General features: G+C 34.0%; 12 protein-coding genes, 2 long non-coding RNA genes and 3 other non-coding genes across 19 annotated transcripts in view; 9 read left to right on the forward strand and 8 right to left on the reverse strand.

Moving 5' to 3' along the window:
- The first annotated feature begins 19,457 nt into the window (after window positions 1–19,457).
- Window positions 19,458–21,383, forward strand: LOC128186062 (uncharacterized). Its single transcript, XM_052855790.1, has 2 exons — window positions 19,458–19,532; window positions 19,644–21,383. The coding sequence occupies exon 2, from the start codon at window positions 19,692–19,694 to the stop codon at window positions 21,354–21,356; it is 1,665 nt and encodes a 554-aa protein (XP_052711750.1). The 5' UTR covers window positions 19,458–19,532; window positions 19,644–19,691; the 3' UTR covers window positions 21,357–21,383.
- Window positions 21,384–27,828: 6,445 nt separating this feature from the next.
- LOC128185902 (40S ribosomal protein S4-like) lies at window positions 27,829–37,428 on the reverse strand. Its single transcript, XM_052855608.1, has 7 exons — window positions 37,369–37,428; window positions 36,847–36,927; window positions 36,426–36,606; window positions 33,302–33,399; window positions 32,763–32,934; window positions 28,578–28,707; window positions 27,829–27,990 (listed from the first exon to the last, which is right to left on the reverse strand). The coding sequence occupies exons 1-7, from the start codon at window positions 37,369–37,371 to the stop codon at window positions 27,867–27,869; spliced, it is 789 nt and encodes a 262-aa protein (XP_052711568.1). The 5' UTR covers window positions 37,372–37,428; the 3' UTR covers window positions 27,829–27,866.
- Window positions 30,416–30,492, reverse strand: LOC128186410 (small nucleolar RNA SNORD36). Its single transcript, XR_008243944.1, has one exon. It is a non-coding gene; the product is annotated as a small nucleolar RNA SNORD36 (small nucleolar RNA).
- Window positions 31,601–31,677, reverse strand: LOC128186418 (small nucleolar RNA SNORD36). Its single transcript, XR_008243951.1, has one exon. It is a non-coding gene; the product is annotated as a small nucleolar RNA SNORD36 (small nucleolar RNA).
- Window positions 32,624–32,702, reverse strand: LOC128186417 (small nucleolar RNA SNORD36). The gene has a single exon (XR_008243950.1). It is a non-coding gene; the product is annotated as a small nucleolar RNA SNORD36 (small nucleolar RNA).
- A 5,903-nt stretch (window positions 37,429–43,331) lies between the features above and the next one.
- Window positions 43,332–55,747, forward strand: LOC128185725 (zinc finger protein 90 homolog). 2 transcript variants are annotated; one of them, XM_052855361.1, is made up of 11 exons: window positions 43,332–43,718; window positions 45,010–45,159; window positions 46,555–46,634; window positions 47,216–47,366; window positions 49,721–49,852; window positions 50,224–50,297; window positions 51,664–51,770; window positions 52,229–52,294; window positions 52,662–52,676; window positions 54,091–54,157; window positions 54,407–55,747. In XM_052855361.1, the coding sequence occupies exons 1-11, from the start codon at window positions 43,516–43,518 to the stop codon at window positions 55,486–55,488; spliced, it is 2,127 nt and encodes a 708-aa protein (XP_052711321.1). In that variant the 5' UTR covers window positions 43,332–43,515; the 3' UTR covers window positions 55,489–55,747. The 2 variants fall into 2 exon arrangements, with proteins under 2 accessions (XP_052711321.1, XP_052711322.1); XM_052855362.1 differs by lacking the exon at window positions 52,662–52,676.
- Window positions 55,748–56,383: 636 nt separating this feature from the next.
- On the forward strand, window positions 56,384–65,920 carry LOC128184647 (sodium/potassium-transporting ATPase subunit beta-like). The gene is made up of 5 exons (XM_052854210.1): window positions 56,384–56,754; window positions 60,952–61,059; window positions 61,476–61,651; window positions 62,066–62,170; window positions 63,223–65,920. The coding sequence occupies exons 1-5, from the start codon at window positions 56,451–56,453 to the stop codon at window positions 63,526–63,528; spliced, it is 999 nt and encodes a 332-aa protein (XP_052710170.1). The 5' UTR covers window positions 56,384–56,450; the 3' UTR covers window positions 63,529–65,920.
- An 829-nt stretch (window positions 65,921–66,749) lies between these two features.
- On the reverse strand, window positions 66,750–97,799 carry LOC128183936 (xylan 1,4-beta-xylosidase-like). Its single transcript, XM_052853171.1, has 12 exons — window positions 97,375–97,799; window positions 96,442–96,601; window positions 95,778–95,948; window positions 95,133–95,224; window positions 93,649–93,875; window positions 93,013–93,275; window positions 92,156–92,381; window positions 91,447–91,536; window positions 90,678–90,886; window positions 69,004–69,204; window positions 68,544–68,718; window positions 66,750–68,063 (listed from the first exon to the last, which is right to left on the reverse strand). The coding sequence occupies exons 1-12, from the start codon at window positions 97,689–97,691 to the stop codon at window positions 67,948–67,950; spliced, it is 2,247 nt and encodes a 748-aa protein (XP_052709131.1). The 5' UTR covers window positions 97,692–97,799; the 3' UTR covers window positions 66,750–67,947.
- Window positions 78,698–80,043, reverse strand: LOC128183937 (uncharacterized). The gene has a single exon (XM_052853172.1). The coding sequence runs from the start codon at window positions 79,829–79,831 to the stop codon at window positions 78,728–78,730; it is 1,104 nt and encodes a 367-aa protein (XP_052709132.1). The 5' UTR covers window positions 79,832–80,043; the 3' UTR covers window positions 78,698–78,727.
- On the reverse strand, window positions 81,914–83,527 carry LOC128183940 (uncharacterized). The gene is made up of 2 exons (XM_052853174.1): window positions 83,113–83,527; window positions 81,914–83,025 (listed from the first exon to the last, which is right to left on the reverse strand). The coding sequence occupies exons 1-2, from the start codon at window positions 83,501–83,503 to the stop codon at window positions 82,895–82,897; spliced, it is 522 nt and encodes a 173-aa protein (XP_052709134.1). The 5' UTR covers window positions 83,504–83,527; the 3' UTR covers window positions 81,914–82,894.
- LOC128183939 (putative protein TPRXL) lies at window positions 83,540–84,334 on the forward strand. Its single transcript, XM_052853173.1, has 2 exons — window positions 83,540–83,657; window positions 83,783–84,334. Exons 1-2 carry the CDS (start codon window positions 83,625–83,627, stop codon window positions 84,332–84,334), a joined length of 585 nt encoding a protein of 194 aa, XP_052709133.1. The 5' UTR covers window positions 83,540–83,624.
- On the reverse strand, window positions 84,732–86,976 carry LOC128183941 (uncharacterized). Its single transcript, XM_052853175.1, has 4 exons — window positions 85,601–86,976; window positions 85,303–85,449; window positions 85,100–85,208; window positions 84,732–85,002 (listed from the first exon to the last, which is right to left on the reverse strand). Exons 1-4 carry the CDS (start codon window positions 86,952–86,954, stop codon window positions 84,732–84,734), a joined length of 1,881 nt encoding a protein of 626 aa, XP_052709135.1. The 5' UTR covers window positions 86,955–86,976.
- Window positions 97,800–98,031: 232 nt separating the features above from the next.
- Window positions 98,032–101,095, forward strand: LOC128183501 (uncharacterized). Its single transcript, XR_008243613.1, has 3 exons — window positions 98,032–98,124; window positions 100,709–100,753; window positions 100,960–101,095. It is a non-coding gene; the product is annotated as an uncharacterized LOC128183501 (long non-coding RNA).
- Window positions 101,096–101,507: 412 nt separating this feature from the next.
- On the forward strand, window positions 101,508–121,405 carry LOC128185885 (uncharacterized). The gene is made up of 15 exons (XM_052855572.1): window positions 101,508–101,583; window positions 101,737–101,775; window positions 103,137–103,217; window positions 105,276–105,365; window positions 106,188–106,315; window positions 107,602–107,728; window positions 108,073–108,275; window positions 109,252–109,389; window positions 110,477–110,657; window positions 111,153–111,266; window positions 115,191–115,256; window positions 116,766–116,805; window positions 117,478–117,551; window positions 118,788–119,118; window positions 120,791–121,405. Exons 3-14 carry the CDS (start codon window positions 103,169–103,171, stop codon window positions 119,099–119,101), a joined length of 1,524 nt encoding a protein of 507 aa, XP_052711532.1. The 5' UTR covers window positions 101,508–101,583; window positions 101,737–101,775; window positions 103,137–103,168; the 3' UTR covers window positions 119,102–119,118; window positions 120,791–121,405.
- Window positions 121,406–123,397: 1,992 nt separating this feature from the next.
- Window positions 123,398–130,889, forward strand: LOC128185875 (uncharacterized). Of its 2 annotated transcripts, none has more exons than XR_008243854.1 (7): window positions 123,398–123,649; window positions 127,401–127,464; window positions 129,087–129,146; window positions 129,291–129,321; window positions 129,875–129,906; window positions 130,380–130,449; window positions 130,753–130,889. It is a non-coding gene; the product is annotated as an uncharacterized LOC128185875 (long non-coding RNA). The 2 variants fall into 2 exon arrangements; XR_008243853.1 differs by having other exon boundaries at window positions 127,404–127,464.
- A 936-nt stretch (window positions 130,890–131,825) lies between these two features.
- Window positions 131,826–140,614, forward strand: LOC128182962 (uncharacterized). The gene is made up of 6 exons (XM_052851743.1): window positions 131,826–131,913; window positions 133,317–133,518; window positions 133,747–133,809; window positions 136,243–136,323; window positions 138,872–138,931; window positions 139,053–140,614. Exons 2-6 carry the CDS (start codon window positions 133,383–133,385, stop codon window positions 139,196–139,198), a joined length of 486 nt encoding a protein of 161 aa, XP_052707703.1. The 5' UTR covers window positions 131,826–131,913; window positions 133,317–133,382; the 3' UTR covers window positions 139,199–140,614.
- LOC128185383 (bifunctional 3'-5' exonuclease/ATP-dependent helicase WRN-like) overlaps window positions 140,345–143,764 on the forward strand; it is a 59,975-nt gene continuing 56,555 nt past the window's right edge. The window contains exon 1 of the mRNA XM_052854989.1: window positions 140,345–140,365. Within this exon, the coding sequence (XP_052710949.1) occupies window positions 140,345–140,365 (21 nt within the window). The remainder of the gene's footprint in view (window positions 140,366–143,764) is intronic.

Raw genomic sequence — 143,764 nt, forward strand, 5'->3', positions numbered from 1 at the left:
GTCAAGATGCCTCCCATATACCCGTAATGTAGAAAAAAAAAAGCATAATCGCTCCGACACGATTTTGGAGAAAATTAATGAGGCTGCATTGAAAATAACAGTCAAATTTTCATCTAAAAATTTCATTCATTTTGATGAAGAATTCCAACACTTTTTCACCAACGTTTTTTTACTTGCTTTGAATTTACAACCATGTTGACATTCGGAACTTTTGGCGATATTTCATAATGCACCGAGTGAGAGTTTTCTCCCGTATTCCTTTGATGACCACTGGATCCGGTTGTATCAATATTTAATGGTTTATTAAAGCATTATTAAACTCCATATATTTAATGAGTCATTAATTTCCGTTGTATCAAAGTTTAAATGAACGAATTGGTTCATTAAAAGTCCATTAAATTCCCACATTTTAATGATGCCAATGGGGCTTCATTAACGCTTAATAACGCTAAATAACAATTGCGGCCAACGTGATGTTTCATCAATTAGGGCGAAGAAGAGCCGACAGAGTTTTTCGCGAACGTTTTTCTATTGACAATATGTGTGACGAGGAAATTCGGAGGAGATATCGGTTCAGTAAAGAATCCATAAAGCAAATTGTGGATATGATTGTGGATATGATTGATCCAATCATCGGCCCCAAAACGAAGAGATCACAAGCTCTCTCTACAGAGTTACAGGTACACCACTGACCAAAAAAAAAACTTACTTTGCCATAAGCCTCTGCATATATACTGTTTGTCAATGGCCTCTGTCAGGCAACAACAAGGGCTAGCTCACATTTGTTTAACTTGGTTGCGTCACACGTGTCGTCATTTTGGTGGCGGATCCTAGAAATTTTTATAGCTGATACTGAAGAATATTGATTTAACTTGTCACACAAAAAATAGAACTCTGCATTTTTTTTCAAATATTCCTACTTGTCTTTATCAATTTACGCTTTGATTTTGTTTACACTTTGATTTTGTTTACCAAAAAAAGTGACACCGAATTATTAGAGTTATCCACCTTTGTATAAATGATCAAAATGACAGATGCTAAGAACGAAGATTTGTTGGTTTTTAGCTCACCTGAGCTGAAAGCTCAAGTGAGCTATTCTGATCACATTTTGTCTGTCGTCCGTCTGTCCGTCTGTCTGTCCGTCCGTCTGTCCGTCTGTCCGTAAACTTTTCACATTTTCAACATCTTCTCAAGAACTACTCGGCCAATTTCAACCAAACTTAGCACAAATCATCCTTAGGCAAAGGGGATTCAAAGTTGTGACAATTAAGGGCCACACCCGTTTTCAAGGGGAGATAATTAGAAATAAATGAAAAATTTCGAGAAATTTTCAAAAATCTTCTTCTCAAGAACCAGAGAGCCAGGAAAGCTGAAACTTGTGTGGAAGCATCCTCAGGTAGTGTAGATTCAAAGTTGTGAAATTCATGACCCCCGGGGGTAGGGTGGGGCCACAATGGGGGGTCGAAGTTTTACATAGGAATATATAGAGTAAATCTTTAAAAATCTTCTTCTCAGAAACTAAACAGCCAGGAAAGCTGAAACTTGTGTGGAAGCATCCTCAGGTAGTGTAGATTCAAAGTTGTGAAAATCATGATCCCCGGGGGTAGGGTGGGGCCACATTGGGGGGGGGGGTGTTAAAATTTTACATAGAAATACATGTATATAGAGTAAATCTTTTAAAATCTTCTTCTCAGAAACTAATCAGCCAGGAAAGCTGAAACTTGTGTGGAAGCATCCTCAGGAAGTGTAGATTCAAAGTTGTGAAAATCATGACCCCTGGGGGTAGGGTGGGGCCACAATGGGGGGTCGAAATTTTACATAGGAAAATATAGAGTAAATCTTTAAAAATCTTCTTCCCAGAAACTAATCAGCCAGGAAAGCTGAAACTTGTGTGGAAGCATCCTCAGGTAGTGTAGATTCAAAGTTGTGAAAATCATGATCCCTGGGGGTAGGGTGAGGCCACATTGGGGGGGGGGGTGTTAAAATTTTACATAGAAATACATGTATATAGAGTAAATCTTTTAAAATCTTCTTCTCAGAAACTCATCAGCCAGGAAAGCTGAAACTTGTGTGGAAGCATCCTCAATCAGTGTAGATTCAAAGTTGTGAAAATCATGATCCCTGGGGGTAGGGTGGGGCACAATGGGGGGTCGAAGCTTTACATAGGAATACATGTATATAGAGTAAATCTTTAAAAATCTTCTTCTCAGAAACTTATCAGCCAGGAAAGCTGAAACTTGCGTGGAAGCATCTTCAGGTAGTGTAGATTCAAAGTTGTGAAAATCATTATCCCTGGGGTAGGTTGAGGCCACATGGAGGGGTGGGGGTGTTAAAGTTTTACATAGGAATATATAAAGTAAATCTTTAAAAATCTTCTTCTCAGAAACTAATCAGCAAGATGATTCTTTATAATTGTTAAAACTTTGGCTCCAGGACAATTCTTCGGCCTCACAAGAAGGTTCAGAGTTTGATGTAGCTAAATATCCCATATATAAACAATTGTAAAGGATCTTTTTGAGAACTGCAATACTCAACATGCGATATGACGATAAAATTGAAGCAGGCAGCTATTTTTTCATTAGAATCTTTTTGTATTACTGTATTGAGTTATTGCCCTTGATTTATTGATTCTTGATTATTTTAATTAATGCATCCACTGTTAACCAATTATTGTGATGATTATTTTTATACAATAATAAATATTCAATGTATATAAGTTGTTCTTCATAAGAAGTTTTGGGTTAGGCCGGATTATTTTGTTTATTTTTGATTTCCAACTTTTAGATACTATGAATTATTTAAGGCCGGCAGATATATAAGGACAGTGTCTATTGCATTAAGATGAGCGACTGTTTGGGGTTAAACTTAAACAGGTCGAGACCACTACATTGTGTGACGTTGGCATAAATTTGCATACTAAATTAGCCATCTGTTTACTTTTACCGATAAACCAATCAGGTGAATGAGTTGCAAGATATGTGGGCTACTACAAGTTTCAGTGTATACAAAGCGTATTGAAAATATATACCATTTTGAATTGTCCTTTGGAAACTCATTTTGAATGATTTTTCAGAATTTATGAAATTAATATGGACAATTATGTCTGAACTTCAATTTCTATGCTCACATTTAAAAAATATTGCATATGAGGACTTATATCAACCTATTTAAATACCTCATTGCCAATGTTCAAAAGAGAGGTACGTCCTATTGAATTAAAAGCAGTGAGTACCGTTTTTTTCACGTGTTACCCCATATTTGGGAAAACATTAGTAGAATGCGCGTTGATATTTTCTTTAGGGACATTCATCAGAATGCTTAACGGACAAAATACTACATGTATATGCTGCATAGCTTGCACTTCTGCGTTTGTATATGTGTGCATTTCTAGTACCGTGGCTATTCACGTATGTTAAAAGTGTACAGTTACTTGTATTTATTTCTAGTGCACAATGATAAAGTCACCAAAACACAATTGTGCGCTTTTTCTTATTTTTGAAGCAACAATTGATCAACTAAAACAACGGTATTTTTCAATGTGAGCATGGAACAAAGTTAATGGTACGTAATCTTTCCTTTTTTACCTTCTAAAGTAAAAATCAAGATGTACAAACATTCCGGCAAGCAATTAAATATTGTGAATAAAACAGACAAAAACCACGTGCGTTTGTTGAATCGTAAACACGTTGTAGACCGTCATACATTGCAACTCATTCAGTGGATTGGAGAATCTGCTTGACGTAAATACTGTCACGTGTTAAATATTGCTATCTATATAAGGTAGTGTACCCGACCTGTTAAACAGGTATGGATAGATTGAGTGTGTGTACATCCCTGCTCTATCTAATCTTTGTGTTTTCTAACCTTCGATACAAAGTGTGCGGTCATTCCTGCCCTGTATCGCATTAATACAAGTGTGCAGTCATACCTGCTTGTATTGGTGGTGGTTGCGGCGGAGCACTAGTGTATGGTCATCCCTGCTGGTGTTCAGGCCTTTCTAGCGCAAGTGTGTGGAACTCCCTGTTTGCGTAAGGTTGAGCTGTTGGCGTAAGTGTGCGGTCATCCCTGCCTGCTTGCGTAAACGTTGGTACCTGTTGAGTTGTGTAGGTGTGCGGTCATCCCTGTCTGCGTAACGTGTGCAGGAGCAGTGATTAAAGTCTGCTCTTGTAAATATTGGCAGCAATCAGGGCTATCCGAGTTCCAAGGGGGAAAATGGATTTTATTTATACAGGATCTACATGTAGTATTGTACATTGTCCAGATTGTTTGTTTTATGACTCCATTAAGCTGACTTTATCATACCTATTGTTCCTCAGGTGAGCGATGTGGCCCATGGGCCTCTTGTTTATTAAGCCTACCGGTTATATAATTAATTTAGGAATAGGAAATCATTCTTGGAGTATTATGAGGTGATAATTTTGGTCGGGGCGTGATCAAATCCAATAAAGGGCTTTATTGATCACGCCCCCACCAAAATTATCACCTCATAATACTCAAAGAATGATTCCTAATTAATACTTTACTTATATTTATATAATTTTATGCCATTGTTCGATTAAGTATAAAATATAAATAACCAAACCCCGCTTGCGCCTCAATTATACGTTATTTGAAGTTTTGGCTTTTATAGTACAAAATCGAAACGTAGTGTTATCACAGGCAAAGACACTAGTAATTGAGAATGTATGTGTTTACGCAGTTACATGTACTGTATTGTTAGTGATGAAAAGACCATACATAGCTGCTTCATTTTACTGCTTTAATGAGATACACATATAACGTTATATGCACACAATACAATAACGTTATTTATATTGTGCAGTGGTAGTTACGACTTTGTTAATGCGCTTGGAAAAAGAAAAAAAAATATTCATTTAAATTTTATTTCAATAATGAGTTTCAAACCCAGACAACCCATTTAATGTAGGCGAGTCTTTGTAGAGGCAGGGACGTATATACAGTATATACGTCCCTGGTAGAGGTCAACGATCTTCTCACTCACTACCGATAGTGGTTTGGCGCAAGGCCCTCCACCCGTCTTTCTCTGGGACAGTTTGTTGCAACTGAACTCTTTTTTTGCAGTCTGGTGCATATTTGTCCACTTTGTTTTTATTTCTTTAATCGATCGATTTGAAATTCCTAAAGCATTAATCTGTGACGTGATATTTTCCCATACTTTCTTCTTTATTTCGTTAGTGATGGTATTCGTAAATTTGCTGTTAATTGTGTCGATATTTTTTCAACCAAGTCAGCAAGTAGCTGAATTTCGCTTGTATCAAAATCCCCCCCCCCCCCCCTGTTTCTACTTAACTTTGTTCGGACGTCGGCGTCTGTCATCTTGCTAGAATGTTTACAAACAAAGCAGACGCCCCGGAAGTTGACGAGCATAGCATTATGGGTAATATTTAAAGAATAAGAAAGCTTTAACGAGGCTGGGGGTGGCTGCCATATTAAAGCGTTTTTATCTCTACACAAAAAAGATTTTCACTTTAATGTTCTATAACTCTTACGTCGTACTGAAATTGTTTTTGTAAAAAATGGATATGATGGTACTGAAGCATTATTTAAAGAGTTAATTGATGGTAACCAAGGGATACAAGATGCCAAAAAATCATTTTAGCTGTTTTTCAGCATCTTTTTTACTATTCAAAGGGAGGTAACTTGTAAAACTCCAAATATTTTGTTCAAATATTTTCTTTCTTTCTTTTTTTTTTTTAATTTCACCATCAAAAATCTTTTTTAATGCTCAATCTCTATTACATATGTAATGATTATTATCATGTTAAAATTTGGAAATAATTTTGTGGCTACTTTTTTTTCTTTACATATTTGCATTTGTGTGTCAAATATATTTTTTGGTAAAATTGTAAAATTTTTCTTTATAACAAATAATGTTAAGTTTTTAGGTCTTTCCACCTTTCAGGTGAAAGACCTCTTGATTTCTTTATGTTTTTAGGTCTTTCCACCTTTCAGGTGAAAGACCTTTTGTTTTTCTTCTGTTTTTTATTTTTTTTCTTCTCTTTTTTTCCAGGGACAGCTTTTTTATTTCTAGAGATATTGAAGCAATGTTTTCTTTATGTGATTGACCATTAAAAGTTATGGTACCAAATGACCCTTTGGTTGATCACTCCCAGAGCTTACAAAGTGATTGCCCTTTGTGTACGAAGTGATTGTTATCGCTACTCCTCTGAAACCATAAGAGATAGAGACTTGAAACTTTTACTAACGTCTGTAGTACACTTAGACGCTCTTTCAATCTATTCATACCGAAAGGTTCCGAGACCCCCTTCTAGTAGTTATTGCCCCTGAAAGTATTTCAATTTCCATAAAATCACTTCCAACTTTTTTACTATTTGTCATAGAGACTTCGGACCACTTGGGATGGATGCGTCGTCCTTGGCCGATAAAAATGACGTAAAGGTCAAAGGTCAAGGTCATTTGAAAATCTGTGTATTCATGAGTTTTCGTATCTCTGTTGTTTAGGGTGATATAGAGAAATTGGATCAAGGATGTAGTAGGACGTCTTAAGACATTTCAAAATGTAGCCCTTCAGCTCCCCTCTTGTAATAGTTAGTGAGTAATTGCCCCTTTTGTACGAAATGCTTGTTATCGCTACTCCTCTGAAACCAAAAGAGGTAGAGACTTGAAACGTTTACCAATGTCTTCATTACACTTAGAAGTTTCTTCAATCTATTGATCCCAAAAGGGTCCGACGTCCCTTTCTGGCAGTAATTCCCCTTTCAATTTCATTGATTTCACAAACACATACGAAATAAACACCCCCCCCCTTATTTTTAGGTTTGACCTTGACCCTTGACCTTTGACCTTGACCTTTAAGGACCTGATGCGTTACAAGTTTATTTAACATATACATTTCAGATTCATTTATATGTGGAATTAGCTCTTTAAAACCACCCCCCCCCCTTATTTTTAGGTTTGACCTTGACCCTTGACCTTGACCTTTGACCTGACCTTGACCTTTGACCTCTTAGAACTAATGAGTAATAAGTGTATGCAACATATATATCAGGTTCAGTTATATGAACAATTTGCCCCCCCCCCCTTTCTTTTATACAAGGATTGATTTCTTATATGAACATGACCCTCGATATTTGAACTTGAAATTTGATATTCCTTTTTAAAATAAAACCTTAAAAAAGTGTTACAACTGTTTGTCAGAATTTTTTAAAAAGGTGAAACACTGCCTGCCATTTGACTCCAGACCGCGTTTTAGACTACGCCTCCAAATAAAAATTCCAGCTCCAGTAAAACTCTGTAGAACTTGGCGAAAATTCATGGGACTGTTCCTCACACCTGAATCTAATTGCCTGCCAAATTTCAAACGAAATGAACCCTATTGAAGAAAGTTATCCACCTCAGCGGCATCGAACCATCGTCCCGAGAAACGAAATTTCAACGCTTCGATATTTGTATCTAATAAATTCATGCTCAAATTTCACTGAAAATCTTTGTTTACATTTCTATCGGCAACCTGTGACGACTTGTGTTGAAGTGCAACGAAAGATAACTCTTCCTTCCCAGACCCCGATTTTAGATGAATTAAATTTACATTTTCTTTCAGTTTGTTTATTTCCCGACTTGGCTGAAATACATGACTGGCCTTAATTCAGTTCCGATTTTCCGTACTTGTAATCCACGAATGCATGACAGTTAGTAGATTTATAAGCACGTGCATTTCAAATCACAGGGAGAATTCGCATCAGCTGAGCAAAAGTGACGTTCCCACACCTTCAAATACCCGCCGGCGACCAGAGTTTGGCCTGGCCTGTTGATTTCTTAGTCAACGCTATCCGGCCACATTGTTTACAAGCAGCACTGATTTTTATGAATAAACTGGTGAACAAATACTGCCCTCCCAACCAATCGCTAAGCCCCTATCTATTCTAAAGGTTCCTCAGCGTTGGGTATCAATTTTAGATGGACAGAAGAACGCTTCGTCTCTTCTTTCTATCATCATCCAAATTTACTACACAACTCAACAAGTTTTACCTTCTATCAGATAACAAGCGAAATAGCGTAGTGGCAACACTCTCGCCTAGGAATCTATGGGTACTCGGATCGATACCACTGTGCGGAACCCATTTTCTTTTTTTTTACTTTTTTTTTCTTCGTAAATTGATTTTTCTCTAATTACTCAATAATTATCAACATTTTCGGGAATTTTTTTGAATCATTATGGAAGGTGGAAAGGCCTCTAATTGTTCCGTGAACAATTAGTCTACTAGTTTATTCTTCTTCTTTTTTTCTATTTAGCTCGGGGTGACTTTTTTATTATTAGAGTTATCCAAACAATTTAAACTTTATGTAATTGCTCATTAAAAGTTATGGTACCAATTGACCCTGTGTCAAAGAACTCCCAGAACTTACAGAGTTATTGCCCTTTGAGAAGAAAATGCTTGTTATCGCTACTCCTCTGAAACCATAAGAGATAGAGATTTGGAACTTTTACCAATGTCTTCATTACAGTTAGAGGTTTCTTCAATCTATTCATATCAAAAAGTTCTGAGGCCCCCTTGTAGTAGTTATTGCCCCTGAAAGTATTTCAATTTTCATAAAATCACTTCCAACTTCTTTATTATTTATAATAGAGACTTCGGACCACTTGGGATGGAAGCGTCTACCTTGGCCGAACAAAATGACATAAAGGTCAAAGGTCAAGATCATTTGAGAAGCTGTTAATTAATGAGTTTTTATATCTCTTTTGTTTATGGTGGTAGAGAAAAACTTTTTTATGGATTTAGTAGGACATCTTAAGACAATTTAAAATATAGCCCCTTGGCTCATACTTTTGAATAATTACAGAGTTATAGCCCCTATTGTACGAAATGCTTGTTATCGCTACTCCTCTGAAACCATAAGAGATAGAGACTTGGAACTTTTACCAATGTATTCAGTACACTTGGAGGGTTCTTCAATTTATCATACCGAAAGGATCTAAGGCCCCCTTCTAGTAGTTATTGCCCCTAAAAGTTTTTAAATTTCTATAACATCCTTTCCAACTTTTTTATTATTAGTCGTACAGACTTCGGACTACTTGGAATAAAAGCATCTACCTTGGCCGAACAAAATGACATAAAGGTCAAAGGTCAACGTCATTTGGAAGTCCGTTAATTAATGAATTTTCATATCATTTGAATTACAAAATTATAGCAAGGGTTTCAATAGCTTGCTGGATTGCGCAATAAGGTATTCAATTGGGTCAGCCAGGTATCACATCAAGTCCTGTGGTTACTCAAGTGGAACTTGCCATTCATTTTGTTCAAAGACAGCTAGCCTCTAGAGCACTCTCTTCTATTGTTAGTTAAATCTATTTCTATAGTATTGGCTTGATAATAATAAGAAATCTCTTAAAAAACCATTTATCAATTAATGGCTTCGTGGTTTTCCCATTTTATAATACAACATGTATCATAGGTATAATAATTTTTTGTATACCTTATTGAGCAATCTAGCAATTCATTAAAAATATTAGGTGGAAAGACCTCTAATTGTTCGAGAACAATTAGCCTACTAGTTGTTATTGTGTTTATTTTTAGTGATGTCACTGGTATCTTTTTTTGGCCTTAAATAATTTTTCATATATTTTTCATGTTTTTTTTTTTACATAATGTGCAATTGTTTCAGATGCAAGAAATGATAAAATTAACGATGATTGTGATGTGGTCTTTCACATTAAAATGTAAATTAAGAGTATATGAGACATTTCTGCAAATTTGGTGAAATTTGGAGACAATTTTTTTGGACCCCCCAGCCTCCTTAATGACTCATTAATATTTTAATGCTGCATTAACTAACAAACCTTTAATAACGGTTTTGTACAACAACCTTTAATGTGTTTATTAACTAATAATTTGTTTAGAATTTAATGATTCATTAGGCTTAATAACCACAGGCACTTGTTTCTGGGGAAAAAATTTACCCTATAGTATAATAATAACACAAGCCTTGTGACAAGGTATCTAACTCCGAATGAGGTAAACCACCCCCTCCCGTGTGTTGCAGTCGTTTTCGCTTTTATACGAAATGCAATGCAAAAGTGTTTAGTACCATTTTCTGTTACAATAAATTATCTAAACAACCATATATAGCATGCTTACTTTTGTTGTATTCTAATGTGCATAATCTGCGTCAAAACATGATAGACTCCAATTGAACCGTAGGCACTGACATGATACTGCAGAAACATAAACTCAAGAGCCTCCCGTGATTTAGCATGAATTTCATATAATATGATAAAGGTGGTCTCATAAAGGTGATGCCTCATAAAGGTGAAGCCTCGTCTCGGTGAGCTTTGTAATCTGTGATTACCTATGTTTTATAATAGCGGAGCTCTCGATCGTTTAAAGGGTTCCGAGGCATATTTTGGATTTTTTTTTTTATAAAATTAATATAATTAAATTATCCAGTGGGATAGAGCCCGGACTCTCTCTCCCGTTTTACTGCGTAAAATTATTAATATTGAATTTTCCGGGAGGCGGATCCCCTCTCCCCCTCCAGATCCATGCATGAGCAAGGAGTGTCGCATAATGAAATTAGAATGTTACTGTGTTTGGTCCACGGTAAACAGACGGCTGGTAAGTGACAGGAGTCTAGAAGTGCATATGTATACATTATGGCGGACAATAAATTTTGTGTGGAGTAGATAATGATTAGGCATTGCCAGCACTGGTGAACATATATGTTACATGTACTCATTAAAATATTTATAAACATTCATAGTAAGCGCGATGGCCTAGCGCATGCTTACCAATAATAGTATGGATTAATCGGAAAACCTTGGCGAGTACGGTGCCTGTATTAAATTCTATGTAATCGACCGATACTTGCTGAATGCAATCAAAAAAAGCGACGGCGAAAGTGCGAAGATGCGAAGGCCAGAGTGCAAAGTTGGGAAGGAGCGCTAGTAGTATCGCTCCTTCGCCTTCGCACCTTCGCACTTTAGGCATCACATCTTCGCTCTTCGTCGTCGCATCTTCGCACTTTTGCTCCTTCGCCTTCGCACTATCGCCCTTGCAACCTAGATCGAAGTGGCCCTATCAGAACATCATAGATATGTGTAAATGTAATTGTTAAGATGACAACCATACCCCGATGCAATACCTCAATATCTTGTTATAACGGAAGGGTTTTTATTTTCTAAGATATACCCCTTCTTTCACTTTAAGGATTACGTTTACTCAGGGTTTGAGATTTCAAAAAATATTTTTACAAAGTTCAATATCTGAAGTCCAAAGTTGTTTTAAAAACACAAAATAACAACGTTATAAACAAATATCAATATTGATATCCATGATTTGTTTATTTGAGGAAGATATGATCCGACAAAGGTAGATTAAAATTGAAACAGAGGAAATTCGAACTAATTTTTTTAAATTTTTATTTTCTTATTTTCTCTTTTTAAAAAAAACTTTCGGTTGCAGTGAAATTGCAAAAGTAAAGTTTCTATATGTTTTTTCATATCATTTTACCTATTTTATGGTTGTATTTACTCGTCTATAAATTTATATCACTGGCTGACACGCGATTGGAAAAATGCTTAAAATACATAAAATCGATTCAAGATAAAATATCTCGAAATTTTGATCATTGACCTTATATAATGTTTATGTCAACATAATACAGACAATGTAAACAGTTTTAGGCAATCAATGGTTTGGAGCACCTATTAGTCAGTTTTTTGTAAAACTCGATCAAAAATATATACAATTTTGTAAATTGATAGAGAAAATTCGGACTAAATTAAACTTACAAAATGAGCTTAAAACGATTATTCAAATATAAAATTAGTAAAGCTATTCGTATTTTATCATTTCCCAACCTACAAATTGTTTTATTTTTTTAATAATTAGAAAATAATGAAAACCTTGAAAATGGTAGACAATTTTGACAAATTTTGACATTTTTTTCCAAAAATATTTAGAGGTCACTAGGGGAAAAAGAAGGTCATTGAACTAGCTATTTGAAAGTGAAAAATAGCACCACAATAGCTGGGCTACAATGTACAATAAGTAATTTTTCGTTCCTATTAGTGAATTTTTTTTTCGCCCCTGAGTAAATGTAATCCTTATGTTTATTTGAATATGAATTATAATTTCTGTTACTTTCTGTAAACTGCAGCAGTAAAAATTACAAAAGTGTAAAGACTTTTTCACAAATAATGAAAAAATATACTGAAAAACTTTAATCTACCAGGGGGTCATTATTCTACAGGGGTCACTTTTCTTCATGTGGAGTGTGCTCATTTTTATGAAAATGACACTTAATCTTCAGGCAAAGGGGTCATTTTTCTACGTAGAATAATGACCGGGGGTCATTTTTCTGCGTAGAATAATGACCGGGGGGGGGGGGGGGGGGTCATTATTCTACGTAGAAAAATGACGGGGGTCATTATTCTTCATTACACCGGTGTAACGAAGAATATTGACCCGGGTTGAAAATTGACCCGGGGGTCATTTTTCAACGTTGAATATTGACCCGGGGGGTCATTTTCAACGTTGAAAATTGAGACCAAAATCGTGAAATTTATACCCGGGGTCATTTTTCAACGTTATGAGAAAGATTTTTCTAAACTGTGGTGACCACGACACGTTGAAAATTGATCCTGTTGAAAATTGACCCCAACCTCAGAGTTTTGATCTGAACTGTAACTTACTCTACACGGTTTAAATGTCAATCTTGCACATATTTGAAAGTTTTAGTTTTAAAATGTTCATACACTCCGATACGTATGCGGACGGGGCTGATTTCTTTTTAGGTTGATATGTCCGATTAATCATTTAATTTGAGACTGAAAATATGATATCCATTTATTATTACAATACTATGGAAATAAAGCTAAGAAGATGAACGTTTGCTTCGGAATGAAACAGGCGAGTCGGGCAAGAATACTTTTTGCCATTCTCTGCAAATAGAGTGCGTTTTGTAACGTATTATTGTAGAATCATCAAATATGACTTCACAAATATTTACATTTATTACACTAACTTAAGTTTATCAAATTATTCTTTTAATATACTTTTAGACATTTTATAAACCTACTTTTGAAAAAAAAATGAATCGATACTTTAAAGTAGATACATCATGATCATTAAAATGATATTTAAATATAGGCTTACATGTATATGTACATCAACATACAAATGATAATGAATGTATTCATGCACATGTAGTCATTGAATCAGACATCTTTAAATTCAAATTGTGAATTTGACATTAAATTTGTTTTACATTCCATCAATACAAGTATAACAATTTGTTTTATAGCTGGTCATATTCTTTTAGTTTTGTAATCAATTAAAAAACTGATTTGTTTTTTCATTTTTAAATAATAATGTATTTTATATTGTGCCCTGGCAGAAAAAAAAATATTTACCTAGTATATACCTACCTACCTACCCAACTCCAAAATTTAGGGTCGGGTTAGGGGAAACACAGATATTTTTAATGATGGCCTTATCGCTACTTTTCAGGCAATTCAACAGAGCTCAATTCGACAGGCACCCGACGTTGTATATTTTTCTAATAATTGAAAATTGTTAACCTTTATACTGTTTTGATCTAATTATATTAATGATAATTATGTAAAGACATGCAAAAGTTGAATATATTAAGATTACTCAAGAATACAATTGATGGATAAACACTGGATAAAATTCGGCTTTTATCAGACCTAGATTGGAATGTGGCGATGTTGTGTTGCGCAACGGTATCAAAAAACTCCGAACTGCTTAAACATGTACAAATTAAAGCAACCAGGACAGTGACAGGGATCAGAGTTATTTCTTCTTAAATCATTTTATAGATTGAGCTTAATTTGGAAACCTTACAATCTCGAAGAGATAAACATTATAAGCTAATTATATTCTACATGATTATAAATGGTTTAGCACCACAAGATATGTTAGATTTAATTCAATCATATTTTCCAACTGAACAATCTTTGGTCGATTTAGCTTTTAGCTCACCTGAGCTGAAAGCTCAAGTGAGCTATTCTGATCACTTTTTGTCCGGCGTCCGTCCGTCCGTCTGTCTTTCTGTAAACCTTTTACATTTTCGACTTTTTAATCCCCAGAACCACTTTGCCAATTAACTTGGCACAAATCATCATTAGGTTAAGGGGATTCAAGTTCGTTTAAATGAAGGGCCACGCTCTCTTCCAAGGGGAGATAATTAGGATTTATTGAAATGTTGATGATATTTTTAAAAAATCTTCTTTTCGGAGACCATTTGGCCAGAAAAGCTAAAATTTGTATTTAAGCATCCTCAGATAGAGTAATATTAAGTTCGTTCAAATAATTGTACACGGGGGTAAGGTAGGGCCACAATGGGGGTCGAAGGTTTACATAGGAATATATAGTGTGAATCTTTTAAAATCTTCTTCTCGGAAACTAATCAGCCAGAAAAAGCATCCTTATGTAGTGTAGATACACATTTGTGAAAATCGTGACAAAAATTTACATAAAACTATTAACAGAAAAAAATTAAAATATCTTTTTCTAAAATACATTTGCCCAGAAAAGCTGTAAATTTACTGAAAACAACCTCAGATAATATAGATTTAAATTCTTTAAATCAAAATCTTGAGGAGTAGGATTGGACCACATTTGGATTCCAATTTTACAAATGAAAATATTTAATTATTCACAAAAAATGAAATGATATATGGTTTTTAAATTACTTATATGTAACATACTGTAAACCAACTTTTATTCGCGTGCTAGAAATTTTCGCGAGGTGTGCGAGAGCCTCGTCGTCGCGAATATTTCTCGCCGCGAACCAGTTTTTATCGTATGGTTGTTATAACAAAATACTGGTTTGGATAAGGCTTGGTCGCGAACATTAGTCGTCGCAAACCAATTTATTGGAAGTAAATCGCGAAATGTAGTCGCTGCGAATAAATATTAGTTTACAGTATTGCCTATTCCTTCAAATGTTTTAGACTTTGGCCCCTAGACGATTCTTGGGTCTCACAGGGGTTTCATAGTTTGATGTAGGTTTACATCTTTTATATAAACAATTGTTAAGGATCTCTTTGAGAACTGCAACGTCAACAGGTGATACATGTATGACTATAAGATCATCCTTTTAGAAAAGGGTCTTGATTATAAACATAAGAATATTCAGGGGGGAAATGGACTCGTACTTATACAGGATCTACATGTAATATTCTACATTGCCAAGATAGTTTGAATTATGACTCTGTTAAGCTGATTTTATCATACCTATTGCTACTCAGGTGAGCGATGTTGTCCATGGGCCTCTTGTTTACTGTCTACAAATATATCGGACTACTTTTTAAAGCGCTAAGCATAGCTCAGCGCTTTATTGTCGTTAGACTTCTACTTCCGATGCATCGAATAACTGCCCCTTATGAGCAGAAATATACATCATTTAAACTGGTTGGGGAACCAGTTTCATAGGTTTACGCACACAACTGCATGGGCTATTGGGAATCTAATGCGCAGGGCTTACGTACAGCATTGCAGGGGCTGCTACATAGTGATTACAGTCAGCCTTCGGGCTGATTAATTTAGTTGTGGTGAAACTTCAAATGCGCTTGCGTAAATTGGAATTCTGGGAAGGAATAACTAGACAATCCGTGTTAGAGAAATTCGAAGAAGATATGAAACTGGTCAGTTTTAGGTCAAACTGCGCATCGTCGCAGTGTAGTCTCTTGTCACCTAAAATGTATATTCTAGTGGTTGAGTTTCTTCGCTTTTAAAAAAACTAACCTTGTGAGAGCATAAACAGAAGCTGGAATGTAAAAAAATCAAAACGACAGTATATACATGTATATAAGGAACTGACTAAACACTTTAAAGCTGCTTGGTCCGATTTTGTTGTAATTACAGTATCAAAATTTGTTCCATACAAATCATTTATCTTAGAAAGTTATTGGCTTTCTCCTATTTACACCAGCAGAATCAGTCTCCTTTCAAAGTAAGAAATAGTCAAAGTAAATAAAAATAATTTCTCTTTGGGCAAACGAAAAAACAAACCAAAATGCATCACGGGAATGTTTAGAAAAGGAAACCGCTTGGTTTCGTCCCCCGAATGATTGGGGTTATTCAACCCGCATGCTATGCATAGATTGTAAAGAAAGCAGACTTTGGAAATATTAGCGAACAAAATGTACACATGTTTATTTGTAATTTGTCTGATCATTTCGACCTTTATTTAAAGCGATGTCAAAGTCGAAATACAACCATACCCGTCTCGTCGTCAGGGGTGAAATTTAACATGAGGCGAAATAACGCGGTACCTTTTAATGTCGTTTGTTTTGTTAGCAAATTTTGTACGTATTTTTCTTCATTGAAATTTGGCATAATTGACGGGTAAAACTACTGCAATGTCTATTATTATACATATACTAAGCATAGCCATCGTTTAAAAGCGTGGATAAAATTTGATATAAAATCGGACCAAGCAGCTTTAAGTTTGCATAGTAGATCTCATCTGTGTGGACGTATATTTTACGTCGCTTACATTTGTTACTTAGACGCTACAACTTACCAGATAAATGCAGTACATATGCAGAAGAAGATTCAGAACATCAATTATAATGGTCAATGCAATACATTTGTAAAGAAAATGCACGCGTATAACGACAATACAAGTGCAAACATTAGACAAACAAACGTATTTAACACGTCGCACACAAGGTACAAATGTGAAATAAAGTGTAACAAAATCAAAGGTTTTTATACATCATGACTCAGGCAAGTGCCCATTTACAAGTCGTGTTCATCTTTGATTTAAATTAACTTAAGTGTATGTGATAAATCATAATACACACGTATATTTAAAAGAAACGTAATTTCGACCAAAATTTCATAACCAAATTAAATTAAATAAGGATAAATTTTGGATGAATACAACTTCAACGCCATGTTGACCCTTCTGGCATTGGATACTTTCAATTAATATTAATTAACATTATGTCAATAAGTCTCATTTCTAACTAAGCTTGCACAAAGTAAATTTTCTTTAGAACCAAGCTAGGTAAGCGCTTTTCAGTACTTTCAGTACTTTGATTACAATAGCTTTGTTCCGTCTACATGTAAATTATGGAATAATCTTCATGCAGCAAAGAAAATTTCATCAACTTTATCTATCTTAAAGTCAAAACTTAAAAAAACAAAATATACCCAGAGCTTAAAAACACTTCAGTTAAGGAAAAATTAATTACGGAATAAAGCTAGTAAAGCTTACTTATCTAGGGTTTTTTTAATTGATGAAAGTCGATGTTTATACTGTGGGTCTGAATCTGAAGGAAAGTGTGATGATTTTCCCCCCTGGATGTCCAAGATACACTCAACAAAGAGACGAACCTTTTTACAACTTATTGGCATTAGTGTACCTTTTCATATGATCTATATACTCTATGGTAGTTCTGATTTTTCATATAAATAAAATTGTAAAATTGCTTCCGATGTTTTTAGTTATATTGGAGCTCCAAGGCGTTTTTGATTCTCTTAAGTTACACTTTTTAAACCTATTCAAGTATTTTACATGTATATTTACTTATTCTATAGTTCCCTTTTATTTACTGTTCTTTTCAAATGGCCTGGATCATGAAAATCTCATTCTTAGGTTTGTTTATTTGCAATTATAAATGAAGGTGATACGTTTGTTAATGTAGGTGTGAGTGAACATGTCAATCAACAATATGTCTTACAATCATATATGGTAAATGTTCAGATAGTTATTAAATATTTAAGTATCCCCTATCTTTTATAAACATAATATCAATATCATTCTTTAAATTTGTAATACCATATTCTTATACCCATAGATAATTTCTTTTTGACTGTGTATGTTTGAAAGGGTTAACAGAGGCTTATCTGTTATCCAATCCATTCAATAATTTGAACATTTCGTTCAATAAAACACGTTTAAATTAACAATGTAGGTGCCTGTGATAGGAAGGTCAACCATCTACTCCAACGCTGTTGTATGATCTTGTACAAAATATTTCTTTCAAAAAAAATGTAATTTACCTATTTATTGACGAAAACAATTACTGTTAGTAAATTTATTTTAAATATTTGTAATCAAAGCAATTTAGAAACAATTAAAGCAAAATTATTTTATTGTCATCCTGTACGAAAATTAGGTAGCTAACTTGCTACAGATTCCATTGTCTATGCCTACAAAAATTAGCGACTTGATGATATTTAGTTACATCAAAAGTTATCCTAACGGAACAAATAAAACACTAAAAAAAATATCGGCTACCAAGATATATAGTTACTACAGCATTGTTCACGAAAGAGTACATATTAGCGTATCATCATTTTGTAAACTGTTATTGGCTAGATGGGTGTGAATACAAAATTTTAACAAACTGAGTGGGTGCAAACACAAAAATCTCAACATGATATACTGTTTATTTTGTATTTTCACCCACCCAGAAAATATACAATGAACAATATCAGAATTTCAATTTATTGGGTGAATGTAAAACCAAAATTAAACAATATGACGTATTGTAACTTTTTAAATTATTTATAATGTGTACACTTCTCCAGTGAATTTATTTTTTTCAGCAATTATATGTGAAAAGTTTATTATGAATAAAATAGTTATTAAATATCTAAAGGGATTAATTGTAAATTCAAAAAAATAATCATTTTTAACACCCCCCAGTTGAATGATGTAAACATGTAAATCTACAGAATAAATATGTAAAAACTGATAATTTTTAATTAAATAAACTCAAGTTATAAACATTGATTAATTAATTTGTGCTTTCTTTGCTGTTGAATTTTGAACCGGTTTCATGATCAAAATTCCACGTTGCGGGTCAATTTTCAACGGATTAGGGTCTTTATTCAACAACTTTGGTCTCAATATTCAACGTGGAAAAATGAACCCCGGGTCAATTTTCAACCCGGGTCAAAATTCTTCGTTACACCGGCTCCAGAAATTAATACAAATTTTCAATGAAAATTTACACGTATACTTAAAATATCGTTTCTGAGTAATTCAGATAATTTCCGGATTTTTTTAAAGGAATTCTCGTTGATTATTAATTGGCGAAGCTTGATTGAGAAAAAATAAAAACAAATTGATAATCTTCAAATACCAATGATGTTTAAAATATATAAAACAAAAGACAGTACTCTTCCGATTTCTCGGTATTAAAGCCCACAAATTCGAGTACTCGATTATTTTAAAATAGCAGTATAGATTTGTCAAAAATGGACAAAACTCATAAATTTGGTCATTATTTCCTTCATATTTCATCGAGAAAAAACAATTTAAAACATGATTTTTCATTGTGATTGCCAAAGGTTTAGCCCCAGTACATCCTATCGTTGTGAAGCATCATTGAAAGAATTTATATCTTAAATCGATCTTATAAACCTGTAGGCACCTTTCATTTACTAGATCTTGACCTAAACGTATTTCCATACTTGCAAAACCGTCTGAACGGAAGAACAGGACAGTCACAGTGTTCTTTTGCAGCGTCGGCCATTTCTCCAAACTTCCTCCATGGCCTGTTTATGGTAATTTTATTAAGCTTTGGTGTTAACAAAAAAAATGATAACGGTATAGTATTACAACCCTTATAAAAAAAATCAGACATCATTTTATTTAGAGAATTTCCTTTTTTTCAGATAAAATGATATCGAGACTAGAAGTACGGTAGCGTATATTTGTACATAATGGCTAATGCACCCGAGCAACCCCACCAAATGCAGACAGCTATCAACTGCGACACTTGTGAAAATACCGCAAAACATTTGTGTAAAAGCTGTCGTGACCGTTTATGCGACAGATGTAAAGATATTCATACCAAAAGTAAAGGCACTTTTGATCACGAGGTCGTTTTATTGACATTTGAATCGTTAACTTTGTCCTCAGAAAGTCCATCGCACGTAGTCTGCAGGTGGCATCCCAAATTTCGTGCAAGTATTGGATGTCAGAAATGCGAGGTACCCGTATGTGATCAGTGTCTTATTGGGGAGCATAACGGTCATAATGTCATTGGAATTGCCAAACTTTTTCAATTAAAAAAGGAAAAGTTTGAAAAAAATCTATCGACCGTTCGCTCTGAACTTTCAAAATACGAATCTGAGCTAGAAATGGTAAGTAGATGCAAGATGGAAGGGTCCAAAAACGTGGACATTGTGAAGAAGAAAATTAATGATTGCGTCGATAAAGCAATATCTACTCTCGATGCGTCCAGACATCAACTGTTGAACACTGTTGATGAGAAAGCCTCAGTAAACATTGGCTTACTAAAAGATAAAGAAAATATTTTACAAAGCTATGTCAAAAATATGCGGGAATATATGGTCAACATTCAAAAAGAAGATTTGCAAGAGAAAATGACATTCATCTTCTACACCGCTTGTGCATTAGATGATATTATTCCACATCCACATCCAAATCCGTTATCGATCCCCGGAATGATAAAATACATCTACTCCGAAGGTCGCTTCGACAAAGCCATGGTCAAGACAATTTCAGGTCAAGTTATCAACAGTACCGAAAACATCAAACTGCTTGAAAATGCATCTATGCAGATGGTAAAGTGTCTTGATTTGGGAAAAGGTGAAATTGTTTCAATTGCTTATTGTTCAAATCAAGAAGCTTACTGGGTGTGTTCATCTGGCGGAAATGCTTTTGTAAAATATGATGGAAGAGGCAATGAACTAGATACCCTTGATGTAAAACTTGGTAATATCCGTAACAAACCGATATGTGTTATTGACAACGAGAAACTTCTTTTTAGATATAATGCCAATGAAATATACATGTTGGAAGATTCTCAAAAGAAATTGTTTTTTGATGCCACTCCTATGGTAGTTGCGTATATTTGTCCAACCAAAGACGGTGAACTATTAATAGGAATAGTTAAATCAGAACATCTTGCAGTTGGACGATTCAGTTTTACCGGTGAATGCAAACAATACATAACACCAATGTTTGATGAATGGACTACGGATATCCTATTTAGCAATGATGATGAAAACAGACTATATATAAACGAAAATGTCAATGGGGACATCTGTTTGTCTTTGGGAATAGTACACGTGCTCCGCGCAAACGGAAAACATAAGTTTACCTACAAGGGATACAAAGCTTCTTTGTCTCTGCCTTTTCAGTCCCGGGGAATATGTAACGATATATTAGGCCACATCCTTGTGGCAGATGAAAAGAGCCGTGGAATCCACGTCTTGGACAAGGACGGTGGTTTCCTGACAATGCTAACCATTCCAGGTGAACCAAAGGCCATTCCAATTTCTATGTGCATAGACCGCCAAAACAACCTCTGCATTGGCTGTGCAGATGGGAAAATAAGAATCCTGAAATATTTGGATTAGCGTTTGTTTGACTTTTAAATGTCTATCTGAACATCTTTAATTAAACACTGTTCTTATTTGGTTCATTTGTTTGTGATTTAAAAAAACAAAACAAAAAAACTAGCAGTAGCTAAATGTTTATTACCTAATCAAAGGGATTTTGTTGTTTTATTACATATTAAATATTTGCGTCTATTTTGAACTGCCAGTCAATAGACTGTGATCTATTGGACCGCCGGTCAATAGACTGCGATCTATTGGACCGCCGGCCAATAGACTGCGATCTATTGGACCGGCTACGTATTTCAGAACGCGGGTATGTTATATTATACAATTATTTAATGCTTGAGCAGTCAATAGACCAGAATATTTTTCCCGAGGTGCAGGGAACAGCTCAGTATGATCTATTGCCCGAGGCCAACGGCCGAGGGCAATAGATCATACTGAGCTGTTCCCTGCATCAAGGGAAAAAATTCTGGTCTATTGACTGTTCAAGCATTAAATAATTGTTTTATTACCTAATTCCTTTTTTAGTTTTCGGGGTTTACAATTTGCATATTGCAGATGGTTTTCGTGCCATTATTCAATATACTCAGATTTTTTTCCCATCTTTTACATGCACAAAGCCTGTTGCATGCATTACAACATCTCAATTTAATATTAGTTTACTCAAAGAAGGGGGAGTCTTTAACCCATTAGATTTTCATTAGTCTTTTACCTCATATAAAGCTTTACACCTGTTGATTATTTGATACTCCATTTTGATAACATTGTATTTGGTTTCACCAAGTACTAAAAATAGCGTCTATGTAAAGGAATATACATTTCCTGAGAACTATCGAAAGGATATAACATTAACATACCCGCGTTCTGAAATACGTTGCCGGTCCAATAGATCGCAGTCTATTGACCGGCGGTTCAATAGATCGAGGTCTATTGACCGGCGGTCTAATAGATCGCAGTCTATTGACCGGCAGTTCAAAATAGACGCAAATATTTAATTTGTAATAAAACAACAAAATCCCTTTGATTAGGTAATAATATTACCTAATTCCTTTTTTAGTTTTCGGGGTTTACAATTTGCATATTGTAGATGGTTTTCGTGCGATTACAATATACTATTTATTTTCATCTTTTACATGCACAAAACCTGTTGCATGCATTACAACATATCAATTTAATATTAGTTTACACAAAGAAGGGGGAGTTTTCAACCCATTAGATTTTTAAATAGTCTTTTACCTTATATGAAGCTTTAAAACTGTTGATTATTTGATACTCCATGCATTTTGATAACATTGAATTTGGTTTTACCAAGTACTAAAAACAGCGTCTATGTAAAGGAATATACATTCCCTGAGAACTATCGAAAGGATGTAACATTAACATACCTGCGTTCTGAAATACGTTGCCGGTCCAATAAATCGCAGTCTATTGACCGACAGTCCAATAGATCGCAGTCTATTGACCGGCAGTCCAATAGATCGACATCTATTGACTGGCGGTCTAATAGATCGCAGTCTATTGACTGGCAGTTCAAAATAGACGCAAATATTTAATTTGTAATAAAACAACGAAATCCCTTTGATTAGGTAATAATGTGTTTTACGCTCGCATGGTATTTGAAACTGAAGGAATTTTTAACATTTTAAATTTTGAATAATCAAAATTTAAATTTATGTTAAAAATTCCTTCAGTTTCAAATACACTATTTGCTATCCTTAACTGAATTATGAAAGCCCGATTTATTTATTTACTTTTGTGTACCATGGTGTATTCATGTATTGTTGATTTTTTTTATATAACACAGAAGCTTGAATTTGTTCAAAAACGCCGAGTCGCTAGAGTTCTGATATATATATCTTACTACAATTTAACAACTTTGTAGTAATTTTCAATATATAAGACTATCTTTTATCAATCTCCTTTGCTTTTTTTCTCGATTAAGAGATTGCATTGGCTCAATTTTCACATCAAATATTTAAATTTGAATTTGCTATTGAATATAGATGGCATTCAGGTATTCAATATATAACAACCAGTATTAAACAATAAATATATGGATTAAAATAAGTATTTTTCAAACTATTGTTACAGTAGCATTTTGAAGGCGTTTTCACATAATACTATACCAAAGGAATTGTAAACATTTTAATTTTTGTCCAATTAATTGCACCTTGAATTTTACAAAGAGGTTAATGATCAGCGCATCTGCTGATATTTTAAAAAGTAATTTAAACTTCATACAACTCTTGGTGAATATTTGCAAAAACTCTCCATTTTATAAATTATGAAATAAAATGAATTACTGTAGCTGCAGATCTATAGCTATATACAGATAAACTTTGTAATATTGGAGCAGGACCTGCAAATTTCTACAACTTTTTTATCAAAGGAAGATAACTATGTTAACTAACAGTTCTAATACACCCACAAGGCTAATTTCAGATAGGACATATGTGAGTTTCCCTAACTAAAGTAACTAAAATAATTGAATCATAAAATTTTATGATACATAAAAAAAAAATATTCTAGACTTTTAAAAATAATCTCCATACAACCTTTTTTTAGTAAAACATGAAAAACAAGAGGCCCATGGGCCACATCGCTCACCTGAACAGCAGTTCCTTGTAACATTACATTTCGTAGCATATGCTTTTTCTATTTTAAACATTGAACCCCTTTTTGGGGACCCAGTAATGGTCCGAGGTTTATGGTTAGCTTGAACAACATAAATAGTAACATAGGAATGAAAATGTGTAGCACTGCGGTGGGACAGCACGTACACAACCTGAAAAACTGAACGTAGAAGAGTTCCACTTCAAGAGGAATAACTCTCAGACTGTACAGAACATTAAGAAAGATAACTCTTGGTTCCACTACATTAGAGTTTACACAATTTGAGGATCCTTGCATAGGAATCTCACAAACTGTAGCATTATAGTTCTCGAGAAGAACTTTTTAAAAACATTTTCAATATATCTTTCTGTGTTAAACTTTGAACCCCTTTTGGGGCCACAGTATTAGTCCAGTGCTAAAGTTTTAATTATTTGGAATCTACATTATTTAAGGATGCTTGCATAGTTATCTCACGAGCTGAAGCATTATAGTTCCCTAGAAAAAGATTTTTCAACATTTTCCCTCTATATTTCTATGCTAAACTTTGAACACCTCTTGGGGCCCCAGTATTAGATTGAGGTCACGGCTTTTATAATTTCGAATCTACACTATTTGAGGGTGCTTACGTAGTTATCTGACAAATTGATGCATTGTAGTTCTCGAAAAGAAGATTTTTAAACATTTTCCATATATACCGGTACTTCTACATTTAACTTTAAACCCATCTTGGGTCCCTAGTATTAGTCCAGGGGTCACTATTTTAAAACTGTCGAACCTTCATTATCCAAGGTTGTATGCATGATAGTAATCTCACAAATTGAAGCATTGTAGTTCTCGAGAAGATTTTTTAACCTGTTACCTTTATATTTCTATAATAAACTTTGACCCCATCTTGGGGCCCCATTATTGGTCCGGGGGTCACGATTTTACGAATTAGGAATCTACATAAGCGAAGGATGCATGCATAGATATTCCACTAACTAAAACATTGTAGTTCTTGAGAAGAAAATTTTTAAACTTTTCCTTTGTTTTTTAAAAATTTGGTGCCCATCAATTGTCCGGGAATTACAATTTTTTGAATCTACATTATTTAAGGATGTAAATGTATGCATAGTAATATCCCAAACAGTTGCACGATGGTTCTTGAGAAGATTTTAAAACATTTTCCTATATATGTTAAAATCTAAACCCCTCCTGGGGCCCCACTTTTGTTCGGGGGTCATGATTTTTACAATCTTCACTATATATACAACCTTTTGTGTATGTATTGGCATTTTTGGTGAAGTGGTTCTTGAGAAGAAAATTTTTTAAACATTTTTCATATGTAGTTCTATGTTAAATTTTGATCCCCGCCTGGGGCCCCTGTTTTGGTCCGAGGGTCACGATTTTTACAATTTAGAATCTTCATTATACATACAAGCTTTTGTGTAAATATTGGCATTTCTGGTGCAGTGGTTCTTGAGAAGAAGATTTTTTAAACATTTTCCTATGTATTTCTATGTTAAACTTTGAACCCCGCCTGGGGCCCCAGTTTTGGTCCGAGGGTCACGATTTTTACAATTTAGAATCTTCACTATATATACAAGCTTTTGTGTAAATATTGGCATTTCTGGTGCAGTGGTTCTTGAGAAGAAGATTTTTTAAACATTTTCCTATGTATTTCTATGTTAAAATTTGAACTCCGCTTGGGGCCCCTGTTTTGGTCCGAGGGTCACGATTTTTACAATTTAGAATCTTCACTATATATACAAGCTTTTGTGTAAATATTGGCATTTCTGGTGCAGTGGTTCTTGAGAAGAAGATTTTTTAAACATTTTCCTATGTATTTCTATGTTAAACTTTGAACTCCGCTTGGGGCCCCTGTTTTGGTCCGAGGGTCACGATTTTTACAATTTAGAATCTTCACTTTGTATACAAGCTTTTGTGTAAATATTGGCATTCCTGGTGCAGTGGTTCTTGAGAAGAAGATTTTTTAAACATTTTCCTTTGTATTTTTATGTTAAACTTTGAACCCCGCCTGGGGCCCCAGTTTTGGTCCGAGGGTCACGATTTTTACAATTTAGAATCTTCACTATGTATACAAGCTTTTGTGTAAATATTGGCATTCCTGGTGCAGTGGTTCTTGAGAAGAAGATTTTTTAAACATTTTCCTTTGTATTTTTATGTTAAACTTTGAACCCCACCTGGGGCCCCAGTTTTGGTCCGAGGGTCACGATTTTTACAATTTAGAATCTTCACTATGTATACAAGCTTTTGTGTAAATATTGGCATTTCTGGTGCAGTGGTTCTTGAGAAGAAGATTTTTTAAACATTTTCCTATCTATTTCTATATATGTTAAACTTTGAACCCCGCCTGGGGCCCCAGTTTTGGTCCGAGGGTCACGATTTTTACAATTTAGAATCTTCACTATATATACAAGCTTTTGTGTAAATATTGGCATTTCTGGTGCAGTGGTTCTTGAGAAGAAGATTTTTTAAACATTTTCCTATCTATTTCTATATATGTTAAACTTTGAACCCCGCCTGGGGCCCCAGTTTTGGTCCGAGGGTCACGATTTTTACAATTTAGAATCTTCACTTTGTATACAAGCTTTTGTGTAAATATTGGCATTTCTGGTGCAGTGGTTCTTGAGAAGAAGATTTTTTAAACATTTTCCTATGTATTTTTATGTTAAACTTTGAACCCCGCCTGGGGCCCCAGTTTTGGTCCGAGGGTCACGAATTTTACAATTTAGAATCTTCACTATATATACAAGCTTTTGTGTAAATATTGGCATTTCTGGTGCAGTGGTTCTTGAGAAGAAGATTTTTAAAGACATGCACCCTATACTCACTGTTTCGCAATTATCTCCCTTTTGAAAAGGGCTGTGCCCTTTATTTTAACAATTTATAATCCCCTTTCCACAAGGATGCTTTGTACCAAATTTGGTTAAATTTGGCCCAGTGGTTTTTGAGAAGAAGTTGAAAATGTGAAAAGTTTACAGACGGACGGACAGACGGACGGACGGACGGACGACGGACAACGGGTGATCAGAAAAGCTCACTTGAACCTTCGGTTCAGGTGAGCTAAAAAGTCAAAAATGTCAAATTCAAAACTTCACATTTGTAATACTTTATTCGAGGATATTTTTTGATTTGTTGTGGAGAAATAAAACACACAGTGACAATAACCCCTCCTCTTGCAGTTAATAAAAAGAGCCATGAAAAGCTCATTTGTGGATAAAACCCATTTCTAATCTGGATCTTGACAGATGCAACAAGTCTATAAAATTTCCCTCACATTCTCATAACTCTACATCTTTGAAAATTGATCCCATAGGACTTCAATTTTCTTTAATGAGCTTGTTACATGTAACTTCGAGAAACTCACAAAAGATGGCAATATGGTAAGCCTCTGTTATCAGTCATTTGCAATTGGTTCCTTTCATGTTCATTGTTATCTAGCAATACATTTTAAACCGATTCAAAATTATTCAATATCCCCTCAATAAACATTTAATACTAAAAAACTTAAAATTCTACCAAACTGCCAACCTTGAATGTGTTACAATCACAGTCCTTTCAAATGCTAGATACAGTATACCGTAAAAGTGGTTATTTACACGTGGGGGAAATTTAAACTAGTTACACAGCAAGCTAAAAACAGTGTAAACTACTATGTACTGTGCATATGGCAAAAATATCAAAACTTGTGTGTGATAAATCATGCATCTGCTGATTTAATACAAACACATATTGTTTGACTCCTTTGCCATCAGCGTAAAGAACCACTAATCAGTACCAGAAACTAATTAATTCGTATAAGCCTCTTCTATTCTCTCCAAAACAATGGTAAAAAGATTCACTTCTTTTCTTAGAAACTGACAACACAAGATTAGTGTGTTATTTCTTTTATTGTGAACTGTCCATAATTTACGAAGTTTTTGCAGCAAGACGCCTGTCTCTTTCCTCTGCAATAGACAGTTTGACACCTTTTCCTTTTGGAAGTGAAATCCAAGGCTTGTTTCCCTTTCCAATCACAAACACATAGCTCAATCTGAAAAATAACGATATTTCTATTGAATGTTGCCCATTGAGGAATATAAATCATTTAAATAAGGTAATTAAATATTTTATATACAGTTCACATTCAGAAATCTTTCCAACTTTAAATTTATATATATCATAGCAATTGTCATTATAGTTATACTGTGGAATCATTAGAATTCGTGGTGGCTCAATTATTGAAGTATCTGTGGCAGGGTTGTCTCTAAGACCCGGGAGGTGGGGAATTCCCACGCCTATAATGCCTTAATTACTCGGCTATTATTGCATTTCAAACACAATGTAGCTATAAGCAAGAACCCCCAGACCCCCTGCTACTTTCTCCTTCTCCTTCAATTTTTAGAGACAACCCTGCTGTGGGTAGCCCTCACCCACAAATTAACATCCTTGATGAAAACAAATTATGAAAGAGTTACTTTTCTTACTGAAACTGAAAACCAATGCATCCACGAAATTAAATCCCACTTATAGGCAAAAAAACCCACAATCCACAAAATTAGCCCCCACAAATTAAATAATTCAACAGTACCCTTCAAAATTAATTTTAGTACCGAGGTAAGAATCAAACAGTGTCTTTACCTGGTGGCGTATGTGTGGCCCACAGAGTCCTTGATGTGTACAATGTCGAATGACCCTGGATGTCTCTCTCGGTGCTGAATCACACCCACTCGCCCCAAGTTATGGCCTCCAGTCACCATGCACAGATTTCCTGCAAGAGACAGATAGTTCTACAGATACATATAAATGTACAGGTAGATGCACACAAATACAAATTCAGGTAAATTAATAGATACATATACAGTTGAACTTTGGCATCTCAAACACCGATATCTCGAATACAATGGATATGTTGAAGTGATTTTTTAAGTCCCAAAAACTTAAACTGTAAGTACATGTATTTTACCCTTGATATCTCGAATACTCATATAATCTCGAAGTTTTTAACCAGTCCCATCCAGTTCTAGATAACAAGGTTTGACTGTATCAACCTGTGAGGACTGTCTTATCATTGATTTGTGTCTAGGGTTCATTCTCAGACAGCTAGGATATAAATCAGCTTTATTTCATAGGTAATTTATGCGAAACCATTGAGTTATCATCATGGAATGATCATATCTAGGACACACTATAAATTGGACAAGTTTAATAGAAATAATATTAGAAGAAGATATAATTTCTGTAAACTGTGATTGAGACCCAAAATAACTTTAATTATCTACTGCTTTACTTCTCAAGGAAGAGATAGAAGGTTGAGAATTTCTTTTATGGAAACTTATTCTATATCAATCATTTAAAATAAACTGCAAGTGAAATACAACAAAATGAAGTGCACTTCAAAATTTTTGAACTACCATATCATACATGTATATTCAAATAGCATTTTACTATATCCTAAATTTCACCACTCCGACCATATGATGGTATATTTACAAAACAAAACCGTGTAAAATATCAAAGGGACTTAGACACGGTTTGAGCTCAACAATTTTAAATTTCATTTTCCATATTCAGAATGATTAATATGGGTATATTTAATGCGTTGTTAAAATTTGAAAGTCGAATGTTGAATTACAAACAAGATACAGAGTTTGAAATGCTTTGTTTTGTAAACAAAGCTTGAGTCTTGTTATTGTGTTGTACTGCTACAACTTTAAATCAAATGTTGCTTTTTTCTGTTAATATTATTCATGAACATATTGAATCAGCTGTTCATGTTTACAACAAGTCATTTTGTCTGGGAAATCGCAACTCCTTACTTATGTTTATTTGTAAACAAAGTCTAAAGCTTTGTTTACATAACAATGAATTCTTACCTCTTTATCTCCCTTATAACTTGACTTCTAACATTCAAATTTTGGTCAATCATTCAAAATCACAAGTAAACCAGTTTATTCATAAAAAATAAAATTTTGAGAACTCAAATTGTGTCCAAGTCCTTTTAAGTATTGTCTATATCATTCTCAGACAGCTAGGACTTTAATCAATGTAATTCATTGATAATTTATGCGAAACCATGGTTTTGTCATCATAGAATGAAATCAGAGAGCAATAAATTAATATATGATGATCCCAAAAGTAGAATCACTAGAAATTCACATTTTAATCAAAATTCATGCAGTCTTTATTTGTGAACATAAATTTATCCTGTTTGTTTTGAATTGTTTAAAATTAGTTTGATATAATGAAAATAAAAATATGCCAGGAACCTTAATTTTCATTTAACATAATTGCAATAGTTAGTGGGGAAAAAAATTTAACCAAGTTATACACAGAAAATTATATCTTTTTTATCTGGGAACAGCAGCACATATTCTTCAAAGTGTTTACTAGTTCTCGATCAAACATTGAATATTCTTTTTAAGGTTATAGTAGTGTGTATTTAAAAATGAAGCAAAAAATTACATGAGATTATGGTCAGTACTCAGAATTAAAAAGCTCGTATAGTTGTGTTCAACACAGAACTTCAGGTGAAGAAATTCTCACATCATTGTCGACCAAACAATCTCATATATACGAATATTAAATCTTTCTCACATCATTGTCGACCAAACAATCTCATAAATACGAATATTAAATCTTTCTCACATCACTGTCGACCAAACAATCTCATAAATACGAATATTAAATCTTTATCTAGCAAAACCTAAAATAAACCCAAAGCATGATAACTATTTATCTGAAATGTATAACCTTTCTGTTTCAAATTTTTGGTTATATGTTTGTGCATAAAAACAATTGAATTAGATGAACTTCAATACTTATTATCAAAGATAGCCATACAATTTATAAACTTTACTGTTAGGCCCATGGTTCTATTTTTAAAATATTTCGAGAATTAAAGACAGTATCATAGCTATCTTCTATTGGAGATTTCTACTTATGCACAAAGCAAGGAAATATTCCATGTCATTAGAAGATTTTGTCTCGGAAATGGCAACTCCTTATTTATGTTTATTTGTAAACAAAGTCTAAAGCTTTGTTTACATAACAATGAATTCTTACCTCTTTATCTCTCTTATAACTTGACTTCTAACGTTCAAATTTTGGTCAATCATTCAAAATCACAAGTAAACCAGTTTATTCATAAAAAATAAAATTTTGAGAACTCAAATTGTGTCCAAGTCCTTTTAAGTATTGTCTATATCATTCTCAGACAGCTAGGACTTTAATCAATGTAATTCATTGATAATTTATGCGAAACCATGGTTTTGTCATCATAGAATGAAATCAGAGAGCAATAAATTAATATATGATGATCCCAAAAGTAGAATCATTAGAATTTCACATTCTGATCAAAATTCAAGCAGTCTTTATTTGTCAACATGAATTTATCCTGTTTGTTTTGAATTGTTTAAAATTAGTTTGATAAATAATGAAAATAAAAATATGCCAGGAACCTTAATTTTCATTTAACAAAATTGCAATAGTTAGTGGGATTTTTTTTTTTACCAAGTTATACACAGAAAATTGTATCTTTTTTATCTGGGAACAGCAGCACATATTCTTAGTGTTTACTAGTTTTTGATCCAACATTAAATATACTATTTAAGGTTAAAGTAGAGTGTATTTAAGTATGAAGCAAAAAATTAGAGATTGTGGTCAGTACTCAGAATTAAAAAGCTCGTATAGTTGTGTTCAACACGGAACTTCAGGTGAAGAAATTCTCACATCATTGTCGACCAAACAATCTCATAAATACGAATATTAAATCTTTCTCTAGCAAAACCTAGAATAAACCCAAAGCACGACAACTATTTATCTGTAATGTATAACCTTTGTTTCAAAATGTTGGTTATATGTTTGTGCATAAAAACAAATGGATTAGATGAACTTAAAGTAAATCCACCCTCCTGTGACGTCATACATTTTACATAAACCATGAATTCATTAAAATTCTTGCAAGTAGATTTGTAATTTCTAAGTTATTATAGGTGCACATCAAAAACTCAAATCAGTGTTTACTTGGAGATATTTTATAAGCGTTTTTCATTCTTATATTCGACATAATTCAATAATGACAAAGGGAAATAACTCTTTTCTATTTTTCTCTAAGTGATATATCTAAATGCTATAATTTTCTAATGTAAACAATTTTTTCTCTTTTTTTTTAATTAATTTTAGTTTTCTGGCATAGTAAGCAATAAAATTTAAATATATAAACAAGTATCCATCCACTTTTATTTAATTTTAAACAAGAAAAAGTGTGATTTTCAGATGATAATTTCAGCCTTTGGTTTTTACTACCTTACATCTTAAATAGTATGGATACATATATATTTTATTTATTTTTTGTTGAAATTCAAGTCCAATAAGTTAAAAAAAGTTCAGTTTTTTAACTTTGAACCCATAATTTTATAGGTACGGAGTTACCTTAAATACTTATTATCAATGATTACCATACAATTTATAAACTTAACTGTTAAGCCCATGGTTCTATTTTTAAAATATTTCAAGAATTAAAAACAGTATTATAGCTATCATCTATTGGAGATTTCTAGTTAAGCACAAAGCAAGAAAATATTCCATGTCATTAAAAGATTTTACCACTGAGTAAAGGGAGGGGTCCTACTACAATACTAGAAAATCACTATTCACAATGTAAGTAACAAATATGGCATGTGGTCAGTACTCAGAATTAAAAAGCTCGTATGATTTTAGTTCCACACAGAAATTTCAGGTGAAGAAATTCACACATCATTGTAGACCACAGCCACTTTTATAATCATAGCCATTAATTAAAACATTCACTGTCATGTCACCTACCAGAGTCAAACTTGATGAAGTCCTTGATTTTTCCTGTGCCAATGTCCAGCATGACGGTGTCGTTGACCTTGACGAGAGGGTCAGGGTAACGGATGGTGCGGCCATCGTGTGTGGTGATGTAGGGAACGCCCTTGGCAGCTACACCAACTTTACGAACACGGCACAGCTTGTACTAAAATACAGACATCTTTGAATATATTTCTGAGAGAGAGAGAGAGAGAGAGAGAGAGAGAGAGAGAGAGAGAGAGATAGATATGTGCTTTATTTCGGGATTTTATATTTATATATTTTTTTTCTTGTTTAAATCAAGACATTTAGTTAAAAAGCACAAATATCACATAGCTGAAGAAGCTTCTGCTTTTCATTTTACACAAATAAGTTTTCGAGAAATCTTTCTAAAATGTGTGATCATTTGACCCATAATGTACAAGATAATAGATTTGTTTTAAAACAAAAACTCTATCTATTTAGGCAGCATTGACATCTTTTTCTTTATTATCAGTTTTTACAAGACAGTTATTTTCTGCATTTATCCTTACCTTGGCCTCTTCTTTCTGGATTCGGTGAACAGTGAAGCGTCCTTTGACATCGTAGAGAAGACGGAAATTTTCATTGGTCTTCTCAATGGAAATAACATCTGGAAAAAATAAATAAACAAATTGCTCAGCTTTGAAATTTACAGTCACAACATATCATGAAACGCTAACTTTTTAATTTTGAAACAATCCTAAAGAAATAAAACAAAATACTCTTTTGTATATAAACGGCATAAAGTTTCTGCACTAAGTTTATCATTGATATAGACACTACATAATCCACAGCTAAATATGCTTTTGTTTCAGCTATTGGTATTGCACACCAAGTATACACTAGGCATGCGACCGTATAAACTGAGTCGATATTGGCTTCACTTTGACTCCGAGTTTTATCAATCAAATCAAACAGAGCTTCGATAGAGCCTTGAGTTCAGGGGCTGACAAATCCGATTGCCCGACGCCCAGGGCAAGTGATTTTTCCGATCGGGCGAGTAAAAATTTGGTAGGGACTTGCCCGTGGGCAAGTGACTTTTTAAACTTTCGCATTTGTACTGAAAATGAAAGTACCGTATCTTGCCGAATATAATACGCACTTTTTTTCTAGATAATTTTTTACAATCTAAGTTTGCTTAAATTATACACCACGATAGGATTTTCACATGGGTTTTTTTTCCAAGTGCAGTACGGGTCATCATCATTCAATAAAACTCTCACTACTGTTTCCTTAGTACTACGTATTGTTCTTGTGTTTGTTTATCGTAATGGTTAAAAACTAATCTAATCTTTGTTAGAGCCTTCAACTGCAAAAACTGTTTTGATTATAATCTGCCAATAGATAAATACTTTTAAAATGGCAATTTTTAAACGTAAATTTGAGCTGTTTATTCTATGTGTAACTTCTTTGAGGTGTGTTCACCGTCTCCATGTACGCCGCCATAAATGATGCTAAAAATAGATATGTGCTTGTTATCGCTCGCTAATCGTAATCATAGCCTAAATCTTTTTAAAAATTAAAATATCAGGACTAAAATGATAAGATATACTAGTAATTATATTAAATTAAACAACTCACTAAAGATTCATTTCACCTTTATTTTTAACACCTCTGTGGCCTTATTGAAACTACGGTTGTGAACGCGTGTGCACTTGTCACCAATTATTTTGGACATTCACCTAAGGTGAAAGAAAATAACAAAACACCCAAAACTGTTAATAAAATGTTTGTTTATACCTTTACAACAAATCCAGTTAACTATCAATATGAAAAGTGTTGATTTTTTCACATTCTCGAGAAAACCAAGAGGAAGAGATATTAAATCAACACCATATATATTTCATAAAGAGTATTAAAAGTGGAAAAATTTAAAATAAAGGGCAAAAACATCATACAGTATGTTTATTGTTTATTTTTAATCACAATAAGGCCAAAAAAAAAATTATTCCTGTTTCCTGTCGCCCGACCGACCCTATCTTTTACCCTCCGACCCTAAAAGTTTTTTTGTGATCATGGTGGTGATCGGTAACGTCGCCAGAATTTCCTCAAAAAGAGAAGTGAAGATGACCAAGTCTTCTGAGTTCATAATCGTGTAAATTAACCTCACTGACGAAAGAATGATAGAAAATTAATCTACAGACATTTTTACTGCATAAATATACCTTGTGGTGAATAACTTACCTTCAGGGGTTATAAATATGGGTGATGCAACAACATTCTGTATATTGGAAATTACAAAAACAATGTTTATTACTTTAAATCCTGATATTACAGTTAGTCAATAACCTGTTATTAGTTAATAACTGCAATAAATGTTAAAATTATCATAAAACTGCTTTCTATATTATCTTGAGAATTAAACAGATCCTCTACATAACGTACGGTAGTAAGTGGGTCAAAGGGTTGGACTAATACCCCAAATACACTAAAGTACAGAGAGTGATTTAATTAATCATGTTGATATTGACATTAAGCTAATACAATACAATAATATTTATCCAGAAAAGGATAAATACATTCATACATGTAGATTAAATTTTGCAAATAATATTAGTTTTTATTTTTAATTAAAAAATTAATCTTTTTTTTTTCTTTGCTTGTTGTTTTCCATACATTACATGCATCAACAATACAAAGACCTTTGGAAATTTTAAATCATCTATTTACATACTGAACACTGGGAATATACATCTCTCTCATTATTACACACATGCTCCAAGTTTTTAAAAATAAAATATTTTTTAAAAATAAAATTTTTTTCCTACCTACCTACCCTAATTTTTATGGTCAAGTGACAGGAAACAGGAATATTTTTTTTTTTGGCCTAAAGAATTTGGTAGGGCTAGTAGATATTGAGGTAGGGCAAGTAAATTTTGCCTAGCTACTTGCCCGAGGGCAAGTGCCTAAAAAATGTATTTGTCAGCCCCTGGAGTTAATCAACGATAGCACTTCACCATATAAACAACCACTGAAACTTCTACTACAGGTAAATACTATACAACATTGATGAATTGAATGTATCTCATGCAAATTAATTCTAATGTACATGTAGTTCATCTCCATTTACTATTTTATATCAAAAATTTTATTAAGCCAAAACCTTTGATATATGATCCTTAATAAGACCTTTGAATTATACTCTGCAACTTTCATTAATACCATTTATCCTTACCTTATACCCTAATTTATACCCTTTATCCTTACCTTATATCCTAAAGTATAAAGTACATAAAAATACACATGTAAAAACTATCATAGACCTTGGCGTTTGGGAAAACATATACACAAACCACCCAAAGTGCCGAATTCCCAATTTGGAAAATGCTGGACATCCTTAGTGTACCTATTCTGGTTGTATCAGCTATTGGTAATGCACACCTCACATAATGCCTGGCATGCGACCGTTTAAACTGAATTCATATTGGCTACAATTTGACTCTGTGAGTTCTTGATAAAACAGACAGAGCTTCGATAGAGCCACTCACTCTAGTCCAGTTCTTAGTTTTGTCAAGATGACAAACTGCATCATCATTAACAGTATTTAATCAAGTTTAGTTGTGTATAAAGCGAAAACCTGTAATTTTAAAACACACTGGTACAACAAAGTTTACTCAAATCTTCCCTATATCTTACCCATGAATCCAGTGGGGAAGTTCTTGTCAGTTCTGACTTTTGCGTCGACTTTGATCAATCTCTGCATGGTGATCTTCTTAACCTCATCATATGTCAAGGCATACTTTAGACGGTTCCTCAAAAACACAATGAGGGGGAGTGATTCCCTCAGCTTGTGGGGTCCAGTGCTGGGTCGGGGGGCCTACAAAAGTTGCAAAAAAGTAATTGTCAACATCCACTATATTATAACTGATTAATATGATCATGATTTGTAAAAACGAAACATATATCTGTCATCTTAAAATCATCTGTTTTCTATTTACTTAAATTGCAGACACCTACTTTTTATTTCTTTTACACATGTATATAGGTATACATGCAAAATAAATGTGATGCGATCTGACAAAATTTTAGCTTCACGCAGTGGCATCAAAATACTTACAAAGACACCTCCGAGTTTGTCCAGCATCCATGATTTCGGCGCAGTCAAGCGCTTCAAAACCTTCTTGCGTCCTCGATAACCCTATATAATTAGAATATTTCCATTACAATTCATGTTTAAATTAAAGCATACAATGCACACAGCAGCAGTAAAAGTACCCCCCCCCCCCCTTTTATTAAAAATAAGATCGTTTTGCCTTCGGATTAATGTTAACTGACGAAATGAACAATTTTTTTTTTATAGAACTTGAGTGTATTTGGTATCTCTTTAGTAGCGTAAAGATAAATCCATGTTAAACGTAATTACACATTGCGGCAATGTTCAGTTGCATATTTTCCTATAGCGCTGGTCACGTTACAATATCATTAATTTTTCAGCCAAAATGCAGGAATGAACACAAAATATTATCAAATATATATTCTAAAAGGGTAACATAGTTTCAATTTGTTGTATGATTTAATAAAAATGTCTGTGTATCTTATGGATGCTACGGATTCAATTCACGTTGAACATTTTCCTCACCATTTTGGTTACCGTCCGAATAGAAAAAGGAAGTAGTACATATTAGTTCGTACATCAACTGATTTCTGGCGAATGTTTTGATTTTGCTTCGTTATTAGTTCTTGGCATATTAATTTAATCTTATGATATATTCATTTTAGTTAATATAAAATTACCCTTAAATTTCTGAAAACGAAATTTATATCTTAGAGAGAGAGTCAAACATGGAATGATTTAACAAACCAATCTCCGGATATCCGGCTGTCACGAAAATAGGATGAGAGAACTTTGGGTGATACTAAAACAAGTCCCACGGGGAAAACAAGTCCCACGTAAGTCCCACGTAAGTCCCACGGCAAATGCGGTTATATATCGATATATCTATGATTGATTATGATTAAATGTATTAAAATAATATTAATTCACACAACAAAATATTTTTATAAGCTTTTATTACGGATTTATCGACGAAAAATCAAAGATGTTGGTAAAGGTAGATAACTCGTACGTAGAATTCATATGGCAGCAGAAGAAATCTATATGCCCGCCGTTTAATTGATGGATAATTTTAATTTTCTCCAACAAAATAAAATCCAATAGCAGTAAAAAGTTGACTTTATATTCATTAATTAACACAAACTAAGTAAACGCTGGGTAAGTAGACAACTCCTACGCAGAATGCATTCGCCCGCCGAGAAAAGAGCACTCCTGCCGCTTACCTGATTGGTTATTTTAATGTTTTATATTTTCTAACTTAAAAATGATCATATTAATAAAAAATGGATATGATTTTTTTCATTACCTTAGTTTTTTTTTAATCAACTGTACGAGGGTTGTTAGAAAACTTCGCGGAAAGTGATTTACGGCAAAATTACTGTGAACTTTGTAGATTGGCGTATGTTTTATTTTAAATGACTACCATTTGAAAGTAAGTATGAATTTAATTTTTTTTCTCCAAAAGACACAGCGATTTTTACTTTGCGTGAATTAGATTTACGGAGCAACATTTCATATTTCCACGAAGTCAGGTGACGTCAAACAACTGAAAGTCAAACATGTTACTCTTTTTCAAAGTAAACACCTTTCAGTTCCACACACTTTTTAAGAAATTTAACCGATTTATAAAATGCACGTCCATACCATTATTTGTCAAGCTTTTGTATAATGTCTTTTGTGGCATATCGTAGATCATTTAGGTCCAACAATTTCTGTCGACGCAGTTTCGACTTTAGATGAGGTAAATAAGCGAAATCTATAAGTGCAAGATCCCGGCTGTAGGTGGGTGGGGGGGGGGGGGGGGGGGTGCTGCAAGGGCTAAACAACAGTTTTTCCATCTTTAAACCTCTGTGATTCAAGTTGTAAACGTTTTTCCTATAAAAAAAAATAGTAGCATTCATACAAGAACCCTTTGGTGACCATCGGAGATTTTCCTGCGTGCACACAGAATTAAATGACGGCCCGGTGCTCCAAGATGTCCATAAATATAACAGACGTCAAAGTTTTTTTACTCATTTTTCAAGCGTTGTTCGTCCAAGTTCGGCGATAAAACGGTCAGAAATTCTCCAACTTAAAACTTTCATAAAATTACCCTCATAAGTTATTGTGATGTCAAATGAAATATCGTTTATTTTTATGCACTTCAACGGTACATTTTCTTAATAAGGAATAATGCGTACAAAATTTTAAAAAATTAAAAAAAAAAAAAAAAAACCTGACATGCTCCGTGAAGCATACTCATCAAATAATTAAGATGTATATTTTTTATGGTGCATTTAAAACAAACAAATCGTTTCATATTTCTTAGAAAATAAAAGTTAAATCTGAAAAGTTTCGCTAGTATCATGTAAATAGTCCGCTCACAATTGCAAGTCAACTTGTCCGCGAACTTTTCTAATAACCCTGAGTAAGAATTCAATAAGAATTACTGTGTTTTAAAAAAGTATAATGTCAAATATTATCATAACTTGTTCGTCTGGCGCGAAAGTTTGTGATCTTGATATCATTTAACTAAACCAATTAACGATTCAACAAATAACTATCAGATTATTATTAATATTAAAACGTAATAAAAACCATCCGTTCATCCAGAATATTTTTGAGGGGTATATGCAGGTTTGTTAAGGGAGGGGATCGAGGAAATTTAAGAAATTTGATTTGTTCCACGGGGGGCGGAACTCCACCCCCCCCCCCCCCTCCCCCACCCCCGAATCCCATCTAGATTCAGCTCATGAAAAGTATGTGATCGAAAATCATCTACAAAGCCAAAGAAAAATTCTTACATCTTCTCCAAGTTTTTTAAGATGTAAACAGTTACTAACATTGTACAAAACTGATTGTGTATATACGAAAATGTGCGTGCACTTTGCTTTAAACGTATATTCTTTCTCCATAAAAATTTACTAAAATTATGAATTTTGGAGAACAAATAATTATAAAATCTGGAATGCTTACACAATACGTTAGCCTGTTCTTTTTCATATCTAAATCTAAGACTTTCACAGCCTAGTTCACCAAACTATATGTAAATCTTCAAGTCCTGATTTTGTTTCTAAAAACAAATATTACATACGTCATTCATAAGACTGTAGCAAAATTTTACATTGCATGATATCAGTGTAACGAATGTAACCGGGTATATTTTGGTTTCAGTTTTCAATGGAGGAAAAAAAAGCACCCGGTTCAATGTTGAACGTTGTAAAATGATTCAACTCAATGACATGGCAATCTTCTTGTCTGTTTCGTAAATAATAATGAATTATACTTTCCTTTACAAAAACAATTTTGTTTTTCTGTATTTTATAAGCTTCTCGAAGATAGTAACACACATGTTTAAATGTTTACGGTTATGAATGTACTGTAGAAATTATAAATAAGTTTGACTAGTTAAAACACTGATGGCTTATAATATTTTTTGATTAAGTGTTCAGTGTAAGTGTACATGAGATATATAAGGATTGAGTGTTATTCGTCTTCAATTTCATACAGATTACATAACGATTACGTATAAGTTTTAATTGGGTGTCAGAAACTCTGATAATTCTGTTGCATGTAACGACCTTGCTCTATCAACGGGAATAATAAAAGTGGACTGCATAGTATTTTGAAACATAACTATTTTGTGTTTCGTAGATCTACTCGTTCATAACTGTTATTTTTCCTAGTCACCTAAAACATTTGAGAGAGAGAGAGAGAGAGAGAGAGAGAGAGAGAGAGAGAGAGAGAGAGAGAGAGAGAGAGAGAGAGAGAGAGAGAGATGGGGTGGGGGTTGTGTACACGGTGTGCTTCACGGTCGTCTCCCAATATACAGGTAGGCAAAGGTCTATTGTTTCTTAAGCGACAAAAAAACCGTTCAATTCACACAGAATATACAAGAAACTAACACGTGTATATATACACGTGTATAGCTATAGGTAGAGCCAACGATCACCAATCATCTTTGGACATGTAGCCCCCCCCCCCCTTCCACTAGCCCCAAATATTATAGTAAAGTAGTAAAGGAAATAGTGAGCAAGTTATTTTGTAATTAGTACATGATTTATAGAGATAAAAAAAATACATTAATCAACGTGTTCGTGTTCAGATTGTGACAATGGTACCGCTTCTTTTTTTTCTTTTTTCTTTTATACAAAACTCTGCGTGTAACCGTTTGAGGGAAAGTGAAGTAAATGATTGTTTGTCGTATGAAAAACATATGCACATGTCAATAAATACATGTATATACATTAAAAATCAATAATATTTGGTAATGCAGCCATGCATTAATCTTGCATTATTCTTGATTTTCTTTTTATCAGGGACGTATATACTTAGTATATACGTCCCTGTTTTTATCAAATGTAAAACATTTCTTGACCTTCGATTCATTCTGTTCAGTGTGATTCATTAAAATTGTCGGAATGACATTTTGCTTTTCGAACATTTAGAATGTGAATGTTGCAGTGGAACTCTTACCGACTCGCTACAAAAATATTAAAATATGTCTATCAGTTTGAAAATGATTGATATATTGTCACATATTTTTTGTGCATGTCCTATAGCTATTTATTTATTTTCCTACACATTCAATCCCGTTTGCTTGATAGTTTTCTCCTTACATGTATTTTAATTGTATTGAAAAAATACATGTACTAGAACAGTTAAACGCAGGTTCAACTACATCTCTCTCGAGGAGAGAGAGATGAATGGAGAAGACGTAGAAAGATATGAAGTGAAAGAAGGAGGGAAGACAAAGAAAGAGAGAGAGAAATGCATGTTTATATATACATATACGCTTGTGTGATTCTAGCAGTTACATGTATTATGAATAATTCGATAAAATAAGAAGTCGAAAACATTTATTTCAGTAGAAAGTTACTTTTAACATATGTATATATTTCCGAATAAAGTGGGGGAATATAATGGAAATCTCGAGAAAACAGCTTGATTCCTTGCTGAAAATTGACAAGCAAACAACTATATATTTATACATGTTTTCAAAGCCTTCTCTTTTATCATAAGGGTTTCGAAAAATATGACGATCTCTGCTGGTTTCTATTTTTGAAACACGATTTTTCATTCATTATGTAGAAAAAAACCCACTTTAAACAGAGCTGGTCTTTAGACCCAAAGATCGTGGAACAGTCTCGACAACGGTAAGCTGCCGTAGACTAGAATGTTCTTGCTGACAATAACAATTTAATAACAATACATGTATATGTTAGTATAACTCATGAACTTCCATCAAATATTATTTCAGTCAACATTTTTTTTTTTGGAGTAGATGCAAGATTTTTCTTTGACTTTTAGGAAGATTTTCACCACTAACAGACTTTTCACGAGCTGGGATTCGGAGGATGGGGTGGAATCCCCCCCCCCCCCCCCCCTGGAAAAAAATCAAATTTTTTAAATTTTCATCGTAAAATGACCAAAAATATGCCTCGACCTCCTCCCCCGACAAACCTGAATACCCCCTACCCCCCCCCCCCCCCAAAAAAAAAATACTCTGAATGAACGCATGGTTTACAACATGACAGTTCTTAGAGAGAACAGAACTGGGTCAAACTTAAAAGGAGTGATATACGGACTATATAAAACTCGTATCACCCAACTTCATGTAATATAATAAATTAATCACAGCAATAAGTAAACCTCTCTTCTGAACATAATCATAAGGCAAAATGTTAACATTACAGCCATCTGAAATAATTTACAAATAAAATGACATAACTATAAATGACAGGCGTGCATTTTAAATCCACAGTCGTAAGAATTCTGTGTTGGAGTTTTCCCTTTATTTTTAAGTCATTCGCGCTTTTTCCCCTTAAGAAATTAATAATTTTATCTATGCATTTTTAGTACAAAGAAATAAAAGACTAACATACAAAAAAAAATAAAATAAAATAATTAGCATTTAGTTGTTTAGATTATGGATTCTGCGTAATTTTTTTTTTACTTTCATGATTTTTACTCATTTAGTGAGTGTTAATCAATAAATGTGGTTTTTTTTTTATCAATATTAATATGATCATTTTTTAAGTTAGAAAATAAAAGTAAAACATTAAGATCGCCCATCAGGTAAGCGGCAGGTGTGCTCTTTTCTCAGCGGGCGAATGCGTTCTGCGTAGGAGTTGTCTACTTACCCAACTTTTACTTAGTTATTTAATGAATATAAAGTCATTTTTTTATTGCTATTAGATTTTATTTTGTTAAAGAAAATTTATTAAATTATCAATCAATAAACGGCGGGTATATAGATTTCTTCTGCTGCCGTATGAATTCTACGTACGAGTTATCTATCTTTACCAACATCTTTGATTTTTCGTCGATAAATCCGTAATAAAAACTTATAAAAATATTTTATTGTGTGAATTTATATGATTTTATCACATTTAATCATAATAAATCATAATTATATCGATATATAGCTGCATTTGCCGTGGGACTTACGTGGGACTTACGTGGGACTTGTTTTCCCCGTGGGACTTGTTTTAGTATCAGCGGAGAACTTTTGTTATTGGCTTGTTGACAACTCTTTGGCCAATTAGATACGGTTTTGTTAATTGTCTTTTCATTCCTGATCAAAATATGGAACACGAAAGTATGTCAGACTGAAAAATTAAGGATTCGGTTGTCTTATAACACTCTGCACCCTTTACATTTCTCGACAATCTGAAAGTACGACCAGACACTATGGACGACTCCAGCAATGGTTTGGGGATGGATCCCGAGGATTTTACTTCGGTAACGCAGGTTTACATGGAATATGATAACGATGATGACTGCAGCATCGGCAACCCCACTTGTTCAAGATTTGATGATCATGGGCATTCTTTTGGGAATGACAACTCGATGTCTGCATCAGAACATGACAAACAATTTGATGATGATGAGAGGTAAGAAATGAGTTATTTTCAATGTTTGTAAACAGCCAAAGGTAAAGGGGTAAGTCAACATAATCTATAGTCTGTCCCAAGATATTTATGCCTCACATTAAGACGATTTTTAATAAAAATACACATACCTGTGAAAGAAGTGCAATTGACATCAATGAAAGGGAAAATTTCTAATATACATGTATCTTCATTGACACATTATCGTTTTTCACTCGGAAAAATTCACAAAAATGAAAACCGATTACTTAATGAAATTTATAATGGGGAATGTTTACATCTTTTCTCCTATCGGAATCTCACTTGGAATACCTTGCACAATTTTCAACATTATCATCCATGTACCTTCATCTTAATTTTAAGCATGCAATGGAAAATCCCCGTAGACTTTTTATTTTTAGCTATGTATTGAAATCTGACAAGCAATAGAGGGGACGTTTCAAAAAGGGAGATCTTGCGGGTTTTTTTTTATACTACGGGTGCATGTTAAGTTTTTTTTTTTTTTTAGGAAAGGCTATATTCAATTATTTTATTTTACAGCAGTTATTTTTTAATTAAATTTTTAAAAGCATATACATTTGTACTTTTGTTTTTAAATCACATTCAAATACTAGATCAGTGGTAGTTAATGTTCAGTAACTGTTGAGCCATTATGCATATTGTTGCTGTAAATAGTACATTTATTTTTAGATGAAAGACAGTATTTGACATTAAAACTTTTTGAACATAATACATATACATGTAGATGTTGAAACAAAAAACTGTACAGTAAACAAATGTTTTTCTTCAAGTAAAAGCTACATTATTTTGACTAAATTAAAGCTAGCAGATAATGATTATTTTGCATACATTAATGTTTTTGTATTTTATTGCTAACTTTTACAAATATTTGGCAAAAAAAACTTCTGCTAGTTAAAATCAAGAACATCACTAATCAAATGTTATGCATTATTCATATTCTTGAGAGTATACACTGTGAAATGTGCTAAGATCAAATCTTAAGATAATCTATACTTGAACTTGTTCATGTTCTTGTCGTTATATTATTTTCCACCAAATATCATACATGCTGAATATAATGCATGTACATTATAAACAGTACATGTTTGCATGATTGATATTTTACTTTTTTTCATAATTTTACAGTGAAATACTATAAATATTCAAATTTCATGTATTTATTATCAAATCAACATGATTTCAGGAAAATCAAGGAAGTTTCTGTCATGCAGTAGAGCAAAATTTTCCTTCCTAAAACTCTTTCATTCCTTTTTTTTTCTCTCAATTTTGACAGTCGCTACATCCACAATACGATATCAGATGACAGGATAGAAATGAGCATTAACCCTGGCATGAGGGGCGTTCCTGCCAACTTTAACCCCTCCCACGCCACAATCACCGTAGAAACGTGCGACCCAGATACGAAAGAAAAAGAATATAGAAGGTCAGTGGAATTATCAAACTATAATTATCATCTCGTTAATATGTTTTCACGTTCTCTACTTATTTTCAATGTTTGCCTTGATTAAGTTTGAGCTTGTTTTCATTGTATTCAAGAAAAATATATTTGGCTGGTATTGGGCACACGTTCAGAAATTTAGATTGCCCTCGATCTCCCTACAAATTGTACCTGTGGTTTCATCAGTTTGTTAAGATTTTAATCAGTGGTAAAAGTTACTTTAATTTAATAATTTAAGATGCATGCAGCATATGATAATAGAGAACACACAATAAATTCACAAAACAAGTATTCAACACACACCCAATATCCTGCACACCCTTTTTTCAAATTTAGATATTTTAAAATCAGCTTTAACACCAGTTCTGTGCTAAAACCTTTCCTATCATGGTAATCATGATGGTTTTATTTCAAAAACCCTTATTATAGATGTTGTGTTGATTTTAGCACAGTAGATTCTCTTGCTTCAACAAGTTGCAAAGAGGAGGCTCTGAAAATTGTGATCAACAGATGCTGTATGGTAGTTCATTATCACTCACGGTTCTTTATGTTAGCAGCTTGTATGTCACACCCGCAATCTTAGTTATTATGTAATACAAGTATCACACGACCACTTCATGTTTATATTAAAACACTTAATTTTTTGTGTATAGTGTTCTGCATGCTTGTTAAGTGTGTATTAGCCCCTTTATCCAGTGTTACAATATACAGTAGTATTATGTATATTTTTTGCGGGGGTGGGGGGGGGGGGGTTGTTGTTGTAGGGAATATAGTGAAATTTATATGGTTTATTTACAACATTTAAATACATGTAATATGTGTTTCAATTAATGATGTGCTATATGTATAAAGGCCAGCATTTATTTCTCTCCTTTCTACTAGTATATAATATTTCAAAGATATATTAATTTTTCTAAAGCATATTGAATTCATGTATTAAAAAATATGTATTTGCATTATGCAATTATTAGGGGACATACTTTTTAAAGTGAATTGTATTAATTATATATTAAACCAACCTTTGTAAATCAAACAAAATAATCAGTCTTGACTCTTCATAAAGAATTTATCACATTACTAAAACAGAATATTGAATATAATTCTTACTGAAAATGAACATGACTTGAACAGAAATTAAAAAAAATCATTTCAATCAAATTTACTATTAGTATTAATTTCTATTTTGTTTGTTTGAAGAACAATATTTTTAAACCATGCAATTTGAAAAGCATACATACAAATATTTATAATAAATGAAAAACCAGGAGTGATGTATGCTCAAACCAAACGTAATTCTTATATATATTGAAATACATGTATAAATCAATATTTAATGACTGCATAATACATGTATTTGATTTAGTGTTCAATTATTGATAGATTTCAGTGTGATTACAAGGGGTGTACACGGACCTACAGTACTGCCGGAAACTTGAGAACTCATCAGAAGACCCACAAAGGTCTGCATCTCATCAAATCACTGAAAACATACAAATATCATCAATGGTGTTATTCTTTGTATGTAAATGATTCATATGGATTATAACAAGCATGTGATTTGATGTCCTAAAAAATTACATAATGGGATTGTTCTTTAATTAGAATGATCATTCATTCTATTTGAATTGAAACTGGCTACTTGGGTACGATTTTAACAGAACTTATAAAGTTGTTGCATTCATCCCTCAATATGTGATTCTTTTGCCAGCTTTTTTTTCTTACTCTGCATACTGTAATAGTGGGGAATTTACACTAGTTACGCGGTATTTGCTTAAAATCGCGTAAAATACCCCCATGCGTATGGTAAAAATATGAAAATTTTCATGTGGTAAACAACGCATCTGCATAATTAATACCCAGGCATATTGTTTAACTCTTAAAAACGCATACTTTAATTACCACCAGTGTAAATAACCACTTTTACATATGTGATTCACTTGATAAAAGAGAACAATTAAAGGGAGTCTATAATTTTCATACATAAAAATATTACTAATAAAAGTTTTTCACTATATATTTTAATAATCCAGATTTATTATAGGTGAATACACATTTATCTGTGACCAGCATGGGTGCGGCAAGGCCTTCCTCACGTCGTACAGTCTGAAAATCCATGTCCGCGTACACACGAAGGAGAAGCCTTATGAATGCGAGGTCAAAGGGTGCGCCAAAAACTTCAATACTCTCTATAGGTAAGGGTTGCAGGTATAGATTTTTTATTTTATTTTTTTCTCTTCAAAAATAAAGCTGGTAAAGGGATGGTGGATCCAGGGAACTTGCTTGATTTGTGGACTAGAGGTGACTGACAGTTTGTTCTTAGAGACATTCTTTTGAGGAGAGAGGGGTTGGTTTTGAAGTGTATCTACCGTATATATAAATATATTAGGTACTTTTCTCGTAAGAGAACTGGACAGGCGTATCCTTCGTCTATCCACTTTTCTAAAGAATTACGAGGTACATGTGTGCTTAGAGAATTTGTTTTTGATATGTGGTAATTTCACACAGAATAAATAAATATAATTCCTTAACTATTTCTTTTTTCTTTTTTTCTTTTTTTATACAAATTACCATGAAAGTTAACCCCAATGAAAATTTATGACTTGATAATACTGTACATTTGACTCCATTGGGTAGATTTCTGTCAAATTTGAATTTGCTTTGCAGTTTTGTTATAATTATTTGTGGATATAATGATTTAAAAGATTTGTTTGTGGTTAAAGCAGCTTGACTTGACATGTAATGTATGTCATTAAGATGGACTTAGTTTCCTGTTAATGAATGCAATCATCTGTCAAACATTTATATAATCTGATTTTTATGTATGTATTTTCTAACACTAGCCATCTGACTTGTATTTGCAAATGCCAAATAACTAATCCAGTGGGTTGCCATGGTTTTACAATTAGCATTCAAAAGGATAATTACCAGTATGATGCCTGTTTGAAAACTCAGTTACTCAGCCATTCTTAGAGCAAGGAATAATTATTCCTGATAAATGAATTGGCACAAATGAAACAAGTTTAGAAATTGATTCCTTTGCTTAGATTTGGATGCATTAAAATTGATGATGAAAATCTCTTACTATATCTGTCCAGTTATATTTATATTTAACCAAAAAAAAAAAGGTTTTGATTGTATTGAAATTCAATTGCACATGTAATGGGATGAACAGAATTGACAAGAACCACAAAATCAATATAATTATGTAAATATGATCTACTGTACATGCATGTAATTATATTTTGTTAAATTTCAACTGGAGTTTCACATTGTATTGCTTTTTATGGTAATTAAAGATTACTGTTTTTGTAATGTGATGATTACTGTATATATATGTTAAAATTCATATTCATTTGTTAAAAGCATTATGTTAGAATTTATTGTGGTTGAAATTTAAATATTTATTTGATAAAATTCAAATTGAATCGCTCATATTTAATGGAACATTTTCTATTGTTATGAAATTTCAATTTATTTACTTTAATACCGGTACTTTAACATTAACAGATGATCTATTGACCTTCCCATATTGTTTAATTTGTGTTCCACAGTTTTCTTACCAATTTTCATCTACACAGTGTGTTCTATTTCTAGTGTGGCCCCAAAAATAAAGTCGTATACAGCATAATCAACGTGGCATGATATATTTAGGAAAACATTGGTATAGTGATTCTCTTGTACAGATTATCTTGTTCTGAATACTTTGTTTTGTTGAGAAATTTATCCGATAATGCATTAAGAAAAGGGACCTTTTTAGTGGTCAAAACTATGTTGCAAAAAAAGTATAGGGTTACTCTAGCTGAATCAGTTTTTGTTTGTTTGCATTTTTTTTTCAAACTATTTAAATTTTGGAAATTACTCTGTGGGAGTTAATTTACACCTACTTGTACTCTGAGTTCAAACAGCAACTCAGAAAAATTATACCACAAACACTATAATTGAATGTATATCTTATACACAGTTATGCATCGGTAAAGTAGATTTATAGTTAAGGTGGTATGGGACATCTGTCGATATTAACTGTCGCTGGTTTGGAATTTTCAAATTTTACCATATTCAACCATAAAATATGTTTAAAATTTTTAAAACTTTTAAAATCCACGGCAAGATTCAAACTCATGACTAATAGATCCATAGTAAACCCTCTAACCCACTGCACTATGCTGCTAGGTGACAATTTTGGGAAAGAAACTATTTCTTAAATTGCACTTGATTTTATTGGGTTTTTTCCAATAAATAGTACATCACAATATGGAGGTGCCTCATACCACCTGAATGTTGTCTTCTATAATTTGAATTTTACCTACAGAACAGTCATTTTAATACCACACAAGACAATGGCTTTTCCTGTTCTTTGACATCTAATTACCAGTACTTTTTTTACTAACGGTACATGTTTCATAATAAAAGACTACTATTGCAGCTCTCAAAACATTAAGTACATACCCGTATTAATTTTTTTTCAATTAAATAGTGATTGGGTCTGTTTCTTAAAAAAATAAAAGCTTTTATTGTAAGTTGATTTTTTTTTTATTTCTTTCCTTAGGTTAAGAGCTCACCAAAGAATTCACACAGGAGACACTTTTGATTGCAATGAGGATGGTTGTACCAAGTTTTTCACGACTCTAAGTGATTTACGGAAACACATACGAACACACACAGGCGAAAAACCATATCAGTGAGATGATGCATTATGAATTTACAGATAGATAAATTGAAAGAATTATGTATTCATTCACTGAATATGTCTTTAAAATTTAATTTAATTTGTTCATGTATACATATGTCTTTTGTATTTTAATTCTTAAAGATATCTGTAAATTAAAAAAAATGAAAGTTTTATTGCCAAAAAAATTACAGTGTAATAGATTTGAAATCCCCTTTTCAAGAAATCATTATAAAACAACATTTTTAATGAAATATGTTATTTAGTTTAAATGTTTATACAGCATATGTGAACTACAATGCTACATAGAATTGTATTACTGCAAAGAATGTCAAAATTAAAGTTAAAAAAAAGTTAACCAGCATAATTTTTGTTTTAAAAAGGTGTGATGAGAATGGGTGTGGGAAGGCATTTGCTGCTAGTCATCATTTAAAAACACATCAAAGGACACATACAGGTTAGTGGAACAGAACACACAATGTAATATAGCTAAGTGTAACATACTCACAGTGTCATTTAGTTTAGTGTAACAGACACACAGTCTCATATGTTTAAGTATAACAGACTCACAATCTAGTTAAGTGTAATGACTCAATGTCATATAATTAAGTGTAACAGATTCAATGTCATGTAGTGTAACAGACTTACAATTTCATATAGTAAAGTGTAACAGACTTGATTTCATATAGTTAAGGTCAGACGACACGTTCCTCAATTTTAGATAACTTTTTCCAGGAATTTGTTAATGGTTTACTACTACTTTGACAAGCCTTCTTGCAAAAAATTAGAGTACCTTACCAGGCATTTCTGCAAAATACTAGAGTATGCAATTTCCTATAAAATCTTCTTAAAAGTACACTTGAATTGCTGATATAAAAATAAATACCTCTACACCACAGCGAAATTCACTGTATTAGAACTATATCTCCGTCGGGGCGGGGATTTGAACTCACGTCCTCTAGAACCTGTACGCTTCTGAAAGTGAGCGGTCAGGGTTCTAACAACTCGACCATCAATACATATAACCATATCTAAGTAAATTTTGATGATTTCTAAAGTAATTATAAAATTAATATTTTTTATTGGAACTCTTTATTACGAGGAGAAACAAAAAAGATTCTCGAGGAACGTGTCGTCTGACCTTAAGTGTAATAGACTCACAATCACATATAGTCAAGTGTAACAGACTCACAGTGTCAGATATATAACAGACATACAGTCTCATATAGTTAAGTGTAACATACTTACAATCTCATGTAGTTAAATGTAATAGACTCACAATCACATATAGTCAAGTGTAACACTCACAGTGTCAGATATATAACAAACACACAGTCTCTGATATATAGTTAAGTGTAACATACAATCTCATGTAGATAAGTGTAACAGACCTACAATTTCAAATAGTCAAATGTAACAGACTCCCATATAGTTAAGTGTAGTATATTCACTATCATAGTTCAGTGTAACAGACTCACACTTAAATGTAGTTAAGTGTTAGTGTAACACACTCACTGTGTCATATAGTTAGTGTAAGTGAAACAGACTTTTGTCATATTGTTTAATGTAACAGACTTCCACTGTCATACATTTAAGTGTAATCATTGTTATATAGTTAAGTGTAACATAATCAATGTCATAAAGTTAAGTGTAACATACTCACTCTGTCATTATGGTAAATGTGACAGACTCACATACAGATACATGTAACAAAATATAATACAGATTACAGTACCAGACTCACATATTGTTAAATACATGTTACCATATAAAGTTGATGACAGTTGCAACTTTTCTAAGTCATTGTTTCTTTTCTGGTGTAGGTGAAAAACCCTATACCTGTCAGGAGGATGGGTGTAGCCGAGCATTCTCTACTTCCTACAGCCTGAAAACTCACAAATCCAAACACGAAAAGTCACTGGGGGATCAGGTAATTCAAGGGATTTTTAAAGGAACACAAAATGACACTTTTTTTTAGCTCAAAATGTTCAAATTTCAGTCTTGTTTTTTAATATGCATAGAATGGTCAAATTGGGCATTTCTAGTACTTCACCAAAAGTTGAATGTCTTTAGTGAAGTTATCTTACTTGTATGTTTTAACTTGAATTCAGGCATTCAAATTTTAGTCAGGCATCCCGAATGCTCAAGTTAACGTTAACGTACATTAAAAATATGATAATAGACTTTTAAAACATTGAACTAAAATTATGTCTTTTCTAGAAAAAAACACAAAAAAGGCACCCCAGTTGGTCATTTATACAATATTGATCATTTATATTAAGAGTTGTTTTCAGATAGTTTTGATTAAAAATAACTTCAAGGAAAACGTCTTCTGCATACATCTGTGTTGCTAAATGTATTTCAATTTCTTGTTTTTATTTAAAACAGAACTCAAAAGATGATACTGCCACTATTTACAATGAGGATGGAAGATTTCAATATAATATCTCAGATGTAAGTACCAAAATTCTAGAATCTGAATCTGGTGGATTTTTTTTTTGGCAATTTGGAGATAAAATGACACATAATGAGTGTTTTGAAGTTACTTGATATTTTCTTTAAAGAAAGAAAATGATAATTAGGACACTGTTTACAATTTTTGAGAGTTTGAGCATAGAAATTGCTTAATGATATTGAATTAAGATTGTTTAGATTGACTGTGAATGAAAGTTGATGACATGTTAATACTAATGCTTATAAAATGCCAAAAAAAAATTTTTTGGAAAGTTTACTAATGACAGATATTATATATTTTCGAAATCCATTTCATGATTTGATGAAACAATCTTGGATGTCTTCTCTTTTTTAAACTCTTTGACAGTCTGTCCCACATAGGGTATGTCCATTCTGATTCTAAAAACAAGACCACTTTTCATCTTGGTTTGAATTTTACTACACTTTCCTTTGCATGGAATTCATTTATTTTACGAAGATTATGTTACAGTTTCAGGGTGTGCATATAAATTCCTTCATTTATTTTTGCCACACAGTGGAATATGAATAGAATTAATGTCATTATAAATGCTATGCATATGGACATACTCAGTTCTCTTCAGTAAAATTCTATTGCATGTCAAGTGACATAATATCTACACCTAAATTGCAATGAACATTTGATATGCCTGAGTAACTGCACCTAATTGGCTTGTTGAGAATTTGGAACATGGAAAAGTTAATAATTCTGCATGAAGAGAGAGAGAGAGAGAGAAAGAGAGAGAGAGAGAGAGAGAGAGAGAGAGAGAGAGAGAGAGAGAGAGAGAGAGAGAGAGATGTGAGCATGATCTGAATGTGAGGAATTATTTTGTGAATGTAAAGTAAGAAATTGTGTACGGTAGTTAAAATTTACTGACAGTTTCATTATTAATCTCTTCTAGTTGGTTTCATAATTTATTTCTTCTGATCAGTAATATTATAGAGAAAAAACCAGATAATATATTTTGCAAATAATACATGTATATATATATTTTTAAATTCACATTAAGTTCTTGCATGCATTGTTATTTTACTTTCCTTAAAGAGAAGGAGGGGTTTTTTTTTTCCTCAAAAGAAGTCAAACACTGTTTTGATGGCATGAATATTTTAATTTGAAGTTCTTGTATATGACATTTTGGCTATTATTATTTTGTATGTATATTAAATCAGATACAAGTATATTGCAACTATAGGGGTGTACAGTTATAATGTACATTTATTTTGATTCTGGGATATTATCAATCTGTCAGTATTACCAACATAAACATATTTATCCATCATATTATTACATTACATGAGGGGAATGCCGTATATCCAGGGGGGTTTTCGGGTGTCACAAAATTTGCGAAAATGGGGAAAATATGTAGCATTTTTTATTTGCGTTGGTCATTTTTGGGGATTTTCGAGGTTTCCTATGGAAAATAATTCAGGCTATAATTTGTGCTTATTCAATATTTTGCGTCTTGAAAGAGATCACGAAAAAAGCAAAAATTAGATCACCACGAAAATTACCGGATATACAGTATTTCCCTGTATACAGTACATTCAATAAAATCTCTGAAGAAAAATTTGAAGAGGATATAATATTTACTTAAATTCATTCTTACTGTATAATTATGATAATATATAACAACCTCAACATTAAGTTACAGTTGCAATATGTTGTATGTTGAAAAAGGTAATGCTAAAATGCTTTAAACAAACTGAATCTACACTGAGTTTTCTATTTATTCCATTTATATTCAAATTACATGTTGAGTATTTCTTTCACATTTCAGACAGAGGGCATTCTAAGTACTTTGGGTCTCTTTGAGATGGGAGAACAGAATAACTCAAACACTAATGGTGAGTTTCCCTAAAACAGTCAACAAATATTTTTAATGAAGTTTTGTATCTATCTAAAGGATTGGAATATTATGTTGGTTGACATTTAGATTCAGCCAGGTTCTGATTGAAATTATTTCAAATGGAAGTCATTTTTCAATTTCACTTAATAAAATGTGATTTTCTTAGCTGAATTAAACTTCTCTGCTTTATGATAATTCATCTGTGATTTAAATTCAGTTTAGATTTAATGAATTTTTTTTCTAACAGATTATGTGGACAGACCTGCCATCACGGAGATTGTGGACGAGCTGAAGGATACAGACAACTGTAACATGTGTGTCTACAACCACACACATCCGTCAGTGATGGGCGACACGGATGTCAACTACTCAAATCAGAATCAGCAGCCACCCCATCACCAAGTCTTCACGGAACTCAAGAAAGACAACCCGGGCAGCCAGCAGCCAATCAAAGACATGGTTCAGTTGACTCCTGTTCCGGTCATCCCGATCAATCTGCCAGTGGTGCAGGACATCCACTCGCTCCAGAACACCGCGCCCAATCTCCAGCCTCTCGACACACAGCCCATGTCGATTCCCGCCGTGCAGACCACGCCCAAAGGTGATAGCTCGCTGCAGACGGTCACTGCCTTGCCTGTGCTGCAGAGCGGGAGCGATGTGGTGAATAGTTCGTCCATGTTTGTGGAGCACTACCTGATTACGAAAGTTATTGAGAAAACTCCTGCGGGTCAGCAGGTCAAGTCAGAAAGCACGCTGCAGCTCACTCCTAGCTTGCCGCCGACACAAGTCATCGACGCGCCGCAGTCTGTCATAGATCTATCCACTACAGGAACCGGAATCAGCTTAAACCCCCATCAAACTCAGCAGCCCGCACAGTTCATCAACACAAATGCAGCCAATGAAAATCCACAGATCCTGGAGAAAAGCAACACAGATTATATGTCCATGAGTGCCCCTGCTCCAACAATCATGATGCCGTCTGCTAACGCTTTGCCAGCACAAGTTCAGAGCCTTCAATCTCAGCATGGAATTCTGGACGACTTTTCCTCAAATGGCATTCCGAGGCAAGAAAGTGCAAATAAGACACTGGTCACTCCTGCAGAATTCAATGTTCGAATGGAGCATATCCCAGCAATCATTGCAGCTAATCCGGACAAGAAAATCACGATATTGCCCTCCACTGATGGTGCTATGCAGCCTTCTATTGTCAAAATCTCCACCGACAAAGGCTATATAGAGCTGCCTTGTGGAATGGAAGGGAAACTTGTGCCTATTGTTTCAACTTCCAATTTCACCTTTTCCTCTACAAATGCAATAAACACTACATAACATTTGTTGGGGGAAATCGCATTAATTATTACCTCATTATATGCTTTAACTGGTCTGTTAAGAATCAAGTAATAGTGTGATATTAAGTAATGTATTGATCGTTCAATTTCATTTTCTAACTGAGTTTCTCGAAAGTGTTCTGAATCGTTGTATACTTCTATATATAATTCATTGTTATCTGTTTTAATTGAAGTTGTTTTTATTATTGTCATATGTGCTTGTGCAGGAATGATGATGAATAAATTATATACATAATTATATATATGTAAAAGAAAATAATAATTCTGTCCTTTGTATATTAATTACCATTTTGTTTCCATGCTGCTTTAAGGATTTAATTTTGTTTATTAAAATTTTATGAAATATCACTGTTTAGATCATTGTCGCAAGCCACATGTTTTTTGTCCATTCTATTTCCACAAATGTTTGAGGATATTAAATGGACACAAAACCTGTGGCTTGCAACAATGCATTTAGTCTAATGGTAACCAGTAGCTTTTGGAGTCCAACACCAGTTGAATTATGAAAGAATATAAGACATTCAATTTTTAGGCTTCCTAAACCAATTTTATCAATCATTTGAAGAAAACTTTACAAAACAGATATTTCAGATTGTTGTCTCGCACTACATTTGCACTTTTTAATAACACATCTTTATTAAAACTGTTAAAATGTCGATATATTTTTTTTTGGGGGGGGGGGGTCGACCAATTAAATGGTATGTAAAGTAGTTGGTGACCCCCCCCCCCCCCCCCTGATGATTTCCATACCAATAAAACTTTGATAAATCTAAAAGCTTCATCGTGTAGGCGATATAAGTACATTATTATTTTCTACCATGACAAAAACCCAACACGACTAATCTATTGAACGAGTTAATATAAGAGAACGAAAGTTAACAACTTCCGGTGACGCATCTTGGAAAATCGATGATACGATAATTTGCGAACAAATTTTGAACAATGGAATCGAAGTATGACAAAGTTGCTTATCCTGAAAATGCGTTTCTACATTCTGACAATGAACAGGAGGACTTTGGCACCGGTGTTTATCCAGGAGTCTCCATAATATCCAGGAGATACAAACACGAAGATACCATTAAAATCGCTTGTTTCAAAGTGAAACGAAAGTTCAGCAGGGTTGCTTTAATTGGAGGATGTCTAGCTATTCTTCTTTTAATTATCGCTATCATCATCATCAGTACATCGGGGAGAAATGAAGCGGAGAAAGAAAAAGATCTCTACAGTTCAAACAAAAAGCCTTATGGTAAGATGCTTGACGTTATCATAGATTATTTTCTGATCTTTTTAACAACTCACGTTGTTAAATCATTTATATTTTTAATATTAGATAAATCTTAATTCTATAGATGTGATATAATCCCAAGTTGCTGTCCCTTTTCTGTCATTAAGTGGATTATGATATTACTGTTTCAATCACCTGATCACTGATTAAAAATTAGTTTTTACAAAGTGTCCTTCTTTTGTGTCGCAATGTCACCATGAAAAACTTTATCCTGGCCTTTAAACTTAGATGAGCTCACTTTTAGTGTCAATCCCATGTTTGAACTAAAATTAAGTAATCAAAATAACCATCAGTTAACTTAACTGAGTTAAGTGTTAACTTGTAAGGCTAACGAAAGATGTTGTCAATCATGAATGATGTGTTTGTCACTGATATAACACTTTTGTGAGATATTGATGGTCATGAACGCTAAGGGAAACAATTTTGATTATTATTTAAAATGTATACCCAGGCATGACTTTAACAATGGTATGTCGCTTTTTTGCCAGATATCAATGGTAATTTTGTAATATTTGATAAATCTATATACTTGCACTTCAGATATGATAACATGCCCAAATATACTCTTAGTTTTCATTTTTTTTTTTATCATATACATAGCCTGTATGCTTAACGGAATTTAATTATGCAAGAATCACACCATTAGTGCTGATTTCTGGATGTGTCGTGCTGCATGATGGAGAGGGGGATAATGGTAGTCAAAGCAGGTCTAATTAATGGAGTCTGACTCATGAGTATGAATTCATTTCGAAAGTGAGATTAAGCTATTTATTGATCATGTCGTATATTGTATACATCATTTCTAATCTTAGATGCAGATGACATTCAGATTATGCCCCCTAAGGAATTGATTTTCCTTATATAACCTGTTTCCCGGGAGAAAATTATCTGCATTGGTTGACAAATTGCAAATATTCTCATGTCCTCATGAAATGTGTGAAGAAAGGGGGCTTCCCCGACTATTAATGAGCAGGTTGTAAGGATCAGTTATGTAAGGAACTATTGATAAGACTAGACAAACATTATTTGAATCGAAAAATACAAATCAAAGTAAATGGAGATTTTTTCCTCATTAAATTGCATGATCATAGTTTAGTTACGTGTGTTGGTTTTGTTTGACGTTTCTCTCTTTCGGGGAGTTGAAAGACTATAGGAGGGGAGATGCATAGATTGCACTAACTTAAATCTAAAGAGTTGATGATTATAGCATCAAAAAGATTGTAACAAGGTGATAGAGGTAAACCATATGATATACAATTGTCAAATGATCAGATACAGTCATACTATCGAAATACAAAAAAAAATAAAAAAAATTAAGGGGGTTGAATTATTATGTAATAAGATAAGGAAAGACTTCCACCATAGAAATTATTATTTGTCTTGAAAATTGATACTTAGTGTTATCACAGGCGAAGACACTGGAAAATGTAAATATATATAATGACATTTTATGTGTGGAAAGAAACCAAGATCTCTCTCTCTTTCTCTCTCTCTCTCTCTCTCTCTCTCTCTCTCTCTCTTTCTCTCTCTCTCTCTCTCTCTCTCTCTCTCTCTCTCTCTCTCTCTCTCTCTCTCTCTCTCTCTCTCTCTCTCTCTCTCTCTCTCACAAACTTGATCCTAAAATTATGATTTTGTGGGTATTTACTTAGCCCAAGTATTGAAGCCCTTTACTTAATTATTTTGAATCGTTGCAACATTATCCCTGTATTCAAGTTACTTGATTAATACTCTGTAAAATCTAAAATCTAAATGTTTTGATAAGAATTATTAAAGTTTAAGGAATTGTGTGCTTCAACACGTCAAGCCTGTATGGATACAATACAAAATTATCCTTCAAAAATTTGAACTAAAAAAAATGTCCCCTTTTGATGTTTTGTAATATTTGGTGTTGCAAAGAAAATTGCCCCCGTTTCAACAACAAATAATTTGTGAGCCCTTTTTCAAATCCTGGATTTACACTAGCTATTAACAGCTAGGTTTCCCAGGTTTTGAGGCTGTGATGGTACAGATTTCAGTGTATTGATTATTGGATACTCCAGAACTGGCTTGTAACTTAATTTGCTCTGTTTATTTTGTCCTACTCTATATTTAACAGATTTGCATCACTGAGCCTTCTTATAGGATAATATATACTATGTATATGTATAGTTTGTATACACATATGCATGTTGTCTAGGACGTCTAGTCTGTACAAAAATATCAATATGTGTAGTTTACATTAAATTAAGGTTTAAAATATCATGTTTATAATCTAAACATATTAGATGAAACCATCACCTGGATTTTGAACATAGAAAATTCAATGAAAACCACACATATTCAGCATGTCTTTTAAAAATGTGTGTTTTAAAATAGTCCAACATCCAGGACAGCTCAGAGAAGTTTGTGTCTTATTTCCCATTTTTGCTACAAGTAAGAGAGTTAAACTTTTATAAAAAAAAGTTTTCATGGATTAATTCCTGACAACAGCTGTAACCCACAAATCTGATAACTCTCAAAAATATAATGTATAAAAGTGGTTATTTACGCTGATGGTAAGTACGCATTTGCTGGTGTCAAACTGCGTGTGGGTATTAAATACGCGGATGTGTGATTTACCACACGAAAGTTTTGATTGTTTTAATATATGGTACCATAGTATTTAAAGAGAGTTTTAAGCTTATCGCATAATTAGTGCAAATTTTCCCAAGCGTAAATTACCACTTTTACAGTACTCTGAAACTACTGTAAACGTATTACATTTGGCTGTGTATTCTATTTAGCGTTTTTTGGCGGAAAAAGCGTCCGCTAAATCAAGTACATCGCCAAATGTAAAATATGTAAGTAGATAAATAGTTACATTTAGAAATGCGCTAAATCAAATCTACGCTAACTTGTTCAAAAATCATTCCGCCAAATATCGTACACGCTAAATATAATACGTTTACAGTATTCTGTTCTGACTCCTAGACATGCGATTTCAGAGGTCACCAAATCTTGTCATTTGATTGATATTATTGTCAAGTTGAAGTAGCAATTTAAATTGCCCATGTAGGTACAGTCTAGCAAAGTTTCATTTTTCAAAACATATTTTTTCAGCAGTGTTATCTTCAATCTAATTATTTTTTTTCCCAAGTGAACAGTTTTGATTGCTTTGCGGCAATTTCATTATTCAATCAGATGGTGAAACTTTTAAAGTGTCAAGTAATATTTCTAACCATTGCAAGAGGAAGTGAGTGGAAAAGATCAATAATCCAATTGTTTTCCTTTGTTCCGTTTGAACAGGCATCATTGAGATCCATTCATTCGTTTTATCAGATGTTTTAAGCAGATAAATGATTCTGAATAGAAGCTGTTAAGTCATTAGGAGTGCCACTTCAGGAAAAACAGAGTGTGTATTGAGAGGGCACTAGATCCACTTTAGCACTGATATGTCATTGGTTGTTTAACTTATCCAGCAAGTGTTGCCCTTATGCAGTCTCTCTCACAAGACTCACACAGGGCTTGCTTGAATACCAAAGCCTTTAGTTTAAAGCGATATGAGCTTCTGTACAATTTTCATGTCTGAACTTTTCATTGTTGATTGATGATTTTGTACTGTACTGTTTATGTTTATCAATTTAACAATCATGAAAAATTTATTTCATGTGGATACATGTTAATGTATCTAAACATGAGTTTGACTTAAAAATGACAAAAAAAAGTTTCATTGTGGAGGGGGGGGGGGGGGGGAGGGGGGGATCAACTTCTTTTGAGAAATTTATCGCTATGAACCAAAAAAGAAATCACTGCTGTATTAGAACTCAGAACTTGTGGGTCAGTAGACTGGAGCTGTACTGACTACTCATCAGAAATAGACTAATTTATACGATTAAGAGAACAACTTAACAACAAAATTTTGAATGTGTTTAAGTACGTCTTAAAAATTTCCGAATTATTTAAGGTGAATTTTTGTGATATAAACAGTTTGACAATTGGTTAAAATTGGCATTTTAATGTGTCGTACAGTCATAAGAAGTAATATTTTCAAGGTGTTGAAAACCCCTTAATTTCCAGTTATCATCACATGGAATCAATTTAGAATCTCTTTTTTTTTTGGTATATGGAATGTACTACCATATATGAAGTGTTTTAATTTGTACCGTAATTAATGTTTTGTTCTTGTTTCTCTGTTACCAGGCCTTTTCTTTCAACCAGAAGTTGACAACAGTCCACTGCTCTCCTTCAGTCCACAAAACCAGGCCTCCATGAACCCCTACTTGAATAACTTGGACTTCCACATGCATGGTATTAATTAATTAATTATTGCATGGACTAATTACACCTGTCAAGTGCTGAGAGTCCACATTTGTGGTCAAATTTGAGCATCTTCATGTGGCTGCAGTTTCTCCACTAATTTTGTTCATTTAATTCAAGCTATTGTAAATCCATGAATATTTTTTTTACATATTCATATCCCTAGCAAACATAAAATACATGGCTATTGCATGGACCAATCTTGCAACTAATCCATCAAACTTCAAAATTCACTCTCAAGATTGTTAAAAAAACACTTTATATGATTGATTAATTATTCTTGGGCTTTTGCATAATTCTACAGTAAACAAGTCCCCTGTACACCTGCATTACCGGTGCATTTAAATTTCAAAATCCTCTTTCATAAAACCATCTCATCTATTCAGCATGTCTGCCTTTGCTTACAGTGTACAATACTTACTCCTACGACAAGGACCCTTACATGGTGTGTAAAAACGGAGAGGAAGTCCCAGACGGCAAGGTGTGCGTTCAGAAGATGGCCACGTTCGGGGAGGAGTGCACACACCTCAACCACTACGGATACCTACAGGGCAGGCCCTGTGTGCTGCTCACATTGAAACTGGTACAAATTTGACCCCACTCTTCTTCATGTTCTTCCGTAGAAAGTTTTTCAGATTGGGTATATTATCTACAGTAAAACATCATTATGGCCTATTAAGTAGGGCTTTGATTTTTCATTGTATGAAAAATATTCTTACTTCAGTAATATAACAAGTAAGTCAACTGCTATAATCATGAAGATTCCAAAATGCATTTGTAACGTTACCCCCTCCATTATCATGATAAGAAAATTACAGATTTAAAAAAGCAATTTTCCCCCCAAAAATTGCGTGTACACAGTAATTTTTTCTGTTTCGCATTACATGTATTAATATTCTTCACTGTAGTTCATATTTGCCATATCACACAAAGGAGTCAGTGAGTCTTGAATCTTATCGGATCTAAGCTTTTAAAAAACTCTTTTTTTTTCTTCCAGAGACCAGATGATGTACCAGAAAACTTTCCCAACAATTCAAAAGTTGGGAAAATGTTAAACGATACATGGTCACCATACCATATTGGGCTGACCTGTGATGGAGAGGTAAGGATTGCAACAAATACAGTTCAGCCCCCCTCCTCCCCCCCCCCACCCCCACCCCCCCAAAAAAAATCTTTAGTTACTCTTGCCAAATTTTATTTAGTGTACCGTTAAAGGCAGTATGCAGATATTTTATTATTTACTGTTATTGCAGTTTTTATGGTACATATTAGAAAGGAGAGAAGAAAAAGTAATTTTGAATGATTTTCAGCTATAATTTAGTTAACAAAATGTTCATATACCCGTACAGTAAAACTCGTTTAGTACGAATATGGATATAGCGATTTTTTGGATGAAGCAAAGGTTATTTGAGTCCCAGTAAAATTCTTAACAAATCTTTGCACAATTTTATGGTTATAATGAATTCGAATATATTAATGATTTTATGGATATAGGGAACTGATTTTGAGTCCCGTATAGGTGAATAATAATGAAATTAAGCACCTTTATAACGAATTTTTTTTACAGTTTAAAAAAGTTTGTACTACCATTTAACAAAATAGTCTGAATGAATTTATTTTCATATAATTTTTTTCAATTCACAATCCGATTATTAAATGTATCAAAGTACTGATTTTTATTTTAAGCCTCAATTATCAAAAATTATAGTCGGTTAAGGAAAACATGTATATAATGAATTTGCCATAGATATTATTACGAATTCGTTATACAGATATAACAAATTACGGATATAATGAAGAAATTCCATTGGTCCCTAGGACTTTGCTATAATCGAGTTTTACTGTAGTCTAAAAACAGCCACATTAGAATTCATGGTGGCCAATTTTTCGTGGGTTGCCCTCCCCCACGAATTTACGTCCTCCACGAAAACAAGTTTTGTGAGAGTTATTAAAACTGAAAACTAACACATCCACGAAATTACATCCCCACGAATAAGCAAAAAACCAACAATCCACGAAAATTGGCCCCCACGAATAAGCAAACAACCAACAATCCCCGAAAATTGGCCCCCACAAATTTAAATGATTCCACAGTATGAGGAATGCACAAAATTGGTTCATTTATTAAAAAATTGTCTCTCTTTTTTTTTTCAGACGGAGGATGACAGGAAGTACATCGGCTCGGACCAGTGGTACACCCCCGTGTTGACTGACCACACGGTGATGAAGGAGAAACCCATACAGAACTTCCCTGGGAAGGGCTTCAATCTGCCCTTCTTCCCTCAGAGAAACCCGGACAAATACATCCCCCCATCCGTCATGGTCCAGTTCAACACGCTAATGACCAATCACCCCATCAGTATCAAGTGTGTGGCCTGGGTGGCCAATCCGGAGTTCGGAGAGAATCCGGAGGAGTCGGATATTTATACCGCCAGGTTCCGGTTCTTAATAACAAAGTAGATAAGGACTAATGAAATGTTACAAAGGTGTTTTGTTTTGTTTTCTTCGACGGAAAAGTGAGGATATTTAATTTCTGTGGATGTTAAAATCTAAGATTTGTCACAATTTTAAAGGTTATTAGCCTAGTATTTAGATATTTTAGAGACGTTAAATGCTTATATGGATGTTTCTTCCAAGACAATGTTCATTAAAGATTTTATAAGAGTCCCTTTATTTTCAATGAAATTAATTTATTTTTATTTAAGAGGGTAATTAAGTTTAAGAACTGTTTACAAAAAAGTCACGTGAAATCCAAGCAAAGTTAAGTGATTGAAAATACTGTAGATTATCATTGATTACCTCTTCAAATAAAGAAACAAAATCTGTTTGATGCCTAGCCAGCAACCCATTCCCACCTTTTATCTGAAACTATATTTGAAATTTTAATTACGGTATTTAAAATGTAAACAATGAATGACACCTTGATTTTATGTATATGTAGTGTATTTATTTTAATTTCCACATTTGCATACATTTGATGAAGAAATTAGCATTGTACACATGTATAATACAAATGTCATTTTTAAATGTTTTATTGGAACACATGTTTGAATGTTTATCAATGCAAATCCAAAATACTTGTGCAGGAGTGATATTTTTGTATTTAATACACATACATGTATATGAACGTGTTCACTATCTATGTATAGACTTTTTGTGTTTTAGTCACTAGCTGAAAGTTGAATTGTTTCAATCAGTTAATTAAAGCGGAATGTTTGGCTCTAAATGGAAAGTGATTCAACTTTTTAGAAAAAAAAGGTCTTAGAAAGATCATCTTGTTCATGGGGACAGGATTTATTGTTAAAAGAAATTTCTGAACACTATTTCAATGAGAGTATGAACTTCTCAAATCTTAATTTATCGTCACGCCAATATCAAAGAAAAATGATGAGATAGAATTACAAAATTTAAGAAGATATGGAATATCTTAATTTGTGACATACCGATACTTTGATTATCTCAAAATGGCCAATTCATACTCTTCCAGAAGTACATGTGCATATATTTCACACAGTAATGGTTTTTTTAAGCAGAGTTAAATCATGTATATTGCTTAATTTTTCAAGTAAATGTACTTTTTCTAAATAACATGTATATTTCAGCATTCCTACAAATTTTTCAATTACTCTGACTTTTAATCAGTGTCAAAACAGATGAGCTTAACATTATACATGATCATTCATATGTGGGGGTTTTTTTTTCATTGATATCTTTATTAATTTCTTTTTCCACTCATATCATTCCAATTTATCTTTATATATATATTCTATGGAAACTATTTTTGAAGAATTCTATGTATTTTTATATTATTTGTTGTCATAATTATAAGATATTAAGCATATAAAAAAAGATGTATATTTAGAGCAATACATACGTACATTTTTTCATCACCATATTCTATTTTGTCTGAGATAAATAATTATAAATTTCTTGTAATAAACACAGGTGCCTTTTAATATCCCATTTCAGTATTTTTCCAAGCAGAAGAACATTTTTTGCTGCAAAAGAAAAAAAAATCTTTCTCTTTCTCTAAGTTTTTGAAAATATCACACCGATTTAAAACCACATGGTCTGATTTTAGCTGTTTTTCTATTCATTGTTCTATTGCGTGAAAACATACATGTTTTACATTGTTTTGGTTGTAAAAAAAAAACTGTTTTCTTTACCTTAGATACTGGTTATTATCCTAATTGGCATTTTGTTTTCATTATATCATATATTTGTATCTTTCATTTGAATCATTTGCATTTTAAGTTTTTTATGTGCATTCCAGAACTTCAAGCATTTTTAAAGGTTGTTATAAATAGCTTTTACAATAGTTTGTTACTTGTAAAGAATTTGTACTTGTTCAATGTGGGGTATCTAATTTTTCAGTAAATATTTGGTTCGAAGTTTACATTCTGCTTATTATTGAAAAGTAACTGTTTTAATCAACAAACTTAATATTTTTTTTGCTATTTCATCTACCGGTACTTATAGTTCATGTATTTTTCGGGGGATTGGAGGGGGGGTTCAATTTGAAATTCAAGCTAGATAACCGGTACATGTATTTTGTTTTATTTTTTACAATGCTATTGTAAACGAACTTTTATTTGCTGCGACTATATTTCGCAATTTACAGGGATAAATTAGTTGACAACAGGCCTTATTCACAGCCTTATGACAAAAACGTGTTCGCGGCTAGATATATTTATAGCAACAAGGCACTCTCGAACCTCTCGAAAATTTCGGGCATTCAAATAAAAGTTGGTTTACTCTATTCTTTGCGGCAATGATCTGTTATTAAATAATGTGATTTTTTTCCTTTTTATTTGTTATTCACATTTATTGTCAATAAAGTTATTAAAATTAATATTTTTTAATTGAATATGTACCTCATAAACCCCACTTCAATATAAACACTAGCTCTTTTCAACCTGACGTAATTGAGATGGTGACTGTCTCTAAGGATTCTGCCAAAAGTAGTTCCAATTTGACCTTACCCTAACCTCCATGAAAGTTGTTCAATGCACACCCTTTCCTCATAGTATCAGCTAGTCTGGGCTAATTGGAGAGAGAATATGCTGTGAACAAGTGATGTTGGATGAACAGATGGACTAAGTGACCACTATAGGGCCCCTGCAGAGTGGGGCTCTTAAATACTTCTAAAAACTATGATCAACCAGCTTCATGTATCCTAATCCCACTACATGTATCCTAATCCCACTACATGTATCCTAATCCCACTACATGTATCATATAATCCCACTACATGTATGTAACCAGCAATGCATAGCTACAATATATGTTTCATCAAGAGGAATGGAATATTTTCCCTCTTTCACATATAATCCTACTTGCATCAAATGAAATAAATTAAATTAACGCTTATAGTAAATACATGTAAAATTTTTCTGTGGAAATTATACTCACTTGTTTAATACAGCAAAAAAAAAGCTTAATTCAAGCAATTGCCTGCATTCAATTGGCACAGGTTACTGTAAACATATTATATTTAGCGTGTACAGTATTTAGCGGAATTTGGATTTTTAATAAGTTAGCATTGATTTTAGCGCATTTCTGTATTGATTTATTTATACGTACATTATAATAGCATTTGCAATGTACAATGTACTTGATTTATCCGAAGCTGCTTTCCGCCAAGAAGGTGAAAAAGAATACACGGCCAAAGGCATTACATTTACAGTTTAAGCCATTGCAACTTTGATTAGTTTGTATATCGATAAAAATAAATTTCAACTGAAGAGATGCCAGTCTGTGAATCCAAGACTGAAGAGGATACAAAGCCAAAATAAAATTCCCATTTCAAACATAGCTCTTGGTCAACATAAGAACATGTTAATTGGGGATGAATTTATCCAAGAAAAACTTCTTTTTTTATTGATTTTTAAAATTTATTAGTACAACTTCAAAATAGATAATTATACATTTTAACATGGATTTCATTCATCACATATAAAAATACATTATTTATAAATGTTGATTGAAAAGTGAAACATACACAGCAAAAAAAAAATCAATCAATTTTTACAAGAATCAGACTAATTAGCTAGGTCAAAAAAAAAAAAAAAATATACATGATAATTTAATATAATCAAGTACATATGTCACATGTACAGTATCATTGATGTAGGATATTAAATAACAAACAACTTGCATGAAAATAATATATAAACATGTTCAATTAAAATCCCTTCAATTAAATTAATCTCCATTAATTAAATTTCATATATAAGTCTATATACATGTTTAACAATGAGCTTGGTTGGTATGTGATCAAATCTTCTGAGAAACCCTTCGGTCTTCACAGGATTTGATCTTGTGACCAACCAAGGTCATATCCCAGTGAACTTTTTAAACTGTTGTTTATTTCTTAAATGATGTCAACTAGTCATTTTTGTGCCAGAATTGATCAATGGGTTGATGGAAAACTTCTAAATTGTAAATTCATAGGCTTTAATTGGCTAAGAATGCCCAAGGTAGCATTGTTAAAATCTAAAAAAAATATTGCACATAATGTCATAATATGGCACATTCAAAAAACTTTGTTTGGAATGTTAATTTACAAGCATATCACAGTTAGATCCCACAAGCAATACAAAAGTATATACAAGTAGTACTACATGTACATTATGAAAAATCGGATATTTCGCTGGGCATTCATTTTCATGTATTTCATGTCATATTTATATCACGTCTAACAATAGGATGATTGACATCTCAATTTACCAGATTTAACAGTTACCGTTACATTCATATAAAGGTACACAACTCATCCGATGCCTTGCATAGATTGAAATAAAAAGAATCAAATTGCAAAATTTTTGCACAGCTCTTGCTTAGGCACAGGTAAATGCATCATTAATTTAGTAGATCAATTCAGTGTGGAGACAGAACTTGCTTGCCGACTATTTCAAACTGCCCTTGTAAGATATTGGACGGAACGGTGACCTTTTGGTCTGGCTGTTGACCTCCTGCGTAGAATTGGATAAAGCCTACAAGTTTCAAAAGCAGCATTACAACTTGTACCAGTACATGTAAATTATCAATTCAAGTGATAATTCATACATTATTACCTACGTTTTTGTTATTTTATATATTATAGTAAATATATCAAAGCATTAAAGATTTCATTTTCACTACATTCACAGTTTGATTTACAGTAGATTCCTTATTTTCTGAAAAATAAAAGTGAGATTCTAAAATCCGCGAGGGTTGCCTCTCTCGATTTTACGCAGAAATTAATTCCTAGCGTATAATTAGGAATCTACCGTAATACTTTTCCCTACTAAATTCAAAACTACTGTGAATTCTAAATCAATTTTGACATAAAAAAATCTGACATTATACTTCATATAAATTTTATAGAATAGTATCTAAACACCCTCTAACATTCATTGTACCTCTTATTTAATAACAAGACTGTTATGGAAATTGTTTGAAATGAACTCAATTCTGCCACATTTATGACGTACCTGGTTCGATGACAAATCCAATGCCGTCCTTCCATATCGCCATACTCTGCGGTGTGATCGCGGTGCTGATATCCACATACTGCTGACTCTTTATGAAGACTCGCTCGAACGCCACAAGCTGGACTCGTGGCATCCTCTCTTTGGTTGACATCCATTTTATGTAGACTTGCAGTACCTACAAAATTGAATACATATAAGAAGCTCATCTAATGAAATGAACAACTTTTTTATTTATATCGGTGCATGCATTTCAAGAATGTTTGAAAACTTTTCACGAGACTCACAACTTGAATAAATTAATAAGCCTTCATTAAAATCTTGTTTCCTTTTTGTAAAAAGCAGTCTTCTGATTAAAAAATTTCCCTTTTTTTTGTTCACAAAAACACATAACCACATGATTGTATGTAAATACTAGATGTGATCCAGATTTTCATTACAAGATCATCCATCAGATTATCACCTCGTCTCCATCAAAGGGCCCCTCGTTGAAGACTCGGACCTGTACGACATTGGGGTCCCCGGCGTTGACCTTGGGGAGGAAGTACAGCTTACTGAAGACGAACGTGGAGTAGGAGAGACCATAGCCAAACGGGTACAGGGGGACCCCGGTGAAGTAGCGGTAAGTCTTCTTGGCCATTGAGTAGTCAGTCATCTCTGGAATCTGTTGACAAATGAATCACGGTATAATTGAATTATCTTACACATGTCTAATCAACCATATATAAATGCACAATATAAAGTTTCCTAGAAAACTGACCAGTCAGGAAGGGCCCCGCTATGACAATTAATATAGAAAAGTGAAAAAAACTTTGAATTCCATCCTCTTTATATTAACAATAATGAATAATAAATGCCCGGCAGAAGATGTAAAGAACTGGAATATATAGGATCTCGTGATTTGTAGTTGGATATGATTTTCATCCAACAATTAAAGTGTTTTTTTATTTAGCCTTAGTGAGGGGATAAAACACACAAGTTGGATAAAAATCATATTATACTACAAATCATATGAGATTCTATTTATCCCATGTTTTATACACCACAATCAATGTTTACACTGTTTATAAAACTCCACATTATTTTACTTCATTATGCCTACACAAATCCCATTGTAAAGTCACAACTGTGGGATATCAAAAAAATATCCAATGAGTCATATCCACGTGATAAAGGGGGTTAACATGGGATGAAATAAATTTCGTTAAAAAAACAAAGAATTGATACCAATGCAATGATACCTAGGCTTTGCTTCAACTTCAAACAAACATCACTTGCAGACACATGTGTACGGTAATACATATAACAGATAAAGACAGACCTTAGATTTTCTGGAACAGGCAAGATAATTAATCTCAGGGGATTAATTATGATATCCTGCTCTCATCCATTTATTGAATTTAATCAGGGCTTACAGAAGGAACATTTTCAGGTACTATTCTAAAGTTTCCTTCAATATAAACATAGCAACCAAAAACAACAACAACACCAAAACATCTATTAAAAAAGAAAAAAAAAAGAATAAAAAAACTGATATCTAATAAAAAAAATTTTTTTTGTAATTTATTGTAATTCATATATTTTTTTTTATTTTACAGAATATAAGTACCGTATTTTTCGGGGCATACGCCGATGTGGGGCATAAGCCGAATTGCTCATTTTTAGACAAAATTCAGAAAAAAATCCTTAGACTGGCCGATTTGGGGGATTGGCCGAATTTCAATCGAAGATTACTTTAGTGAAAGTATGACCGCTGATTAAGAAAGCCATTGCCGGTATAAACACTCTCAGTAATATCAATATAGAAAGTTAAAAGAGTAATTATAATTATTTAATTAGCTTAAACATATATATTTTTAGCAATTTTAAAAAATAGAACAATCTGGCTCATTCACGTCTGTGTTTTGTGGATGATTGATCTCTTCCGTTATTGTCGGTATAGTTCACATAATATAATTTTATTGCAACACCTACCCCCATGAACTTGTTTAATATACTATGTATACTATGTTTCTAAACATTTTGTATTTCATTGATAACAGCTACATTTAATTTTTATTTGATCAAGTTATACTTTGAAAGCTATACGTAAAATACTGGGTATGGCGTCCATTATCTCAAACACGTGGTTTCATTTTCAAATAGAGTTATCTCCCGTAATCATTAATAATGAGAAATGGAAATACCCTGAAAAATATTTAAACTATGTTTTTTTCTTTAAATTACTTAAGAAGTGACTTGTCGTTTTACAAGAAAGTTGTATTCCTAACAAACACAGTTAATGCAACAAAGTGTAACGGTTGGTCTGAGGTATACACTACGCTATCATTTATTGTGCCCGCAGGCTGTGTCTAAGACACGGGTTTCACACCTTTGTATACACACAACACCAGAATACCGTTATTTCAACTAACAGGAGATTAATTGTAATTAATTAAGACCACTGATTCCTACAAACGCTGCCATGAAAGAATCACAAAAATCAAGATGATGCAATTTATTACCATGAATCAACGAGCATTAAAACATTCTAAAAGCACTACATGTTCACATCATAACATTTTATAAAAAAAAGTTCAACAGCACAACGTTCTAATTGCTTGTACAGCACTAGTTCACATAATTCACAGTCACTTTACACGTTCTTCAATCCTCATCGGCTGAATATCCCTCGAAGTCGGATTCTTCGCTGTCGCTGTGGAAGAGGGCTGCGAGCGCCAGGGGGAGGTCATCAGCTGACTTGGCAGGGGCTGGCGGTGGAAGCTTGTCAGGTAGTGGGGCGTTGACGATATTAGCTTTGATGAAGCCGTTGATGATGGCTATGTCGGGGACGGCGTTCCAAGCTTGTAGTACCCACTGGCAGACAGTGCTGTAAGATGCCCGTCTCATCCGCCCTGTTGCAGCAAAGCTTTTCTCCCCCGTCATCATCCAGTTTCCCCAGATAACTCGCAGTTCCGCCTTGAAGCATCGGTTGACAGATATATCAAGGGGCTGTAGTAACTTGGTAAGACCGCCAGGGATAACTGCCGGGACACTGCCAGTAGCACGGATGCGATGTTTTGTGACGTCACTGATGTGCGCCCTCATCGAGTCTAGCACCAGGAGGCTCTTCGACTGCCGGAAGAATCCACCAGGACGCTTCACGAAACATCTGGCCAGCCACAAGTCCATCACGTCATTGTCCATCCAGCCTTTCTCGTTCTGGTGGACAACTATGCCAGGTGGGAACTTCTCTTTTATCGCCATCTTCCGCTTGAAGATGACCATGGGGGGTAGTTTTTTACCGCTGGCTGTGCAACCCAGTACAACGGTAAAGCTGGCTTTCTCATGACCAGTTGTACGAATGGTGACGCTGCTGGCTCCTTGGGCGTTGATTGTTCTGTTCATGGGGATGTCAAATGTTAAAGGAACTTCGTCCATGTTGATGATGTGGTCGCTGCCTAAGTTGAACTTCTTAGTCTGCTCTGCGACAAAGGCTTGAAATGCGGCAATCTTTTCTTTGTGATCCTCTGGAAGGGCCTGGGACAGGGTGGTGCGTTGTCTGATGGCGAGATTCTTTTTCTTCATAAACCGGAAACACCAGGAGACTGTGCCTTGGAAATTTGTAATGTTCATCTCTTCTGCCATCGCTACCGCTTTCAGTCGTAGTTGAACGGTGTTCAGGGCACGGCAGGCTGCTCTCTGCTCCATGACGAACGTTTCAAGCTAGTCTTCTAGATCTGGCCAGTGTGGTGCGTGTCTGCGGAAGGCTTTCTGGGACTTCTTTGTCTGTCGTAGGGCATCTTTCTGTTTCCTCCAGGATCGGATGTTCTTCTCGTGAACGCCAAATTTTCCAGGTTCCCTCCGTTTTCTTCTGCATACTCTATAACTTGCAGCTTGAATCCAGCGGTGTAAGATCTTCTTGACTGTACTGGGGGCATGGTGACTGTGATACCCCGATGGCAGTGTGCCCCCCTTTTTAAACGATTCTGCGGATTGAAATTTCCTCCACTGTCCCCACTGTCAAAACACCGGAGATGTAATGATTGATTCCTTTGTTTTTTTTATCCCCCTTGCTGATTGGTTAAAACAAAAACATGTAAAATTGTATTTGATTGATTGTTTGTTTTATAAACGATGATTTAATTGGACTTTCATTTTGTTCATTGTTTAATACCAATAGCTGGAGAAAAAAAACGTTTTAAGACTACGGTAAATCATAAACATGTACAATTAAACATTTATATGTACCTGTCTTCTTAACTATTTGATATCAAGAATTTCTATTACCGGTATATAAAATAGATATTACTATCTGCTCCAACTATAATTACAAGAGCAATTTTTAAATAATTTATGATTAGATCATTACATACCGGTAACTATTGTTTATTGTTCATAGTACTGAATGCACTGATTTCAGCTTCACCTTATTGCCGGTTGATTTGAATTATGATATACGGTGTCCAATCTTTTGATGTCAGTCTTAAATCTCTATTCTTAATTTCACTTTTTCACTTTAAAACCAAACTGCACACATTCATAATACCGGGATTTGCAATATTCGTTATATCACAGTCTTCCGTAATATTACTTTCTACACGGTTTCGTTTTCTGTTTTTAGTATGCAACAATAGTTTCCTCGTTTCATACACGAGCGATTTCGGATTAGTTTATATAATGAAACATGGATATGGAAAAAAGACATTCTTTTGATTTTGGATTGTAAAGAAAATATAGCGTATATTTTATTGAATCGTAAGGAAAATATCGCGTATATTTTATTATTTATTATGTTACATAATATGTTTTACGGTGCTACCGTTCTGGCGAGCGCAGCAAGAATTACACATACTGTACCTTGCATCATTGTCAACTTATAGTTTTATTTAGGTATCAACGAACGTCAAAGAATTTTTGAGAGAGTATTGCTCTACAACAAGTATGCTAAATGTACTAATTTTAATGGTTATGTAACCGTTCTTGGACGAATAAAACAAAACACCAAGACGATTGTAGGGTTCTATATTATATATTCTGAGCGTTACGTCGCATTAATCGTTTCACCCTAAAACAATACATAAAACATATAAGCACACCACTATAACAACACAAACATTATAGACATCACAAACATGTATAACATACATTTACTTATAGGTCAATTATATCGCTTTACATTTAATCGCAATACACGATAAATCTGAATTTTATGTTAAATAATATTTCCAACTCTTAGAAACATCACTCTAATATATAGATTATATGAAAACTATTTACAATAATGAATTTCAACAGATAGTTACCAATTTATGGAACTAGCCGCACGACACTGCATATATACGTAGTATCAATCAGCGGATCAGGCTCATTATATGACTTGACCTATTTATAATTTATACAATATATATAAGATCTTGTCTACTATACAATTAAATATATAAGACATATACTGCTCACCGATATTTACATTGTACTGTATTCAAAACGTTCACTCTACACAATCATACTTATATATTAACTTTACTTATTTATTTTAATCTAGTTTAGAATTGTATTTATTTAAAGAATTATGTTTTAAAAGAATAACTTACAGGTCTGAGTCTGTATGCTTTGTCTCAGTCTGAAACACACCTGTCTGGCTAGAAGTCTTGGTTGCAATTAAAGAATTACAGAACCAGAATACAAAAGAATATCTCCCGCCAAACTCTATCAGTAGTGACCAATACTGACCAATCACAAACCGTAAATATAAAAATACCTATCTTCAAATGGAATAATCCAAACCACTGAAATAAATAACCTAAACAGGCTATACCATTATTTATAATAGGGGTGTTTAAGTTTACACACTTGTTAGTATTAGTGCAGCGCAAAGAGTGAAAGATGGAAAAAGTGAATGAATGAATAACTAAATAATGCTAAAAATAAAACTAAGTCAAACTATCACAAACTCCCCCCAGTTGTGAAATGACGTCCTCGTCATTTCAAACTGAGAACTGAAATAGCTATGATCATAAAACAATATATCTACAATTTGCTAATAATGTCTGAAATGCAACCTAATAAAATATTTCTTTCCTCTGACCGATTTGTGTTTTCTAAAAGTTGCTTCAAAATACTCAACTCTTCTCTTCGCCTGTCGCAAATCTGATACAGCTGATAATCGGCAAATCTCTTTGGCGGTCGTCTAGTTCTTGCAGATCTCCTTAACCCTATCTCATCACCAGGTTCAGAGCCATCACCCTCCTCATCTTGGGGTGCAGGGTCTTCCGCGGCTTCCCTTTCTGGCTGTGTAACCACTTCTTCTACAACTCTAACTGGTTCCTTAGAAATCTCTATAGGAGTTCTTTGTACAGGTACCTTTACTACTTGGATCTCATATTCTGAGTCACTATCACTGATATCTAGATCTGCCACATCATTTTGCTGCTTCAACTCTGTTTCTTCTTCATTCTGTGTTGTGTCCTTCTGTTTATTGGCTCTGGGTTTGGGAATTGGTTTCTCCTGAAACTCTGGGTCTATGCATCCTATTGGCAATAGGAGGTTCCGATGAAGAGTTCGCTTCTTTCCGGTTCCATCCTCTCTCTGTACTACATAGACTGGTACTTCTTTGTTTGGCTGGCGCAATACGATGTATGCTTCCTCCTCCCACTTATCAGCAATCTTGTGCTTACCATCGAAAGCAACAACCTTGACAAGAACTCTATCTCCTTCATGAAGATCTATACCTCTTACCTTTAAATCATAATACTTACCCTGTTTCACTCTTGACCTATCAGCTGATTTCCTCGCCAGATGGTACGCTGTCTTCATTCTTGTTCTGAGGTCTTCTATGTACTTGGTAAGTGATTTTTTCTCTTGGTTGTTGATTCCGAAAGCAACATCAACTGGCAAAAGTGGTTCACGGCCAAACATCAATCTGTACGGTGATTGTCCTGTACTCTCATGCCTGGTACTGTTGTATGCCTGCACCAGGGGAGAAAGGTACTTCTTCCAGTTGGTCTTTTGGGCTGGATGGAGAGTTCCAAGCATGTTGAGTAGCGTCCTGTTGAATCTCTCACACATCCCGTTGCCCATGGGATGATAGGGAGTGGTCCTTGATTTCTTCATCCCTGTAATCAGACATAGTTCCTTGATGATATTTCCATCAAAATTCGCACCCTGATCACTATGTATTCTGACTGGAATGCCATAATTGGTAATGAAATTGTTGTAGAAAGCCTCTGCTGTCGTTTTAGCTGTAAAGTTCTTCGTGGGCACAGCCACAGCAAACCTGGAAAAATGATCTGTAATGATCAGTATATGCTGGAAGCCTCCTTTAGATGGTTCAAGTGTCAGGAAATCCATGCACACCAATTCAAGGGGGTATGATGTCTGGATTGGCATGAGAGGGGCTCGCTGGTTAGTTGGAACCTTTCTACGTAGACACCTATGGCAATTCTTGATCCATCTATCAATATCACAATTCATACCGTTCCAGTAGAATCTGTCGCGGACCAGAGATGTTACACGGTCACGTCCTTGATGTCCAAAATCATTGTGTAGATTTTTCAACACCACTGGAATCATATCCCTTGGAACTACTATCTGTTTTATGCATGTATCATCTATGGTAACTTTCCTCTTTAAGATTCCTTCTTCCATAATTAATAGATGAAAATTCCTAATAAGTGCTAGAGAATGAGCAGAGGTTGGTAGATCACTCATTCGGGGTCTCTTACCTGATTTGACATAATGCATCCACTTCTGTAATACTGGGTCTTTGTGTTGAGCTTCTTTCCAGTCAACCTGTTGAAATTGGGAAATTTCAGAATTTAACTGATTAACTAATTCTGAATCTACAGATAAATTCTCTACAAAAGGAATCTCTAACTGAATAGATTGACATAATGCTTTCATACATTCATCTGAAATAGAAGACATGTCATTAGTTTGTTCAGTTAGTCTTGATAGTCCGTCTGCGTCTGAGTTCTTAAATCCAGGTCTGTATTGAATATCTAAATCAAAATTAGCTAAAGAAGCCAACCATCGATGACCTGCAGAGTCTAACTTGGCTGAGGTCAATACGTAAGTAAGTGGGTTATTATCTGTCAAGACTTTAGTCTTACTCCCTAGTAAATAATCCTTAAATTTGTCGCATACTGCCCACTTCAGTCCTAAAAATTCAAGTTTGTGGGCGGGGTAGTTTTGTTCTGGTTTAGTGAGGCTCCTACTGGCATAGCTGATGACTCTCTTCACATCTCCTTGTTTCTGATATAGAACTGCGCCGAGAGCAATCTTACTTGCATCTATGTGCAGTTCAAATGGCAGGCTGTAATCAGCATAACCGAGTATAGGTGGAGTTGCTAATGCTTCCTTCAATCTGTCAAAAGCATTCTGTTCCTCACTTCCCCACTTCCAGACTTTTCCTCTCTTCTTGCTTGATCTTTTACTATCTGTTGGTATAGGCATCAACTCTGATAAAGGTCTTGCTATCTTGCTGAAGTTTCTGATAAATTTGCGGTAATAACCGACAAAACCTAAAAATTTCCTAACTTCTTCTGGAGTTGTAGGTATGGGCCAGTTAAGAACTTTGTTCGTTTTCTCTGGGTCTGTCTCAATACCTTGATTTGAAACTATATGACCTACATACCTGACTCTTTCCTGAAAGAAATTACATTTCTTTGGGGAAAGCTTCAACCCTGCTGCCCTTAACTTGTCAAATACCTGTTGAAGTCTATCTAGATGTTCTTCATATGTTCTTGAGAAGATGATAATGTCATCAAGAAAAATAAAACAGATGTTAAGGTTCAGTTCTCCAAGACAGTCTTCCATAAGTCTTTGGTATGTAGCCGGGCTGTTCGAAAGGCCAAAGGGCATCCTATTATACTCAAAGAAGCCTAAGGGGCCAACAGTAAAGGCTGTGCGCTCTTTGTGGCTCTCCTCAATTTCTATTTGATGGTATCCAGATTTGGCATCTAGAACTGTGAAGTAGGAATTGCCTGATAAACTGTCTAGGATCTCCTCAATTCTTGGAAGGGCATAGGCATCTTTCTTGGTCTTGTTGTTCAACTGTCGGTAATCCACACACATCCTTAAATCTCCGTTTTTCTTCCTCACCAAGACAACGTTGCTGGAAAATGGCGACTTGGATTTCCGGATGATTCCTGCTGTCAGTAGTTGTTGTATGTGATCTCTGACTTCCTTAAACATGGATGGGGGTATTCGCCTGTGACGCTGTCTAAAAGGTGTATTATCCGTCATCTCTATCCTGTGTTTGACTGTGGTGACGTGGCCAATATCTGTCTCACCCCAGGAGAAAATGTCCCTATTTCTCTCTATCACCTCTTTGGCCATGGCAAATTCCTCCTTTGTCAGGTTGTCTTGGGCAATATTAAAGTCTACTGCCTGGGACGTGTTGTCTCCTGCAGGAAATTCTGGTATGTCCTCCACAGTGACTGGCTGAATTTCTGCAATAATCGCTCTAGGTGGTACCCTGACAGTCCTTGTTGTCACATTGCTTACAGTCACCCACACTGTCTCTCTCTTCTGGGGATTATAGTCCACTAAGTTTGGGATGATGTCTAAATCTGCAGGAATTGCTGATTTCTCTGTTGTCTGAATAATTGCCATGGTCTGTTTATAAGGAAACATCTTGTCTGCATATCCTTCTATTGTCACTTCAGAATTTGGTTGGATAGTAATGGGATTTCTTTCCGCAGACTTGATTACTGCCAATCTGTATTTATTCTTCACTAACTCTCTTTCCCTTAATGCTAAGCATCGAAATGTCCAATACCAGGGCTCATGCAGTCTTGATATCTGTAAGAATCTTTCTCCATGACATTCCTTTATTCCTCCCATTATGGAATTAAGAATGTTTGTCCCTAGTAATACTGGAACCTTCTGGTGATAATCTGTATCATTAACTACCAGGAATAAACATGTATACTGTCTGTCATCTCCTAATCCTTCTGATATGACATCTAGCTCTATCGCACCTTTATAAGGTAAATTTCTGCCATCAGCACATTTCAACTCAAATAAATCTCTGATATCTTGAATTTCTACATCTTGCAAATTTTGTTCATAAAAAGATTCACAAATAGTGGAAACTGTTGATCCTGTATCTAACAATGCTGCTGTAGGTATTCCATTTATTCTTATCGTTACTTCTGTGTTATCTCCAATAATTCCTGGAACTTGACGCTGTCTATCAGTACAACCTAGCGTCCGCGTCTCGAAGCAGGTTGCTGTGAGTTTAAATCTCTTTTGTGGTCCAAGCGAACACGACAGCCATATTGTATATGTCCAACTTGTCCACATCTATAACAAACAACTTCTCCCTCATTTCTTCTCTCTTGTGGGTAATATTTTCCTCTGTTTCTATAATTTCCTTGATATTGTTGATCCTGAAAATATCCTCCTTGACCTTGAAATCTTGAATTATGTGGTTTCTCAGTTTGATATTTCTGACGTACAACATCAATATCTTCTTTCATCTGATTCACTTTAGTGTCCATCTTTTGAATCATTGCTTTCAATTCATCCATCTTTGAATCACTGGTAACAGTCTGTTGGATAGTGGCTTTCTTACTGGCATCTTTATGTCTGATCTTATCTTGTTCTACCTTCCTAATCGCCTTTCTTAATTCATCAAAGTCAATGCACTCTTTAAATATATGGCCAGTTATGTCCTTTAGGCTTTCTGCAAGGCCATTCCAGAACATGTTTCGTAACATCTGATCTGTATTTGTTGGAACAATTTCACCATTTTGTATCACCTTATTTAACAGATCCTCTAATCGACAGCTCCATTCTGAAACATCTTCATTTTCTTTTTGAGATGCACTGTAAAACTGGGACAAAAGATTCTCATTGTCATCAACAATTCCATAGACGCTGTCAAATCTCTGCAAAATTTCATCAATGGATGCTTCTGTTCCGAGTCGCATCAGGACTCTTGCTGCATTTCCTCGAAGTGATCTTCTGATGCTCTGCAGAACTGCTGATGTCTTAACGCCATCTCTAATCAAACACTCAACTTCATAACGCCACAAATCATATGATGTTTCGCCTTTCTTATCTCCAGAAAAGAATGGCAGTTTCGGAGTGTTAGTGGTATATGATGTTGTTTCTTTTGGACTACTTGATGCATCATTATCCTGAGGCATGTCCATCTGCAATGTCCTTGGTGCCGCCCAATTAGCATAACTAATCAACCAGGATTTAAGTTCTTCTCCAGATTTTAGTTTTGGTTTTACTCCAAGTTCCTTGAAAGATTTAGCTAACTTTTGCAGTTCCTCCTGTGTAAGGTCCTCTTCTGACATGATGATTAAACACCTTATATGACTGAACTAACAACTTAATAAGTTTCTATTCTAATTAAATTCTAAGCCGATAACCCTGAATAATCTGATAAATTAACTTAATTGGATAAATAAACTAAGTTTCTAAAATAAACTCTGAAAAAGAAAAAAATGTATAAACTAATTAACTGCTAAATAACTTAATTAGACCAATTAATAATTCTATACTAATTAATTTAAAGTTAAGAGCAATAAGTCAAATTCAATCAATAAGTTCTGAAAAAAATTTAACTAAATTTAAGTAAGTTTTAACTAAATAACTAAGTTCTAAATAAATAACTAAGTTATCTAAGTACTGATTACTAATAATTACCCAATAATAAATCCTAATATGTAAAAAAACAAAAGCGGAATGAAATAGACACGAAATAGAAGAAACCGACACGAGTTGATTAATATAAAGAAACCGACGCGTTTACTTAAATATTGAAGTCAAATAATCTGAATATCAAAACACAAAATATACCCAATAGATTTGTAAATATCTTACACCAATTGCATGTATACTTTACTCCTTACTCCATGATAGGCATAATTACCTTCGATGAAGTCAGACAGACAAACTCAATGAACTGATAATGTGAAATAAACCGTTACTCTATAATACTCTAATAATCAATGATAAATGAGAGAGCTGAAATGAAGTGCAATGTTAGTAAACACTCTTTTCACACAGGGTATAGGGAGTAATACCAAGTTTAAGCTGCTGTAAAACAAGATATACTATTTATTGTGATATATTCAAATCAACCTGATTAATTCTTATCTGAAGAAGACGAACAGACCAGCCAGAACTTCAATACCAATGACTGATTATCAAATAAACACCAGACTTGCACCAAGAATTGTCAACTTTGTTTTCACCGGATGTTATTACAAAGTGTCAAGGTCGAATGTCAAAGTATGATATTTGTAAAAATTAAGATTTCGGATATTTCCGGATTTTAGTTTAAGCAAAGTTTTTATAAATTTTTGCTCTTTCGTACGTCTTTCTTGCTTTGTTTACAATTGATTATATATTAAATGACTAAAAAAAAATATATAGTGGCCAAAGAAATTGAGAAAATATGACAAAAAAATACACAAGTTTGGAATTGACCTACTAAAGTAGACAACAGCTGATCGCAATCACGTGATATATATCAACGTTTCAACATACAACTAGTTTGTGGTGCGCAATAGAAATTTCTTACCAATTAATGATTTAAATTCCTTATGAACATGTACACAACATATACATTTCACAACACATTTACAAAGATTTCACAAAACACAAGACACAACACACACGAGGACGAGAATAGTAACACACGTGGATCTCCTCGAATAAACACTTCCGGTAGATGACGTCACCAAAGTGCGGGAAACTCCACGGATTGTTTTGGCGGGTCTTCGTCGGCCTATACTTTCTCGTCTGGAATTCCGTCCTTGCACGGGAATGGGCGTGCGGGGGACGTCCACCAGATTGCCGTTGATCCTAAACCACGTTGGGCGCCATTTTTGTAACCGTTCTTGGACGAATAAAACAAAACACCAAGACGATTGTAGGGTTCTATATTATATATTCTGAGCGTTACGTCGCATTAATCGTTTCACCCTAAAACAATACATAAAACATATAAGCACACCACTATAACAACACAAACATTATAGACATCACAAACATGTATAACATACATTTACTTATAGGTCAATTATATCGCTTTACATTTAATCGCAATACACGATAAATCTGAATTTTATGTTAAATAATATTTCCAACTCTTAGAAACATCACTCTAATATATAGATTATATGAAAACTATTTACAATAATGAATTTCAACAGATAGTTACCAATTTATGGAACTAGGTGCACGACACTGCATATATACGTAGTATCAATCAGCGGATCAGGCTCATTATATGACTTGACCTATTTATAATTTATACAATATATATAAGATCTTGTCTACTATACAATTAAATATATAAGACATATACTGCTCACCGATATTTACCAGGTCCAGCACAATCTCTTTATTAAGCTATATAGCTTTATCTAGCTATATAGCTTGATAAAGCTATTAAGAATAGCTTGATCAAGCTATTTGATGTGTGAAAATTTGAAATAAAATTATTAAAAATAAAAACGAGAGAGTCGCATTATGAGTACTTGTCAACAAGTTCATCCGTGCGTAAGAAATACTCACACACTGAAATAAAGGTATAAAAGCGATGCGTGTGGGGCGCTCAACTTATTGAAATTTTAAACAATATCCGGGGGAAGTGTAAATATTCACAGATTGCAGAAAAACAAGAAGATCGCATAATGGTAAGTAGAAATATTTTTTCTATATGACGTAACAGATTATTGAGCACCGATATTGAAAAGGTCCATCATTGCCTTCATAAATTTTTTAGCCATTTATAAATGTATATATTGTACAAAACCATAAGAAACTGTCACCAAAAGTACCAGTTTATAGGTATAAAATCCATGACAACACTCACAATTTGAAGTACATGTGCCTTGCAAGCCCTAGTCTCCATATACAGGAAATGCACAGTGAATACTAAAGTGTTGGTACAGAAACAACCAAATCTTCATCTTCCGGATCAGAATCTATGGAAGAACACTAGTATTAAAATTACTGTCTTTGTAACCCTTTAGGTTTTTCAAATAATTTTTCTATTAAAGAAGGCAAGGGATTTAATATGTATTATATTGAAGTAAGATAAGAAAATATCTATTTATATTCCATAATTTCATTAAAATAACTATACTTTTGCAATAACCCCCTCCCCCCAATTTTCTTAATTTTTATTTACTATATTAAAACGTAATTAAATGAAAGTATAATACAAGCGGTTATAATATGAAATAGAATGCTAAGGTAAATCCGGGAAAGAACAACAAAGGCCAAAAGAAGAGGGGCACAGTCAGAAGTGGGCCCGCGTGCAATACCTTCATAGAAGACGCCAAAAAACGACATGACTCGGTGTACAAGAGAAAAAATACACTGTTGAAAAAGGTATGAATATATTATATACCTTCGTCCTTCATAACGTCTAGCAAACTTTCTACAACTTCAAGTAATTCTTTGTAGAAATTTATATACAATTTTTTTCCACCATTCTTTATATGTCGTTGCCATTGTACACTCCTGTCTTCTCCTTTTTTAAGAAAAAAAAAAAATACAGCAATACATGCTTCTGCTTATCAGTATTTGAAATATGCAAAAAAATATTAAATATGCATACCAGCTTCAAAATCCAAATCAAGTAGCTTATCAATTTGTTCTTCAATCTTGGCAGCTATTTCAGGTTTTGTTCTACTCTCGATGGAATGAAACTGTGTGCGTTCAAAAGTTGTAAAAAAAATAGGCTCTTGAGAAAGGGATAGTTTCACTGAATTATTGTTGGATACTTCTTGAATATAATGTTGTCGGTTGTTTTTACATTTTTGAGAGAAATTTATGAGTTCTTTATCTAGCGATTTGTTGGACAGAGAGGTATGGTCGTTGGAGGAGAAAGGGTTGGAAAGATATTCAGCTCTTCTCAATTCCGCACGCCACTGAAATATTTCAGTCTCAAGATTGGTGTGGAAAATGGAGTTGTCACTGGAGTCTCTTATGTTTAATTGGGATTTCATGTTCTTCTTTATCTATAATGAAATGCCTTATATATATATATTTATCATTTAACAGGCTAAAGAACTGCATCTTACAAGTAAAAGTGAAATAATAATTATTGTGAAAACACCATCTGGGAAAATGTCCACGTATGCCACACCTTTCTTTGAAGATGTTAGTATATTATGGAATACATAATTTTAAATTAACGGGTTATTTTGTTATTTAAAGATGTAGTTCAATTAATTCCCCCCCCCCTTTTTTTTTATTTAATAACACGCATTCACTATACATTTCAGCATATGCAGCGATTCATACATTCTCCCCCCTCTAACGTTCTCAGCGCACCGCCCTGTGTTGTTACAACAACGTCGATATCCTCCTCTTCCTCTGTGACTACAAATTGCTCATCTTCAAACTCTACTGAACTTATCTCCAACCCAAACCGTTCTTCTCCGTCTACACCTCCTATACTATCTTTAAATGCACCCTCCCCACAACCTTCTTCTTCTGCCTCTCCCCCTCCTTCGTTTCCATCTCCTCAACCTACTCTTGTACCCCCTATCACTAACTCTAAATTGGGAGAAAAGAAAAAGACAGCAGATGGATGTCAGCCGTCAAAGAAGAGAAAGACTGTAGCATACAGGAACAAATCCACCCAAACGGAAACAATAAGTAATAAAGTTCCGGAAACGTGCAATGTGTGTTTGACCACACAGGAACGTGGACAATGGGTTGGGTGTGACCGTACCCGATGTGGATATTGGGTCCACGATGAATGCATGGGGTTTTATTTCTCCTCTAAAACTGTTGTTAAAAAAACTAAATTTCTATGTCCCATGCACAGATAAACAAAACAACTGTTATATATGTAATAAAATTCTGTGCATTATATATTTGATATACTTTTTTTTAATTACTTTTTATTATAAAATTATTGATGGAAAATACTTGCATCTTCTAGGGTATCCAGATTTCTACAACATTGCATCCAGTGTTTTTCCTTTGGCGCTCCGCTGGGAAGCCAACTTTTGGCCTGTCTATTTTTTGCCTCCAATATAAAATCGCAGCCCTCTCCTTTGCTTACATTTCCAGATTCTAAATATTTATTTTATGTATGTTAAACGTCGTTCTCTGAAACTCAGTTGTACGTACATGTATCCATGGTATTTGATATACAGAAGTTAAAGATAACTATGTTTAATTAACTGTATAGATTAAAAGATTATTTAAGTGCGTCATATAGCATTAGTGTGCAGCTAATTGAGGTGAGAATTTGCTCTTCTTACGAGAGAAGGACTCGTGCTCCTGGATGAATTGAAGAATTTCAGCTGGTGCACAGACTCTCATGATAATGTCTAATAATTCAATCTGTTGATAGTTGGTTTTGGATACGCCAAAGTAAAGGGAAGAAAACTTCAGCCTGGACGCCATAATGACGTTACTGTTATTACGTCTTATCCCCGCTCGAAACAAATACACTGCTAGGACGTAAGTAAATATGGACTCCAGCAAGAACCTGCATTACATGTACGTAAACTAAGCATTAGTATGAAATTTTAATATATGTATACTATATATCTGTAATTTTTATTCGCTCAAATTTATTCATTTACATGTAGTTGGGATCCTTTACTTCTTTACACCAGGCGAAAAACCCTTTCCCTGAAGGGTCCATTTCCCGTTCGGAGCAATGAAACATGTAAGGAAATAACAGTTCATCTCCTATGAATAAGGAATACAAAAATGTATAGATGTATTTAAAAGTTGTAAACATTGGTGTAATTTATAAAAGTAAATATTACTTCTTTTCACAGACCTGTTCCAAAAAGGAGAATCTCAATGAACTGCATGGCTTTATGGTGATCATTTGCATCTAAGCAGGCCTGGAGTGCTTTTGGCGATCTGTAGCCTAAGAGTTTGGCCAAATCTAACCCTATGATTTGCCACAAGAGCTTAATGACAGCTGTAATATATATATATATATATATATATATATATATATATATATATATATATATATATATATATATATATATATATATATATATATATATATATATATATATATATATATATAAAATTCATTAAATTTTATAACACCTATATTGCAATACCTTTGCACATATTTATTTCTACATGTCCAAGGCCAGGTTGGAGGAGTAGATCTTGAAGATCAGGGTTATCACGAATGATGCGATGAGAGAGAAGGAAAGGAAGCCCATCACAACCTACTATACTCCACTGTCTATGATCTGGAATCCCAGCTGTGCATTTCAAATTTTCTAAAACAACTTTCACAGATTTGAATGAGCAAGGATTGACAGATATGGGATTTCCCATTTGAATTATCGGAGAACTTGTATGGGATTCTGCTATAAAAGAATAAGCATCAACTTGGCATCTGGAATTATGTGAAAATTTCTTCTTCTTGGTTTTTAAAAGATCTGAAATGATGTCTTCTGTACAATTAAGTCCTGGATGTTGCTGTTGTAACAAAACATTTATCCTGTTTTCGATAAAATTTTCTCGAAGTGATGTAAACAAATTTTCATAAAAATTTATGAATTCTACAATAGAAGTGTATTTTTCTGTAATGTTAATATTGTAAAACCAGTGTCGTGGAGAAAATTTATTTAAAAGTTGTAAATCTGTCGTCGGAGAAGGGAAGAAGTGCACAACAGTAGTGACATAGCTTAGAATAGCTTTGGCGTCATACCGTACCCTCCAGTTCCGTGCTAAAACTTGATTATTATCAAAATAGGTGATAACATCATGCTGAAATGGAATGGTTATTGGAGTGGCTGCATGTTCTTCTATCCATTTAAGAACAGAAGTGTAACTTCCAGCGGGATGAGCACTCGAGTACATATTGCACACTGTTTTGCTGTTTGACATATAATATGTTAAAAGATTGAGACTAAATGAAAATGGCATTATGATGTTCGAAGAAATAAGAGAGTACAAATGTTCAATAGCAAAAACAATCTTAGTTTTCTCTGATGATGACAAATCGGACATCTGTTTTCCACACAAAGACAGCAAGAACGAAGACATGACTTTGTTTCTGTCAGCAATCCACGTATCAATAGTGGCACATGTTAAAAAATCAACATTTTTGTATTGACTAAATACATTATCATTAAAATCATCTTTCATCTTTCTTGTTTCTCTACTGCCAATGGCTTCCGCAATTTTAATCACATTTTCATCGGAGATATTGTTTGTCTTAATCAAATCAATGACTTGTTCAACAAGTTTGTCTTCAATGTCTTTTTCATTGGAAATGAAATTTTTTTCACTGTATGTAGCACATGCTGTACATAAAAACACCGACCTTTTAGAGAGATGGCCATTTTCGACAAGAGCTCCAACAACCGATGTTTTGAATTTTTTGCTCGATAGTCTATAAATTCTAAATGGCTCATCTTTTGAAAAGATTGCATGTTGTTTGCAGCTACAAACTGGCATTGTTATCCTGAAAGAAAGAAATATTCTGTACTAACACCCGCACACCCCCCCCCCCCCCCCCCGCCTGGATTAAAATAATTTCTGTCTTAAATATACATTAAGATATTGTTTTCTATTATTATTTCATTCCCTTATAAAAACTGTAACAGAATTCTTCTATTTTAGAATACTATTATAACTTTTATATTCACGATCCATTTATATATTATTAATCGCAATGCGTTTCCATACTTTGTAAGAAGATGACGGATAAATTACCGTTATTCTGGTTTCTTCTGTAACTACGTTGCAGACAGCATATCCGGTGTGTAGTGCACAGGAGTGAATTGCTTTACTGAACATCCAGTAGGTAAGTTTATATTAACTTTTTCACTTAAACACTTAAATAAGGGAATATCCAACCGTTCATTGTCAACAACAACAATTTCAATAAGTTGAGCGCCCCACACGCATCGCTTTTATACCTTTATTTCAGTGTGTGAGTATTTCTTACGCACGGATGAACTTGTTGACAAGTACTCATAATGCGACTCTCTCGTTTTTATTTTTAATAATTTTATTTCAAATTTTCACACATCAAATAGCTTGATCAAGCTATTCTTAATAGCTTTATCAAGCTATATAGCTAGATAAAGCTATATAGCTTAATAAAGAGATTGTGCTGGACCTGTTTACATTGTACTGTATTCAAAACGTTCACTCTACACAATCATACTTATATATTAACTTTACTTATTTATTTTAATCTAGTTTAGAATTGTATTTATTTAAAGAATTATGTTTTAAAAGAATAACTTACAGGTCTGAGTCTGTATGCTTTGTCTCAGTCTGAAACACACCTGTCTGGCTAGAAGTCTTGGTTGCAATTAAAGAATTACAGAACCAGAATACAAAAGAATATCTCCCGCCAAACTCTATCAGTAGTGACCAATACTGACCAATCACAAACCGTAAATATAAAAATACCTATCTTCAAATGGAATAATCCAAACCACTGAAATAAATAACCTAAACAGGCTATACCATTATTTATAATAGGGGTGTTTAAGTTTACACACTTGTTAGTATTAGTGCAGCGCAAAGAGTGAAAGATGGAAAAAGTGAATGAATGAATAACTAAATAATGCTAAAAATAAAACTAAGTCAAACTATCACAGTTATGATATATACAGCCAAACCCCCTACCCAGAGAGAGAGAGAGAGAGAGAGAGAGAGAGAGAGAGAGAGAGCCCGGTACCTGTTTGTAGGTGTGTAATTTCCCACTTTTATTTAATGGTATGACTATATGCAATATCTACATAATTTTCTTACCTGTTTATTTTTTCTTTTTATTCCTTTTTATGAAGTTCAAAATGTCCTATTGTTTATTTCCTCCCTACTCATATACTTACCTGCCTACTGCACGGTACATGCATGCACAATTACTTTAAAAATGGATCGACATGACAGTAAAGTATGGCCCTTGCTAGTTTATATATATATAAAATCTCTATATTAAAAAAAGATTAAAAACAAATCATATGTCAATGAGGCAGGTATCGCAGACTATACTGAAATAGCCAGTACACTCATTACAGATGTTTGATCCACCTCTAAATTTTTCGCGGGAAATATAGCGCGAGTGCACTGTGACGTCATCCATGACTTTGTTCGTCTTTGATTACGTTTCTCGACTCAATACGAAGGTATGGAAGCATGTATCAAATCTTTTGAGTCTCGCCAAAGCATATGCCGTACTCAAAACGTGTCTTCAAACTTTAAGTCACCGTAAATTACGAGTTAAAAGTCGGCCATTTTTGGCATAGCACCACGGGTGTAAACATTAGAGAGCATTATGGGACGTAGACAAAAAATTTTGTTTGATGAACTGTATAGGTTTAGCTCGTTCTTTTTCCCGCGCACACTGGTTCTTAGAGCTCGCTTCGCTAGCCGGCGCTGCGCGCCGGCGAGCTGCGCTCGCTATTAACGAAAATTATCAACGAGACAACTATCGAACAATAGAAAAAAACAACCTCTCATAATAAATGATGGATAAAAGCAGTGGATTTGGGATTTTACTGTCTGATTTTTTAACTTTGGGACTACGATAAGCCGATATGGGGGATAGGCCGAATCTCGCGCATCGGTGAAAAAAAATACCGGCGTATGCCCCGAAAAATACGGTATTTGGACTAGAATGAAATATATTCTTTATCAAATACCACCCTTTAAACTGAGGGGTAAAAATATTAGGGTGCAGCTCATGGAATGAGAGTTTAATTTGCTTCAAAACAAACATCAGTGCAGACAAAGGTGTTCATTAATCTCGATATGACAGATAGAGATAAGCCTCTAAATTTTCTGCAGCAGGCAAGATAATTAATCCCAGGGGATTAATTGTTCTGCTCTCTCATCCTTTTCTTCTATATTTACAATAAGAATTTTTTTTTCAGAAATGACAGAATGGGGTAATATCTGATTGCCTGTTAAAATTAACAGCATTAAGGCAGAAAAAAATAAAATAAAATATTAAAAAATAAAATAGTGAAAAGGGATATCTTAATATATATCTTGATTTCAGAATTCAATAAAATTATCATAAATCATTGCGTACGGTATTTTAACCAAAATAAAAGATGAATATTAAATTTTAAATCCATATTTCAAAGAATGTACACAATACTACACATCATTCAAAATTGACCTTAACTTCAAAACAAAGTTCATTTGCAGACACAGGCAGTGCAGTTATTAATCTCAATGTGACAGATAAAGATAAAGCTTAGGATTTTCTTCCTTTCCTGTGGAAGGTTAATTAATCCCAAAGGTCAAATATTGCACAGCCTTCCATGTATACAATGGTAACATTCTCAGCAGTTATCTCTCTTTGCCCATTCATTCTTATGCATAGTAAGGAATCTACCCCACCACCCCAGCTCCAAACCAGAAGTCATAGAGAACCAAACTTAGCATCAAAAAAATTTCTGCATACTGAACCACCATACCAAATTTGAACTTGATTGGGCAACCATAAAAAAAGTAATTAGAAAAAAACAAGAAATTTGTGGACGGAAGAGTGACAGACGGACAGACAGAAGGACGGACAGAGTGATTACTATAGGGCACCTGCAAATCCTTGCGGGGCCCTAAATATACATGTATACATTGTACTACATGTTAGGAGGAGTTATCCATACAATGAGGGTACCCTATATGCAATATTTTGCCAAAAAATGACTAAGTTCAAAAGCTGGTATTTTTTTCATAAATTCGCAGAAATCAAAATTCTAGCAATATGCACACCTCTAATATATGCGCAATTGATCTGCAAAAGAACAACTTCCTATTTTGAAAACTGTAGGAGGAGTTATCCGTACAATGAGGGTACCCTTTTGGCAGCCGCCTGCCCACCTACCCGCCCGCCCGCCATTTTCACCATTTTTATAACCGGATTTTTGTTGGAAAACCCGGTTAAAAATTTGACTTCCCCCCTCCCAAATTGTGACCTCACCTTACCCACGAGGATCATGATTTGATCAAACTTTAATCAACACTACCTGAGGATGCTTCCACACCAGTTTCAGCTTTTCTGGCCAAATTGTTTTTGAGGAGATTTTATTAAGAATACCAACAAATTTTTAATCATGTTTAATTATCTCCTCTTGTCTTATAAATAACTGGTTTAATGAGTAATCAATAAATAAATGATAAAGACTGACATATAATAATCTCATTAGTGGTTACCTGTTCAGTATACCTGTACCAGGTGTAGGGAAGCCTTCCCGCGGGGTTGAACCGCCCGTCCCTCATGATCAGCGCCTGAGTGATGGCATCCCCCGCTGACTGGGCGGGGTAGAAGCACTGGAGGATGATCAGCACACGCTCGCTTTCCTGAGCCCAGGTGATGTTGACCGGCCCCGCCGAAAACACCAGCAGGTAAACCGCCTTGTTGGCTGTATAAGACAAAACAATATTTTTATTTATTCGGCTATCTTTAGAAATGTTACTGGTTTTAATTATAATTGGATACTGTGATGTTTTTACCAGGGTTCAATGCATTACCGATACATGAAATTTCAATACCTGAGTTTAATCTTTTGCAGGATTCCAAATACGTATGTATTATACATGTATGACATCATTATATTAGTTATAGTTCAAACTATGCTTTTTTTGGCCTATATACAGTAGAACTACTTAATTAGTTAATGACACAAAATTGATTACTTGTCCAGTCACAAAATATCTTTTGCTACGTTTATTATCCTGTAATTTTTTTTATAGGACACATACACGTATTTTACTCAATCTGAGTTAAGTAATGCTAAATGATGTTTTATACTTTGCGATTTTGATGATATTTGTTTAAGTATGGTAAACATCTTTATGTCATGTTGTATACTCCATATCAAGTACCGCTAACAAAAAGTGCAAGCAACACTTCATGTACATGTACTAGTTGATAACACAAGTACATGTAATGATGAACTGTTGCTATGGAGACATGACTCACTCATTGATACAACATCCTGGAGAAGCTGCATCTGTTTCCCTGGTAACATCATGTCCTTACGGTCCACATTTTCACTCTCCAAATCTTTGCCTGCAATAAACAACAACAACAAAAACTGAACAATTACCGGTAAGTAAAGAGGGGTGGATTTTCTCACATGCACAATTTTGTTATGGAACATTTCTATTTTTGGCAAGAATTTACATGTATATATATTGGTATTAAACTGAACTTTATTTATTTCACAACGATTAATAACAAGTTCTACAACTTGTATTAATATCTCTCATTGGCACGGATGTTTGCGAGAGGGGGTCATTGGTGTGGGAAGAATTAGTAATACCATTTCATTTATTAATTATTTTTCCAGAAAAATAAACGATAATAATAAATAAATAATAATAAACGGTTACCTAACCAAGAATTTTAAATCGACCAGTTAAAAGTCTCAAGAAATGCATTTAGTCTGACTCAAAATATTTTGACTTAATATTTCAAATTCTGCGAAGGGTGCTTCTCATAATTTTATATGAATTCCTTACATTTAAATAGAAATCTATAGTATACCTGCTTTCTTCTATAAAAAAAAAAGTATTTACTTGACAGGGATGATGAAACATAACTTTTATCTTGGATATAAGTACAAATGTATACATATAAATGTCAGTATACCATGTATGTACATAGTTTTAAACTGGTTCTTTCTTACCTGTACCCAAACACACGACCACTAAGTCAGCTCCTACAAGGGCCGTTTTTACGTCGTCCTGTGAATAATTCAAACACCTGGTGCCATCTACGCAACCTGCTGCATAGTTCATTGAGAAGTTCAGTTCAGTGAGGCCCTTCAGGGGGGTCTTCACAAACCTGGGGTCCGTTGTGGGGGAATAATCCCCAAAGATTTGGTCTGTGTTGTTTGCCATTGGACCTATTACCTATCAGAAAAAATATTAATGTACAATAAAGTATAAAAATCTACTTGCATATTCTGTTGCAGAGTTTTTTAGCCAATGAGGGCTTCCCTAAATACATAATTTCCCCCCAATACATGCACTAGACTATACGTGATCATGAATTACATGTAGAATAAATATGGGATAAAGATACATGTACATGTACCGGTACCTAATATTTACAATATACAATATATTACTGTTGTCATAACCATTTCCAAAAATAATGACACTCTTAAAGCACACACAAATGTTTCAGATTATTTTACTCACCTTATAAAACATAAAAAACGAAAAACTCAATATGTAACATGCTACATGTATTACCTCCACTCCCCCACCCCCACCCATTGCCTCAATCGAAATTTGAATGGTGTATAACAGAACATATACCTTACATAAAATATTGAAACAGTGTCAATGTCATGTTAAAATGCAACTTGATAGTTAACTGCATTATACTATATGTTGCAAACAAAGTTAAAAATGTTGGTTATGTGGACAGACATATATTAATTGATAAATATAAATTAAATATACTAGTCTTGATTTATTCTAACTAAATAATTCCTTTCACAACCTGTCCAGTGTTAAATATTCTTCAAATACAAACCGCCATTCTCTCCGTGGGAAATCCACCAATCAGATGTCTTTTACTAAACTTTGATGGCTGCTTCAAAAGGACCAGAGACTTGGCTGCTGCTGTGAGAGAAAGGTTTCTGTGCTCTTCACTTTGGATGACGGACAGATTAACAGATGAATAGGGATTCATCTCTGGAGGATCAAATTCTCCCAACCTCATTCTGGTATAAAATAAGGGTTTAACCCTGTTACGCACGACTGATTCCTCAAGTTTTCCACTCTTTACAGCATCACCTTTAAGAAAAAATTTAAGTGATTCAAGAGATTTATTTGAAATACCAGGTTTCATCAAAATTTGTTGAACACCAAACAGAGTTTTTCTTGAATTTCAGTGTAGAACAAAATCAAAGCTCATTGTCATAAGATATATGATATCAATGCCTTCATATGACATTGTTATGACCATTGTCCACCAATTTATGTATCCTAAAAGCTGTGAACTTTACAAAATTCACAAATATGGATGCCAACGAACATTGACAAAACCACAGAGTGTGTATTCAAAATACATGACTGTACCAATTTTCCTCCGCAATGAAATCCACTTACGGTAAGTTGATGTCCAATGAATAAATATGAAACCAATATGTCTGTGTAATTGAATTACCAATTTTCATGAACACGGGCTCGGTCAGGTTTCCTGACAGCTCCAGGTTACAGCCGGCGTTGACTGACCCCGCCGCTGCATCCTCCGAGTTGTTGTAGTAGTGGTGGAAGCTAATCTGGTTCTCTATGGCCCCCTCGTCACTGACCACGTAACCGGTGAAGTTCCACTCCCCCCTCAATATGTCCATCATTAGGAGCTCATTGCTGCAGGCCGGTACTCCATTTATACTTAGGTAAAAAAAACCACAATGGAGATCTTGCAACATTTGTGTTATGGCTGTTATTTGATTCATAACATTTCATTTGATCTTAATGAGGCAGAGTACAGAACGAGTACGCACGCTTTCGCGCAGCATTTCATTTGTATTGTGACATCATCTTTTTGCTTGGTTGACGCCATGGCTTAATAGTTTCAACTGCAGATATTCAGCAAAATTTGTAGAAAATAGCTCGTTTAATGCGTAAAATTAATGTTATTTTGTGGAATAAACATAAATGTCTTGAGGTATAAGCTATATTTGGTCTCGGGTTGAAAACGTGAAGAGGGTTCAGCAAGCCTAGCCCTCTGTCATGTTTTCTTAATCCGCCTAAATATAGCTTAATTCATATATTTCAAGACATTAACCATTTTTTTTATATTAATGACCCTTAATATGTGATGTTTTATATTTATTTATTACTTAAATATGTCTGAATGTTTTAATAATACTATAAAGATCACCATTTCCGCCTTTGTCAAATAAAATTAGCCATTATCTGACAAATCTGGGAAATTGGGCATGCAAAAATCAACTTTGATAAGACCCCTGGATCAAACCAGGAGGTAAAAGGGTTTTTTTATTTGACCATTTCATGCCTTTTAGCAATTACTTTAATATGTAGAACAGAAAAAGAAATCCCTAGGGCAGACGTTTAAAAAAAATGTAAAAAATGTGCAAAATTGATACATTTCAAGCAAAATCCCATAGGGTCCTATGTTATAAATTAACAAACTTTGAGATGACACTCTAAAGAAACGGTGTGGTAAATGTCTTATTTTTTTTCATCTTAAAATAATAATTATATCAGTAGAAATTCATGTAAAAAAATGTCATTCAAAAATCTAGGGCAGAACAAATTAGACCCGGCCTCATTAAATCAACATCTGACTCACGAAGCACAACCTCTCTCTCTCTCCTCTCTCTCTCTCTCTCTCTCTCTCTCTCTCTCTCTCTCTCTCTCAGCACAGCAACACTGAATGATAACTCTAGTTATCTGTCCTGGAATGCCACCTCTCATTGAAATAGCTGAGTGGATAAATCACCCTTGGGAAGAGGGCATAATTATCCAAATGTAGTCTTTTGTTTTCTATGCATTTTTAAACCCTCTCAACTTTATGAAAACCTCTGTTATAAGGGGTTTTTTTCCACAGAGAATTCGTTAAGAGATAAACAGATTCAACATGTGTAAGGCATGGGTAACATGAACTGTTGGAATAGAACAGACCTGTTGTAGCTACACATGAGACTATATGCCCCTGCTTGGACACATTTCTGGAATGCTGGTAGAAAAGTCAGCCTCAAATCTCTCATGGACACCTAGAGGGCAAAAAAGGTAAATTCATATTTACTGGTATAAACTTTATAATCAACACAATCTGACCTTAAGTGCATAGTACCCTAGCAGTTTGTATTCTCTAAAAATGCAGACTTTACTGCATATACATGTACTTCAATCTATGTTAAAGAAACTTTAGAACTGAGCATTTCCTTTTATCTTCTTTGGTTACTTTAACTTTGTGATGTCATCTTTCATGTTAAAGAATATGCAATTAATTCATAAAATATCATCATAGTTTTATATCCTAATATAATAACCCAATTAACTTTATATAGTACATGTAGTAGTAATTTATTGGCATATACATTACACCCATTGCCATATAGACAAGAACAGTATTAATTTTAGCCATTTCAATCTACACCGTTCATCTACCTATGTTTCAAAGATTACAATGAGTTTTAATCCATGTGATCTTATCTTTTCGAAACCTAAGACAATATCTTCAGACTGAGAATTAAATATGTATCATTAAAATATCTTAAATTATTAAAAAATAAAACAAAACACACAAACAAACCACTGATCTACCTTGGCATCAAATCCCATTCTGGACTCAGGGATATCCTCTGGGCCGCCATGGGCGTCAAAATGTTTACACCCAGCGTTCGCCTGTATGTATCTGTCGTTGTCCCCCTGCAGTCCCTGAACAAAGTAGCTGGCATAGGTCCCAGACAGGTAGGGGTCTTCCCCATAGGTTTCCTAATAGAAGGAGGAAATATTAATAGTCTACATATATTTAGATATTGAGGGTTTCACTTCTAAGTTAAGGTATTTCTTCCTGTTGATGGCAATTAACAAATACCAAATTAATGGTATATTCAGATACGAATTTACTAGCTGTTACAGTAAAAGTGTTTATTTATGCTGGTGGTTAAGAACGTGTTTTCTGTAGTCAAACAATATGTGGCATATTAAAATATGTGGCTGCTTGAGCTACCTCTCTAAATTTTGAATTTTTTTACTACCAGTATATGCCCATGGGTATTTTTGGCAATTTTAAGCTTACTGTGTAACTAGTGTAAATTTCCCACACGTATAAATTACCACTTTTACAGTAATACAAACTTGTGTGTGTTCTTTCATCATGCATTGCAAAAAAATCAATAGAGAGATTATACTCCATCTTATAATTTAAAAAAAAACCCAACCAAGATGGTAAGTATACTCTGTAAGTAAAACAACATGGTATCACCTGATTTCTGCCCCAGAGTGGGTGCCTCATGATGTTGACAACAGGGCTAAAACAGCTGAGTCCTGTGTGGTCTGTGAAAATCCCTCGCTTCACAAAATCATTGTGCTTGGCTCTTACTTCTGTGGCAGCAGCTTTGGAGACATTGAAGATCAGATCTTTACTGTCAAAGGATAGGAAACATTGTAATTTTTAAAGTGGACTAGCACAATAGCTTGCATGTTTTCAATTTTCAATAACTTCACACAACTATGAGAGCAAACTATCTATATTTGTTCATTTTCAAACTTTACTTTATTTTAATTAAAAAAATACAAAGAATAAGATTACATGCAATCTGTACCTACCAGATTAGTTGTCAGTAGACATAGAGGTACATGTAATTAACATATATATATAAAAAAATCTCCATAATTTTCCCCTTAATGAAATCACAATACAAATTCAACATTTGCGCTCATGCATCATAGTACGACACTCTGGCATTCAGTCAACTTATACTAGGTGATTGTAATGTAACTACATGTAAAATGGATGTGACTGAATAGCATACTGTGGAATCATTAAATTTCGTGGGGGCCAATTTTCGTGGATTGCTTAAATTTTACAGGTTTGTGAGGACGTAATTTCGTGTATTCTCTAAAACCTACAAAGGAAATATGACTTTATTACCCTAATATACCCTAATATATTAATTCGTGGAGGATGATAACTCGTGGATGAGATCTATCCACGAATTCCACAAAAATTGAGCCACCATGAAATCTCATGATTCTACAGTACTGTTTATCATGCCTTTCAGTTACCTTTACATTTTACATGTGTGCATGCCTCTCAGTAAGCATTTAGTTAGAATGCCAGAGCTTCATACAGTGAATGGCAACAGAACAATCACAATAGCATCTCTATAATTTATACTTCTGCTGCAAACTATACCTAAATGCTGCTGCAAGTCCAATAGCCTGGGGGAACGATGTTGCATTCCCTGCTTCAACATCTCCTCTCAGGCATTCCGTATTCCACTGGTAAGGCCCTATGCCTAGGTTCTCGATAGCAGGCGCAGGTCCCCCATTCAACCCGGCACCTCCACGCGCGAGTTGCTGCACAATCTGATCTAGAGTCAACCTCCCAACCAAATCATCAACTCTCTCGGACCACGACAAGGAAACATTTCGGAATGGAAAATCAGAGCTGGCCAACGTTGTCAACGCAAATAAATAGATGCATACGACACACACTTTATCTGTTAACATGTTCGTAACAGGTACATTTGTGATCTGAAAACAATAAATAGATTACAATAGCAACAAAGTTTTGTTGAAAAGGTGAAATTTAGGAAAAAGCCGCACGTGACAACAGGATATCGGTTTTAGACAGTAAACGTAAAATTTAACGGAAGGAATGCTTTTCGCCGGGATGGAAATGAAATTAAATGTTAATATCTTTTAACGTATCACAATTTTATTGAATTATTTGAACATACTATAAGTCATTAGAGCTACGAAATTCAAAAAATAAATATGTTTTATTTTTCAATCCAGAATATTCATCGGAACAAACCGTATCATTTCGGTTTTTATGGGTCTCCATCATTAGAGTAGGGATAGTCTCGTTCAGGTAAAGTCTACTATCCATTGTCCTCGGCGTCTCCGCACAGTCGTCCAACTGTCCAGACTCCAATAGAAGGTAATTTAATGGGTAATATGACGACCATGAATGTCTATGTTCACACGGAAGGATACCACTATACTTCCAAAGGCAAACAATGAAGGAAAAAAAAAATATTTTCATTTGTTTGCAAAATTCGCAAAACTGATGGAACAAACGGTGAAACCCATGTCATATGATAGGTAAACAGCCGATTAGACAATGCTGACTGATATCAAGATTGATGTGACAGACATCCTACCGTCCTATATAAATAATTTCCTCTAGGAATTTTATTTTCTCCTAAGGGATTTTTTTCTCCCATAGGAAAATATTATCCTGTAGGTGTAAATTCACCCTTAGGAAATTAAACATTCCTATAGTAATTATTATACTAAGATTTGATATTGATATATGGTTGACATTGTGGTATTATTATACCCACACGTTCTAATCTAAAGAAAGTTTGGGTATATTATTGTTACCTGTTCAGTCCATCCGTCCATCTGTAACATTTTACTTTCTCAAACTGCTCTTTATATACTTATAAATTAGCGAACTGAACTCTTGGAGTTTGATTTGGGGTGTCATGTTGTTTTGTAAAAAGGTTTCAAAAATTCTCTCATAGTCCTAGGGGTCAAATAATTGGTAAAAAATGATGTTTTTTCGCAAAAAACCTTCTTCCTCAAACTCCTCCTATACATTTTCAACAATAGACAAACCATCTCTTGGAATATGTTTTGGGGTGTCCTATGGATGCGCAATAAAGTTTCAGAAATTTCAATTTTGTCCTGGAGGTCATTTGGTGGATGAAAAATGAAGTTTTTTAACGAAAAATTTGTATGGTTTCAAAAAGTTTTTTAAACGTCAATATATTTTTAGCAGTAGCCAAATTATCTTTTAGAATTTGATTGGGGTGTCATTTTGAAGTGTGATTAGGTCTCAGAATTTTTTTTTTACCACGGAGATTGGTGGGCTACAAAAAATGATGTTTTCTTGCAAAAAAAGTATGGTTCACAGAACTCCTCTTACATCTTTTGGAGTAGCTACATCATCTCTTGGGATATAATTGGGGCTGTCCTATATATGTGCAATAAGGATTTAAAAATTTAAATTTCATCGAGGGAATCAAATACATGTAGTATCAGAAAATTGACATTTATCACTCCTAAAAAAACCTAGATCCCAGAACTCCTCTTATGATTTAATGAATAGACACATCATATCTTGGGATATATGATAGGGGCTGTCGTATAGATGTGCAATAAGGTTTAAAAAATGTAAATTTCATCCAGGGAGTCATAATATAGCCAGAAATTGATGTTTATCACTCCCCCAAAAAACACCTACATCCCAGAACTCCTCTGTTAGATTTAATGGATAGACACATCATATCTTGGGATATGATAGGGGCTGTCCTATAGATGTGCAATGTGTGGATCTAGAGATGGGGTCGGGTCGGGGTATGAGTATGCCCTTGTAAAAAGCGATTTAGATATGCTTCCTGATTTCAAACACATCGAACTTGTACATTAAACACTCTAGAAAAGAAATAATACACGCTGAGCGTGTATCAGGGAGTGACAGTTATTTGAATTTGCTGGGGGGGGGGGGGGGGATATTTGGCAATTTTATAATGTAATTTAAAGAAATTTGAAGTTTGATTTTTTTGAGGGGGCTTTGGACTTCGGTAAATTGTATTTCATGACGTCACAATGATAACCGCACAGGCTTATCTTTTGATGGTTGCTTTATTGTAAACATAAAAACACATATATGTCGATAATTATGAACAATTTGACTTTCTGAAACATAAAAAATATAAGTATTAAACAGCAATGTTAAAAAGTTCAATGAGCACACGCTTATTTTTTGACGGGTGCCTTAATTATTGTAAACATAAAAACACAGATATGTTGATAGTTGTGAATAATTTGATTTTCTAAAACATGTCAAATGTAAATATAAGTAATAAACAGCAAAGTTCAACTTCACCGGGATGTGAACTTGTCATGGTTGATTTGTGATTAAATATTCCTTTGGGCTTCACAGAATTTGATAATGTGACGAACCAAGTTCATATCCCACTAAACTTTTTATCATGGTGTTTATTTCGAAATTAAAAAATTTTCTTCATTAATTAGCCCCATTCGATAAGGCTTTTCTCCGAAATTATCCTGTTTATATTTAGACCCTCTGGGACTTTGTTGGAAATACAACACATTTTCACATTAGTATTATGACGTTTTGTATAATTGAACCTATGGCTGCATAAAAATAAAAGCAGTGCAAATCATGCATAATAGTTTATTGTATTGTACTCGGCCTGTATATTGTCTGTTGGTTTGGCATTTATGCTCAACAACAACTTGGGGCTTTCCTGTCATTAACATGGAAAAATAAAATTTGATATTGTTCTGTTCAAATTATGACTATGCCCCTAAATTAATTCAGCACCTTATAGTAATCTTACGTCATTTTGCATATTTTCTTTCCTTATTTACTTATCACATTGGCTGTGTGGAAGGTTATAGTTATAATAACGCGCAATGAACTGTTAAATTAACACACGTTACTGGGATATAAATTACTTTTATTTATATTACCGGGTATTTCATTTCAGCACTTTCCAAATATGCCAACAATTCCAGACGATCTGAAGAACTTGGTTTGTATAAATTAAAAAATCTTCATTCTGCCAAGTTGTCAATCCATTATAATTATATACCCCTCACCCCTCTGAATTTTTAACAAAGTGTCATCTTATTTTTTCATTATCAATATTAGGAGCAGTTATATTACTAATTAAGATAAAATGTGAATATCTTTATATATATAGATAAATGCACTACTTTATATTGTTATGGTTAACAGGATATTTCCTGCGAAAACATCTTTGTGAAAACTTGCAAAAACTTTGAAGAAGCTACAAAGAGAGACACTGTGGATTGTTGTTTTGGTGAAAATCATTTTGAAAAGGACAAGATACCAACAGCTGAAATAGACAATGGTAAGTTGTTACTCCAAATACTGTCTAATGCTGCAGTGACAGAATGTTAATATTGTTTGAGAAAAACTGAATTTCTTTCTATTACTCAATCATGGCTCCAGTTATCGTGGTTGTAATATAAACTAAGTAAGTATTTTTAAGTACATGTATTGCTCACCTATGCAAAGCTGAGTATTTTAAAAGTGAAAAAATTATTACAATCATGTTCTGTAAATTGTACCATAGGTTGGCCTAGCTGCTTTCTTTTGTTAAAAGTGTGAGATATCTGCATTTCTGAAGACAAATTCAACAAGTTGATCCATGATTATATTCATACAGAACCTAATCATTTGCCAATGTGGGTTTCGGTCAATAAAAAAGGCATTTTGTTTTCATAATCAAATACTATTCTATGAATACTCTTGTAGATCCAGAAGATCCAATACATGATAAAACAGTTGATGTCATCTCAGTAATTAAGATCATTAGAGAGAAGAAAACAAGACCAAGTATGTTATTTTAATTAGTTAACAACAATTTTTTATAGTGATTTTAGTATTTAGAAATAAAACACATGAGTCAATAATAAGGAAAAAAAAATTTGGTAAATTTTATACCAATTGAAACTGACAAGGCATTTGAATATTATATTTTCTTTACAGAGCTTGAGCTTCCTTATGACCATGACAGAAAAGGACCAAGTATGATATAGAAATAACAATTTCTACTTGACGAATAAAATTTAGATTAGATGATGACCATAGTTATTAACACCTTAAACTTTATATAAACTTTTTATGATAAGGTTATGGAACCAGCTTTTGATTTAACTTTATAACCCACAGGAATTCAACTCAATCTCACTGAATGCATGTCTTAAAAATATCTTCTATGCATGGTTTTGTTAAAATTTGTTCACTTATGGAATTTTCATTTTTCTCTGTTTGTTTAATACCCCATTCATGAAACAAAAATTTGCCCTAAACTGGTAAAGCGTTTTGATTTTTATACCCCCCAGAAATGAAGTTTGAGGGGTATATAGGAATCGCCTTGTCCGTCTGTCCATCCATCTGTGTGCATCTTCGTGTCTGGTCCATATCTTTCTTATAAAGAAGCATTGGAAGTTCTTACTGCACACAAAGATTGCTTATGTCCTAAGATTGTGTCGTGACCTTGATCCAAGGTCAAACTGGGAAGGTCAAGGTCACTGGCAGAAAAAGTGCAAAATTTGTGTCTGGTCCGTATCTTTTTTATGGATAAACATTGGAAGTTCTTACTTCACACAAAGATTGATTATGGCCTAATGGTGTATCATGACCTTGATCCAAGGTCATTTGGGCAAGATCAAGGTCACTGGCAGAAAAAGTGCAAAATTCGTATCCGGTCTGTATCTTTCTTATGGAGAAATTTTGGAAGTTCTTAATTCACTTAAAGATTGCTTATGACCTAAGGATGTGTCATGACCCTGACCCAAGGTCAATTGAGGAAGTTCAAGGTCATTGTTTAAAAGATGCTTAATTCCTGTCTGTATCATGTCTTGTATTAATGGAAATAATGGAAGCTTGCTTGTCTCAGGCAACATAAAATTATTTTTTAGATTCTCATCCCCATCTTTCTGAAAATGACCTGCCCCGATGTATTTTTTTTTTTTTTGAAAAAAAAATGAGTGGGAAAAAAAATTTGGAAAAAAATCGGGCTCAGTATGCCAATAATTCAAAATGTTTATGTTAAATGGCTGCTTGACATGTGGATTTTTGTTTGATTCAAATCATGTTTGTTAACATAAGGATGCAAATGTCCTCATGCATTAACAGTTAACTTAAAATAAAATGGAATTAAAGGATAGAAATTGGTTTGTGTACTCATATTAGCATTAACAGCTTTAAAAAATAGAGCAGTTGTTATTTATAGAAAATGGACGGTGAAATAGATTCATCCAATATTTTCTATAATTATAGCAAAAATACATATGTTATGATTTTTTTCTTAGCAGGGGGTATCAATTGTGAGCTTGCTCACAGTACCTCTAGTTTCTTTAAAACATCAAATTCTCTTTCTGTAGAGCTTCATAATGACAATGAAAGTAACAAGTTTATGGAGAAAATCCCATCGAAAATGGATGTTGGTGTCAAAGGAAAAATGGGTATGTTATTAAATTACATGTACAGTATAAGAATAAAAAAAAACATACTGTGAATTCCTTATTTTACGCGTATATTTAATCCCGAGATTCCATAGTTTGTTTCAAATGGCGAGAACATTAAATCGCGATCACCAACTTTTTTGTTATTATTTCCTTAGACCTATAGTTTAAAACTGTCTGAAAAATAAAAGCTAGCTTTTAAAATCCGCAAGGATTGCTTCTCACGAATTTACGCAGAACTTAATTCCTGGCGTTTAATGAGGAATCTACAGTATTTCAATACAACATGTTTGGTTTTTTAGGTCACCTGAGTCACTCAGGTGACCTATTGCAATTGGTCTTCGTCCGTCGTCGTGCGTTAACAATTTTACATTTTTAACTTCTTCTTGAAAACTACCAGGCCAATCGTTACCATTTTTGGTGTGAAGCATCTCTATGGTAAGAAGAATCTAAATTGTGAAATTTATGGCTCTACCACCCCTGGGGTGCCACGGGCGGGGCCAAATATGCAAAAAAAGCCAAATTTTAAAAAATCTTCTTCTCTACTTCCACACATGTGAGGAAAAAACTGAATGCATGGTTATGATGTCCATGAGGCCCTCTACCAAAATTGTGAAATTTATGGCCCCTGGGTCAGGGGTTCTGGCTCTAGGGTGGGGCCAATATGGCCATATAGTAAAAATGTATTAAATCTTAGAAAATCTTCTTCTTACTACCATATATATTTGTTAAAAATTAAATGCATGATTATGATGTCCATGAAGCCCTCTTCCTAAATTGTGAAATTCATGACCCCTGGGTCAGGGGTTCAGGCTCTAGGGTTGGGCCAATATGGCCAAATAGTAAAAATGTATTAAATCTTAGAAAATCTTCTTCTCTACTATCATATATATTTGTTAAAAACTAAATGCATGGTTATGATGTCCATGAAGCCCTCAACGTAAATTGTGAAATTCATGACACCTCGGTCAGGGGTTCAGGCTCTAGGGTGGGGCCAATATGGCCATATAGTAAAAATGTATTAAATCTTAGAAAATCTTCTTCTCTACTCTCATATATATTTGTTAAATACTAAATGCATGATTTTGATGTCCATGAAGCCCTCTACCTAAATTGTGAAATTCATGACCCCTGGGTCAGGGGTTCAGGCTCTAGGGTGGGGCCAATATGGCCAAATAGTAAAAAATGTATTAAATCTTAGAAAATCTTCTTCTCTACTACCATATATATTTGTTAAAAACTAAATGCATGGTTATGATATCCATGAAGCCCTCTACCTTAATTGTGAAATTCATGACCCCTCGGTCAGGGGTTCAGGCTCTAGGGTGGGGCCGATATGGCCAAATAGTAAAAATGATTTAAATCTTAAAAAATCTTCTTCTCTACTCCCACACATGTGGGCAAAAAACTGAATACATGGTTATGATATCCACAATCTCCTTTACCTAAATTGTGAAATTCATGGCCCCTGGGTCAGGGGTTCAGGACATGAGGGGGGGGGGGCAATATGGCAATAAAGTGTTAATGCATATAATGTTTAAAAATCTTCTTCTCTATTCTCACACATCTGTATAAAAAAAAACGACTAATAATTATGTTTACCAGGAAGTCCTCTACTGAAATTTTAATTTTCATGTCCCCTGGGGTATGGGTTTTGACTCTAGGGCAGGGCCAAAATGGATGTATAGATGTTAATGCATATAACGTTAAAAAATTATCTTCTTTACTCCCACACACCTGAAAGGAAAACTAAATTCATTATTTTGTAGACCAGATTTTTTAGTTTTTCACCAAAATTATAGGTTTCACAGTTCTTTTTGAATTAAATGTGGTTGTCATTACAAATTTATAATTTTTCTACTCCAGTATGAAACCTAATTAATTAGATGCATATATGAGACTCCATGACAAGTTTGTGTATTGGATATATGCTACTCAGGTGACCGTTAAGGCCAATTGGCCTCTTGTTTTTTCATATAACCATAATCATTTTACACATGTATGAGGAAAACTTCTTGTTTTTATAAGCAAATATAAAATGCTGTCTTCATTTAATAGATACCAATAACGACGTACACCTTAGCTTTGATGAAATTGAAAATAATGAACTGATGGATGTCAACTCCCCGTTAAAAAAATCAAGACCACGTATGTAATAAACTATTTAAAGATGAAACAATGAAAATAATCAAACTGAAATAAAAATTCTTTTATTCCAAAAGAAATTAAATATGAATATCGTACATGTATATACTATCACTGTAAGACCTCTCAATGACCACAACTATTTACCATTGAAAACGATTGGAACCATCCAAGAGATACTTGGTATGCTATCAACAGAATTGAAGAACCTTTTGTCGACTTGAATTTATTTATTAACCGGGTTTTCAAAATTAAAAAAATTTGGTCATTTAAATGGTGAAAATGGCAGGCAGATCAATTGTATATATATTAGGGGTGTTCTTATTACTAGGAATTGGATTTGTGATAATTTTTCGAAAAAAAAATACTAGCTGTTGAATTTGTCATTTTTCACATATATTGCATATAGGTTACATACCCTAATTGTATAGATAACTCCTCCTACTGTTTTCAAGATAGGAAATAGTTGTTTTGCAGATCAATTGTACATATATCAGAGATGTGTAAATTACTTGGATTTAGATTTTTGATAATTTTTGGAAAAAATATCAACTGTGGAATTTGTTATTTTTTTGGCAAAATATCGCATCTAGTACCCCATTACTTTGTATATTAGGTAGTGTTCATCAATTCAAGGTTGACAAATATATTATGGATACTGTTCATACAAAAGAAAACCCAGTTACTGTCATATTGACAGCTTTTCTCTTGTTTTTTCATTATTTTAGTCAAAAGCTATGTATCAGATATAATTGTAATACATACATATGTACTCATACTGAAAATCTGTTTTTATTAATTTTGATGAATTTCTTATTCTTTCAGGTTCAACACTGTACCTTGTAACAAAATCGTTACTGATTTTTGTCATACCGGCAGTTCTCATTTACATGATTTGTGCTAGTGCCAGAGGAAATGAACCAGGGGATCTCCAACCCAGACAGCTTAAACCGGTAAATACAAACTCATAATTAGTGCATTACGTTAAAAGGGTATGCAGTGACTTGAACCATGTTTCTAGGTATAAATTCAAGGTTATGTCAGAGTTATAAATAAAATTCTTGTCCGGAGCATATCTTCTCTCCCTTTGGTCCAATCTAGTTCATACTTTACTCACAGAGTGTCTATGGTCAAAGGATGTGCATTGACCTTGAATGAAGTTTCTAGGTCAAGGCCATATCAGAGCATGCAAATATCCTTTCTTCATAGCATGTATACTTTCCACTTAGCCCTGATAGGCTAATACTTCACATAAACAGAGCTTATGAACAACAGGTGTGTAGTGACCATGAACCATGTTTCAAAATCTAAATTTAAGGCCATAGCAGAATGATACGACAAATCCTTGTCCGGAGCATATCTTTTCTCCCCTTGGTCTAATTTAGCTCATACTTCTCTCAAAGTGTGTCTATGGTCGTAGGGTGTGCATTGACCTTGAATGAAGTTTCTAGGTCAAGGTCATATCAGACCATGCAAATATTCTTTTTTTCAGAGCATATATACTTTCCACTTAGCCCTAATTGGCTAATGCTTCACATAAACAGAGCTTTTGAATAATTGGTGTGTAGTGACTTTGAACCAATTTTCAAGATTAAATATGAAGTTCATAGCAGAATTATATGAAAAATCCTTGTTTTGAGCATATTTTTCTCTCCCTTTGCTCCAATCTGGCTCATATTTCACCCACATGGTGCCTTTGATCAAAGGGTATGCAGTGACCTTGAATGATGTTTGTAGATCAAGTGTCAAAGTCATATCAGATTAAACAAAGATCCTTTCCACTCATGCTAGCTGGAAAATTTCAAAGTTATAGGTCAAGGTCAAAGCAAAATCTCTGAAATTTTTTTTCCTCCTATTATCCACTATTTAAGTGGGGCTCTTTGAGATGCTCACTATCTCAATGTTGTCTAGTTCTATTTATGTAGAGATTCTGTGTAGGGCACACCCAAATATTGTTTGTTCTGTCTGCCATAGAAATTAATACCTTCTCCAGAGAAGAGGGCATATTTCTTTGCTATAATGTTCTTTGATATGTTTGATGCTTGCTATTCAAGCCCCCTTAAATGAAGTTTAGAATAAAAATGTTACCCTGATAACCTATAGTAATGCAAGCTTGAAATCAATTGTTGTATACCCACATTCAGTGTCAAAAAGGTGCTTGTGATTAAGACAGAAGGTGGGTTTCTGCTAATGTTTTGAAATGAGTATGTAATGAGCTACATTGGTATTTTTTGTGTAGGGAAAAGAAGGGGGTTACAATCAGTTCCTGGGGGGAAAGGACAGTGAGGACTCGCAGCAGACAGGCATTCACCGCCCAAATAGATACCCCACTCCAACGGGCACCGAGAACGAAAACAGCGGACAAGGTCATTTAGTTGTCAATTATAACATGAGAAGGCATAATAAAAAGTAGATATTTCTTATCTTAATTGTTGTCTCATTTTTACATAAAATTAGATTTAGGTACATTGCATTGTATAATTCGTGTATGGGGAATACCATGTACTATGAAATCAATTGCCCTTCTACAAAGATATGTTCAGGTTCGAATGGGATGATGTCTATATGAATAATAATCTGTGCTGAAGATGCTCTACTCGGTAGCCAGATCAGGAATTATTCAAACTGATATTTTTCTAGGTACTAGAATTGTATGATGTGTTTTTTCAAACACCAGATTACCAACAAATCTTTCATTTCTTTTTAACAGATGTTGCCAAAAGGAAAACCCTGGATGTATTAATCAAGAAAGACTTGCAAAAAAAGGAGAGAGAAAAGCAAAAGAATATGGAAAGAGAGCAGATGGAACAAGAGAAGAAGGAAGCAGAAAAACATCGAGAAGAGACCAAGAAAGAAGCAAAGAATGACAAGACAAATGATGGAAAGCCTCACGTTCCAAAGAAGAGTCGATTTGTAAGTTGATAAGGTGTATCTAACTTTATCTTCAGTTGAAAAAATACTGAAGCAGTGATCCTTTAAGTTTTTGGTGAAATCATTTTGTCACTTGTTCAGATCTCATAGGGGCTACTGTATATGTTTATCAATGTTTAGTATTTTGGGAGAAAAGCTAAGTCCAAATAAATGAACGTCAATTAATTTTGTGGTTTATATACAATAGTAAAGGTCCATATACAAAAGTAAAAAGATCTGCACATGGGTATAGTCCACTAATGCATTTTCCATAGGCAATAATGTTAACGTTAGAGTTCATAGCTCTAGAAAGTAAAAGTAGGGAATTTCACAGTTTTGGAAAGGGTGTACATCAAACAATTTCAATTCTTTTCTTCAAATGATAATTCAATTTTGACACTTGCTTTTAAAATTGCAAATCCTCTTTTCTGACATGTGTCAAGCATTTTGATTTAAAATGTCCCAATAAATGTATATACATTCTGCAAGTATAGGAACTATTTTGCTTAAGGTCACTACTTTGTTGTCCTACCGATTCTAAAAACATCTAGAGGGATATACCCACATAGCCCTTTCATTTTTAGTTAGTGTTTATTATAGATTAGGAATCGGTATGGCTTAGTTATATAGGGGGGAAATCGGGACCCTAGACTCACTTCGAGCGATCAAAGTTCGAGCCATCGAGAGTTACCTGTAGTACTGTTTACTGGGAAATATTCACCCCAGTTTTATTTTCGCCCCTTTCGCCCTCGTTTTCAAAGGGCTAATTTAAGACTGGGCAAATTCTATATTGCAAATAATATCTATGTTAACACAACTGCGTATGGGCGAATTCAAGATGGGGCGAAACCGTTTATAATTGTTAAAGGGTGAAAATAACATGGGACAAAAATAACCCTGTTTACAGTATATTTAAAAATAAAATGACAAATGTATCTGTGTAATTTTTGTATTTAAATTGTTGTTATATTTATTAAAGGATACAGATGATGAAGAGGATGAAAGTTCATTACCTCCAACTCCAGTCAAGGGGAGGTCAATGTTTAAAAAACGGGTGAAAAGGAGAAGCCCTTCTCCACAGAAGTTTAAATCAGAGGAGAAAAAGCAGATGGGCATTGTGAGTATCTCAAAATGGTTAATTTTTGGTTCAAATATATCATGTTTTTACCTGAGACGAAGTTGGGAGAGCTAATGCTACCCAAATTTACCGAATATAATAAATACATGTACTTTTTTCTAGAAATTTCCTTATGAGAAAGGGGTCCGTATTATACACCCAAATAGAATTTTGACTCTTTTTTCAACAGATAAAACATTGGCTATCGTAATTTAGTAAGGAAACGATACTTTTGTTTGTTTACCACATTTTTTAAACAGGTGAATTCATTTGGTTGATTCAGCAGAAAATGTTTTGCTCTCAATCGGTCGATAGATAAATTGTATTAAAATGACCATTCAAAATTTATATAAACTGTTTATTCAGCAATCCGAGCTGTGCATTCACCATCTCTGTGTACGCTGCCATTATAACTGTTATTTAAAATAGATCTGTGCAATAAATCCTGATTCCTGGCCTGATTGAGTTAGCTTACCATGTGTTTTTCATTACAATGTATTGATAAGCGTTTTAAGACAAATGATTAATGATTAACTACTATTAATAAAAATAAAACAACTTTAATATCTTTTATATTATATATATATATATATTTATATCTTTAAAGATTTTCTTCTTCCTTATTTTTATATTTACATTCAGTGTATATTTCCTCTTATGCTTGCATTGGAAATCTACAACATTCAATTTTCTTTGAATACACTTTGCTAATTCATGCGCCTTGAGCACAAATATAATATCTTCACGTGTTTTTAGTATATTTATTTTTGTAAGATTAAATAAAACTTTCAATCTTACATAACCAATTTGATATGTACTTTTGAAAAACAATCGTTAAATTATATCTACTGCTTAATAATAAAGATTTTTCTCCACAAAGTTTCTGGCACTATATATCTTGTCGCAGAAGCTAACTAAATAACATGTTAATATGGCTGCTCCATGTATGTTTCATATTCCTGACTAAGAACGCAAATAGTGGCTTTATAGCGGCGATACACAATATTTCAAATAGACATTTAACTCGCCTCTGGTCACGGTAAGATTATTCTTTCTATATCTACATGTACTTATCACATTTTTACAGTCATGTTTAGGAGAATCAGCTCCTGTGTATGAATCATCTGGACCATTTTATGATGTTAATAAATGTGAACAAGAACGGAAAATACTGGAGTGCACTGACAATTCAAAAGTCAAAGCTTGCATTCGGGATAATGATGAAAAATCACTGTTGGCTGTCTGCACTATAAATATCTGTCTTTATGGTAAGTATGTAGATGTCCTATTACACTCTTCCTTAAATTATGATAGGAATGTTAGTTTCTTATTAAACATGTTAAACATGTATGTAATTTTTACAAATTTTCACATGATTGTAGCATTACATCGTAAAACATATTATAGTAACAAAACTGCTATGTGATGACTAAATTAAATGTATCTTGATGTATCCAAGATAATTTGATAAGTTGGATGAAATGCTTAATTTTCACGACATGCTTGTGTAGAAAATATTTTAAAATGATGGAGGCATTGATTTAGTAGTTGTAGTGTTTTGAATTATTATTTTGGGACAAGAAAGATCTTGAAAACCCATAGCAAAAATTGGTTCACTGAATGTGAGTAGGTGTGTATGTGATGAATTTGTAAAATTATCAAATCAAATAAAGTCATTTGATTAGTGTACATTATATGCAACAGAGTTAAAATGGATTCTTTATATAATTCTACTGTCTACAACACATATTATGTTAAAACAGATCAAGCATGTCCAAAGGTGACCAGAGATCTCAACAATGCTTCAGTTGTTGATAGCCAATATAACCAGTGTCAAAGTTGCAAAAATAGAGAAAGTTTACAGAGCAGACTAAATGGTAAGCACAAGAGTTACAGTACAGCTCACGAGTATCCCAACAAAAACACTGGCCACCATGTTAAAAAGTCCACACCATGCTGAGTGTGGAAGTGTCGATGCCTTTATAATTTGATCTACTGTTCTATTTGAGGGCCTCAGAACAAGAAAAAACACAGCTAGTGTTTGCAATACAACACAGACAGTTTATACCATAGAGTAGAGCACAATCTTTACCTGTTAAAAATGGAAGATTCAATAGTAATTAAAAAATTTTGATATTTATTATTTTATTAACATAAGAAAAACCAAGTAAAAAAAAACCAAAAACTCAGAAATATAAAGTTACCAAAAATAAATTACAAAACACACATTTAAATTAGACCTATGCGATTGTTATAATGGTGTATTTATGTTGAGATAAGACAGAAAATAATTGCCAACATTTTCAAAGGATTGATCAAAATAGTTTCATTCTTTTTTAGCTCACCTGAGCCAAAGGCTCAAGTGAGCTTTTCTGATCACAATTTGTCCGTTGTCTGTCGTCGTTGTCGTTGTCGTCGGCGTTGGCGTTGTAAACTTTTCACATTTTCATCTTCTTCTCAAGAACCACTGGGCAGATTTCAACCAAATTTGGCACAAAGCACCACTAGGTGAAGGGGATTCAAGTTTGTTCAAATGAAGGGCCACGCCCTCTTTAAAGGGGAGATAATTGAGAATTATTGAAAATTTGTTGGTATTTTTCAAAAATCTTCTTCTCAAAAACTATTCAGCCTGAAAAGCTCAAACTTGTGTGGCGGCATCCTCAGGTAGTGTAGATTCAAGTTTGTTCAAATTATGGTCCCCAGGGGTAGGGAGGGGCCACAATGGGGGGATCAAGTTTTACATAGAAATATATAGACAAAATCCTTAAAAATCTTCTTCTAAAAAACTATCAGGCCAGAAAAGCTCAAATTAAAATGGGAGCCTCCTCAGATAGTGTAGATTCAAGTTTGTTCAAATCATGGTCCCCGGGGGTAGGGTGGGGCCTCAATGGGGGGATCAAGTTTTACATAGGAATATATAGAGAAAATCTTTAAAAATCTTCTTCTAAAACATTATTAGGCCAGAGAAGCTCAAATCAAAGTGGAAGCTTTCTCAGGTAGTGTAGATTCAAGTTTGTTCAAATCATGGTCCCCAGGGGTAGGGTGGGGCCACAATGGGGGGATCAAGTTTTACATAGGAATATATAGAGAAAATCTTTAAAAATCTTCTTCTAAAAAATTATTAGGCCAGAAAAGCTCAAATAAAAGTGGAAGCTTCCTCAGGTAGTGTAGATTCAAGTTTGTTCAAATCATGGTCTCCGGGGCTAGGGTGGGGCCACAATTAGGGGATCAAGTTTTACATAGAAATATATAGACAAAATCTTTAAAAATCTTCTTCTAAAAAACTATCAGGCCAGAAAAGCTCAAATTAAAATGGAAGCATCCTCAGGTAGTGTAGATTCAAGTTTGTTCAAATTATAGTCCCCGGGGGTAGGGTAGGGCCACAAGAGGGGGGTCATGTTTTACATAGGAATATACAGAATTTTTTTTTAAAAATCTTCTTCTCAAAAACTATAAGGTCAGAAAAGCTTAAATTTGAGTGGAAGCATCCTCAGATAGTGTAGATTCAAGTTTGTTCAAATCATGCTCCCCAGGGGTAGGGTGGGGCCACAATTAGGGGATCAAGTTTTACATAGAAATATATAGACAAAATCTTTAAAAATCTTCTTCTAAAAAACTATCAGGCCAGAAAAGCTCAAATTAAAATGGAAGCATCCTCAGGTAGTGTAGATTCAAGTTTGTTCAAATTATGGTCCCCGGGGGTAGGGTGGGGCCACAAGAGGGGGGTCATGTTTTACATAGGAATATATCGAAATTTTTTTTAAAAATCTTCTTCTCAAAAACTATAAGGCCAGAAAAGCTTAAACTTGAGTGGAAGCATCCTCAGATAGTGTAGATTCAAGTTTGTTCAAATCATGGTCCCCAGGGGTAGGGTGGGGCCACAATTAGGGGATGAATTTTTATATAGGAATATATAGAGAAAATCTTTAAAAAAATTTCTTTTCAAAACTTTATGGCCAAGAAAGCTCAAATTGTAACCATCCTCAGATAATGTAGATTCAAGTTTGTTCAAATCATGGTCCCTGGGGGTAGGGCGGGGCCACAATGGGGGATAAATTTTTATATATAGAGAAAATCTTTAAAAATCTTCTTCTCAAAACTATAAGGCCAGGAAAGCCCAAATTTAAGTGGAAGCATCCCAAGATCGTAAAGATTCAAGTTTGTTTAAATAATAGTCATGGGGTATGGTGAGGCCACAATGGGGGATGAATTTTTACATAGGAATATATAGAAAAAATCTTTATTATCTTCTTTTTAAAGACTATTTGGCCAGAAAAGCCTAAACTTGTGTAGAGGCATCCTCGGATAGTGTAAATTCAAGTTTGCAAAATCACAGTCCCTAGTGATAGGGCTGGGCCGTGACGGCAGTTTGAATTTTTACATAGGAATATATAGAGTAAAATCTTTAAAAATATTCTGGGAAAGTTTTCGGTCCAAAACTCAGTACTTAGTGTGAAAGCACAGGTTATGCAGATTTAAGTTTGATGAAACCATGATTCCCTAGAGAGAAAAGGGGGGCCACGAAATGGAGGGGGGGGGGGGGGTAAATTGGAATAGAGAAAAATCTTCTTACAGGTACAACAACAAAAGGGGCTTGGTATTTACCCAAAAAAAGAGGTGGATAAAAATTGACAGATTTTCTATTTTTTTAGCAAGATCTACTGTACTTAGTTGTCAAGATATTTTGATACTGTAATGCTAATTTGATTAGAATTAAGGCAATTGTTGCTCAGGTGAGCGATGTGGCCCCTGGGCCTCTTGTTTAATTATACAGTATATTTTTCGGTCCATTTTTATCTCTTATATTTGACTATAGTAATTTAGACCATATTTTAAGCAGGAAGAATCATAATGGTAGACACTTTGTTGTATTGTCTTCCGTTATCTTTTCTCACTTTACTCTAGACTATTAAAAAAATAGACTGATGAAAACAGTTGTACTTTCTCAAACTTAAAGTTTATATATTTAGTGTACCTGGTAATTTCAAATCCATTTTCTTTCTATAATATATGTTTTGTAATATATATACATGTACAGTAGATCGGTAGATAAAAGTGTCATCCGCTCAACTTGGGTTGATGTCTCAGGTAATGATATCCACGGACTGACACAGTGGCCACAGAGTTATACTGTGGCATTCAACACTGTGCTTTTTCTTGAATTTTTCAATAAAAATATTACATGGTACACAGTGTGACACAGACCATTTTTCACTGTTTTTTTCCAGTGTAGGTGTCGGAATACTTGTGAGCTGTATAGTAGATATTGTTAATGTTTGTTAAAAATTGCTTGACATTTAGACATGTTTTTAGATTGTTATTATAAAGCCATATACAGCAAAGTCTCCTGTATATAGTACATACTTGTGTGTAATACACCCCTTCCTCCCTCCCCCAACCCCCAGCCCCAAAAAGCTGTAGAAAAAATACATGCTTAAGCAACATAAGTCAACAGGCGGCTGACTGTAATTTATGTATTATTTAAAAGTCTTCATCACTACTAGTTACTGGGCTTCTAGCAGACAAAACTTAAAATCAGGAGAATAGGCCTTCATGGGGCCTCTTCTAAAATTCTGACATTTAGTTTAATATGCTTATTCATACTTGAAAGATACAGTTCTTAGGTGACCTAGTATTATTTAATTAAGAATGGTTATATCTTGTATAGAATTATTTATCCAAGAGGAGAGGGTATTTAATTCTAAATTCTAATCAGACTGCTTAATAACTGCCTTTCACTTTGCCTTGGAAAACTTATTGGTACCTTCAGTTACCTACATGTAAGTTGTTTTTTTTTGTAGAATACGGCAATGTTGGAGCCGAATGCTTGAATATTTCTGGCACCAGTCCACAACCTATCGGAACCAGTAAGTATGCCAGCTTTTTATGATATGTACATACCAATTATAGGCATAGTTAGAAAAAGGGAAATAGAATACCTGCCAAACTGCAGGCAGAGAGTGAAATAAGACTGTCACTCCAGGGCTTTCCTACTCAGACTGCTTAATAACTGCCTTTCACTTTGCCCTGGGAAACTTATCGGTCAAATTGTCATTTGGCCATATTAGATTAAATATATATTCTATTTTAGGAATTTCTGTGCATTGTTTGCTTGTAGCTATAAACTGTATGCATGTTGATTGTGCATTATGAATAAAACTACCGGTATGAATATCGTAAAGTATTGTATGCATGTTGACTGTGCATTATGAAGAAAACTAGCGGTATGAATATCGTAAAGTATTGTATGCATGTTGACTGTGCATTATGAAGAAAACTAGCGGTATGAATATTGTAAAGTATTGTATGCATGTTGACTGTGCATTATGAAGAAAACTAGCGGTATGAATATCGTAAAGTATTGTGTATAATACGCACCCCCAAAGTTGACCAAAAATGGCGAAAAAACAGGAGGTCCTACATGTATGTATAACACGCACCCAAAAAATGGCGAAATCAATGGCCGCCATTTCCCCTTAAAAATTTGGATGTTTCATTATAATTTTTTAACCCAAGCGCAATTACTGTAATTTCGTGATCGGAACATGGCCCAAATGATATTAGAGTCAAACTTCTTACAATTTTACTTAAAAAGGACGGCATGATTTACAGGGGCGGTATCAAATATCATATGACACTTCGTAAAGAGTTTCTTGTACAACAGCTGAGAAGTTGAAGATCATCATACGTAGAGAAGAACGGCAACAGAGCTTTGTGCTTAAAATAAATAATGGTTGCAGATACATGTATAAACCAAAACAACATCAAAAGAAATGATTTAATTGATTAATTATAGTCAAACTCTGTAAAGCAATAACGTTTAACTGCATAACTAGCTGGACACGAAGTAATCAAGTTTAATAAAATCAGAATAATTGCTAATCTTCATGCACTAGACAAGTGCATGCTTATGACACCAGAAATTGTTAAACAAACATTGACCACGCGCTGAGTCAACAGGTGGCTGCTTACATAATGGCAAATACACTGGCGGTATTTAAACTTGTTTGATGCAAGGAATAGTGTTGAGAGATGATAAATATTTCAATACATGGAAATAAAACTAAGGATATGGTATTTCTGATGCATTAAATTTAGTATACACTCATACAACTTGCATAACCCGCTATATCGGCAGTCACTACTCCCGTGGTATCAAGAATCACGGCTTGAAAAAATGGGGTAAAATTTTGGTCCTATGTAAAACACGCACCCCCCACTTTTGATCAAATTTTCATATCTTGAACCTTCGGATATCGCAAAGATTTTACTTAGTCCCAACAAGTTTGATACACCAAGTTTAACTGTAGTTTTAAAATATCATATGTACTTGAATATTATTATCTTGCATATTCAGGATATATATCTTATTTTAGATGAGGATGATGGTTTGGATCTGAATGTTGCAATTCCAATGTGAGTATGAAATTTGATATCTAATCTAACCACCATCTATTATTTTTTGTCCAGAAGCGAGAGGAATGGCATCTTTTTGCCTAAAAACTCTTTTTACAAACATGTAGTAATTGCCTTTCATGTATGAAAAATTGCTTGCGAATGCTTTTGCATGTTTCTTAGCTCTTAAAAATATTTAAGATTTTTTACCAAACGTTGTTGAGATCTCGGATTGAAGCTTTTATGGTTTTCCATTATGACTATTAAGCTGATTTTATCTTCCCTTTTTTACTCACCTTGGGCCTCTTGTCATATAATATAATAAAGATGGTCTTAGCTTGTAAGGGTGATATGTCATCTTAGTTAGCTTTATAATTTATGGTTACCTAAGTTTAGCTCCTGGAGCTAGGGTACAGATAATCTAAGATTCCTTCGACTCTTTGCTCCCTCTTTAATTAATGAATTGATGTTTACAAGCATATCATATAAAAGCAGGGGTAACAGTCAGAAGACACTTTGACTGGATTAGGGTTTAGATTCCAACTGAAGCTTAAAATGTAAAAATGAGACTCCCTGACAGGTCTATCTATATGGGCTAATGACATTCATGTGTCAATGCCTGTGGGCCTTTTGTTTTGAAAGAACAATTTTTTTTAAAGCTTTAAACTTATTCAAACTTTTGATTTCTTTCAGATCAGTCCTAGTTCCCATTATAGTCCTCGGAATTGGATTAGGAATTGGATTTTGGTGTGTCAAGTATCGAAGAGGTAAACAATTATATATTTCAACTTTAAATTCACCTATACATGTATTAGCTATTGTGCCTTGATGATGTCAACAGAGCAAATGTGAAAATGTAGGAATTATGTCCTGACATCTGTTATACCAGTATTTTTTAGAGCAGATTTCCAATTCAGTATACTGTAAAGACTTGTGTAAGGCACCCACCTGTGTTTAATACTCATCCCCAAAGTTGGATGAATTAAACATGCTGAAAAAAACCCACTGTTCCTATTTATAATATGCACTCAAAAAACAAAGACATTTTCAATCAAGATTTTGAAATGTCATTAATGTGCATGCGTTGATAATGTATTCAAAGCGCTGAAAAGCAGGTCTTAACCAAAACAACAACAAATTAAATAAGTTTTAAATCAAATCATAATTATTGCTAATCTTCCTGCAGTCAAATTACTTGTGAAGCCTGACATGAGACAGGTATATGCTTTATCGGAAATTGTCAACTGGTGGCTGGTTACATGATGGTAAATACACTGACGAGAACTTTTATGTGATTCAGGTGGGATATGAAGGTGAAGACATTGCAGAAAAAATACATAACCACCGTTAGTGGGTGCCGATTATATAAAATTTTTTGCAATGATCGCTAATCTTTCATAACCCAGATGAATTGACTCAAAGAAAGCATTTCAATGTTTATGTTTACAATTAATTACAAATTAATAAATTGCTTGTAAAAGAAAAATTAACCAAATTATTGTTACGGTACATTTATAATACTGGAACCAAAGTCTTCTTACCAAATTCAAACAATAAACCAGAGAATCCTTATGAAAAGGAATTTTAAATTGTATAAACCCTTTTCAAAGAGATAGGCATAAAACTGAAAATAGGTTTTCGAAAAAAATCTAAAAAAAAAAAAAAATGTTGTTTACTTGAAATGAACATTTCAGTTGTATTCAGTTGTATTGTATTTGGTTTAGTAAAATAGCTAGAGCATCGTCATAGTCTCTGATTCGAGCCCCACTGTGGTTACTTGATGGTGTACGTATGTTGTGTCGTTAGCTAGACACTTTGAAATGTCTTAGTCCTTTCAGCTGCAATTGGGTACTGGCTTATGATACTAGCTTACAAATAAATGCAGGTTAACCTGCGATGGACTATATCCCATCCAGGGAGAGTCAATTTTTTGCATCTGCTTAGCCCTATGGAAACCTGCCTCTCCTGGCTAGGAAAAGGGTTTAACTTTAACTTTTTTGTAGGTAGGCATAATCAGCAGAATGGAAACAATGCAAGTCCTGTAGACCAGGAACGAAATGGAGGAGGTTCGATAGAGTTTCAGACTCGGAATGGAGGAGCGGGGTCTGTGCCTCTGATGCAGAATGGAGGAGCGGGGTCTGAGCCTCTGATGCAGAATGGAGGAGCGGGGTCTGAGCCTCTGATGCAGAATGGAGGAGCGGGGTCTGTGCCTCTGATGCAGAATGGAGGAGCGGGGTCTGAGCCTCTGATGCAGAATGGAGGAGTGGGTTCTCAGCTTATGACGCAAAATGGAGAACAGGGGGATGCTGAGGTGTAGTTTGAAAAAATGACAAGGTAATCTAAGAAAAGAAGTGATTATATAAATGAAGGTTGAAGATCATACTACTAGTATTTAATTGATATATGGTAAAAATGTTCTTCTCAAGAACCTCCACACAAGAAATGCCAGTATTTACGTGAAAGCTTGTATACATTGTAAAGATTCTAAATTGATAAAATCGTGACCCCTGGCCAAATACTGGAGCCCCAAGAGAGGTTCAAAGTTTAACATACATGTAGATGAATATTGAGAACTACAATGCAACAATTAGTGATATTGCTATGCAAGCATCATAGATAGTGTCGATTTTAAATTGTTAAAATCATGACCCCCAACTAAAACTAGGGACTAAAAAAGAGGGGAAAGTTTAATATAGAAATATAAATGTTTTTAAAAACCTTCAAGATCTAAAATGCTACAATTTGTGAGATTACTATGCAAGCATCCTCACATAATGCAAATTCTAAATTTTTAAAACCTAGGCCCCCAGAACAATACTGGGGCCTAAATAGGGGCTCAAAGTTCACATAGAAATATATCAGGGAAATATTTAGACATCTTCTAAAGAACCACTGCACCAGAGATGCTAATATTTATTTTAAAACTTGTATATACATTGTAAAATTAGGTCTTCTTGATTCCTAAAACCATAACCCACTGACCAATACTAGAGCCTAAGAATGGTTCAAAGATTAATACAGAAATCTATAACAAAAACATCTGATTTTCTTCCCAAAAACAGTCACCCTAGACTACTTTTTTGGCCCCAAAAGGGGTTCAAAGTTTGACATTGAAATGTATAGGGAAAATGTTTAAAATTCATTTTAGGAACTATAGCGCTACAATTGTGATATTACTATGCAAGCATCGTAAGATAGTGTAGATCGTAACCTGTGTAAATCATAACCTTCAGACTAAAACTGGGACCCAAGAGAGGGTTAATGTTCAACACAGAAATATGCAGGGAAAATTTCTAAAAATCTTCTTTTAGAATCTAAGTTTTAAAAACCGTGAATCATGAACAAATACAAGAATAGAAGAGGGGTTCAAGGTTTAACATACAAGTATTAACAATGTTTAAAAATCTTCTTAATAAAATATAATGCTTTGTTTAGTTTTTTTTTGCTATGTAAGTATGTTCGTACCCTTATATCCTTATATCAAGGTCACAGTGACCTTCTTTTACTTTTCATAAAACTAATATTTATAGCTTATTTTACAACTTTGTACAATTTTTTAAAAGTTAAGGAATATTAGATTGGTCAGTTGATGTATCTTAGGTCAAATGATACGATGTCAAAAAAATGTAGACTTTTTGCCATTGTGTAATGTATTGTAAAATCTTGGAATATATGAGAGTTTAACAATATTTTAAGAATTTCTTATTCAAAAATTTTAAAATAGAATGGTAAAAGAACTGTAACACAGTTGTTTAAGTGGTTGATGTGGCCCATGGGCCTCTTGATTTTGTTCCCAGCATGAAATAGTGCAAAATATTTATCATTCTAAAATAATTCATTTTTAGAAAAATCCAACAGTTTAAAGTAGTATATATGAACTTACTTTGAAGACTTTTTTATTGTATGTTTTTATTAAGTTATACATAGATTTTTTTTTTCTCCAAACATGCAGTTACATGTATTCTAAACATTAATTTAGACTTATTTACTTAACCTTTTATTGCAGCAAATCTACCGGTTATCATTTGTAAAATCGCTGTGTGGACATTTGCTGTCTCTCTGCTTACTTGATGATGTGTGTGAGCTGGAATGTGAAATCTCCGCAAAAAGCCATCAAAACAACTATTTCTTGGACATGATATCTTCTCTTATGCAAGTCTCTTCTGTATCATCATGGCATTCATCTGGAAATAAAATTGTGCAGAGATCCCGAGGATGAAGTCTTTCTTACGTGCTTTTTATGTTGTGTACTGAACGATGGCTGTGAAAACATTAAAACAATTGTCTCTTAGCTGGCTTATGTTTAAATTATATCATTTATTTTCTCTGCATATATTTACTATTGATAATAAAATTTATTTTGTAACTTATTATACCCCACACAACAAATGTTCAGGGGATAAAGTCTGTCAGTCCCGTTTTGTTTTTATTTGTACATTGCAACTCCTTTCAATCTCTACATTATACTCTATGTATCCAGTTTATGAGAATGAATTCATTGTCATTGGCTATACAAATGTACCATATAAATGCATTTGTTTCCATGTAATGGATAGATTTTCAACTTCATAATTGCTTTTAGATTTTTATTCTATTTGTGGAAATAAAAAGAGAAATGTCATTGAGTTTAATTTTCAGTTTGTGAAGTTAATTATCCTCAATTTGTTTAAGTAATAATTGTGACAGTCATAAATTTATTAATCTATATTATATGTATTGGACATGAATGGAAATATTATCATAGTTTTAAAGAACTGAAATGTTCTAACTTCCTTCCTTTTTAGCAAACATTTTGTCTGTTGTCTGTCTGTCCTTCTGTCCATAGGACTGTAAACTTTTCACATTTTCAACATCTTCTTAAAAACAACTGGGGCAATTTCAACTTAACTGGGCACAAAGCACCCTTAGGCAAAGGGGATTCAAAGTTGTGAAAATTTAGGACAAGCCCCTTTTCCTAGGGGAGATAATAAGAAATTTTTGAAAAGTTTTGAGAACAGTTCTCTTCCTTATGCGGTACCTGTAAATATAATATTTAAATGCTTCAAATTACATTTGGGTTTTGACATTTACCTTTGCCTCGGACAATATTTTGTCATTCGGGGCAAACATAATCAATGTTGTCCGAATAGAAAGCTTTAAGTCAACATTTGTTTTGTTATACAAGCTAAAAAAATCAGGAAAGATTTAAACAAAAACTGCTTAATTCATTTTCATAGCTCAGTGTAGATGCTCAGGCCATATCGACATCATCACTGGTTTCTTGTGATATTCTGCTGCTCATGGTATAATTAACTACACTACATGGTGGTTTCTCATGTTCAAGAATTTTCATTTGATTAATACTGGAGTTTTGTAAAGTACCTTTGCATGCAACTTTACGCACGAAAGTATTTTTATTAATTTGAATGAATTAAGACTAGTATATCAACCATCTAAATAATTTTGTACTTTGATGATCATTTGATAATAAAAGTTTTTAATTTTACATGTATGACCGAAAGAGATGGCTATGTCGATAAGGCCTAACAAAAAAATTGACAGGTGTCCCATAATACCTTGACAAAATTATTTTGATATGCTGTTTTCACCCAAGGGTTGGTGTAAACCAGGGATTTCCTGCGGATCGTCACCAAGCGAGGGTTTCTAGCTGTAGCAGTAATTGCTTGTTTATGAGCTCGCAAGTTAAACAAACCTAGTTGCATATATGTATATTTTGATGAAACTGAGGTGCTGTTTTATAGGAAACACATATCTGAAGCAATGTTTCAGCAGAGAGCTAGCTGTAGTCACTCTAAAAGCCTATCTAACGGTAAATGTATGTACACAGACTGAGAGAAAGAGAGATTTACAACAAAGGCCGACTTAAACAGTGTGGTGCTACGTGCTATAAAATTTGATATGTATATTTAATATAAATTTACATACATATTATTAGACATGTACAAACAAAAACAGGAAGACGACAGGTAAACAATTTATCATCTGTCAGTTAATTAATTTTCCTTTTAAGTGATGCTATTTGGGAATCTTATGAATACCATAGATATTGATTTATTTGAAAAAGTTTTCCATATTTGTTCAAGAAATATTAGATCAATTTAATAAAATTTCTCTGCTCTTCCTAACTTGACCTTGCACTTGTACATTTGTAAATATTTTTGTTATTTTGATATGCCGGATGGTTTGAGAGAAATAAACATTTTCTTCTGCTACCAGTGTTTTCTACTTGGGAGTAAGACGGGCATTCCGGCTGGGTGGATACATTCTTTTCTTAGTCGTGAAACTCATCCTTGATGTTTAGCGAATTTTTGGTTAGTCGCACGCGTTTTCAATCCCTCTTTGCTAATCTCATGATCAGGTTAAATTTCTTCCTCGTTTCCTCAATCTCGGGTGGGAATTGCTCGTTGACCCACACATTAGACCCCTTCAAATTTTGAGGGGCACGCGTCTCTCTCTCTTTTAGTTATGTGAACCTTGCCACAATACTCCCAGGATAGGTTATGCTCAGGGCACTTCACCCATTCACAAAAAGCGTCTCCGCCTTGCATTTAAATCACCTCGGAGTAATTGCGTCAGTCATGCACCCTTCAGCTGTTCAAGGTATATACTGACAGTGAGCCATTCCGCAATTAAACGTATTACCATTGGTTTAAATTATTATGTGGAATTACTCGATCTGTGGTTGTCCTACCCCCTGTCTGCCAAAGATAGTTTTATAAAGGACTCTGTTTGCCAATAACTTGTCTTTGATCAGTTGATTGGGGAACCTGTTGCTCAGGGAAAGAGAGAGAGCAGAAAACGGCTACTGTTATACATGTATTGTTTTTTTTCGGAAATGGAAATGATTGTGGTTCTTAACCTCCAGGTAAGTCACCCTCTTTCACACTTTCTCTTCTCTGACAATTTTTTTTTTCACCTCACTGTCATTCTCTCCTCCACACCCTCCTGTTCTCATGCTTTCTGCACTCTTCTTCTCGTTCTTTCCTCTCCTCTTATAATCTTTCAACCCTCTTGTAATCTCCAACACTCTGGTTTTTCCTTCTCTCTTCACTCTCATTCTCTTCCCACCCTAAGGCTCATTCTCCTTCTGCCCTCTCTCCACCCTTTCATTCTCACCCCACCCTCTCATTCTCTCCCCACCCTCATTTTCTACTCACCCTATCATATTTTCTTTCCATCCTCTCCTTATCCCCACAACCTCTCTCAATTTCTACCCACCCTTTCCTTTTCTCCCAAACCTCTTGCTCTCACCCACTCTTTTTCTCTCCTCATTCTCTCTCTCTTCCCACCCTCTCTATCCTTACTCTTTCTCTCCCCACCCACCCTCTCTCTCTCCTCTCTCTCTCCCCACCCTCTCTTTCTACTTACCCTCTCATTCTCTTCCTGCCCTCTCTCCCTCCCCACCTCTCTCTCACCACTCTCTCTCTCTCTCCCCACCTTCTCTCTCTCACCCCACCCACTCTCTCTCTCCCCACTCTCTTTCTCTTCCCACCCTATCACGCTCTCTTCCCATGCTTTCCTCTCCCCACCCTCTCTCTCTCCCCTCTCTCTTTCTCTTCCCACCCTCTCTCCCCACCCCTCACTCTCCCCACCCTCTCTCTCTCTTGCATCCTCTTTATCTCCCCACCCTCTCTCTCCTCTCTTTTCTCCCCCACCCCCTCTCTCCCCACCCTCTCTCCTCACCCTCTCTCTCCTCACTCTCTCTCTCCCTACCCTCTCTCTCTCCTCACTCTTTCCCCACCTTTCTCTCCCCACCTTCTCTCTTTCTCTACCCACATCTCTCTCCCCACATCTCTCTCTCCCCACTCTCTTTCTCACCCAACCCTCTCATTCTCTTCCTGCCCTCTCTTCCCGTCAGCCTCTCTCCTTTCCCTATCTTCTCATTTGCTCGCCCTCTCTCTCCTAACTCTCTAATTTTCTCCCCATCCTCTCATTTTCTCCCTGCTCTCTTGTTCTTTCCCCAACCTTTCTTCCTCTCCCCACTCCTACCTTAGTCACCCTCTCCTTCTCCTCTTCCTATTTTCTTCACAACCTCTCTCCTTTCACCATTCTATCATTCTCTACACCCTCATATTCTCTTTTCCTACCCTTTCCTCTCCCCAAACTCTAATTCTCTCCCCATTCCTACGTTTTCTCCACACTTTTCCTCTTCTCCCCACCCTCTCCTCCTTCCCCATCCCCTTTTTATCCTTACCACTTCTTTCACTCCTCACTCTCATTCTGTCCCAACCCTCTCATCCCCCTTTTTTCTATTCCCACCCTCTTGTTCTCTCCTCACATTCTCTCGTTTCACTTTCTTATACAATGTGAGTCCTTGCTTACATCCATCAGTTTAATTTATCAATAGCTGATCAATCTGTAATGCGTACATGTATTACTACTGGTAGGGATTGATGTATATACATTCACACCTGTCTGTAATCAGAAGCATGTGAATTCGGCATGCGTCCTAATGTTATTTTAAATACCGATAGAGAAGGATATACTTGTGTGGCCTAGAATTCTATCTACACAACGAATTTATTGCCTTACACGGTATATTTGACATTGCCAAAAAATCTCTTTATACCTGTTTATCTATTTACAAGTAATGTGACCATGTAAGTGTCAATTTGATATTTAAAGAGATAACTCCATGAAAACATGTATTTACAAAGGGGAGCCACTAAATGGTATGTTATTTTAAATACCCAGGTGTATTTAAATCTCAGAGTGTTTGGGAGTGCTAAAAAAGCTTCAGAAGCATTGTATGGAGTATTAAATTACCAGGTACGGTAAATGTTTATAAAGATAAATGTTATAGTCAAATCAATCAATTCTGTGCTTTTAACCCATAGCTGTGCAAGGGTGAAGAAGATAACAAATAGCAGATCACATAGTTGAGCAACTCAATGATTGAATTCATGATGAAAATTGTCAGATAGGGTTACTTTAGGGCTGAAGGTCAGACGACACGTTCCTCGAGCATCAGTGACAGGAAATTCTTAATTCACATAGAGATTTCCTGTAATCAAAATTTTAACTATTGATAAATAATTTTCATAACCCCAATTTTGTTTTGTTTTACATATTTGCTTACATTACCATCAGTATATAGTATATGGTCAACTTTTGATCTGTAAAGGAAGAGGTCAAAACTATAGCTACACATGTAAAGATTGCACAATGTTCTCGCATCCACATTAAAATAGCAAAGTGTCAAATATTTAGTTCACTCACTTCCCAAGATCTTTTTTATATCATTTGCTGAATAACTTAATTGTCAACTCTGTGCATCTGTGCAGTAGTTAAGATATGATTGTAAACCCCCCCCCCCCCCCCTTTGCCACTTTATATTCGCCATTAGCAGTTACTGATGATTGAAAGTATAAACAATTTTTCAAAAGCCAAAATAATTAATAAATATCAATATTTTGTGTCGGCCTGTTCTGTTGTGGTCCATTCTGATTAAAATCAGATCCTCGATGCTCGTGTTTGTATTACATGTCGCTACAAGGTGTTGTACGTGGTCCAAACGCCAGTCTGCTTATTTATATAAATAACCATTGGGAAGGTCACGCAAGCGCTTTAACTTCTCACTTCACGCTTGAAAGTGAGCAAGAAAATTGTATAGCTTCCAAGGTGATCAGTTGATTTGGGTGCTTGTCGTTCAAAGAGAGCAGTCAAAACGGTAAAGAAACGTCCATATACACTAACTTGAAAAAAAGGATGGCCATGCATTTTAATATTTTTTTTTCCAGAACTATTAATGACCTTCAGGTAAGTCACACTCACATTCTCTAACACTTTTTTCTCCTAATCATCATTCCCCAACCTCTCATCTCTCCCATCTTCTCATCTCTCCCCACCCTCGCTCATTCTCTTATCACCCTCTCTTTTCTCCCCACCCTTTCATTCTCTTCCCACCCTCTTTCAATCTCTTCACCATCTCGTTCTCTCCCCACACTCTCTCTTGATCTCTCCCCACCCTCTTGTTATCTTTTCAACCTTTTATTTTCTTCCCACCCTCTTTGTTCTCTCCCTCACCACTTCTCTTTCTCCATCCTCTCATTCTCTCCCCACCCACAGGACTTCCCACTTACCATGATCCATCAGTCTCTCAATAGCTGATAAATCTGTAGTAATTGTAGTATTACATGTATTAACGGTAGTGATCGACATACTTGCATTCTTCTTTATAAAATAAAATCAAACGTGTGAAATTGCATGGTATGTGTCCTTGAATAAAAATCAATTTTTATTAATAAGAGAGGAAACCCTTGAATCTTATCTATTCTACTCATTTATTTGCTTATACTTGACTTTTATCTTTTTACACCTGTTAATCTGGTATTAACTGGTAATGTACATGTCAATTTAACAACTTCACGAAAGCACGTTATACAAAGGTGATCGAGCCACTTTGTCATGAAATTGTACAGGATTTTAAACACCCACCCTTATGACTATTAAAATCTCATAATGGATGGTTGAAAGTGCTAAAAAAGCTTCAAAAGCATTATAATGAAGTATTTACCAGATCAATATTTTTAAAGATACATGTATATAATTGATATTGTCAAATTGACCAGTTTAGACTATAATAGTTATTTACACGTTTCTGTGTTTTTATCTAGCAGACGTCTTAGAGGAAAAAATCAATAGCTGTGAAGAGGATAATAAATACCACTGATCTAATAGGTAAGCAACTTAGGGATTGGATTCATATCATGGATATTGTTAGATAGAGTTATGATATATGACTTGATTTTGAATTTATTTTTCATTTCGGCAAGGCCATCAAGTGGTATTTTAAATAATTTTTACTATACCTTACAATGGTGACCCAAGTAATGGATTTTATAAAAGTAATATACATTCACACGTTAAGGAGGCCCGATGGTGTACAAATTAACCATCAGATTTACCTACAATTTTTAAACTTGATTTGTTTATCTGTAAACTATTTATTAACTAAAGAAAAAAAATAAATCTTAACTGTTATATTTGGCTATTTTCATAATTTACCGGTAAATGTTTTATATAGAACTTTGCCCCTAAAGGCGATAACTATATACAGTCTAACAAATGACCACGACAATCGAGCCTTCTTCTGCAACTAGAACAGAAGGAAATGAAGGCGGAATATTCTACACCAAATTTTTATTTTGTGGATCCTTAAGTTATCAATTCTGAATAATGAATTCATTGTTCAAAAAGGATATATCGATTGATTTTTTAATTTTTTTTATTTGATGAGAAAGTGAAAATCCGTTTTGGTGGGAATTAGTAACACACTGTAGAGATAGAGATTAAAATTTTGTGTTAATAAGTGCATAAATCATGTCCAGTACCCAGTGTCAATAAGATGTTTTAATTTTTGGAAAAATGATTATTTATGGCAAAAAAGTATCTGCTGTTCATATTTTTTCAAATATGTGGATAAAACCTTTTAAAGAGATGTGTCTTGTGGAGAAGAAATGTAATTAAGGCAATCATTTTTACACAGAAATGGAATCAAATTAGCAAAAAATTAAAAATATTGCTATAAATTCTCAAAATTGAACACGCACGATTGAAATAAAACTGATTCCAATTGCAACTCGAATGATGAAAAATATAAGTATATAAAATTTCACCCAAAAACTATAATGTTCGGTTGTAATATGTTTTGTTCACTTCATTATTATATAAATATCATTATTATACTGAATGTCTTAAGTACAAAGTAAACTTTCTGTTTTTATATAGAAATGACGTGAATTTTATGGCGAACCGTACGTGCATAATTTACGCGCATGTAACAATTCGTTTTATTTTACTTTCATGTTAAATACTGAAATCTGATTTGTTTAGACGCAGTTGATAATTCGTTCTATTACCCTCAGCGTTAGCAACTCATCTAGCAATGGGTAACACAACAAATTGTTACATGCGCGTAAATCATGTGCGTATAGTTCGCCGTAGAATTCACGTCATTTCTATATAAAGGCAGTAAAAAAATTCTCTAAAATTTAGACATTCAATATAATAAAATAAATAGTGCCTGTTTGGAGGATAACAGTTGAAATTGACACCCCTCGAAAACCATTGTCAACCTCCGCTTCGCGTCGGTTGACAATGGTTTCCTCGGGGTGTCATTTTCAACTGTTATCCTCCCAAACAGGCACTATTTATATAGTGTTACCCATTGCCAAAGGTGTTGCTAACGCTGAGGGTTATAAAACGGATTATCAGCTGCGTCTTAACCAATCAGATTTCAGTATTTAATATGAAAGTATAATAATCTCTATTATTCACTTAATTTTTTTTTTATCAATCAGAGCATAATTCCAAATCTGAGGGTAATCTTAACCAGAAAAATCAGCAAGGGAATTAAGATGGTATGTGTATAACTATATTAATCAAGTCAATTATAGTGTTTCTATACCAAGGAAAAATTTCAGTTATGATTTTTTTGTTACAAAACTACAAGTGATATATATTCATCACTTTTTACGCTAAATAGTATGCAATTTATATTTTAGCAAATCAAGTTGAAATGTAGCTGCTTGCAAGGTAAATAAAGATTATGGAGCGTATGAAATCAAATTCTGCCAGGGTAAAGTGTTTCAACAACTTTTCACCAGGGCAGATCGCATGGAAACTCACGATTAGATAAAATAGCCTCTTTATTCGTTGTAATTACACATTGAAAATATTCATGGAGGTAAAATAAAAAGTAATTTATAAATTAATGTATAAAATTATACCTGGTACTCCATATTCATGATATTTATGTAGATTCTTTATTTTACACCAGATTTAAATATTTCGCAACATTCTCTGGTACATGCAGACTTTCATTTTTATTATTAATTGACAAGTCAACATTAAGACCTGTAGGTCTCTTCTTACCCAAAGTTTTGACCCCATGCTGGTTAACTTAGTGCATCTTAATACTTAATAAGATTGGGGGAATGAGGATCTCTTCCAAGTGTATAAGCATCATATAAGCATGTTCGCTGTTTAAAATACTGTAATGATTCAATAAGCATACCCAGTATTATAACCACTGACACTGAGTAAGCCCTAGGTGAATGTTAATTGTATTTGAATTTACAAATTTCAGCTGCAGAGTCTGGATGAAGATCAAACTTGCTTGTAAGTAATATTACTTTGAAATTCCACTGAGTGAAGAACATTTTTTGGTCCAAATCCTCTGCATGAGTAAATCATTTTCAGCTCACCAAAACAAAGTTGGGGAGAGCATATGCTATACCCTCAGTATCTAATTACGAGTTTTTGTGAATGTTGGAGAATTACGAACATCTAAGGTTTTGAATATAAAAGCAGAGGCATAAGCTTCATATAACCAAACAAATGTTAACTGTGTTTTTGGGCAACATTGATTATGATAAAATTAGCTCCCTCCATTTATGCTGGGGCAATATATCTAATTTGTCGGGCCAATATAATCAATATTGCTCTCAACCCCAGAGTCAATATTTGTAATTACCATCATAATGATCAAAATCAAATCATATTTTGTCTTCGCACCTAGACAATTACACTGTTTTAAAACAATGCAATAGCTTGGGTATATAAGACAAAGATTAAATATACCGGTATTGCAGATCAGAGCCATGCCCAAGTTTGGAGACCCAATCAGAGATGGAGATGGAAGACACAACATGTGGTGCTGTGGTAACCAAATTAGTTTACATCAATCATTTTTATTTCAAAAAGAAGGAGCTAGGTTACTTTGTATTTTCAGTATTATTCGATTGGAACAGAAATATAAAATGCCTCCAAAAGTGAAGAATTTGTTTGCATCATCTCTAAAAATCATTCTTTGATGATAAGCTATAAGATAAATTATACATAAATTTACAAAATCCTTATCTAATTTTCCTTAAACCATATTGCAGTTATTAATTGTGGAGTGTTTTGGGGTACATGTATTACTTATGACTTATGTACTCAATGGTCTTGCTTGTTTAATTTCAGGATGTATACGACAGCGATGATGAATTTAAGATTGTGAAACAGAAAATAGAAGAGGAAAAGAATACTGGAGAGGATGTTAAGAAAACTGTGGCAAAAAGTTACAAGTATCCTAATCCTGGTCCAACTGGTACTACATCAGCGAAAACAGGTAGACTGACATTTTGTTTTTATCTTTTTTATCCACTTGGTGTATTATATATTATTAAATTATTGACATTATGCTTTTTTAGGTGACGGCCTTAAATACCGGTACACATTTTACCATAAGTATGAAAAAAAACCATGATGTACGTGTACCTGGTAATTCATTTGGGAGGGTGTTTATTGGGTGGCCAAAATTTAATAAATTCTGTTTCTGGCATTAATTGACGTACACAATTTACAGGTGGTGCCATTAAAGACTTTAATTTTTATTTTAGCATTTGAGCTGATTTTCAGCTCACGTGAGTTACAAGCTATCAATAATTAATCTACATAAAAAGGTCACAGGGCATCCTAATAATCTTTTTCTCAAAAACCCTTCTAAAGGTTTGACAATACGTATATGTTATAAAAAAAAAATAAGCTTTCCAAAACACATGAAAACTCTGAAATGTTTGTAAAATTATCTTTTAACTATTAAATAAGGAAGTGGTGCAAAATTAAACAAAGAATATTAGGGGAAATCCTCTCATGACAAAACTATAATAATTTTCAATATTATTATTTTGAAGGCATCCTGATTTATGGTAGATATCATGAATAAAAATGAACAGTATTTTTAACTTAATTTTTCTCAAAATTTATATTGCTAACATTTGTGGAATTTAAACAATAAAATGCTTTCTTTGGTGATTCATGCGAGATATGAAGGTGACGACTTTGCAAAAAAAAAATAGATAACCTGCTAATTAATGCGGGTTTTGTACATTTTTTCTGCAATGGTCACTACCTTCACTCCCATGAATAATCGAAGAAAGCATTTTACTGTTTAAATTTCACAAATTTTAGCATTATAAATTTTGAGAAAAATTAAGAAATCAGATCGAGTCATCAGTGTTATCATTTGATAAATTTCTTTAATTTTTAGGTCAACTACTTCTTACATGTACTTTACTGGTGCTGCAGTGTTTGCCTTATGCTGCAGGAAAATCCTTTGACTATGGCAAACAAGGACTGCAGGTAGATGCAAAATTAAAATATAGGGGGTTTTATTCAGGACTGTCATGACAGTATACTTAAATTATGTCATGTAGATGAACTTTTGTATGTGTTTATTAAGGGTTATGAATCAGAAACTGATTTAATAAGAAAAATGCGGACACTTCACACACACACACACACACACACACACACACATATATATATATATATATATATATATATATATATATATATATATATATATATATATAATATTTGTTTATAAATAGCCCCTTGAAATAAGTTTCAAAGTCAAATATGAAGGTCATAGCAGATCGCTTCAAAATTCAAATAAAGAATCTGAATAACAGAAAAACTGAACTAAATTTTTAATTATAATTATAGAATGCCGGCTCCCATCATTGCAAACCATGCATGGCCAATATGTAAGATACAATTTATGTATAATACCATATATCCTCCGAGGTTAAATGAAAAGAGCATACCTGTACCTCATTGAATATATATGTGTCACTAATATAATTAAAGGATGTATAGTCAGAGATTTACCTTAGCTGTAATCTTTTATAATCCAATTTCAGTTTAAAGAAAATTAATACAAGGTCATATAAGTTTCTGATTCAATTAATATATATAATTTATATGCAGGTTATGTAAAAATTTTCTGCAATGATCGCTACTTTCATAAACCATGTGAATCATTAAAGAAAGCATTTTATTGTTTATATTAACATCTTTCTTTTATTTTATGTAATTAGTAAGTTGATTATGAAAAGTAAGTAAAATTCATTAAATTACTGTTAATGTACATAAGTACATTAGCTAAAAGAACCAGCAAATTCGTCTCCTGTGATACTTTGAGTCTGACATCATCATGATTATTTTGTGCAGTCCATGTTTTTTCTTAGGTCGCTGTAGGTTTTGACCAATTGATAAACAGGGCGTGTCAATTTCAGTCCTGTCAGTTTCTTGTCAGTTTCAGCCACTGTAGATTTTGACCAATCGATAAACGGGGCGTGTAGATTTCAGTCTGGCTGTTTCTATAGAGCTATGAATTAACTACAAGTTTCCGTAATAAATAGATGGAATAATGCTTGGTAGATGTAAATATAAGGTGATGTACGTATTTGAACGAAAGTTCATTCATGCAAAAGTCATGACAACAATACTTATAATTGTCAATAACACTTCCTTACACAGAAAATTTTACTGAAGGTAAAAAATAAAACATTGAATTTCAAATGATTCTTTATTCATCAAGTTTTATGTGCATATTTTTGTACATTGCCTTAACTCACCCACGCAAATATATTGGTAATTAAAGTGTGCACATGCATACAACTATAACATATTTTTAGTAGACATATGATTTAGCATAATTGCTAATTCTTTGAAATATTGGTACTATTTCTTGTTTACAGGAGGTTAACTGTGGAAATTTCCATTCACAATTAAGAAATGTGACTGGTCCTTTCAGTCTCTGGAGCATGTGTGAGATTCAGCGACAAAATACTCAGTGTCCGATGCCTTACATTGGAAGATGTTTTCCATTAATTGAAAATAATACTGAATTTCGTTTTACCTGTATTATTTATTCAACAAGTCTCTCCATTCTTTTAAAAGGTTTGTGTACTATTTGTTATTATTACTCTAATGGTGTAATAAAGACACATTTGTAATACTGTCAATAACAACATATCCCTTTTTGAACAAACTGTGCTTTTGAATCAAAATTAAACATTAGGCCTAAATTAAAAAAAAATTATTAACGTACAGAAAAGGTTTTTTTAAATCATCAAAATCATATCATCCTAGGTTTAATTTTGTGATTTTTTTTTTTTGTATACATAGATGACCAGTGCATTTTAATAACAAAGACTAAAGGATCAAATGACTTTTTGGCTCAGTGCTATGGTAAGGAATATATCTAAATTTACCAGGACCCCACTTTGCAGGTTACCTATAGTGATCAGCCGGTCTGTCCGTCTGTCTGTCTGAGATCACTTGTTTAGAGCATATCCCCCCCTTTTGGCTCCGTCTAGCTCAAACTTCACCCACAGAGTACCTTTGGGTAAAGGGTTTGCAGTAACCTTAAACCAAGTTTTGAGTTTTAAGGTAAAAAATCGGTGATCATATATTCTCTCTCCATAATCCAATCTGGCTCACACTTCACCCACAGAGTGCCTTTGGTCAGAGGATGTGCAGTGACCTTGATTGAAGTTTCTTGAACAATGGTCAAGGTCATATCTGACCACTCATAAAACTTTTTCAAAGTAAATGTACTCTTCTCTTGGCCCTATCTGGTCCATACATTCCATAAAAAAGAGCTTTGGGGTAAAGGATGTTATATGACTTTGAACAAAGTTTCATGGTCTTTTAAGGTCAAATGTGAAGGTCATAGCAGATATTTTTATAATTCATTTTAGCCCATAACTTCTTTCCCATTGGCTTGCTCAGATTAAACCAAATGAACGCCTTTAGGAAAGGGGTAATGAGCTTTAAATAAAGTTCTATGCCAACTAAAAAGGTTTAGCAGAATCGTCTGAAAAGCTTTTTATCCAGTGTTGTACGATATTTAAGCGGGGCCAGTTGAGATGGTCACTAGTTCAATGTTTAGTTGATTTAGTTCTTGCCAATACAATATTCAAGTATAAATTAAATTATACATTTCATTAATATGATTACCAGGAAAATGATAGTCATTGAAGTTGTAGTATAAAATTTTGCAATTTATATACATTGGTGACTTTTGTAAAAAATATGTTTACCTTAGTTACTGTTTTGGTGAATTTTGTACACTCAACCAAATTATGAGGGTCCACCTTTGCAGGTTCTCGATACTTAGCTGTTTTAAAAACAACCATTTGTCAAGTATTTCTTGTCTAATATATATTTTAAAACAGACAACCCAAAGAGATGTGATTGTGGGTTGTCCCAAACATAAACAAGTCCACTTAAGAGTTCTTCATTTATTCAGATATAGGGATTAAAAGATTCAACCCTGTAATATAATTAACAGATGTCAGCATAAAATGATCAATGTTTACAATAAGTTTCAGCATAAAAAAATACAACCGTATTCAAATATATATTCAGAAATACATTACTGCTCAGAGTTTACTATCAAACTATTTGTAAAGAAGGATAACTCTGATTATTATATAATGCATCATACTTTCCGGGTCAAGAAGAGTTACTGCCCTTGAACACAATTTACAAAATTATGAAAGTATGCTCTATATCATGATCAATATCGATATTTAATTAAATAAAAACATAAAATTTCAATGAAGCTCCTTTGTAGATTACATCATTTCAAGATACATATAATAAACATAAAATTATAACTTTGCAACGATCACCTGTTTATGGAACAAGGTTTAATTATTCCCACAATCCTGAGTACTCTGACAATGGTACTCTCTAACTACAAGTATTGAATATGGTAACAATAACTAACCTTTCACGTATATTAGAAAGAAATAATATAGCTTAGGTATCAAAACAATGAATTACTGGGATACTTAATAAGATACATTCTTTCATAAATAATATATTATAACCTCAAAAAGTAGAATTATAGTCAAATATAACAATTTACAGAAAATATCATTACTATCTTTTAAATTATCTATTGAAGTGAAGAACACCAGAAGTAGAATAGTCACTTACTACAACTGATTGCTTCCAAAATGTTATAATTTGGTCAAATAAATAAATAAGTTAAATTGTCTCTTTAAAAAACAGGTCTTTCTCAAATGAAGCCTAGCCTTTGTCTGTCACATTAAAGGCTATACTCAGTTTAAGCGGGAAAATATTATAAAAACATACTATCGCTTATAGATGAAGTGTAGGATGATGATGTTAATGATGAAATATGAATAATTCATGAATGTACTTATAATCATAAAATGCACCATTATTTCAGTCATATTTATTTTAAGTATGAAATTATAATGCCTTTTACAAGTAGTCTTCAGCTTTGAGAGCACTCAAAGGTTGTGGCCATTTTTAGACTACTTTTATCTCTTTGAGATGAAGAGTTCTGTATAAGGATATAAGAAAATGATCAAATTTTAAACCTAAAATAATATTGAGATGTTTATATATAAAATGTTAATTTTTGGCCATAAATATCATATCTCAAGTTTAAGGTAGATCTGACGGTTAATTTGTTGACCACCCAGCCTCCTTAAGGCAGTATTCAAATTTAAATTAGCTTGCAATAGATTTGTATGCCCTAAGCAAACTATAAGCATGAGTCCAGCTACACTACAAGCTATCTCTATTACATAATATTGCCTGAATTTTTGACAGATCTTGATTGATTTTCTATTTTCTCTACAGAAAAAGATGACTGCTTGCCTGGTGTAACCAGTCCCAAACCTGCGACCACCAATATCCCACATGTAACCTTGGCCAGTACTAGTGAGTACAAAATGACTGTAAAGGCATTTTCATTATACCCCTCGCAAACAAAGTTTGGGGTATATAGGAATCACCTTGTCCGCCCGTCTGTCTATCCGTCCGTCTGTCTGTGCAATCGTGTCCAGTCCATATCTTTCTTATGGAGAAACATTGGAAATTCTGACTTCACACAAAGATTGCTTAAAACCTAGGGGTGTGTCATGACCTTGACCCAAGGTCATTTGGGCAAGACCAAGGTCACTGGCAGAAAAAATGCAAAATTCGTGACCAGTCCATATCTTTCTTATGGAGAAACATTGGAAGTTCTTACTTCACACAAAGATTGCTTATAACCTAAGGGTGTGTCATGACCTTGAACCAAGGTCATTCGGACAAGGTCAAGGTCACTGGCAGAAGAGAAAAAAAAAGCAAAATGTGTGTGTCCATATCTTTCTTATGGAGAAACATTGGAAGTTTTTACTTCCCACAAAGATTGCTTATGACCTAAGGGTGTGTCATGACCTTCACCAAAGGTCATTCGGACAAGGTCAAGGTCACTGGCAGGAAAAAGTGCAAAATTCGTGTCCAGTCCATATCTTCCTTATTGAGAAGCATTGAATGTTCTTACTTCACACAAATATTGCTTATGACCAAAGCGTGTGTCATGACCTTGACCCAATGTCAATTGAGGAAGTTCAAGGTCATTATTTCAAAAATACTAAATTCTGTCTGTGTCATGTCTTGTATTAATGGAAATATTAGAAGCTAACATTTGACAAAAAGCTTGCTTGTCTCAGGCCACATAAAATTATTTTTAGATTTTCATCCCCGTCTGTCTAAAAATGGCGTGCCTCGATGAAATTTTTTGGGAAAAAAAATGTGTGGAATTTTTGTTGTTGAAAAAATCGGGCTCAGTATACCAATAATTCAAAATGTTTAATATCAAATGGCTGCTTGACATGTGGATTTTGTTTGATTCGAGTCATGGTTGTTAACGGAAGGATGCAAATGTCCTCATGCATTAACAGTTAACTTAAAATAAAATGGAATTAAAGGATAGAAATTGGTTTGTTTACTCCTATTAGCATTAACAGTTTTAAAAAATAGAGCAGTTGTTATTTATAGAAAATGGACAGTGAAATAGATTCATCCAATTTTTCTATAATAGCAAAAATACACGCGTTATGATTTTTTTTCTTATCGGGGGGTATCAATTGTGAGCTTGCTCACAGTACCTCTAGTTTTATTATGCCCCCGCTCCAAGGAAGAAGGGGTATACTGTTTTACCCCTGTGTGTCTGTCTGTCTGGTTTTATAAGTTGATGCACTGATGTTTTAGAATGATTAATATTTACATTAAGTAAACTAGGAAGGAATATGCATACAGTATTAATACAATGAAAGTATATGGCTGGACTGTTAATCGAACCTAGGACCCCATTAACTCTAGTCAGGAGCTCTACCACTGAACTACCCAAGCTAATATCCACGGTCCATCTATGTAACTGCAACCACATTCTTCACTTTTTAAAAAGTGTTCAACCCCTTAGACACAACATAAGCTAGGTCACCTTACCAGGATTTATTAATTTATATACATTGCCTAATCAAGAAAGGCAACAACACCATTTGTAGTGGGAAAGGAGCATGTTAATTTATATAAAAACAATTAATGAAAATGGACCCAATCAACCCCATTGCTGTATAATATTTTGATACCCCAAAACATTGAAACCGGGTTCAATATATCAATATTATGAACTCGCTGCAAAATATTGACCCCCCCCCCCCCCCCATATGATACTGAACCCTGGTTTTAATATATTATGACCGCGATATATTGAACCTCCCTCCCCCCCCCCCCTCCTGTTTCCGATTCCTGATTAGAATTGTAAAAAGGTGGGGAGTTCAATATACTGCTGCCATAATATTTTGAACCCCCTCTTTAATAGCAATGAAAATCAGAGAATGGTTTCAGTATATCCCAGCTGTAATATTTTGAACCCCCTCTGCATTGAGAATTAGAAATAGGTGCATGGGGAGGGGGGGTTAAATGTATCATGGCCATAATATTTTTAACCCCCTCTCCAATTGCAATGAAAATCAGATAATGAGTTCAATATATCGCAGCTATAATATTTTGAACCATAGGTTAGAGTTTAATATATTGGGGCCATAATATTCTTAACCACCCCCCCCCCCCCCTCCAATAGCAATAGCGAATGAAAACCAGAGAGAGGTTCAATATTTCACAACCATGATATTTTGAACCCCCTCCCCCCTCCAATATAAGCGATCAAAATCAAAGGGGGGTTTAATATATCACGACCATAATATATTGAAACCAGGGTTTAATATTTCATAAGGCGGTTCAATATTTTCAGCAATATTCTGAACCAAGGCTCAGTATTTCAAGGGGTTCAGAATGTTGTAATTATTATGACACCAACTCTAGGGAGTTCTACCACTGAGCTACCTTGTTCGATATCTATGGTCCATACAACTCCAAATGCTTCTTTCAGACTTATTTCTAGCTAAACGAAACTTAATTTCATAATTTTTCATTGTAGACGATCCTTCAACTCCTAATGCCACCAATCCCATACCAGATTCACTCAAAAAAAGTATGGGTAAGTAAATGTAAAAGTAAACGAATTGTTACATGGGAAGTATTTTATTCTATTGTAAGTATATTAAAATTCTCTTGGAAGTGCCAAACATTAATCAGTGCAGCCTTATTTGTTATTACAGAGCCACGTAATGGATTCAACTGGACTACTTTCATAATTGTACTGGTCATAGCGGTTGTGTGCTTTGCCATCGTTGTTCTTGTATATTACACAATTGTACCTTTCTGGATTGGACATCATATCTATAATCTTGTAAGATCATCATGAGCGAGATTTCCATCAGTCTAAGCCTCCAAATGAAATTAATAGCAGGAAACGGAATGATATAATGGATGGGATATTTCAATATTCCTCTGGAAGACAATGATTATTATTGTGCTTTACATGTATTATATCCATGCTTAGATATTTTAATGTTTACTTAATGTATAAAAACTTCTTTTCTCCTTTGGTCCAATCTGGCTCATATTTCTCTAACAGAGTACCTACGATTAAATGGTGTGCATTGACCTTGAATGATATTTTTAGGTCAAGTGTCAAGGTCATATTGGATCACACAAAGTTCTTTTTTCAGAGCATATACAGTACCAATCAGACCCAACCTAACACCAGAGTAAACCCCAACTAAACCCCGGGTTTTCTTTCAGGGTTTACTTTGGGTTTACTTTTTGAAAATTTGGGTCCACTCGGGGTTTACTTTGGGTTTACTCGAGGTTTACTTTGGGTTTACTCGAGAATTGCTTTTGGAGTCAACTATACGCACTGAAGTGTAAAACAGACCTGTATTTTATCTTATCATCCTACTGCCTGTAATTCCTGCCCCTTGTATATTCCGAATACACATGTAGCGTCTGCTTTCAGGGTATTCTTCTGATCGGGGTTTACTCTCTGTGTTCACTCTGGGTTTACCTGGGCTTTACTCTGGGTTTACTCTGGGTCAACTCTAGTAAACCCAGAGTCAACCCAGAAAGTAAACCCAGGGTTTAGTTGGGGTTAACTTTCTGTTAGGTTGGGTCTGATCGGTACTGTATATACTCTCCAATTGGCCCTATTCGGCTCTTACTTTGCAGTTGAGAGGAGTTAATGTATCTTAATTAAACTTTCATTGTAGTAATATGTATCATTTTTTAAATTCATGTTTAAATTTTATTATGACCTATCACCCTTATCTCTTAATTTATTTGACTTAATAAAGCTTTTCATGCTATTCATTAAAATTATCATTTCAACTGACTGTCATATATGGAATTTTCTAGTACATTATATAATTTGTTCCTGAATATATCTTAGTAAATTCATTGGGTCCAAAATTTTCAGAGATAAATTACTATCTTTACTGTTGTAACGTGTGGAATGTTTTGTGTTGTTAATAATGTACATTCCTCTGCTGCCTGATGGCTCTGCATGTTTATCATGTTTGATCACAGGTATGATGTGAATTAAATAGAACCCCTTTTCAAGAGGTGACACTAATATCGGTCAATTAATTTGATGATATTTCATTTGCTATTATGACTAACTATACTTTAAATATGTACACTCTAAATTATTAATTTAAAGAAATACCAGTATTTTGTTGATAAAAAAGAAAATAAACTGTTTTAACTGTTGACTAAAATACAATTTTAGTGAAATCTGTCTTCTTTAATCATTGAAGCAATCTTTTTTTCATTACCTGGATCTTCATGTATCTTGTTTTTAGCTCACCTGAGCTGAAAGCTCAAGTGAGCTATTCTGATCACATTTTGTCCGTCGTCCGTCTGTCCGTCTGTCTGTCTGTCTGTCTGTCCGTCTGTAAACTTTTTACATTTTGAACTTCTTCTCTAAATCCGCTTATCCAATTTCAACCAAATTTGGCACAAAGCATCCTTTTGTGAGGGCGAATATAAATTGCAAAAATAAAAGTCCGATCTGTATTCAAAGCGGAGAAAACCTTGAAACTGTAGAAAAAGGGGGGTGCATTTTTAAAAATCTTCTTCTCAAGAACTATTGATTCCAATTCAACGTAGTTTAGCATAAATTATCCTTATGGGAAGGAAAATATAAATTGCAAAAATTAAGTGCTAATTCTGTTTCAAATCTGAGTTATTACGAAAATAATAATAAAGGAAATGCGTGTTTTAATCTGTTTAATAGCTTCGGGTTCGGCATCCGGTAATCCGGCATCCGGTAAAATGGGTAGGCAAGATTTGGTCTGGGCAAAACAAAGATTGGCAGTTATTAATCTGCCAATCTCATTAAAATTTCAGGATATTTGATGGACTAGTATATTTGTATTCGCTGTAAATATTGCTGCAAAATAATGCGTATTTGGAATTGACGATTGTCGATCTGCCTTGGCTTTTATTTTGCCACGGCCCAGGTTTGCATACCCATTTTACCTAGACTCGTATTCCATACTTCTAAAACGAGGTTCTTTGTTTAAAGCAGCCATGACATTATACGAAAAAGGGTCGATCTGACTAATGAATTCGCTTGTTGTGCAACAGTTCGCGTATGAAGGGAAATTTTTGAAACATGCAAAATATATTGTTGCCGATTTTGTGAAGTAAATTGAGGCTAAATATTTCAATGCGTTGACAGTTTTCACACATGACGTTGGTGTTAGCTTGTTCCGATTTTCGTTTCGTTTTCATTATTTCTGCTTGTAACCTGGGAACTATCGTCTGTATTAATTATTTCGTGATTTTTACGTATCAAATCAAACAGAGACTTTGGTAAATCAAACAGTTAACTGTTTACCTGCGCAAATTGAGCAAAATCTGATGTATCAAAAAATAATGAAATACAATTCATTCTATCGGTAATTCGATCGGCATTATCTTTTGCGTAATGGTAGATTAATGAAATAGGTTTTGTTGCGATGCTCGGCATTTTCTCGAGTTTATTCAGTTTAAATAAAGTTTGGCATTGCTGACGGAAATATGTAGGTATATACATGTATATATGTGATTCATTTCGAAAAAATAAATTGTGTTCTTTATTTGTTATAGTGAATGTTTCTTGTGTTTAATTGTTTTCAATTTCTATTTACTAACCATATTTGAGTGTTAAGCTTCAAATTATAAGCAAGATACAGAGATTTGCTCACAATTCTATGTTTGAACACAGATCTTAAAAACTAAAGATTAAAAAAGTAAAAAAATTATCAATATTTATTAAGAAAATTTTCAAAGTCTGTTCGTTCAGAAACCAACTTTAACATCTTATTGTATTGTAAACTTAACATTTTTTCATCATTATTACTCTTACTGTACATGTGATCCTTCACTGTGTTTGTGTACATTTGTATAAACTGATTTTGAACCTCAAATACCAGTGAACTGGTCTTGAGTGAATAAAAGAATATAAAATCTTAGGCCATTCTTTTTTTCCATTTTAAATGCTGAATAGGAAATACCAAGTTAAAAATCATAAGCTGAATGTAATAAACTCATGTGAACAAAATATGAATCAAACCTAGGCGAACTGTGAGCTCTGTATCCTGCTTATAATTCTACAATTGACGCTGAAATTTTGGTTGAACATTAGAAAATTTTTATGAATTAGAGTATGTTAAATACTTGTACAAACAAATTAAAAGAATGATACTGTGAAATCATTAGATTTCGTGGTGGCTTATTTTTCGTGGAATTCGTGGGTACCTCTCATCCACGAAATAACATCCTTCATGAATTGATGAATTAGGGTAATAAAGTCATATTCCCTTTTGTAGATATATATGAATACACGAAATTACGTCCCCACGAACCTGTAAAATTTAAGTCATCCACGAAAATTGGCCCCCACGAAATTTAATGATTCCACAGTATTCTGTATATATCTACTCTCTGGGGCCCTCTCTTTATACAATAAATAATGTGAAATCTACATCAATTTTGATAGTTTTTCAGACACGAGTAAATAAAAACGACATCTTTAAAACAGTTTCCATATTTCTGACACATTTCTGTTGTGGGGATAAAGTAATTATCGCTATTCCTAAGAATATCACAGCGGAAAATTATTCTGGTTTGTACGCGAAGTAAATAACAGTCATTTAATTATAATGGAGAAGACAAATAAATTTTTTGAATGTTTTTAATTTGATGAATTGAGCACATTGAGGTACAATTTTCTTCTTCACATCTATACATGTAGGGTTTTTAAAATAAAAAACAATAACTATTATTTTTTTTTAATACAATAACTAGTAAGTACTTAGTAGTTGATGAAAAAAATGTACCTATATGCTCTCATATATTTTGATCGCTTTACAAAGTGGGGGGGGGGGGGGCAGAACGAAAATATAGGGATTTGGAAGTTAACAACTTTACAGTATACCTCTACCAAATATTTAGTTTTATATCTTGCGTAGAAATTTCTTATTCTGGTAAAAAATAATATTTCATGAAGTTACAATGTCAAAGATTATGTGTATACAAAATAGTGTAAAATTCGAATACTTTACAATATTTATTTTTTGTTTTTCTACCGAGGGACCATATGACACAATATCTTTTGAACGCCCATTGTTGCTCAGGTGAGCGATGTGGCCCCATGGGCCTCTTGTTTGTATTTAAATGTACATGTAAATGCTGTTCCATGAATTTTGATTAGGATTTCTTTTTTACAATTTGATATTACTTGATATTATATGCATATACCTGTGTACTCAAATAAAAACCTATATAATCCAGCCATGTATCATTCTATGTATTAATATGATGTAGAGTTACTGATCTACATAGATATGAAAAGGATTGCTGTTTGATGGTGCATATACAAGGTCACCATTTATATGCAGTGCCAAACATAACTCTTCATATGCACTTTGAATTTCAGGATATTCTG

The sequence above is a fragment of the Crassostrea angulata genome, chromosome 5, assembly GCF_025612915.1.
Source record: "Crassostrea angulata isolate pt1a10 chromosome 5, ASM2561291v2, whole genome shotgun sequence".
NCBI classification, from domain to species: domain Eukaryota; kingdom Metazoa; phylum Mollusca; class Bivalvia; order Ostreida; family Ostreidae; genus Magallana; species Magallana angulata.

Bases quoted from the DNA above. Each gene is read 5' to 3' on its own strand.
- LOC128183940 (XM_052853174.1), bottom strand. From the start codon at position 83,503: ATGAAATCCCAATTAAACATAAGAGACTCCAGTGACAACTCCATTTTC. The intron at 83,026-83,112 runs GTATGCATATTT...TTCTTAAAAAAG, and splicing joins TGATTTGGATTTTGAAGCTG to GAGAAGACAGGAGTGTACAA.
- LOC128183939 (XM_052853173.1), top strand. From the start codon at position 83,625: ATGTCCACGTATGCCACACCTTTCTTTGAAGAT. The intron at 83,658-83,782 runs GTTAGTATATTA...TATACATTTCAG, and splicing joins CCACACCTTTCTTTGAAGAT to CATATGCAGCGATTCATACA.
- LOC128182962 (XM_052851743.1), top strand. From the start codon at position 133,383: ATGTGTGAGATTCAGCGACAAAATACTCAGTGTCCGATGCCTTACATT. The intron at 133,519-133,746 runs GTTTGTGTACTA...TTGTATACATAG, and splicing joins TCTCTCCATTCTTTTAAAAG to ATGACCAGTGCATTTTAATA. The intron at 136,324-138,871 runs GTGAGTACAAAA...TTTTCATTGTAG, and splicing joins TGTAACCTTGGCCAGTACTA to ACGATCCTTCAACTCCTAAT.
- LOC128183937 (XM_052853172.1), bottom strand. From the start codon at position 79,831: ATGTCAGAAGAGGACCTTACACAGGAGGAACTGCAAAAGTTAGCTAAA.
- LOC128185725 (XM_052855361.1), top strand. From the start codon at position 43,516: ATGGACGACTCCAGCAATGGTTTGGGGATGGATCCCGAGGATTTTACT. The intron at 47,367-49,720 runs GTAAGGGTTGCA...TTCTTTCCTTAG, and splicing joins AACTTCAATACTCTCTATAG to GTTAAGAGCTCACCAAAGAA. The intron at 49,853-50,223 runs GTGAGATGATGC...TGTTTTAAAAAG, and splicing joins ACAGGCGAAAAACCATATCA to GTGTGATGAGAATGGGTGTG.
- LOC128186062 (XM_052855790.1), top strand. From the start codon at position 19,692: ATGGCTAATGCACCCGAGCAACCCCACCAAATGCAGACAGCTATCAAC.
- LOC128185902 (XM_052855608.1), bottom strand. The intron at 33,400-36,425 runs GTAAGATATAGG...TATTTTTTCCAG, and splicing joins CTTCCCCACTGGATTCATGG to ATGTTATTTCCATTGAGAAG. The intron at 32,935-33,301 runs GTAAGGATAAAT...TCTGTATTTTAG, and splicing joins TCCAGAAAGAAGAGGCCAAG to TACAAGCTGTGCCGTGTTCG.
- LOC128183941 (XM_052853175.1), bottom strand. From the start codon at position 86,954: ATGCCAGTTTGTAGCTGCAAACAACATGCAATCTTTTCAAAAGATGAG. The intron at 85,450-85,600 runs GTATTGCAATAT...TATATATTACAG, and splicing joins AGAAATAAATATGTGCAAAG to CTGTCATTAAGCTCTTGTGG. The intron at 85,209-85,302 runs GTCTGTGAAAAG...CCTTATTCATAG, and splicing joins GATTCTCCTTTTTGGAACAG to GAGATGAACTGTTATTTCCT.
- LOC128183936 (XM_052853171.1), bottom strand. From the start codon at position 97,691: ATGTTAACAGATAAAGTGTGTGTCGTATGCATCTATTTATTTGCGTTG. The intron at 93,876-95,132 runs GTCTGTTCTATT...TTTTTACCTAAG, and splicing joins CTCATGTGTAGCTACAACAG to TATAAATGGAGTACCGGCCT. The intron at 68,719-69,003 runs GTGATAATCTGA...TCAATTTTGTAG, and splicing joins GGCCCTTTGATGGAGACGAG to GTACTGCAAGTCTACATAAA.
- LOC128185885 (XM_052855572.1), top strand. From the start codon at position 103,169: ATGGAGAAAATCCCATCGAAAATGGATGTTGGTGTCAAAGGAAAAATG. The intron at 107,729-108,072 runs GTCATTTAGTTG...TCTTTTTAACAG, and splicing joins GAACGAAAACAGCGGACAAG to ATGTTGCCAAAAGGAAAACC. The intron at 115,257-116,765 runs GTAAGTATGCCA...ATCTTATTTTAG, and splicing joins TCCACAACCTATCGGAACCA to ATGAGGATGATGGTTTGGAT.
- LOC128184647 (XM_052854210.1), top strand. From the start codon at position 56,451: ATGGAATCGAAGTATGACAAAGTTGCTTATCCTGAAAATGCGTTTCTA. The intron at 56,755-60,951 runs GTAAGATGCTTG...CTCTGTTACCAG, and splicing joins TTCAAACAAAAAGCCTTATG to GCCTTTTCTTTCAACCAGAA. The intron at 62,171-63,222 runs GTAAGGATTGCA...TTTTTTTTTCAG, and splicing joins GGCTGACCTGTGATGGAGAG to ACGGAGGATGACAGGAAGTA.